Source organism: Sciurus carolinensis, chromosome 2 (genome assembly GCF_902686445.1).
Source record: "Sciurus carolinensis chromosome 2, mSciCar1.2, whole genome shotgun sequence".
Taxonomy (NCBI): Eukaryota; Metazoa; Chordata; class Mammalia; order Rodentia; family Sciuridae; genus Sciurus; species Sciurus carolinensis.
Genome location: NC_062214.1, coordinates 155,558,667 through 155,678,570, shown reverse-complemented (window position 1 = coordinate 155,678,570; position 119,904 = coordinate 155,558,667). Strand labels below are relative to the sequence as shown.

Here is a 119,904-nt window from a genome sequence, read left to right as displayed (position 1 = left end):
CAGGTTATCGTGGAGAATGGATAACAAACAATGGCTGCTGTGGATGAGCCTGGCCTGCGGAGAAACACCCAAGCACTGCTCCCGTGTCGCTCTACCCCTTCAGTCAGGAACAGGCAAGGAAGTGGAAGGCTGCTCCGACAGACTGTGGGCTTGTGATAGTATCCTCAGTCTCTCTGGCATACTCAGGAAAAGCATGCTCCCACCCAGTGTGTAGAGAGACTCCCCATCCCAAGTTACATCCTGGCTAATGCAGGAAGCAAATTTGCAAGTGGATTCATACAGGGCCATCTGCACCTTACTTGTGAAACTCTCAGTAAGGCAAAGCCATCATCTCCCCCCATTTTGAGGGTCTGGTGAGAAAATACCCTGCAAAGTTACAGAAATGAAGTAGAATTTCTTAAACCAGGAAAAAGCAGTAGGGCAAACTCTTCTCATATCAGTGATTTTTTTGATGAGCCTTTGTAGGAAGGAGTGGTGGGGAGAGTGTAAATGTGATGGAGACTTTAGCCCACTGCAGAGAAACTGGTAGAAGGCATTTGAGGACACCCAGTAAGCAACAAACAGGCTAGAGCCAGGTGAGTGAAAAATCCTCAGGGGTTGTAAAGGTTCCTGGGGCTGAGGTGTCAATCCTTCCTTATCATTGTTCCTTATCCCCCTACCCCTTGAGTATGCCATTTTAGAATTTTCTGTATGACTTAAAAGATGAGGCCTAGATTTTGAGGAAAAGTGCTTTCCTGCCCTTTTTAGCAGCTTATTTTTTGGAACAAAGTATATGGGGGTCCATTTGGTAAGTGCTGTGGTTTGTAAGTATTAGATGGAAAGAGGCATCTCCAGCATAAGGCTGATTAAAGAATGATAGGAGCAGAGCACCTGTGATCAGCAATTTAATAATTGCTTTCAAGTAGGGAGGACTATTTAGTGACCATAGGGAGAAATACCTATGTTCTGGTGCAGGGGCCACTGGTACTATCTTAAGGGAATTCTGCTACTCCTCTTGATGGCCTTCAAGGTGCCATTCCACTCACCAGAGCCTGAATATCTACAGAGTTCGCCATACCAGAGCCCTTTCATCTCTCCAGAGCCTTGCTACCCGGTGGTCCTTTGAGCTGCAGAATCGGCATCACCTGAAAGCTTGTTAGAAATACAGGTTCTTGGGGCTGCAATTGTGGCTCAGTGGCAGAGTGCTTGCCTAGCATGCATGAAGCACTGGGTTCAATCCTCAGCACTACCTAAAAATTAATAAAATAAAGGTATTGTGTCCACCTACAACTAAAAAAGAAAGAAATACAGGTTCTTGGGCACCATCTCAGACCCACTGTCAGAATCTCTAGCAATTCACCTGCACATTCATGTGTAAAAAATGTCAATATAGAGCTGCACTGTCAGATACAAACAATGTAACCCATGTGTGTGGGTCTCATTTAAAAATTGAGAAACATGAAAATTATATATTTTAACATATCCTAAAGTATCGTTTCAACATATTCTCATGTTAAAAAAAAACGGATACCTGGTTAAATATTTTACAGTACATCTCAACGTGGAACTAGCCAATTTCAAGTGTTGAACAGCTACCTGTGGCTAGTAGCCTACGCAGGGTGGCACAGCTTCTGCTAGAACTTGGTGAGCACCTTCTCAGGTATGCATTAAGGGCCTCCCAAAGCTCAAGTTTTAGGAAACAGGTTCTCTTTGCTGGCATTCCAGTCCTTTCTCCCTTCCCAGCTGCAACTCTAGTGGCTCTGCTCCCCTCAAATAGCACAGAGTTAAAACCACCACCTAGAATTGGGCAGTGGTGGGAGAGGAGGGATGATAACTTGCTGTGGTTTTGCCTAAACCAATTTGGTAAAAATACTCTAGACATAACCCAAGGGTGCATAACCACAGTGTTTGCTCGTCCCATGATCTTGTGCAAACATTGGCTATGACCACAAACTTCATAGTGAGCGAATCAGAAGGGAATGCACCTTTCCTGCACAGGTATTTCCACCGACTCACAGGAGACTGCATCACTAGCTTATCTGAACCCCAAGGAAAGATGGGACTAGAAAGGATCCGATTCCACTGGTCCCTGATACTGTGCAGAAGAGAATACCTTTAAATATGACATGGTACCTGATATACAGCTTAGATAACTAGCTCTTATTGGTGCCAGCTACAGTGTACACAAAAGAGGTTTAGTACAGACTGTTTATGAAGCAGACTGTGGATGAAGGAAGACACACAGCCAGTCTGTTGAGTAAAGGAAAGATGACAGCAATTGAAGCTGTGGAAATGCCTGGGAATACCCACATAAAAACTGTCCTAGGCAGGCCCACAGAGGTGCTGACAAGTCCCAAGTTATAGGGGATCCAGGTCTTGGTGCATAGGGCTTAGAAGGGACCACCAAGGGCATGCCATAACCATCAGCCTGCAGCTACTGGCAATAATAGATCCTAGATTATACCAAATGCTTGACAATGACTGTTAAAGAACCACCACTCCCCTCACCCATGACTGCTGTGGGAGCTTCCCTGTACACAAGATGCTCCCTTGACCAGTGATGAACAGATCACCCAAGACCCCTCTGTCCCCCCATCCCTTGAGCTGCTCATCCTAGATAGAAAACTAGTATGGCCCTGAGCAGTGCAAACCTGCCAATAGCCCTCACGTTAAGAGGGTCACTAACAAGGCAGGCAATCATTTTATGGAGTGTACAACATGAGGTGCTTGGAAACTAGCTGTTTCCAAGTATAGTGCAGTGGTCAGAGCTTCGTATGCAGTGATACACCGGAGGGACATGTGATGATCCATGTGCACAGGGTGCTGGAAGGAACCAGTTACCATGGTGAGTGAAGGTATGGGGTAGGTTTCAGTAGGAGGTACCTCCTAAACACAGGGCCATCAGGGGGCTTAGGCAGGATGTAACAGTTACTTTGAGAAAAGGCTGAAAAACCAAATTTTAATAGTAGCCCTTGTTCCTTTCCAATCCACACCTTCCTTTTGTCTCTGTTCTCATTGGCTAGGCAGGGGAAAACTGAACTGCCCCAGGGACAGGAGGAGGAGTTGATGACTTTTTTCTTTTCTCCAAATGATCGAATGAGTGCTTCACATGGGAGATGGGAGAGATATGAAGCCAGTATATCAAAAGACTGAGCAAAAGCTGAAGGGGTGTTTTCTTTGGTGGGCATGGCGAGGGGCTACAGTCTTCCCCTTCCTAGCCCCTTTGAAAGTCTTAAGATTCTACAGCAATGGAGGAAAGTAGCACTGTACTGTGGCAGGTATTTTCACCACTAGGGGGCCCTGAAACAGTCTCAAAGTGGGCAGCTATACTTGGCTAGAAATGAAGCCCAGTGAGGGTGTGCTCTCTGGTGCCACCTGCTAAAACAATCTACCATTTAAACAGAGCACTGGGAACCAGGTCTTGGTGCACAGTTCAAAACAGATCAACAGTGACTTTTTAGGCCCCAAGTACTGCATGCCAAGTGAGGTTGGGGCATTCCTGCTGTGCCTCTACTCTTGGGCAGTTCAATCCCTTAAGAGTAGCTTTTGTGTTCCATGTGATAACCAAATCAGGAGTAGCTGACTTATGAAGACTATCCCAGAGTTGTTTATCCTGTGTCCACATTGGGCACATGATAAACCATAGACAGCAACAATGACAGCTGATGTTACAGGGCACTTTACATGCAGCTGAACATGAGTCCTGTGTATGTTATCGCCTTTGATCCCCAATTATAAATCACAACAAACTTATTAGGCACTTCTGAGGTGTACTGTTCACTTGAGCCAAGAAGACCCTACGATTTAGAAGCATTTTTCAACATACCTCAACTGGGGTGAGACGAGGAAAATCACAATCTCTTGAAGGTGAGCTGTTCTTAAGTCTTCCTGCTGGTCCTAGATAATGCCCATGAACCTGCAGGTCAGCCTAGCATGGTGTGTGCCTGTCGGGAAGAGTTGCTCACCAATAGACACTGTGTTCAGTTTTAGTACCCCTTTTTGAGGGAGGGAGCAGTTACTACTAAGAAATCAAAATAGATCCCAATTTGGACGTCACTCTGCCCACCTGCTGCCTCAGCCACAGGTTAACATGGCTGAATGTGGTCCCTGCCAAATTAACACCCTTCTCCTTTGAGACCATTACAACCCTCGCTCATCACTCTCCCATCTGTTCTTCTAAACCCTGCAGCTCCCATTGGCTGCAAGCATTTGGGGTAAGCCCCTAATATCAAGATATCAAGCCAACCTAGTCCTCCTCCCCCAAAACAAAGAACCTTTTTTTTTTTTTTTTAATTGGCGCAACTTAGTTTTTCATCTCCCCACCAACCACAACTCTCTGGGGCCTATCCTTTCCCACCCAGCCCCAGCAAGCATTATGTGACCATGGCCTGCAGAGATCTTTAATGACTTCTAAAATGATTATGCCTGAACACATTGTAAGGATATCTTAGGAAACATGATAGGTACTGGGCAGACAACAAATTCAAAATGTGTTAAGACTGCAAAAATTTAAGCTTATGTATTAACCCAGGAGTACTCTACCACTGAGCTACATTCCCACCCCTCCCACTTTTTTGAGACAGGGTCTTGCTAAATTGCCAAAGCTGGCCTCCAATTTGATCTTCCTGCCTCAGCCTCCATAGTCGCTAGGATTATGGGTATGCACTACTGTGCTCAGCAGATTTTTTAAATTTTTTTTGCTGTGCTGGGGCTGAAACCCATAGTGCCTTGCACATGCTAGGCAAGCACTCTACTACTGAGCTACAGACTAAGGCCCAGATGCTCTCTTATCTGTGTCAGGGAAAAAAATTTTATCTCTACTTTCCCCAACAACTCAACAAAAGCTTACAAAATTTCTTCCAACTCAATCCACAACAACCTTCTTCAGCATTATATAAATTTAATTTTAAGAGGTTAAAGAAATCTTTGCAAAACAGATTTCATTTAAGATGCAATTTTATTGAAGTTTAAAAAAAAATTGTAACCAGACAGAAAGGATAAAGTGAACAAGAATGTTATAATCTGGCTATATAATATTCTTTCATTCTTGGTGGATCACTAAAATATAACAAGGGATTGTTCTTTATGCTAATTTTAAGGTCGGTCCAGTTAAACCATTATTTGGTATCCTTTCAACAGGTTAACCTCTTAACTATTTAGAGTTTCTTCTCAGAAACATTCATATATTATACAGGAAACATTCATAGTTTGAGAAACATTCATATTTTTTACAGGATGTACAAATTTCGAGACAAGACAATTAAAAAAAAACAATTATAGCCGCAACACCATCCTAGCTGCATTGTGGTGATTATGTTTAGTCAGCTGTCCGTCATATACAACTGTATTTTAATTGTGTTATTTACAGAGGGGCTAAAGCACTCATCTAAAGGTAAAGGCGCTCGGGTTTAATGTGCACTTTCACAGCCCTATGCAAACACAACCATTATATACACTGTAAACACCACAGGGCATGAAATCCATCTTCAATCACAAAACATCAATCTCACAGGACCAAGCATACAAGGTCTAAAGTAAGGTGCCTGACTCTTCCTTTTTAGGTACACTTTTCCTCCAAGGGTATGTTTTTTCATAGAACACTATTCACTTATTTCAAATATGGCGCCAGTGCTAGAAACATTTCTGGAACCTCTGGGAACTTCCTGCAGATCCTGTGGTGAACTCCTCTGAATGTCCTTGATGGTGGCAAGCCGTCATCCTTTGAAAAAGGTTTTGATGACGGCAAACAGGCATAGTTATTCGCAGCTGAGTGAATCAAGCTGTGGGATACCACCCTGGATCAAATGTTTGAGGCGCCACTATAAAACCATGAGACCAGTTTTCTTATACAGCTGGTAAGTTCAGAGTTTAAAAAATGCCTGAGTAATGGCAGTCCTGATGGAGTAAGTACAGACTTCTAGAGTGATAACTGAGGCAACACTCACATGAACATTTTATCTAGGTGTTTCGTGGTTTAAAAGATCAGTCCTTTTGTTGCCTCTCCCCTGGTCTTTAGTATTCCTCTTCGGTTTCAGTCCCTTTTGCTTTCTTATGGATTGCCCGATTAAAGCTGTGACATGCAGGGACCCAGTGGTTGTCATGAAGCCCCAGCTTACAGCCAGGAAAGCCCTTCTGAGACCGGTGGCAGCACATCCAGTACCCAGGCCCATAGGGCAATGCTTGGCAATAGGGCTTGGGATGCCACCGGCACAGGGACACATCCCCTTTCACATATTTTTTCTTGCACTGCTTGCACGGGTCTTCTCTATACCGTGGATCTCTAACCCAGCGAGAATCTGCTGGCCTGATGTTGTAGTACTCAATGATGAACTTGAAGTAGCAGCATGTACATTTAAGAGCCACTAAACTCCTGGTGGGAAGTAACCTGAAGATTTTCACCATAATGTGGTGGGGCAGAAATGCCATGTACTGCTGAGGCTCCAGAAGTTGCTGGATTTTAAACCTTGTCTCCAGAAAGTCATGAGACACTTGCTTCTTCCAACTGGATACCTCAAGTACAGGTAATGTACCTTCCGCTGCAGAGGTTGGTGGTGCAAGTGGCTCAAGTGAAGCACTTTTCTCCTCAGATGCACTGTCAACTTGAGCAGCATCTTCAAGCTGGCTGGCCTCTGAAGACACTTGTGCTGTGCTTTCATTCAACTGGGAACAGTCTAATTGGTGCTGACCAGGTGGCAAAAAAAACAACATCCCTGGAAGTGGCTCCTCAGGGGAGTTTAAGTTAGAAGGCTGGGCTTTCTCTACCTTCGACACAGTGATGCTAATGCACAGATATTCTTTTCTTCTCTGATCAGGATTTTGGTTAGTAAGAGGCACAAGCTCTCTACTCATACAGCTGATAGCATCTGTGGGCAATTCAGTGACTTGGGAGTTGGTGTGAGAAGAAAAAGATGATCCATCAAGTTCCTCTGTCATTTCCACATCATACCTGTTGCTGTTTTTCACAGCAGTATGCTGACCTGGCTCTAATTCTGCCCTGTCCATGTGGAAATTCACACCTGCTGGCAATGAGGGACAGCTCTGAGAAGCACCATCCCAAGACTGATCCCCCTTAGGAGAACAATGGTCAGCTCTTGAGGGGCCACAGTCTACAGACACAGGCTGCACGGGAGTCACCTGAGTGTCGGGTGCCTCTAAGATGCCTTTGTTTGTTTTGCCTTCATCAGCCCGAGTGCTTGCAAGCAACACCCTGCCCACATTTCGACGGAAGCTGTTATTCCGGGACAGGCTTCCAGGCTCACGCTGGCTCTGCTGCTTGAGGCACTCGGACTCCAACCTGGCTACCATGTCTAGGACACGGACTGGTTCGCTCTGTGGTTCACCAACCTCAGAATTTCCCCTTTCTGTGGGTTCTTCACAAGCTCCTGGGGCAGAGAATGGTTCAGGGGCAGGAGGCATACTTCTAGATTGGCCAGAAAACCTCACAATGGCAGGTGAGTTTGTGCAGTTTTTTGCACAGCTAGCTAACAGAGCACTGGCTCTTTGTTCAAGGAAGGCAACCATCTGTATAACTGACAGAGGTCTTCCGGCATAGACTCCATCCCCACTGTCATTTACATAATGCACAGAACAGTGCTCGATGCCACAAGCAAATGGCTCAGGCTGGTAGCACCTGCTATTGACATCCCTCATCCTTTCTAACTGTATCTTAGTTTTTTTAAGATCTCCTGATTTTTTCCTTCTTTTAGTAGCTCTCCCATCAATATCCCAGGAGCTTTTCACTTTCATAGATCCTATCCTGTTGCTACACTGGTGAGCTGCAAAGAATGCAATTTTCTCCTTGGTATTTCCAGGTTTCACAACAGCCCAAATATCAAGTGGCCCTTCTTCTTCACCCTGGTGGATTGTTGCAGGTGGCACATTCTTTTTAGTTTTAACATTCAAGCTGTTCTCTGCAGGGCTCTTCCCACTCATACTGCACAGAACATTTGGAGAAAGGATCCCAAAAGGTTTTCGAGATGATGCTTTGCTACAAGAAGCTGAAAGAAAGACACTTGGTTTTATGTAGCTAGCTTTGCATTTTTCATCATTTATAGCCTTTTGATGGCTCGCAGGAATTCTCAGAGTGTCCCTGCAGACTTCCAGAGGACACTCTTTCTTCTGGAGTTTCCAGTATGGCTTTAGGTGCATAACAGAGGCCCTATAGGAGAGAAATACGTAATTGATTAGGACCAATTTTTTAAAAGAGGTTTCTTCTATAACTTAGACTCAGATAGTTCTAGCAAGTAAGAGAAACACTTTCTACTGTTTGCTAAATCTTCAACACTCATTTCAGATAGTTTTTTTGGGGGGTCAGGGTACTAGGCATTGGACCAAGGGGAGCTTTACCACTAAGCCACATCCCAAGTCTTTTTAATTTTTTACTCTGAGACAGGGTCTCACTAAATTGCTTAAGTCCTCTCTGAGTTGCTGAGGCTGACCTCAAGCTTGCAGTCCACCCACCTCAGCCTCTAAAGTCACTGGGATTATAGGCATAAGCCACCACATTCACCTTCAGCCAGTTTTTAATGCATAGATCAATTATAATAAAACCAAAATAACCACTTTTCATGGTGTCTCAGCCAGAAAATAAATTGGTTTTGGCTCATGAGTTTCAGAAACTGATATTCACATTTTATACATTAATCCTTTAAGAAAGCTGAACTTACTTAAAACACATGATAGGCATAGTACATAAGAAAGGAAAGTATAAAAGGAACTCCTCCACAATGCCTGGATTTTTAAACATTTTTTCCAGGTCATCACAACTAACTTTTCATTGGTTGTATATAAAAAGGTATTATATTGCCTTCTAAACTATTCCCATAGATGTGCAGTCACAGGCTGGTGGGAGTGAGGCCACAGCACCTGCAGATCTAAGCACAGGGAAGTTTTACCTACTCTGGACCACTGGGACAATCTCAGGTTTATATCTTGGGTGACTCGGCATTTTCCTTCTGATTTTCTCTGTAACATTTACCAAGTGGCAGTACTATGGCAGCTTCTGCATAACTCCTCTCAGATATTGGTCAAGAATGAAAGTAAATATGTGAGCTGTTCTGCATTGCACAAATTAAGTGACTGGTTCAAGTTTATCCTTCATTTCAACTTGTAATTCCATGAGTCCAGTCTCAGCTAAATGAGGAAATATGGATATGCCGTCTTCTATCCAGGTAAAAAGAAGGCTTATATTTAATGCACAGAAAGTTTTTTAAAAGATACCCCTAAAATAAATGTGTGTGTGTGTGTGTGTGTGTGTTGAGGTGGACACAACACTGTCCAGGCTGGAACCCAGGGGTGCTCAACCAATGAACAACCCCCAAAGCCCCCTTTTTTAAAGTTTTTATTTTCAGACAGGGTATCACTTAGTTGCCAAGATTGGCCTTGAACTTGTGATCTTTCTGCCTCAGTCTCCAAGTCCCTGAGATTACAGGCATGTGCCACCATTCTCAGCCAAAATTTTATCAGGATCTTTCTGATCTTTGACAGTTTATATCTTAACCATCTATACTGATCTTTCCCCTTTCTGCATTATAGCATTTTTTAACATTTATATCATTATATTCTATAATTTATTTTCCAAACAGAACCACTCAGATGTTTTCAAGAACAAGATGATATAAAAATGAATAAAAAAGACACATTGAATGCTGTCTCACTTTGCCAACCATTCTCTGGTTCTTCATATCCCTTCAACCACACTATAAGTAAAATGGAAGAAATGAAGGTTGTTGGGGGGAAAAAACAATAAATTCTCACATAATGATCTCATTACAGTGTGTCTGTGAATAAATTTAAACTTTAGCAATATCTCTGTTCTGCATTGCACAATATGTTCTCTTCGCCTTCCTCCCACACACACTATTTTAAGTGCTATTATTGACAGACAAGGACATTAAAAAGAAACTAGGGAAAGTTTTTGTTTGCATTTAACCTGTAAAGTCAGCTCAAATGGCAATTGCTGTATACATGGTTATAGCAAGAATGAACACAGGACAGGATCCCAGGGAAGGAAGTGGGCAAGCAAAGGTACAATGAAGAAGAAAAGCCAATAAAGATACAGCAGTCAAGAATGAAAAGTGACTGCTCGAAAGTAGGGGTGATTCTGTAGGGCCCCTAAAGAAGGCACAATGTTTAGACACTTGACCACATCTGCTGATTGAAAGCTGCCTGAGATTAATGTTCCCCTTTCCCTTGCTGGGATTGAAGGTCCTTAGGCAGAAAACAGATACTGGTAAGACTTAGAGAAACTGCAAAAATCTGAGTTTTGGTTGAAATCAGTGGTGGACTAGAAGGACATCATGCAGAGCAGCAGGGGTATCTGCTACAAAAAGTCATAAAAACAAAAACTTTAGCCAGGCATGGTGGTGCATGCCTGTAATCGCAGCAGCTTGGGAGGCTGACGCAGGAGGATCCAAAGTTCAAAGCCAGTCTCAGCAAATCGGCAAGACCCTGTCTCCAAATAAAATACAATAAAGGGCTGAAGATGTGGCTCAGTGGTTAAGCACCCCTGGGTTCAATCCCCAATACAAAAAACAAACAAACAACAACAACAAGAAACTTTTTAACAGATTACAACAGATGATGGCACATTCCTCACACCCACCTCAGCCCCCATCCCCTGCCCATCAGATAGGCACAAAGTTTCAGCTATTTCCATGGTTACCAATCTTCACTATTTATTTTGCAGTACTGGGGATTGGCCCTGGGGTGCTCTTATCACAGAGCTACATCCCAAGCCTTTTTTATTTTTTTTAAATTTTGAAACAGGCTCACACTAAATTGCTAAGGTTGTCCCCAAATTTGGAATCATCCTGCCTCAGTCTCCTCAATCACTGGAATTATAGGAATTGCACCACCACACCTGGCTATTTTAAAAGTTAACTATAATGAAGTTCCACTTTCTTGCAATTAAATAAAATGCACACTTATAGCACCTATATATCAGTGTTCCTTAGACTTCCAAAAAGGCCCTTATAAAAATAAAATTAGGATCCCTGGGCCCAATGAATCAGAATTTCTGGGATTGGGCCCAGCATCTGCTTTTAACCTTACACTGAAATTGAAAGGAACTTTGATAGTAATTTGTTAGAACCAATGCAAGAGTGTCAGTGGGGCTCTGCATCTGGGCTGGGGTGCTGGGCTACAATAGGAGATAAGTGGAAATGCCCAACAAGAAGCCAAGCTGGTCAGACATAGTGATGCACATCTGTAATTTCAGAAACAAGTGGCTAAGGCAGGACAATTCCAAGTTCAAGGTCAGCTTGGGCAACATGTTGAGATCCTGTCTCAAAATAAAAATTTAAAAAAAAAATTTAAACGGCTAGGGATATAGGTCAGTGGTACAGCACCCTAGGCTCAATTCCCAGTTCTGCTGATAATGATGATAATAATAATAATTAATAATAATAATAATATAAAAAGAAACTTGAAACCATTACTACTAGTTGATAACTTAAAGAACTTAGTCCATCAAGTTATAAACCTAAGTCACTCTCATGTAACTCCTGATATCCAATCACTAAGACACTAAAGTATGTCCTCCTTTTCATCTCTAGTACAACTGTTAGACTTCAAGCAGCCATCTTATCTCTGCAGCACTGTTGCTAGTTATAGGAGAGGCTACCTTCTATCAACGCAAGGTAGGGTGCTGGGCCTACCACAGCCAAACTGAGCTTCACTCCTGCTTTGCCCTACTACACTTCTTTAAAAGCTTGTTCACAGAACCATTACCACAGGACCAGATGTGTGAAGGCCAAGTCTCCAGTAACCTCTATTCCACAAAACATTCATTTCCTTCTACCCATTCATCAGAAATTTACTATCCACTCTGAGCCTGTATACTTCTGCCAGTTGTTTTTTGTTGTTTTGTTTTCTGCAGTTGTAAGACATAGTTGCTGCTTTGAAAGAGAAAAGTAAAGACAGTTACAACAGAATGTGTTGTGTCATTAAAGGTAGAACAAGTGCTGTGAGAGTCGGGGCTGGGGGGAGACAGAGAAAAGAGGAGTGCAGGGCTGTCAGCATCAAGCTCAGTCTTTTATTTTAACCACTGGATCACACATCCCTAACCCTTTTTATTTTTCATTTTGAGATAGGTCTCACTAAGTTGTTTATGGCCTCACTAAGTTGTTGAGGCTAGCTTCAGACTTACAATCCTCTTGTCTAAGCCTCCTGAGTCGCTGGGATAACAGATGTGTGCCACCATGCCTGGCCCAAGCTTAGTTCCAATGGCGTAGCAATAGGTCTGAGAAACCCTGACTTTCTAAGATAAGCCCTGAGGAAGATCTACAAAATTCAAAAATAGGTGATACTTCTGGGAAACTCGGGTAGGTGAGAAACAGTCTGATCTAAGGCACTGAGAAAGGAGAGATGACCAGCAAACAAGCAAGAATCTGACTATTCATTAAAACTGAAAAATAAAGGAGAGTCATCAAGGATGAATCTTCATCTTATGGTTTCTGTAATGTCATGAAGTGTGATTCCTCCAAGTGAATGGTGACAAGGTGGCTGATTAGATTTGGAACGGAAGGTTCCATTCCATTTCTCAGAAATGTTGGGCCTGAGTGCCTGCAAAATAGAGATACCAAATAGGCAGACTCGTCAAGAGAAATGGGAGGAAAGAAGAGAGTTGTCACAGAAATATTTCAATGAAGAAAAAAAGGTTTCTGGATAGAGAATACAAGTATTTTTCTAAGATTTCATATAATGAATGTGTTACTTTTTATGATCAGGAAAAAACATACATAAAAGGAAGGAGCAGTCAATTGTAGACTCTGCAGCAAGGTCAAATAAGAATAGTGTCCAGTTGGTGGTGGAGACCCTTGGTGACCCACTGGGAGAAACTGCAGCTCTGGCTGTAAAGGAGAAAGTCTCTGCATCACCTTGAATTCCTTCCAGGAATATGGTGAGATTAACAATGAATTAAGACTTGAATAACTTTACTCTACTGATAGCCAAAATTAAACCATCCCAAAATTAAGTCACAGAAGATAATCGAACTTTGTATTTTTAAAAAAAGAAAAAAAGACGCATATAGATAAATGCCAAAGCCTAAAGAGTCATAGAGTAACTCTTGCAGGTAGAGGGGTAAACCTGATGGACAAGGAATAAAATGGCAATGTGTGTTTACAATAGGGAAAAGAACTGAGATTTCTCAAAGTGTTAGTAGGAAGCCATAGCATCAAAGGCAAATGCCAAGTTCCTAACCTGTCTTTTAGTCTTCAGCCCTATCATCAAAACAGGTTAGAAAAGAAAGCATTTGAAAGAGAGAGTTAAAATTAAGTAAATTCACCAGTTGTAAACACTTCTAGAGAACATCTTTTAACAGCCTTCTTCACTGGACCACTACACAAATGATTAGCAATTCCAGCAACTACTTTAATTTATATATAATGAATTCTTGTTTTTGCAAATGAGAAAGCAGGGGTAAAATTTTGAAGACCCACAGCTAGGTCATGAAAAAACTAAGAATTAGATTTACAAAGCAATAACTTGGAGCTCTATGTTCCCTATTTTAAAAAAGAGGGGTCAGTTGTGTAGAGGGAAATGAGGGATGGGGAGGGGGCGGAGGGAAGGAAAGATAATGTGATGAGATAAATATCATTACCCTATGTACATGTATGATTACACAAAAGGTAATCATACTTTGTGTACAAGCAGAGAAATGAAAAGTTGTACCCATTTGTGTACAATGAACCAAAAAATAAAAAATAAAAAAAGAGGGGCCAGGCACATGCCTATAATCCCAGCAGCTCAAGAGGCTGAGGCAGGAGAATTACAAAGCCAGCCTCAGCAACTTAGTGAATGAGGCCCTAAGCATCTCAGCAAGAGCACGTTTCTAAATAAAATACATAAAAAGGGCTGGGGATGTGGATCAGTGGTTAAGCGCCCTTGGGTTCAACTTCTAGTGCCAAAAAAAAAAAAAAAAAAAAAAAAAAAAAAAAAAAAAAGAAAAGAAAAAAATGGGGGGTGACCGTGTATTTTAAAAAAGCAAGTTTGCTAGTTACAGTGGTATACACCTGTAGTTCCAGTTACCTAGGAGGTTGAGATAAGACCCCAAGTAGTTGGGACTAAGGTGTGCACCTGGATACAGCAAGACCCTGTGTCACAAAACAAAACTAACCTGGGTGCAACTATGATACAAAATTAAATAATTCTGATAGTATCATTTTAAAGAGCTTCTATCTTTCAAATTAGGTCAGTTTTTCTTAAATACCACAGAAAACCCCTACACAGAACAGTGATACATTAAAGTAGACATATCCTATCACATAATAGTCTACAAGTATGTGAAAGTTACTTCCACGGCTATTAAATGGGAAAACATGCCAAGACCAGGAGGGTGTGAACACAGGCAAAGACACAAGAAAAGACTCCCCCTTCCATATGCCTCCAAACACTGACAGAATGCACCCAACTCCCACAGAGCACTAAAAAAAGCTGGGGGTGCTGGGGACAAAAAAAGAAAAACTATAGGTGAGAAACGACAGTAGTTCTCTTAACTGAGCTCCAAAACATTGAGGAATAATTTTTTTTGTTTTCAGGGAGGGAATTCACTTTTTCTCTTCTTTTGAGAGTGCCTCACTATGTTGCCCAGGCCTGGTCTTCAACTTCTGGGTTCAAAGGATCCTCTGCATCACTTCCCTGAGAAGCTGGGACTACAGGTATATATGCCACCACACCCAACATTAAAGGAATATTCTCTTTGTAGAGAGAGGAATGCTCTCTACAAAGGAATATTCTCTAAAGTCCTTTATTATTATCTGTTAACAGGTACTGAATAATATCAAGAATCGCCTTTGGAAACATGCAGTTTTCAGTAACTCTTTGTTCATTAATTTCTATCTTAGAATTCATAATGGTATTTAAAGATAGTATCTTCGAGGTTATTTATGATATAAATTCTATATCACAAAGACCAAACAACTCTCATTTCCAGAAAATAATGAAAGATTTATGATAAAACTGATGGGACAACAAAGTATACAAAATACATTAAAAATAAATACGACAAGTTGGGGAAGAGCAATTACCTTGATCTTCCAATTTGATCACAGCAGAATTGACACCCACGTATTTAGAAATACTAAAATTAATGAAATTATTCAGGTAAACAAGGGTCACCCCTGCCTACCCCCTTTTTCTTGAAGTAGGGAGGAAGGCAGAGAGCCTGGAAGAAAGAATGCTTGCTCAGGCTATTGTGAATCATTACATAATAGTTCTGGATAGGGACAAATTGAAGTATTATGTTTGGTTATAACTTACCATGCTTATCTAAGTTAAACCAGTGCAGTTATTTCCTATTGTTCCTATGACATAATGCCAAATACAAACTCTAGCATATCAAAGTTACCTAAACAGATGAGAAATTATAATTGCAAGATGCTGCAAAAATGAACATCAAAATCCAGATAAAATGAAGAAAATTAAAGTCCAAAAAATCATTAATATTTTGATACATGGGGGGGTTGTTGAGTTTTATTTTTTAATATATTTTTATTTGTTCTAGTTAGTTATACATGACAGTAGAGTACATTTTGACACATCATACATAAATGGAGTATAACTTCTCATTCTTCTGGTTGTACATGATGTAGAGTTACACAGGTCCTATAATCATATATGCACATAGGGTAACACTGCCTGATTCATTCTATCATTTCTATCCCCAGTTTCCTCCCCTGTTTTGGGTTTTTGTTTGTTTGTCTGTCTGTTTGTACTAGGGACTGAGCCAAGTGGCACTCTACCACTAAGCCATATTCCCAGACCTTTTTATATTTTATTTGAGACATGGTCTCACTAAGTTGCCCAGACTGGCCTTGAATTTGCAATCCTCCTGCCTCAGCCTTCATTATAGGTCTGCACCACCACACCTGGCTGAATGATATATTTTAGATGAGACAACCTTAATACGGAAAACGGGGGTATGGTGAGAATATGGTGTCCACCCATACTATACAAAGTATCTCAATCAGATCACTAGTTTTGTGTTGAATCCAAAAAAGTGTCAGTGACAAGATGAAGTACCTGAAAACAAAACTGCTATTTATTGAGAAATTAATAATACCATTCTTTTCTTTCCTTTTTTTTTTTTTTTTTTTTTTTTTTTGTACTGGGGATTGAACCCAGGAGCACTTAACCACTGATCCACATCTCCAGCCCTTTATGTATTTTATTTAGAGACAGGGTCTTGCAGAATTGCTGAGGCTGGCTTTTGAACTCTCAATCCTCCTGCCTCAGCCTCCCAAACTGTTGTGATTATAGGCATGTACCACCATGCCCAGCTAAAACCATTATTTCCTAAAGTTACTTAAAAATTAAATGTCTGGGGCTGGGATTGTGGCTTAGTGGCAGAGCACTTGCCTGGCATGTGTGAGGCATCACATACAAATAAATAAAGGTTCACTGACAACTAATAAAATTTTTTTTTTTAATTAAATGTCTGAAGACTTACTAGTGAACTGCTGGTGAATTTTATCTCCACTAGTTTGTTCCCCTTTGGTACTGGGGATTGAACCCAGTATCATTGAGCCAGTTCTTTTTATTTTGAGATGGGGTCTTATTAAATTGCTAGGGATCTCACTAAATTGCTGAGGTTGGCCTGGAACTTGTGGTACTCTTGCCTCAGCATCCTGAGTTACTGGGATTAAAGGCATGTGCCACTACTTTTCTCCACTTGAATTTGTCTTCTATATCCCTTTACCCAATCAACAGTCCAAGTGTATTTCCAAAGTAGATTGCAAAAATTAAGGAAAAATGATAATCAGGCTTATTCACTGAACATATATGTGAAAAATTAAGAGTGCCAGGCATGATGGCACATGCCTGTAGTCCCAGCAACTCGGGGAGGGGAGGCTGAGGCAGTAGATGGAAGATTCAATGTCAGTTTTAGCAAGATCCTACCTCAAAATTAAACACAAAAAGGGCTGGAAAATGTAATGTGGCAGTAAAGCACTCTTGGGTTCAATCCCCAGTTAAAAAAAAAAAAAAAAAAAAAAAAAAAAGAATTGAGAGAGAAGCCTGCTCACCCAGAGAGCACTGAAGCACTGAGCTTAATCAAGATCTGAAGAAAGAAGAAAGGCAATAAGAATGCATGAGGGAAAAGAAGTTAAATACCTGGACTACTGAAGAAAATCTCCCCTAATCTCATCCCAGACATTCTTACATGCCTCGTTGAGCAGGTCAACCACAGTAGTTTCTGATCTACCATCTCTCAACTATTTGCTTTAAATAAAATACTTATGAAAGGTTTAAACATTCAAGAAATGAAGTAGCATGGAATTATAAATAATAGAAAACTATATGAAACATTCTAGAAGATATCAAGTGGGTCTCAGACACCACTGGATAATAGTCAAATGTAAAATGCAGCATTTATGAACTGAGATTTTACTATAACACCAAACAAAGCCACATTACTGTCAAGCTTTCCTTCTACCTCACTACCACCCCCCAAATTGCTCAATTTATAAATCAAGGTCTTTAATAAGTAATACCAAAATTACCTGTAATAATATTTTAGTAGCGATATATTTTAGACTCTATTGTTCCAATTCCAAATCAAGCCTAGAAATGTTTTTAGAAAATAAGCACATGAATTCATTTTAAAAACTTACATAAGCATGTAAGATTTTAATACACCTATTATATATTATCCAAATAGTTTGGGAATGCAAACTAAACCTGATTATTTCTAGCTGGGAAATAACTCCCAGTAAGCACAGTAAAACAACTTATCAATGAACTATAATAGGGACCTGAAGTTATTTGGCAGTAACTGATTACTCAATATACTGCAAATCTCAACCCTAAATCATACACTGCGTTTTAATCACTGCTACCAATGCCATAGAGAATAGTAATTCAAATGAAATTACAGTTAAAGTCATCAACTATCTTAAATAAAATTTTATTTAAGGTTTTGATTAAACATAAATGAGCTGGTCATGCAGTATTCCATGTCTATACTCCCACCTACTCAAGTGGTTTAGTCAGGAGATTTCCACGTTCAAACCCAGTCAGATGAGACAAATTCCAACAAAAGAGAGGGAGGGAGAGAGGGAAGGAGAAAAAGAGAAAGGGTGCACTGGGCAGGCTGGCACACACCTGTAATCCCAGGGACTCGGGAGGCTGAGGCAGGAGAATCACAAGTTTGAGGCCAGCCTGGACACCTTAGTGAGACCCTGTCTCAAAATAAAACATAAAAAGGGAAAGAGATGTATCTCAATGATGAGAGAGACAAGTCAACCAACTATACAATTTGTGGATCCTGAATCAGATGGACATGCCAAAAAAAAATTTGTGTTTGTGTATGCATTTTAAAGTCCTCATCTCTTAAAGATACATCCTAAAATATTTTCAGAGTATATGATAAGATGTATGGAATTTTCTTAAAAATAATACTGGAGAGAAGAAATGATTGGGAGTATAGATCAAACTAAACTGCCCATGAGACAGGTTGTTGAAGCTTGAAGGCTAAGTAGGAGTTTATCATTCTACTATTTCTGTACAGAGCTAATTTTTTCCATAATTACTAGTTTGTAAAAAAAGAGAAATATATAGAAGCAACTGGCAAACACTGAATGAATGAACCCTGAAAAGGTCATTATGCACACACAGGGTGATGAGCATGCTCACTGATTTAAAGTGAGGAAATCGTGGAATTCAGTGGTTTCCTCCATGGGGCATCTCTCTAAGAGCTCATTCCAAATCCCTCCCTACAAAGCCCCAGGCTGTCTGATGCAGTCACTCTTTCCTGGTTCAGACAAAGGACACCAACATAAATTCCTGCCCTACTCCACACCAGTTACTGAAAACCAAACAGGAAATAAATCAGAAAGCAACAAAATAAAATGAATGAGAATAACATACAAGAAGTCAATTAAAAAAAAAAAAAACTAATAGAAAACCGTGATTAAAAGCAATCCATTTCTTAAACGCATGACTTTCAATCCTTCATTCTAAGGATTGAAATGAACAGTCTAGTTAGTACTGAATTACCTTGCTTGAGTGCTCTAACTTTCACAACTTCAAGATAAATATAAATTAAGCATTTAAATGAATGCATAGGAAACTGAGTTCTTTGTAAAGGTACCTTGTAAATTATTTCATAACAGTTGTTGCCTCGCACATTCATCCATGGAGGAGGAAGTGATATTACCATTTAAGTATTAGTAATGATTTGTTCATTAATATTCATTAAGCACGTACCATGTAGCTGTACACTATTCTAAAGAGCTTCATTATTTATGTGTATGTATTAATTTCATCTTCAGGACAACTTTATTAAATACATTATCATTCTCATTTTATATATGTACAAATGACCAATTAAAGTATATGAACATTTTTAAATGATTTACAAGGGATGATCCATCTTAGACTTCTAAGTGCTGGGTCATTTTTAAAACAATTGTGTGTGTGTGTGTGTGTGTGTGTAATTTTTCTTTTCTTTTTTGCATTACGGACCTACCACTGAGCTATACTGCCAGCCATTTTTTTTCTTCATTACTGGGGACTGAACCCAGGCACTTTTTTTTTTTTTTTTTTTTTTTTTTTAACCACCAAACTACACCTCCAAGTCCTTTTTATATTTTATTCTGAGACACGATCTTGTTAAATTGCCCAGACTAACCTTGCATTTGCAATCCTCCTGCCTCAGCCTTTGGAGTAGATGGAATTACAGGCATACACCATTGCACCTGATTACAGTCTCCTTTTATACTACTTTAAACAAAGTCATATCTGTGTGTGATGTACATCTATATACATATCCATAAATGTAGTAATTAACAGGACTCAGTGGTAGAGTGCTTGTCTAGCATGCATGAGGCCCTGGGTTCAATCCCCAGAAAATAATTAAGAGTCACAAAAGTCAAATGAACTAGGTACAGCTGAGGCAGAAGAATCACAAGTTCTAGGCCAGGTTTAGCAATTTTCCAAGGACCTAACCAACTTACCAAGACCCTGTCTGAAATAAGAAGGGATGGGGATGCAGCTCACTGGTAAAACACCCCTGGGTTCAATATTCAGTACCAATAAAAATAATAATAATAAATAAAAAGTCAAGTGCGTTACCTAATAAATAATTAGCTGTACAGAGGTTCCTAATGACAGTACAGTGTATTTATAATTAAATTTCCTAAACCCTCTAATCCTAGAGGCTCTCTATTCTCTAAAAAAGAAATATAACAAACGAAAGGCACTTCAAATTCATTTTAACAGAAGTCTTTCTCTTTGGGCCTGGAAATGATCAAAAATGACTGAACATACACAAATCCACACTGAACTAAAGTCAAAAGAAAGCACTAAATGCTATCAACTCCTTAAAGGCAATGTTTCTGTCTGGTTGTTTTCTTTGTTTTGTTTTAAATATTCCTAGCCTTTTTTGAGACAGCATCATGTAAAGTTGCTGAGGCTGGTTTTGAACCTACAATCATCCTGCTTCTGCCTCTTGAACCACCCATCTGATCTTCTTATGGATTCTACACAGGATGAAACACAGAACACTTTTCACCTGAAGCATGTTTCAATGAAAAGTGAACACCAGAATCTATGTACTCTACAAGAATATTCTAGTAGCCAGGCAAGATGACAACATAACTGTAATTCCGGGGACTTGGGAAGCCGAGGACGAAGGATCTCACTTGGGTGACGACTTAACAAGGCCTTGTCTTAACATAAAATGAGCTGTAGCTCAGGGGAGGGGCACTTGAGGGGTGGAGTCGGAGACAGGGGATAACAGCATTCCAGGCTCTAGCTTTGTCAGCAATCTGGTCTTTAGGTAAGAAGGGAAATAATGCTACTAAGGACTCCTTTGACTGAAAATACCGACCCTTCCCTGTCCCTCAACCTGCTGCAATGGATCAACTTAACTTGTTGGGTAGGAAACCCATTTTACAAGGCAAGCCACTTCCCTGTAGGAACCATTTCATTAAGTCCTATTCCCCAAATCACACCCTACTTTCCATAAGGAAAGGTTTGCTCTATCACAAGTCTTCCCTATTTCTTTATGAAGTCTCCCCATCCTCTCAGTCACCAAAGGTTGGTAATAACAATTGTCAATCTTTTTTGGATAACAGACCCTTTTTGGAATCTGACAAAAGGTCCAAGTTTTCTTGACCAAGGAAAAGAAAAATAAAGCACACACAATTTTGACAAGGTTCTAAAGAACTCTCAGGGCTTCCAATTAAGAGCATCCTTAGTTTCTTAGTTCACATTCAAGGTGTCCTGGTCCTGCCCATTTGACCTTTCTTGTCTCCCCTGTTAACCACTCTACCTAATGGAACTTCTAAAACTACTCATCCAAGTGGGCCCTTCCTTGCCCAGGTCTCATTCATTACCTCTATCCTATCACAGTATTAACGAATGGCTACTATATGCCTCCTTTGAATTCCCAGAACTGTGTCTCCCCTGGGACACTTATCCCAGGGATGTGACCTTTACTCCATAGTTGGGACAATATTATTCTTTTCAGTATCCTTCACAGAACATGCAGCACAGTGCCATGTACACAGCAAGCATTCATTAGCATGAATCCATGCCAAATCTAAGAACTTCAGTCAATCAGCAAGAATTTCAAGTAAAACATTACGAGAATCCAATACTTGAGCAGCCCAGGACACTAAGGCAATGAAGCAACTCTTCCCATCACTTCCTGATCTAGCATTCTGCATTCTCAAGAGATGAGAGGCAAACAAGATAGAGAAACAGATGATGGTGTACAGGCCCCAGAGCTACCAATCTTGCAAAAAGCAGTTGGGCTTGAGTAGAAGCTCCCCCAACCTTGACCCCAGCAGTCCGGTTACCTAAAAACATTCCTACACAGTATCAGATTTTAAAGAATATCCTACTCACCAGTCTGTGAAAACAAACACTTCCACAGTAAAGTTGTTTAACTTAATACTATTAGTTTAACTAGAGTTAAAACCCAAAGTTCACGTTGCTAATTACCTCCAGGACAGAACAATCTAGACACGAATTCAGTTGTGAGTTAGGTTACCTGTCTCTCATTTTTAAAGTTACAAACCATATCCTTTAAATATTAAAATAAGTCCCAACAAAAAACACTGTAAAGTCTCCCCATGATTCTTTTTTGTAAAATATTTTTAGTTGTAGATGGACAGAATACCTTTATTATTATTTTTTTTTTTTTTAATTTATGTGGAGCTGAGGATTGAACCCAGTAACCTTACGTGGAGGAGGCAAGTGCTTTACCACTGAGCTACGGCCCCTCCCCATGATTCTTTACTATATTAAACACAGCTGTCTAGGGTTATGTTTACACAGTTTTTTTTTTTAAAGCCAACATTGGCACGAATAAAATTTCTGATAAACAGATTTCATACACCCAAACCAAAAAGGAAGATGACATCAAGAAGCTTAAAAATACTTCTATCTTTAACAATTGTGTTTTAAAAACTTAAGTAAACTATGTCATATGTTTTGGCTTTTTTTTTTTTTTTTTTTTTTTTGCGGTGCTGGGGATCGAACTCAGGGCCTTGTGCTTGAGAGGCAAGCACTCTACCGACTGAGCTATCCCCCCAGCCCTTGTTTGGCTATTTCTGTGTAACACTTTTATACGTATGTATTTTAAGACCACATATTTTATTAATTACTTCAATAGGAAACCTCAACTACGGCCATACCACCCTGAACGCGCCCGATCTCGTCTGATCTCGAAAACCTCAACTTCCTTAGTTCTAAATTAATTATAAAATATACATAGCTCATACCCAGAATCTTTAGTATTTTAATTACTAACAAATGGGGTGGGAGGGGTGGGGGGAAGGGAAAAAAATAACAGAATAAATCAAACATTACCCTATGTAAATTTATGATTACACAAATGGTATGCCTTTATGCCATGTACAAATAAAGAAACAACATGTATCCCATTTGTGTACAATAATAAAAAAAATAAATAAATAATAAAAAAATAAAAAATAAAAAAAAGAATAATAAAGCAAATATAGCCAAGTTAACAGCTAAATCTAAAAAAAAAAAAAAAAAAAAAAAAAAAAAATTACTAACAAATCAAACCACAAAGGAGAAGTATATAAATCAAATTTCAGGGCTAGAATCAGAGATGGCAAAACTACAACATATCAAACAGCAAAGGTAACACAATGGTGGAAAGGGAAATGTGGTAAAGTCAGAAATTATAACACTCCCTTTACCCCAAATTTCTAGTAATAAGCCTATTCCTCTTTTCTATTGCCAATCTTACAGAAAAGGACTATTAATGTAAATAAATATCAGTAATCATGATTCACAAACTGCTGGAATTTTTGACTCATGGGTCTAACCTCTTCCTCTCCACTGAAAAGCAGGGGCTCCTACTGCTAAGGCAAGGTTGCCTTATAGCTAATTACAGCCCACATGTGGTAAGAGAATGAGAAAGCACGAGCACGTACACACACACCTTCCATAAGCACCATAGTACCTGGGCTGTAAGGCACATTTCAAACCTACAAAGTATTTTCACAAACATCTCATGTGGCTCTCTTTTCTGTTCCTAAATTTGGATTGGTGGGTACCATACCAGCTCATGCCTCCTCCTTCCCAATCTCTATCCACTAGTGATCCTCAGGTCAATATAAATGGTACCTTAACCTTTCAATATTTTTGTATTCCACAATCTGCAACCATTATGCAGAAAAGGAGATAAAAGCTCAGAAAATGATACTTGCTCAAGATGATAGTAGCCACAGATGTTGCTATTACATTAAAGGTCAGCATTTTCTGATACACTAAAAATTCAAAACATAACACATTTTACATTAAAAATATGAAATAATGAGGCACACCAAGTTCTTGATATGAAAACATTCAGCAATATGTCTTACTTCAGGAACATTCAGTCCCATCACAAATAATACAAAACCTCTCCTCCCCCAGTTTTAGAAAACAAAGTAAAAGACCATGGGCAAAAGAGCTTTTTTTTAATGAAAAAGCCTTCTACAATGACTAACAAACATGAATGGGAAGTAAAATAGAAGCTAACCTGTGTTACCTGGGATCTTAGAGAGGTGATAGCCTAGCTGCAGGTTTCTACTCAAGTAGACCCCTTAAAAGTCAATTCATAACCTGATGGCTTGGAAGGTTAAGATAGGAGGATCCCAAGTTTCAGGTTAATCTCAGGAACTTTTAGCAAGGCCCTAAGTAACTTAGGGTGCCATGTCTCAAAACTAAAATAATAAAAAGGTCTGGGGATGAGACGCAATGATAAAGCACTCCTGGGTTAAATTCCCAGTACCAAAAATAAAGTCAGTTCATTCTGTTTTATGTAACACTTTGAAGAAAAAACTTTTTTTTTTTTAAACTGAGGACTGAACCCAGAAGCATTCTACCACTGAGCTATATCCTCAATCCTTTTTATTTTTTTTTTAATTTTGAGACCCGGTCTAAGTTGCTAAGACTGGCCTGGAACTTGCAATACTCCTGCCTCAGTCTCCCATGTAGCTGGCATTACAGGCATATACCACTATGGGAAGCAACACTTACTATTTCTATGGGAATGGAATATATATACAGTTAAAGTATTAATCTTAAGGACAAACAGAATGATCTTAGTTCCTAAATATGTTTAAAAATAATTAGATAAGCTTTAGTATGCTAGAAATCCTGATTTAATGAAGGCAAAATGAAAGTCAAACAATGCAAAGAAAGGTTTCAATATCAGTTCAAACAGAAAAAGGGTGACAGTTACCAGAGTATCTTTTTAAAACGACAAATATACAGAGTGGGTGTTAGTATTTATACTGCATGTATCTATTTAGTTTGTCCAAACCAATATTAGTTAAATTAATATCAAAATATTTAAGTATTATATGTATATTATATACAAATAGTTTTTTTATAGTTCCATACATAATTACATAATAATGTAACAGAAAAACTAGAAAATTGTATCTACATTGAAGGGATACTAGTAAAATTTGCAAAATACTACTCTAGATCACAAATTCTTCAGTTCAGAAAAGGATGAGAATAACATAGAGAAAGCTATTGATATATTCAGACCACAGAGATGTAATAAAAACCACAAATAAAGCAGCAATTTCCAGGCTTAGCCTCCTTCAGATCTGTACTAATGTAATGGTGCTCAAATTCAATGTATATAGTAAAACCTACAGAGATTAGGTTATTTTAACTCCAACTCTTATCCTTGCTGAATTTTCTTCCATTTCATATTAAAAAAATAAAACAATTTTCAGTCTCTAATTTGCATGTTCCAGTAAATAATTTCTCGTATTCATATACCATAGTTTGGGGAACTAAATTATCAAGTAAATCTTTCATTCATTATTTACTGAACATCTACCTATGTACCAAGCACTTTTTCCAGAGATTGGAGATACAGAAATAAAGTACAAAAATCTCCATCATCATTGAATTTACATTCTAATTGGGAGAGAAATTAATAAAGTGCACAGTATTTAAAAGCTCAAGGGCTGGGTTTGTGGCTCAGTAGTAGAGCGCTTGCCTAGCATGTGTGAGGCCCTGGGTTCAAACCTCAGCACCACATAAAAAAATAAAGGTATAGTGTCCATCTACAAAAAAAAAAAAAAAAAAAAAAAAAAATTTTAAAAAAGCTCAAGGGCTATGAAGAGAAGGGTATGTGTTATACTACTCACAAATGATAAATTTAGGTAAAAGATTTCAGAAAGCTATTTTAGTCAACAAGTTCTTAAAATAAAAATTTTGAAAGAGAAATAAAACTCATTAAAAAAATGAGTGCCTATTTATATATAACAAATCCGGAAATTGAAGGATAGCTAAATAATAGACACAAAAAGGCACAGAAGTCAGTCTTTTGGAACTGAAGCTAAACTGATCCTGATCCAAATCATTACTAAAGAACTCAAATTTTAAAGAAAATTTTAGAAGAACATTTATGCAGTCTCACCCAAAAAAACTTAAATGGTAGGGTAAAACAATATAGAAAGCAAATACCCAGCAATCAGGTTAAAAATCAAAATGTTTTTAGGTCACGCTTGTTAGCAGTAAATGATTAGTGCAGAGAATTTCCCAAGTTTACAACAATAAAACTAAATTTGAACAGAGCGTGTAATCCCAGCAACCTAGGAGGCTGAGGCAGGAAGATCGCAAGTGCAAGGCCAGTCTCAGCAATTTAGTGATACCCTATTTCAAAAATTAAAAAATAGAAAAAGTTGAGGATACAGCTCAATGGTAAAGCACCTCTGAGTTCAATTCCAAGTACAAAAAAAAAAATTAATGGAAAGTAAAAAGTGACATCATGGATATCTGATACTCTAGGATCTACACTTTTTGCAGGGAGACCTCCAGTAACTTAGTAAGACCTGTCCCAAAATAAACAAAAAGAGCTGGGGATGTACCTCAGTGGTAAAGTGCCCCTGAGTTTAATCAGTTTAACCCCCAATACCAAAAAATAAAATAAAAATTTAAAAAGAATTTAGCATGAAAATGAAGGCTAGCTCTAGGCACAGTGAACCAAATCAACTTTGCAAGACCCGGTCTCAAAATTAAAAACAAAAGTAACACACACACACACACACACAACCTGATTAAACATTCTTTAAGATCATCTACCTGGTTTATTAGATATTTTCTTCAGTTTATGAAACAATGGATTTTCATATTCTTGAGTTGAACTAGTTCCCTTAACAATTCTAAATCTTCCCGGGTGCTGATTTGTTAGATTGCTTCTCCTAAAGATGCTTAATCTCATCCATCGCTACCCAGTTCTCCCAAATTTCTGCCAATCATCTCAAAGTTGACTACGCTTACTGAATAAAGGAGCCTACTTACTGAAGATCTACTTTTGCAACAAGTTATTCCACTGAATTAATTTAATTTTATTTTTTGGTACTGGGGATTGAACCCAGGATTGTACCACCACTATATTTTTTTTTTTCTTTTTTTTTTAAGACAGGCTCTCCCCTAGATTCCTCCCAAAAGCAGACCTGGAATTTGTGATCCTTCTGCCTCAGCCTCCCAAGTAGCTGGGATTACAGGTATGTACCATCACACCTGGTTTCCTCTACTGAGTTTATTTCAAATAGTTTTAAGGTTTGAGAATGGGAAAATATATGAGGAAAGAATTAAAAATACATATTAATTTTAGAACTAAACTGCTTTTTAAGCATAGTTTGCATGAATCTCCATCAGCCCATTCCTAGACCTCTAGGGAGTGGTTCTCTGGGTTTTATGGTAATTCTCCACTCCATCTTCCCAAGAGCTTCTAATTAACTTTATAATCAGTTCTAATAAGACTGAATGATATATTGGGGAATCATTTGAGGAAAACGCTAATTTTGTTTACTTTTTTTTTTTTTTTTTTTTTTTTTTGGTACTAGGAATTTAACCCAGGGTGCTATCACTGAGCTACCCACCTCCCCACTGCCCTATTTATTTAGGTACTTGGGACTGAACCCAGAGGAGCTTTACCACCGAGCAACATCCCCAGTCCTTTTATTTTTTAGACAGGATCTCAATAAGTTGTTTAGTGCCTAAGTTGTTTAAATTGGCCTCAAATTTGCAATCCTCCCACCTCAGTCTCCCAAGTCACTGGGATTACAGGTATGTGCCACCTTGCCCAGTTGCTTATTATGATCTGTGAAGAACACTAAGTGCACAAAACAAAATGTGCACAGCTGAACCCAGCCCCAGACAAATGTACAAAATACATACATGCACACATTCCAAACATCTTTTTTAAAAACACAGATGTTAAGCATACACCTTGCCATAAAGTTTTCCTGGACAGTTTAAATGCCCAGTAAAGCCAGGCACCGTGGACACACCTGTAATCCCAGCCTCAGGAGGCTGAGGCAGGAGGATCACAATTTCCATACAGACTCTGCAACTCAGTGAGACCCTGTCTTTAAAAAAAAAAAAAAAGGCTGGGGATGTAAGGATGTAGCTCAATGGTAAAGTGCCCCCAGGGTTCAATCCCCAGTACCAATAGACAAAATATTAAAAATAAGTGACAAATATAAATAAAAGGCACATCCAAAACTATAACACACTTAGAACAGATAGTACAAACTGGGACCCACCACTTAGGCAATTTGGACTAAATTTAAAAATCACTTTTTACTTGTGTCTCACACCCTAGACTTTCTCTGCCACTTATCTTCAATATCAATGGGGGAGGGGTGGTAGAGAGTAATGAGCCTTAACAACAAGCTACTTGATTATCCTCAGGCAAATGTAAAGTCCATCTGGATTTGTTTTGGAGTCTCTGAAATGTAACAGAACCCCAACTCAGGGCATTTTGCTTCCTCTACAATATATCTGAGCAATGATTTCTGTAAGCTAAGTATGTTTATGCATGCATTGAACAGGGTGTGGGGTCTTACAAAAAGGATTTTGAATCTAGAACCTTCTAAAACCAATGAACCAGAATCCTGCCCCACGTCAAGAATAAGCTGGTTCCTTGTCACCATGGCAATGAGCATCCTATGAACAGAAATAATTTGCCATTTCGCTGAAAATTCAAAGCATTCTATATCTTTGTTTTTATCAGGAATGAGGTGGGAGGAGCAGGAGAACCAATTGTGGTGTATATTTATAAATATATAAAGAAGTATGCTTCTTGGCTCTGAATAACAGGATTTTAAACTGTTAATGTACAGTAAAAAACAAAGGAAACAGAGAGGACCAAAGAAAACAAGTATAATGAACTAATATGTACAATTCTACTCCATCACAGAACTCAGCACTTTAGATTTTTCAAAACAAATGGAGGTTTTCAGATTGGTGACAAGTATAGAAAACACATTAAAAAATCCAGAAGGTTCCTGAGCAGTAGTCTGGCTGGGAAGAAATATCCACTGAAGTAAGTAGGAACCAACAAAGTAGTGTGCTGGCTGATGATGCTGAAATGTAACAATTTAAACACAAGAATCCATATTTATCTAAGTTCTTAGAGATAATATTCACCTCTGCTGTACAGTGAATATTTGTGCCCCACTCCCTAATTCTTATATTGAATCCTAACCCCCACTGTGATAGTATTTGGATACAGGACTTCTGGGGTATGACTGGATCACAAACATGGCTGCAGCATGGATGGGCTGCTGCCCTTACGAATAAAAGACCCAGAGAGCTCCCTTTTTCCTCTGAGAAGACAGCCAACTAAGCACCAGGAAGCAGTCTTTTATCTGTATCTGCTGACTCCTCAATCTAGAACTTCTCAGTCTCCAGAACTGTGGAAAAGAAATTTGTGTTATTTATAAGCCACCCAGTCTATGGTATTCCTCTACAGGAGTGTGTGTGTGTGTGTGTGTGTGTGTGTGTGTGTGTGTGTGTGTGTAGAGATGCTAAATTCATCTTTTCAAAGAAGTCACTCTAATAACTGTGGGGCCTCATCTTTTTGTGTATATGTGCAATACTGGGGATTGAACCCAGGGCACCCTACCATGGAGACATATCCCCAGTTCCTTTTTTATTTTGGGGGGGTACCAGGGATTGAAATCAGAGCACTTGACCACTGAGCCACGTCCCCAGCCCTATTTTGTATTTTATTTAGAGACAGAGTCTCACTGAGTTGCTTAGGGCCTTGCTTTTTGCTGAGGTTGGCTTTGAACTTGTGACCCTCCTGCCTTGGCCTCCTGAGTCACTAGGATTCTAGGCATGCACCATCAAGCCCAATCCTCTTCAACCCTTAAAGGTCCCACCTCTCAACAGTGTTACATAGGAGAGTATTTCCAACACATGAACTTTAGTGGATACATTCAAACCATAGTGAGCACATATTCCCAATAAAAATTCTTAGCAAACCAGGGATAAAAGGAAACTTATTTAATAAAGGGAATCTACCAGAAACAGAAGAAGCATACACAATGACAAAATATTTTAAAATTCCTATATAGAACCAAAAATAAAAGGTGACAAAAATCACATTACCAATTTAAAAAATAGCAAAGGAGACAGAGCTGTCATTACTTCCAAACTACATATTAAATATAATTGGAAATTATTTGGTCTACTAGTAATACCTCAATAAAACTTATAAAAAGATTAACATTTTTAAAAATATTTATCACAGGACTCAGCAATTTCACTCCTACACACAAAAGAACTCAAATATTTATTATAGTAAAATTTACATCAGCACTATTTAAAATAGTCAAAAGGTGAGAACAATTTAAAACTTGCATCAGCAGATAAATGTATAAACAAATTGTGGTATATCCATTAAATGGAAATTATTCAGCCATAAGAAGGAACAAAGTCTTTACTCCCAGTTATTTGGGAGGCTGAGACAGGAGGGTTACTTTAGCCCAGAAACTGAGGAACAGTCAAGGCAACACAGTCAGACCCCCTACTCAAAACAAAAGGAGGATTAAAAAATGAATACACACATGGATAAACCTTGAAATCATCACATAAAGTGAAAGAAACCACATACAAAAGTTCATATGTTATATAATCCCATTTGTATGAAATGTTCAGAGATAGAAAGTAGGGGCAACCACTCAGGATGGAGAGGATGGACTAAATTGTTGTGGAGTGATTTCCTTAGTTTTGTGTTTGGGGTTTTTTTTGGAGGGGGAGCACAACAGGAATGAAAATGAAAATGTTCTAGAATTAGACCATGGTGATGGTTGCAAAATTTTGTGAATTCACTAAACACTAATGACTGTTCTCTATAAAAGGATGAATATTAGTCAGGCACAGCTGCACACACCTGAGCAACTTGGGAGGCTGAGGTAGAAGGATCACAAGTTCAAAACCAGCCTCAGCAACTCAGGAAGACCCTGTCTCAAAATAAAAAATAAAAAGGCTGGGGACGTGGATCAGTGGTGGAGCATGTCTAGGTTCAATTCCCAGTACTTAAAAAAAAAAAAAGTATGGGAGAATGATTTTATATCTCAGTGAAAACCCCTTCTTTAAGACACAAAATACTGACCTATCTGACTAAACACAAATTTTAAACTACTATTTGGAAAAAAGACTCCATAAATTTAAAAGACAAGGAAGAATCAGAAATAATATTTGCAATACATACAAAGGATTAACTTCCATATTAAGTAGTTTGTCCATGTCAATGGTAATAGAAATACAAAATATTTTAGCATAATACCATTGGTATAAAGCAAACAAAACTGAAAAGAACATAGGTTGTTTATGAATGCACAGAAAGATGTGCTATCACTAGCAAAATGGATATTTGGGGAGGCAAGGTGCGGATATATACACATATATTTGAATATATATAAATATATGCATTTGTTTCAATGTTGTTTGAACTTCTGACCATAAACATGTTAATTTTATAACTTAAAAATTAATTTTAGATGAGAACAAAATCTGCATGCAACTGAGGGAGACTGAAAAATTTCTCCACAGCTTTACAGAGAATGGATATAAAATAGGTACTCTAGAAATAGCTATTGATTCATTTTCTACATTAAAAATGATGAACACCTGCTAGGGCCTGGCATTGAGTTAAGCTCTGGGAACCATTTAGAAATGCTGCAATGTGTCTCAAAAACTAAAAAAAAAAAAAAAAAAAAAAAAAAAAAAAAAAAAAGTCACGTGCCTATTTTGGGCAGCCGTTCAAGGAAACTATGCTTTCCTCTTTTGGGGGGAAGGGATGCAGGGGAAGGGATGCAGAAGAGTAGATGTGTCAAGCACCTGCCATTTATAACATGACCTGGTATATTCCTGATAATTATGATCCTTTTTTTTTTTTTTTTGACACCTCACTGAAAAGAAAGCAAAGAGTCTTGCTCCTATAAGTAACTTTCTTATTTTTAAGATTCTTTGACTTCAAAAAGTGTATGGTCTAAAAATCTCTAAATTAAAAAGTTCCAAAGTAATCCTTGATCACTTTCTCTATTTTTTACTGTTTGGTTTTTTCAAAAGTTGACTAAAAACAACTATCATAACATTATTAGTTAATCCAAAGGAAAAAATATTTTAGTGAATCAGAGATATTTTTAATTATGATTTAATCCACACTGGTCTATTTTTACAGTTGACAAGTTCTCATTTTATCAAAACCATCTGCTATCTGAATGGTACCCCAGTTTTTATGTAAGTTTTGACAAAGATTATGACTGTGCATTAAAAACTAAATTTTCTCATCTTAAAAATTTATTGGGAAAAAAAAAAAAAAAACACCCACTATAAGAACATAGAAAAAAAGAACATGCTCAAAGTTTGGCCCAAAATTCACCCTTTCATTTCGTTTAGGGCATTTCAAAAAAGTGAGAGGGATGGCAGCAACTTCTGGTTATTCCACCACTCTGAAGCTGACTGTGTTATAATCTAGGGTTGAGAAACACAGCTTGCTGAGTTATCAGGTCAAGCAGGCAATCACCAAACCTGACAAGGTCCAGTGCCTAAGTGAGCTTTTCTAACACCTACATAATTCTCCCCAAACCATGCCATCAAGGCCCCTCCTTATTCATATATTTCCTATTTCACATATTTCCTACAAGCAATGCCAAGGCAAGTGCAGTTTAGCATCTCAGGAAGAAATTTTGGCAACCCAGCAATCACAGAACCTAGACCATAGGCAAAACCAATTTTTCACTGACATGACTGTTTAAACATCCAATAAGGTGATTTAACAGTTGTACACTTGAAATAATTTTCATACAGCTACAGTTCAGAAAAAAAAAGTGCTTCCAGATGCTACATATAATATTTGTCCTGAGCATATAATCATATAGAAGAAACTTGGCCCCATTCTCTTGCTCCAACCCTTGATAAACAGAAGCCTGTGCTTCCAAGGCAATCACCAGAAATTACAAAGGACTAAAAGCAAAGCAGCCATTAGCCCACATAGAGTCGGGGAGAATGGGAAGTTGAATGGAGGAACAACGGAAGCCCATTTTATATAAATGGTTAATAAAATTAAGTAGCTGCATATTCCTATACACTGAAGTTTTAGAAATATTATCTTGAAGCCGGGCACTTTGGCACTGGCCTATTATCCCAGCTACTTGGGAGGCTGAGGCAAGAGGTTTGTAAGTTCAATGTCAACCTGGGCAACTTATCAAGACCCTGCTTCAAAACAGAAAATAAAAGGGCAGGGGATATACCTGAGTGGTAGAACACTTGAATACCATGGATAAGGCCTTTGGTTTAATTCACAGTACTGCAAATAAAAAATATTACCATCTTCACAACTCTGAACCAGGAGGTTCACCTAGACATCTACCTTAATTTACATGTCCAGTGTCAAAAGGAATTTGATCAGATATTTACTCCTTTTGTAACAACTATCACTGTCTTGAACCACACACACACACAAGACTAAAAATGTCTGTGTACATAAATACACACACACCTGTCTACACACTGGTGGAAGGAGAAAGAGAAAGGGCTGGGGTATAGCTCAGTGATAGAGTGTATGCTTAGCATGTAGTAGGCCCTGGGTTCAATCCCCAGCAGCAACAACAAAAAGTAAATATATACATTTCTCAAAAGAAGAATTTCTCTCCAGGAATTTCAGGAATTTCTTAATAGCCTCCAGGACCCATACCCACACACCCACCTTTCTGAGGGATCACAGTCATTTTTTTCTATTTTTATTTATTTTTTTACTTAAGTTCTGTCTTGTATTCTATAACCTTTCTTCACTAGGCTTATAGATAACCATCAATCAACAAGAAAGGAGAATTCAGAAGAATATAATTTTGAGGCCTACTGAGAAATTAAAGGTAAAGAGGGTCTAATCAACCCAATCAAATCAAATCCCACAAGAGAAAAATCACAAGACTGTAAGACATAATATATGAAGGAGTAATAAATGCCTACTTCAGAGTAGATGAGACTACCAGGTTATCAAGCCCAGTTACTCATGGACAACTGGAATCGCCAAACAATTTAGGACAATGGATAGGTATTACTGAAACACTGTTTTGTGTTTCCTTTGTCCCCTTCACATTCATAAAACAAAACAAAAAAATAGGTCATTTGGTTCGACATCTACGGATGGTTACTTCTTTCTTTAGAAATGAAACTACCTCAGAATAAGTAAACCTTTTCCTGTCTACATCTATATGATTTGCAAACCAACAGAAGATTTTAGGCCAATTTTGAACCCACTTAAATTGTTAATGTTATTTGTTTACCTACTTTTATCAAGAATTTTATCCCAGACTTCTGGGTAAAGATATCTGTGTTGATCCTTCCCCAAAGACCAAGGAAAAAAAAAACAACTTTTTAAATTTAAGACATAAACCCATAGGTCCTGGTGTGGTGCATACCTGTAATCCCAGTGACTCAGGAGGTTGAGGTCAGATGATGGAATGTTTCAGTCTAGCTTTAATGAGACCTGTCTCAAAATAAAAAATAAAAGGCTAGGGATGTAGCTCAGTGGTAAAGTGCCTCCCACTCCCCACAAAAAAGAAAAGCTGGAGATTACCAGAAAACTTTTTGAGGCAAGAAAAAAATAACTGAATAAAGAACTCAGGAGACCCAAGAATACTGAATTTTAAAGCAACCACCAGGAACATTCCACCAAATTTAAGTAGCAGGGATAAATGAGTAACATTTTTCTGACATGCAGTACACAATTCTCAGATCCTCTCTCTCTTGCTCTTGTAGCCAGGCAGGCAACTCCTCTTCTCTCATAATTGCAAAAGGCTTAAAGTTATCTCCAAAGAGCACTAAAACACAGGGTAACCTAGGCTAAGGATCACTAGGTAAAGTGAAAGCAGTTAATGGTGTTGGGAACTCAGAAAACCATTTTGGGAGGCACACTGAGTACCTTAAACTAAAAAAATAAATCAATCTCCAACCACAGTTTCTCACCACACCCTGTCCTCCCGAAGCACAAGGACAGACTTTCTTTGAAGTTCCTTATCGCACTAAAAAAAGTTCTTCTGAAAGGAATGAAACTGTCATGAGCCCCACCACCACCACTACCACCTACAATCTCATCAAAACAGGGAAGACTAACTTTTTAGACGACGAGTAATACTATACCCAGAGCACCAATATTTCCCAGAATATTGTCTTTTCTTTGCCCACATATCTCCCCTAAAAGTGATTTACTCTTGGGGCTAGAGTTTTGGCTCAGTGGTAAAGTACTTGCCAAGCAGGGGTGAGGCCCTGGGTTTAATTCTTAGCACACATAAAAAGTAAATAACTAAAATAAAGGTTAAATTCTTTTTTGGGGGGTGGGGGGTAGGTACTGGGGATTGAACTCAAGGGCACTTTACCACTGAGCCACATTCCCAGCCCTATTTTGTATTTTATTTAGAGGCAGGGTCTCACTGAGTTGCTTAGCACCTCACCACTGCTGAGGCTGGCTTTGAACTCACTATCCTCCTGTCTCAGCCTCCCAAACCGCTGGGATTACAGGCGTGAGTCACTGTGCCCGGCTAAGGTTAAATTCTTTAAAAAAAAAAAAAAAAAAAAAAAAAAAAAAGAACTCTTTCTCTAAATTTGCCTACCTTCCCTGCCTCTTTCCCCACTACGAAGGGCATATAAACTTTCAAATAACATTGGGTTCTTGGGTACACACTTTTCATTCTTCCCTAGTAACACACACACACACACACACACATTTACTAATGCATTCTGGACTGGGATTTGGTGTGCATAAGGTTTTTCTTTGTCTGTTTTGGTACTGGGGATTGAGCCCAGGGATGCTCTACCACTGAAGTTTACCCAGTCCTTTATATTTTTTATTTTGAGACAGGGTCTCACTAAATTGCAGAGGCTAGCCTCAAACTTTCTATCCTCCTGCCTCAGTCTCTTGAATAACTGGGATTACGGGCATGTGCCACTGCTGTAAACTGGTAAGTGTTTACTGGCTAAAGTACAAGGAGGAGGCAGAGAATAAGGATGGTCATTGGTAGTATTTACCGACTCATGTGGTATAAACATCTTACCATGGCTGTTGCTTTAAACTAGAAAAGTCACTGAACACACAGTAGAGATGCACAGTGGCATATAAAATAGTATTTCACAATAGAGACACAATAGATAGAAATAACCCATCCATAATAACCAAATGTAATAATTTATAGGTTTTGGGGGGGGTTGGTATTGGGGATTGAACCCAGGGGCATTTAACCAGTGAGTCACACCCCCAGCCCTCTTAAAATATTTTATTTAAAGACAAGGTCTCACTGAGTTGCGAAGTGCCTTGCTAAGTTGCTGAGGCTGGCTTTGAACTCATGATCCTCCTGCCTTAGCCTCTGGAGCCACTTGGATTACACAGTACACCACTGCACCTGGCATAATTTATACTTTATATAATTTTTAATAATTGTCACATTTAGCAGCTGGCAATCAAAATTTCTGAAAATGTAAACATTTCTGACAAGTTAAAATGAGCTAGCTCTAATACATCACAACCTTAGCCCCATCTACCAACACCCTTACCAGGAGGTTGACAGTCTTCACTTTCAGGCAAGAGAAATTGAAAGAATTCTCTAGGGAATATGAGAAGTCATTAGTATAAGAAGAAAAATGTAAGGACACTGAAATTTTCCCAAACTAAATTTGCCCAGCCAGATCATCCAATACTGAAACTTGGTATGTAAGCCCAACTTGCATATTCAGAGCTTCCAATCAAATTTCCAGAACCACACTCTTTAATATGAGGAAACTATCAAGAGTTGTTAGACATCCCCAGCACAAAAGACAGATAAAAACAAAAGTTGGAAAAAAGACCAAGAGTCAGTTTTATTGCATGTGATCTGGGCACCCCACAGTTATCTTGACTTAGAAGAGCCTCATCTTTGATTTAATGCTCTGCTGTTACTGACCTCTAATTCTTCAATCAATATTGAACTAGGGGCTCCAAGTTTACATTCTGTTCTAAGTCCTGTGAATTATGTAGCCAATTCTTAAAAGACTACGCAGCATAAGAAAACTGAGTAAAACCAGATCACCAATATTCTCAGAAGCATAAGACAAACAAGAACATAAGCTACCAAAAAGAAAAGAATAAAAGGAGCCTGAAAGTGAGAGTGAGCCCAAGCATGCTTTCTTGGTGATTAAAAATCTGTCAGAAAGTAAGGTTCTGATGATGTTCTTCATGGAAATAGAAAAAGCAGTCATGAAATGCATTTGGAAAAATAAGAGGCCTAGAATAGCCAAAACGATCCTCAGCAAGAAAAGTGAAACAGGAGGCATCATAACACCAGACTTTAAATTATACTACAGAGCTACAGTAACAAAAGTGGCATGGTATTGGCACCAAAACAGACATGAACACCAAAGGTACAGAAGACACAAAGGCAAACCCACCTAAGTACAGTTATCACACACTAGACAAAGGCACCATAAACATACATTGGAGAAAAGATAACCTCTTTAATAAATGGTACTAGGAAAACTGGAAATCCATATATAATAAAATGAAGTTAGATCCCTATCTCTCACCCTGCACAAAACTCAACTCAAAAGTAGATCAAGGACCTAGGCATTAGAACAGGAACCCTGTGCCTACTAGAAGAAAAAGTAGGTCCAACTATCTATCATGTCAGCTTAAGAACCAATTTTCTCATAAGACTCCTAAAGTGCAAGAAGTAAAATCAAGAATCAATAAATAGGGGCTGGGGTTGTGACTCAGTGGTACAGCACCTGCCTAGCACGTGTGGGGCACTGGGTTCGATTCTCAGCACTGCATATAAATAAATGAATAAAGGTTAAAAAAAAGAATCATCATCTGAGATAGTATCAAACTAAAAAGCTTCTTCTCAGCAAAGGAAATAATCAAGAACATAAAGAGAGAGTCTACAGAATAGAAGAAAAATCTCTGCCATGTACACCTCAGAGTATTAATCAACAGGATATAGAAAGAACTCAAAAAAATTTACACCAAAAAAAATCCAATCAATAAATGGGCAAAAGGAACTGAATAGGCACTTCACAGAAGAAATATAAATGGTCAACAAACATGAAAAAATGTTCAACATCACTAGCAATTAGAGAAATGAAAATTAAAACTACACTGAGATTTCATCTCACTCTAGTCGGAATGGCAATTATCAAGAACGCAAGCAACAATAAATGTTGGCAAGGATGTGAGGGAAAAGGAACTCATACATTGCTGGTAGGACTGCAAACTGGTGTGACCACTCTGGAAAGCAGTATGGAGATTCCTCAGAAAACTTGGAATGGAACCACCATTTGATCCAGTTAGCCCACTCCTCGGTTTATACCCAAAGGATTTAAAATCAGCATACTATAGTAATGTAGCCACATCAATGTTCATAGAAGCTCAATAAATAATAGCTAAGCTATGGAACCAGCCAAGGTGCCTTTCAGCAGATGAATGGATAAAGAAATGGTGGTATATATACACAATGGAATATTGCTCAGCAATAAATAAGAATGAAATTATGGCATTTCCTGGTGAATGGATGGAGCTGGAGACTATCATGCTTAGTGAAATAAGCCAAGTTCAAAAAACCAAAGGCCAAAAGTTCTCTCTGATATGCAGACTCACAATAGGTGTGCTGGGGGTGGGGACTGGAAGGGGGCAGTGGTTGTGGGGGTGTAGGTTCACTGGATTGAGCAGGGGGGAATGGGGGGAAGGGAGGGAGCTGGGAATGGGAAAGATAGTAAAATTAATCAGATATAACTTTCCTCTGTTCATATATGAATACACCACCAGTGTAACTCCACATCATGTACTACCACAAGAATGGGAAGTTATACTCCATGTATATATGATAGGTCAAAATACATTCTACTGTAATGTGTAACTACAAAGAAAAAAAATCTGACAGAAGAAATAAAATTGTTGAATACAGTGGCTACTTGGAGGCTGACACAGGATAATGGCTTAAACTCAGGAGTTAGAAGCTAGCCTGTGTCTCCCTCTATTCCCCTCCCCCGAAAAAAAAAGGAAAAAAGAAATGAAAAACTCAATAAAAAAAGAAAAAAAAAATTGGAAGGTAAGTTCAGAAAATCCATTATCTGAATAACAGTCCATGAAAAGAACTGAGAGACATAATAATTTCCAAACTGACAAAAGTTCATCATTAATTACTGACAACAATGAATGGAAGGGCTCATTCAAGTACTCAGCATCAATTGCCTCATCTACTTTAAGGCACATTATTTAAAGTCTCAAACACTGCAGGACAAAGAATAGAACTGATCACAAAGAAATTAGGAATTTAAATGGCTTTGGGCTCCAAGAGCAATTCAGAAAGCAGGAAAAAAAAATGGAAAATAATGAAGCATGCCTTTAAAATTTCATAAGAAACTTTTCAAGCTAGAATTCTATACCCAGTCAATCAATTAAGGATAAAATAAGACATCTTCAGACATTCAATGTTTGGAGAACTAAAACATCCTGCCCCAAATGTATTTCTTTAACATATTTAGAATTGGTTATTCAGCAAAACTTCAGACCTCAGCATATACAGAACTGGCTATGAAAAGTTTTCTTTCGTGAAAGAAATTTACACAGGGCTGGGGATGTGGTTCAGAGGCAGAGCACTTGCCTGGCATGTGAGGCCCTGGGTTTGATCCCAGCACCACCACACAAAATACACAACATTAATTTCATCTTTAAAAAGGAAAAAAAAAAAAAAAGTCACATCTATCTACACTAGCAAACAGGGTGCCAGCACAGGCTTCCATACCTGATACTTCTCTGCCCTTTCTGCCTAGAAAAGATGACACTGGATAGTCTGACACCTGACATAGAAAGATTACCAGAGATTCCAGTTACCTAACGTTTCACCTGCAAACAAGACAACCTTTCCTTGCTGTGTACACCTTTCCTCTGAACCTTCCATAGCCTGTTCCACATCCCCCACTCCCCAGAAGCCCAAGCATCCATCCCTTTTGTTAAGACATCTTACCCCTCTCTTTGAAAGTGCAGGATTCCTGTGCTTAGGCATGTAATAAAATTTATATGTTCTCTTTTCTTTCTATTGTCATTTTTTTCATAAACTAAAATTATTACATTGCAACCAACCACCATGAGTTCACATCTTAGTCAAGTGCAAAGCCCAAAGGCACGATCAGGATATAAAAAGAGTGGAGAAAGTTTTATTATCCATAACAAGTAAGGAGAAGACAGGAATTATCCACAAACCAATGCTCTCCCCTTAACAAAGGAAGTGGGTGAGATTTTATTCACAGAGTATACATATCAAGGAAAGCACAGGTAGGGGGAGGCACAAAATCAGTTTAAGGTCATAGAGCACATGTTCAAAATGGAAAAATGGCAGACACAAACACTTCTGGGCATGATCAGTTTGGCATATATAATGAACCAAGATACCTAAAAGTCAGTGATTTGGTGACCTTGCCTGGTTCCTCCAAGTTTCTCCAGAGTGTTAGCTGAAACAAAAAGGAACAATTTTGAAGGTGCATTAACAGTTTCAAAGAGGCAGCAACTTTCTCCCAAGTGTAGGAATTTGCCCCTAAAGGTACCACCTTGCTTATCTTCTTACAAAACCTTCAGAGGAAATACAGTAAATTTAAAACTTTCCTGAAAAGGTGTCAAAGTCTAACCCACATGAAGCCTTTCTTAGGTAGGCACTAGGCAAGTATTTACTGCCATAATAAAAGAACAGAGCTAAAGTTCAGCAGTAGGGCACTTGTGCCTAGTATGAATGAGGCCCTGGGTTCAATCTCCAGCACCACAAAATACAATTTAAAAATCGGAGTAAACAAAGAAGGACATGAGATCTAAAATCAAGAAATTAACACAAAGAGGCAGAGAATCCACAAGATGCTGGTGAAGAGAAGTCCCAGGATAATTAACAGTGTATACAAACAGTCCAGATGGGAGCACATCTTCAGGAATATGAAGCTAATGGAATACATGAAGTATCTGACATTCCTGAAAGGAAATTTGGACAAGGTACAATCTAAACTAATGAGAATAATAGAAAAGTAGTTTGTTTGGTGGTACTAGGGATTGAACCCAGGGGTGCTCTACCACTCAGCTACATCCTCAGCCCTTTTTATTTTTTGAGGAAGAGTTTTGTTAAACTGCAGAGGATGGCCTCAAACTTGCAATCTCCCTGCCTCAGCCTCTCAAGTAGCTGGGATTACAGGCCTCTTCCATCACATCTGGCAGTAAATAGAAAAGGAAACAAGAAAAAGGACAAATTTCAGGGGGAAACCAAACACTTTATACATATATATATAAAAGTATAAGTGGTCACAGAATTACTATATGGTTTAAGTGAACAGTCCTTTCAATCTTTGTTGTTTTTTTATAGTGCTGGGGACTGAACCTACAGATGCTTTACCTCTGAGCTGCATCCCCAGTCCTTTTTGACACAGTGTCTTCTTAGGTCGCTGAAATAAGCCTCAAACCTGTAAATCTCTTGCCTTAGCCTCCTGAGTTGCTGGAATTACAGGTGTGCACAGGCATATGCTACCATGCCTGGTTTATTCTTCACTTTTTGTTTGACAAAAATATACTGCTTGTATAATAAAAATGCAATCATCTTATTACATCTGATAATCCAGGTCATCTGTAACTCCAACTATTATTTTTAGATGTTCCCATGTCACATGATAATCTGGCCCACTTCAGGAAGCAGGGTTACTTCAGCAGTTTACCTCTAAGGAATGCCCTCAGGTGACTCCTCATTTCACACTAGTTTCCCTCTGCACAACTTTCTTTCAAAGCAGTGTAAAGAAACTATTTCTACTGAACATTGTAAGAAGTTGGCAAGGTAGCACATGCCTATAATGCCAGCTACTCTGGAGGCTGAGGGATGAGGATTCCAAATTCAATACCAGCCCCAGCAACCCAGACCCTATCACAAAATAAGAAGCCCTGGGGGTATAGCTCAGTGGTTGAGCACCCCAGGGTTCAATCCCTAGTACTAACCAAAAGAAAGAAAAATTACAGTGAGAAACTGAAATGATTAATACCTCTAAAACGGGCCCTAAAATGACAACGAATTCAATTTCTGTGATACTTCTATTATTCCCCACACTAAAGTTTTCAGTATGTAAACATGTATTTCAATGTGCAAGATACTGTTATCTGAAAATTGTTTTTAGTTTATTTATAACCTTAAGTTTGATTCTTGCCCAGCTAGAAAAGTTACCATGGTCAGAATTTACAAAACACAGTTCAGATAGTAAGTGCTTCACATCTGTTCATCTCCAAATCAGATGATGGTGACAGTGATGGGACATCTTAAGAAGTTTAAGGAGAAATTTGCTTAGCAAAAATTTGAGCCAATCTGCAGACTACAGTCCAGCCAAGGCAGCTACACATTTTCACTTATTCCCTTAAAAGTGATTTGATTTGTTTGAATTTAGTATAGAACCATTTCTGACTTTAAAGAAAGCTAAGCAAGATTTTACAGCTTGTTATGATGGCATGCAGGAAGCCATGGAGAAACCCTAATCTAAAAAAGATTCTTTTAGTGCTTAAAATTGAGGTAGGATAGATAAACTTGAAGGCAGGGTCTACTGACCTTTCTCATATTCATTCTGCCTAATGACAATTATGTTGTGTTCCACAGCATGACCTACAGGCTCATGAAACTCTTCATATTCCAACACTAATAAAATACTCCTATGGCATTACTTAAATTTTTCTCTCAAACAACAGAAACAAATTGCTAAGAGAATTCTTCTTAAATTAAATTTTACCAATTTATACAGAGAACACATTTCCATATTAGTGGCTGTTGCCAAATTAATTTTATCAAAGCTTCATGTTCACAATGCAGTGCTTTAGGTAAATCATTTTAATTTCTTCCCACTTTTAGAAGTTCAACTGGTTTCTTGCCACCTCCTTTAATTCTCTTTGCACCCTCCCCGCAAACAAAAGCTTGAGGGTTTTTGTTTTTGAAACAGCTTACTTTTTCCATCCTGAGTTTTCCCAAACTATTTCAGGGTTCTGACACTTCTGCCAGTGACTAAGTCTCCTTCTGGGAATAGTTGCCTCATTATCACTATTAAAAACAGTCACTTCTAATACTGACTGATAAGGATCTGGAAACTCATTGTAACTTTGGGAATGCAAATCCCACCCTATCCAATCTAAAGATAAATGTATTACAAATGGAATAATGGACTCACCACAGAACAGAATTCCAGCAAGCTCCAGAAGTCTTTTGTGTTCCTATTAAGTCATTGAGTTTTTTGATCATTGATTCTTATGACTATTAAGAACTTGTTACTATTTCCTTCCTTATAACCCAGTTAATACATAAATTACTATCAACTAAGCAAAAAAAGAAAACATGGGCACACGCACATACACACACACTCAGCAACAAGTGCCCTAATATTTTTAAGGTAATACAACTTTCCAACTGACCTTCTGTTTCTGAAATATTTTGCACAGTACACATGTTATATGGGTAATTTTTGTTCTTGGCAAGTTAGTTCTCCTGCTTGGAAAATCAAGAGCAGATAACCTCAAATAAGATGTCTTTTCTACATCCCTCAAATGGAACAACTGCTCGGAAACTTAGTTCTTGCAAAAAGTAGATCCAAAAGAGATTATCAAATTTATTTTTACCCATTACCATTTTGTTTCTATCTAGCATGCTCAGCATTAGAGGAATGTGACATAATCATAAATCCATCATTCTGAGAACCCATGATATTACTAGAGATAACTCCCCCATTCATACACAGCAATAGCTTTCTTTGTTCAGAAGTTTTTTCCCCATCAAGCAGAACAGATCTGGGTCATTTAACCATTTTTGTGTTATAAATTCTTTTGGTAATACATGAAAGTTCTCAGAATATTTTAAAGCAAGCCAGGCACTGCTTATAGTCCCACCTACCAGGGAAGCTAAACTGAAAGAATAATTTGAGCCCAACAGTTTGAAACCAGCTTGAGCAACATAGGGAGATCCCATCTCAAAATACTAATAAAAATTTTTTTAAGAATATTTTGAAGCGAAACACATATGTGTATACATGTTCACACACACAGATCCAATTATACACTAGGTGCAGTGGCACATGCCTGTAATCCCAGCAGGAGGATCACAAGTTCAAAACCAACCTCAGCAACTTAGTGAGGCCCTAGGCAACTTTGCCAGATGCTGCCACAATACACCCCCAACACGTACAATGGGCTGGGGATGTGGTTCAGTGGCTAAGCACACCTAGGTTTAACCCCTAGAATAATAAAAATGTTTAAATCCAATTATATGAAAATACATTTAAAATATTTTCCCAGCATGGTGGCCCATGCCTGTGATCCCAGTCACTTCTAGGCTGAGAAGCAAGAGAATCACCAATTGGAGGCCTGCCTCAGTAACTTAGCAAGACCCTGTCTCAAAAAATAAAAAGGGCTGGGATTGTGACTCAGTGGTAAAGCACTCCTCAGTTAAAAACTCCCAGTACCAAAAAATAAAAATTTAAAAATAATTTTTTTCCCCCCAGAATTCCCTTTTCCCTTTCTTGGGTGTGTGTGTGTGTGTGTGTGTGTGTGTGTGTGTGTGTGTGTGTGACGCACACGCATTTTGAGACAAGGTCTCACAAAATTGATGAAGGTCTAAATTGCTGAGGCTGGCCTGAAATTTATAATCCCCTGCCTCTGGAGTTGCTGAGATTACATAGGTGAGTGCCACCAAGTTTTATTCCCTCGCCTGCCCCCCAAAGATTAAGGAATAAGGAGTAACTGATGATTCTGCTTGTCTTAAGTATCTTCATTCTAAATGTGAGTATTGTTTACAGGAAGCCAAAAACATAATCCTCAAATCAAGTAACACTTAGCACATATGATACAATGCAAAAAACAATATTCAAGCTAAAAATACATAATTATAGTTTCAGCTTGCACCACAATTTCATCATGTATAAAATGTAACCAACCCAACTATGAAAGAAACTTTAAAAACCCATTCATGTCGGGTATGGCAGCAACCATCTGTAATTCCAGCAACTCAGGATGCTAAGGCAAAGAGAAGGATTCCAAGTTGGAGGCCTGCCCCATACTTAGTGAAATCTATTCTCAAATAAAAAATAAAAAGGGCTGGGGGTGTGGCTCAGTGGTTAAACACCTATGGGTTCAATCAAAGGTACCCAAAAGACAAAAAAAAAAAAAAATTTTTTTTTTTTTTTTTTACTAATTTATTACATCAGTACTGCAAGTTTAAAGGCAAGATTCCATCAGGAATAAAAGTTATTCTTTTTCTTTGATGCACGGTAAGTATCAGATTCTGATTTGCTTTATACATTTAATATTTTATGACATCCAGTGGATCCAAAGGAAAAACTGACCCTACAAATAAGTCATTTCAAGTAGAAGATGATATGCATAGAACAAAAGGAATCGACTTTGGAGTCAGGCTATAGAAGACATGTGCCTGTTATGCTAGGCAAAATGCTTGTTTCTCTTATCCTCCATTTCTGAATTAGTAAAATGGGAATAATGCTAACAGTCATAAAACTTGTCATTAAGGTTATTAAGTATCAGTCCCCTTCTATTAAAAAGGTGAGAAATATTTACGTCAGAAGCATCTTCCTAAAGCTTTGATTTCCTATATTACAGATGTTTACTTTGTCCTCATACAGGACTTGATGAAGTTACTTAAAATTAGAATAATGAATGGCACAAAATCTTTCCTCATGTAAGGATAGAATCAGCAATTTAAAAATAAAGCCACTCAAATGACATTTTTTTTTTCCCCACAGACACTCCTCTTTTAAAAAGAACTAACAGTTGAGATGTGTACTGAGAGCAGAAAGGAATTAAAATCAAGTTTCTAAATCAGATAAAAGTAAATAAACATTTGAAGGACAAGTCAAAATTATTTAATAGCTTTAGTATCATATATACGAGCTTTAAAAATTACCAACAGAGAAAGGTCACTCAACTCATTTTGCTTTGCTTGCCTCCTCAAAAAGAATTCAAAGTGGCCAAGTGTACACATGTCATAATAACAAATATGCCAAGATGTTTTAGTAGACTAGGAATAATACACAGAAAATACAGTAGGTAGTCCAAAGGACAAAAAAGGCTAGAGGTACAAAGCAACTCTGCTAAAACTAAGGAAGGAAAAAAAGTCCATTATCTGTCATGCCCTTCTGTGGTACCCTTTTATTTGTAGCCATAACTTCAAGTTGTTTAAAAGACAATGGCCATGTTATTACTGGTACCTTCATGCTGTGCCAAAGCACATATTCGTAGCAATTCAGAACAATCAGTCTTGCTTTCATGAGAGTAAAGGTTGCAGCCAAATGAAATGGGTGGATACCATATTAAATAATCTTGAAATTAGCTAATAGGATATAGGAAAAAATGACCCTAATGCCAATGCTAAATTCCCTTCCTACTTTACACAATAAAAAATTTCACTATTTGAAAAGCAGTACTTGAGAAAGACTTCCTTTTATAAAGGTCTAAATATGGGCTGTTTTTAAGCACCAAGATTTGAAAGACCACGTAGCATATCCTTGTATAATCTGTAAACTTAAAACACAGGCCCTGAATGTCAGATTTGATACCATGTTTCAAAAGGATGCTGTGCAAAAACAACTAGATTGAAAACCTTGAATAATATATAGGTACTATAACTCTAGATACTAAACTATGTGCTTCACAAACATTTAATATAAGTGGAAATTGATTGAAGGCAACAAGTTGCAACAAAAAGTTTAATGCCTGGTTTGTTGTATATATTCTACTACTTTTATTCTTCAAGAAACAAATTATTCTCCCATGCTATTTTCCTAATCATAATGAAGTCCAAAACAATTTTTAAAAATTTTCTGTTCACATAACTCAACTACTTGGCTTACTTTCAACTAGAATATGAGCTCAAATTGCTTTTTAAATGACTGGGAAAAGAGCACTATGTATTAAATACACAAACACATATATTTAAGTATGTCTTTCAGCTAAAATGTATAGTTTGATAAAAAACTGAGTTACTGTACTACTAGGCCAGTTTGTCACTGTGGCCCAATATTATATTCAATGTATTCAAATGAAATTAATCACTTTGTTAATGGGTTGATTGGCTTCAATGCGAAAATTAGAAAAGGGACAAAAACATCTTCAACGATGATATGCAATCAAATCACTATGGCCATATATATATATATATATGTATATATATATATAAAATATAAAAATACAGGTGGGCAAAGTGGTACATGACTATAATCCCAGGACTCTGAGACAGAAAGATCCAGTTTAAGGCCAGTCTGAACAATGTGGCAAAACTCTGTCTCAAAAAAAAAAAAAAAAAAGTCCTGGGGATAAAGCCAGGCCAAGTGTCACATAACTGTAATCTCTTACTTGGGAGGTTGAGGCAGGAAGATCGCAAACTCAAGGTCAGTCTCAGCAATTTACCAAGGTCCTAAGCAACTTAGTGAGACTGTCTCTAAATTTAAAAAATAAAATAAAAAATAAGGGGGCTGGGACATCTATGTTTATAGAAGCTCAATTCACAATAGCTAAACTATAGAACCAAAGAAAGTACTCTTCAACAGAAAAATGGATAAAGAAAATGTGGTATACATACACTGAGTAATGGAATATTACTCAGTCTTAAAGAACAATGAAATCATGGCATTTGTTGGTAAATGGACAGAGCTAGAGAATATCATGCTAAGCAAAGTAAGTTAATCCCAAAGAACCAAAGGTTGAATGTTTTCTCTGACAAGCGGATGCTAATTCACAATAAGGGGGACGTGGCTAGGGAAGAATAGAGGTACTTTGGATTAGACAGCGTAGAATGAAGGGAGGTGAGAAGGTTTAGGAGTAAGAAGGGTAAAAGAACAAATCGGACATTATGACTACTGTGCATATATGATTATACAATGGTGTAACTCTACATCATATACAATCAGAAAAATGAGAAGTTATACTGCATTAATGTATGATGTGTCAAAATGTATTCTATTGCCATTTATAACTATTTAGAACAAATTTAAAAATTTTTCAAAATAAAAAATAAAGGGCTAGGGATATAGCTCAGTGGTTGAGTGTCCTGGGTTCAATCCCCAGTACCACAAAAAAATACTTGGTATTTTAGGTTAGGTGATTGCTAGTACAAAAGAAATCTACTGTTCCTATTTAACTGATAGGCGAGTTAAAGGGTGTGTCTTCTCAGACCAATTTTTTCAAAGAAACACAAAGGTTCTTAGGATAGTTTCTGCCTGGGTTCAGAATCTCCTGCCCTAATTTACTCTTAACAGCAACTGATTGTGGTAATTTCTGCCAAAAATACAAATATGAAATAGGTAAAAATCATGTTTATTTTTTGGTAGAGACTGAACCCAAGGCACAGGTTCTACCACTGAGCTAGCTACTCCAGTCCCACTTTTTTGTTTTGTTTTGTTTTTGAGGATAGTACAGGGGATTGAACCCAGGGATGCTCTATTAATGAACCACATCCCCAGATATTTTTATTTTGAGACAGAGTCTCGCTAAGTTACTTAGAGCCTTGCTAAATTGCTAAGGCTAGCTTCAAACTTGCAATCCTCATGTCTCAGTCTCCCAGACTCTGGGATTACAGGCATGCACCACAACACATGGCTCTAGCCCCACATTTTTAATACATCTTTTTAAAAAGTACCATGAAAAACCAACCTAAGACCTCCAAACCTAGAAAGATGATGTTAATAAAAACAGGCTAGCCCTTATTTACAGTGACTTTAGGCAAGAATCAATTATTTGTGATTGACACCATGTTTTTAAACTTACAAGGCAAGAATGAGACAAGAAGTTTAACACTCGCAAGATACAGAACAGATACAGCTCACATCCCAAAAAATGGTATTCCCAAAAATCTGCCCAAAGCAAATGGTTACATATTGGTTTTTTTTTTTTTTTTTTTTGGGGGGGGGGGCAGGAAGGATATACTCATGCATAATAAAGAAAAGCATATGTAGAACATAACAACAAACCTTTTCTAAATTATATATATATACATTTGTATGTGTGTGTGTATATACACATATTTTTAAAGAAAAAATAATTTTAAATAAAGAAAATATAAATAAAAAATTTAATGTTTTATGTATTGGACTCTAACTAAAGGTCAAAATGAAACACAATGGCACACGCCTGTAATCTCAGCTAATGGCAAGGCTGCGGCAGGAGGATCCCAAATTCAAGGTAAGCCTGGTTAATGTATGAGTTCCCATTTTGAAAAAAATAGATAAAAAGGGCTGAGGATTACTCAGTGGTGCAATGCTTATTGGTTTGATCCCCAGTGTTGTGCAGGGAAAAAAGAAAAAAAGGACAAAACAATTTAACTGAATATAGCAAATTAACATATCATTCATATCTGTCAGAAACTGCTATCTCTTGATATTTGTGGATGCCGAGTATTTTGTTGCTTTTGTTTCGTAATCAACTGACAATTGTGGATCAAAGAAACACTCATGTTATCCAGACAAAAGAACATTATCACTCAAGTTCTCAACAAAACAAAGTAGTTGGTGAGGGCTGGGAGGCTGAAATACAAAAGAATTCGATGAAGGATTCTACAGCCTTCCTCCCTCCATAACACTTTCGATTTCATCTAATTAGCACCTCAGTATATCCTTAGAGGCATTTTCTCAGATTAGAGTGACAGTAATGGTGTCAACAAATTAGGGGGCTGTTATTTCAAGTAGCAATCTATTATTCACAACATAAAAAGTATAATACTCAATACAGGTAGATGATATTCTTTTATTGACAGAATGAGGTTACATAGTAAATGCTAAAATCAAGCAAAAACAGACCTAAAGTCAGTTTTATTAGAACTGAGATATTTACTACTCAAATTAAACAATTTCATCCCTTTAGTAGCATGTCACTTTAAGCAATAAATTCAAACACTATTATTCTTTTTGTGTACCCTTACAAAGTAGCAGAATGTTTGTTACATAAAATCCTGTTTAATACAAATAATTTTTTATGAAAACATGTCATTGAGGCCTTCTTAAGTTTATATAAAAATATATCAGGTTGTTTATTACTTAATTCAGTTTAGTCTTAGGATTCTTCCTACATAACTATGCTAGCAATGTTTCTACACTTGGTTAATGCACTAGTTATACTTCTCATATTAAAACTCTTTATAGGGGCTGGGGAGATAGCTCAGTCGGTAGAGTGCTTGCCTTGCAAGCACAAGGTCCTGGGTTCGATCCCCAGCACCAAAAAAAAACAAAAAAAAAAAAACCTCTTTATAACATAAACCAGATATGGTGATGCACTCCTGCAATTCCAGCCGACTAGGGAGATTAGGATTGCAAATTCAAGGAGAGTATAAACAACTAAGCAACACCCTGCCTCACATTACAAACTAAAAAGGCTGAGGATGGTAGCTCAGTAGCAAAACAACCCTGGGTTCAATTCCCAGTATCAGGGAGGGGAGAATCAATGAAGAGGAAGTAATATACTCTCCAAGTCTAAAGTAAACACATTAAATACTCGGCTACAAAGTCCAATTACATAAAGTTGAACAGACTAGGTTCTGAGAACCAAGAAAGATAAATTCTAACATACTTAAAAGTCTCCTAAACTTAATCTACAATTTAATTCAATTCCTGGCAAGATAAGTGAAGTATAAAACTTCAGTTCCTAACTTCAAAAACTAATGCAAAGTGTTCACATTGCACATTGGGTGAAGATATTCATTTGTGTAAAAAACCCATCCAAATCCCTCAGACTTTTTTTTTTTTACCCCCCCCCCCTTAGTACTGGGGATTGAACCCAGGGGCAATTTATTACTGAGCAATATCCACAAACCTTATTTTTTGGGATGGGGGTGTGGCTAAACTGCTGAGGCTGGCCTTGAACTTATGATTCTCCTGCTCAAGCGTGCACCACCATGCCCAACTCAGACTGAATACTTTTGATAATATCATCTTAAAGTCTGTCTTTCCAAAATCATGAGATGCAGCTGAAGTACAGGTTCTTTGTCTCACTAATTGGAAGAATAAGACTCACAGACAATGGAGGGTAAGAACAAAGTAACAATTTATTTTTGATACAGAAAGAAAGTGAAGCTCCCACAAGGTTGAATGAGTAGTTATTGTCTAGGGGTTTCTTTTTCTTTCTTTCTTTCTTTTTTTTATTTTTATTTTTATTTTTTATTTATTTATTTTTTTGGTACTGGGAATTGAACCCTCACTGAGCCACATCCTCAGATCTTTTTATTACTTTTTACTTTTTGGTACTGGGACTAAACCCAGAGTGCTTAACCACTGAGCCACATCTCCAGCCTTTTTATATTTTTATTTAGAGACAGTCTTGCAGAATTGCATAGGGCCTCACTGATTGCTGAGGCTAGCTTTGAACTCGTGATCCTCTTGCCTCAGTCTTGTGAGCTGCTGGATTACAGGTATGCACCACCACTCCCTGGAAGTTATTTAACTCCTTAGGAAGTTATTAACTCCTTTAAAGTTATTGGCTAGTGACTTCAAGGAGGGGAGTTTCTATATCCAGAGTGAGACATGTCCCCCCTGTACAATCAGTATGCAGATCACGAGCCCTATGGCTCATCAGAAACTTTGTACTTGAAGTTGGGTATATATGGATAAAAAACAAGGAATTGTTGCAATCAAAGTTCCCACCCTGTGTAGCAAATCATATTTCTGGCTGCTGTTCTCAATAGTTACTTCTCAATACTACCATAATCTGGATATGGTTTGAGGATATACCCTACTGGCTCATGTGCTGGAAGTTTGGTCTAGTGTGGTGATGTTGGGAAATGGTATGGACTTTTAGGAGATTCTCCCCTACTGTGAGGGTCCTAGATTACTGGAGGAACTGATAATCAAAAAGGATTAAGACAGTTCTCTAAAACTGAGTTATTTTCAAGCCTGTTCACATAATAATCAATCCATGCTAAGGAGAAAATCCTTAAAGAAAAAACAGCTTAAAACATTGACTTTTGAATTTCAGCAAGACTCAATCACCAGGAGGGTTTTTTAAAACAGATGGCTAGGCTCCACATCAAGACTTTGATTCAGGGCTGGGGATACAGCTCAGTTGGTAGAGTGCTTGCCTTGTAAGCACAAAGTCCTGGGTTCAATCCCCAGCATGACAAAAAAAAAAAAAAAAAAAAAAAAAAAAAAAAAAAAACAAGTTTGATTCAGTAAATCCAAGTGGAGTCTGAAATTTTTCATTTCTAACATATTACCTGGTGACACTGATGTTGCTGGTCTGAAGAACTACACTTGGAGAACCAATGGCATAGAAGAAAGCTCTACAGAACACCAGTACCTAAAGCAGAAGACAGGGATCTTAACAAGAGAGAGCCAGGAGGAGTACAAAATGAGGTAGGACCTACTCTATTTTTATACAAGTCACCAGCAACCTCCCAACTGATAATCCACTAAATACTTAATGATTCCTTAAAATCACTAGCTTCTACTGCAACAAGGAAACTGTTGCCATATGCCAGGCATATCTGACTACTATGACCTGACTATCATCTTTGAAATACCACTCAACTCCCTTGATGATGCTTTTTTGTTCGGTCTCCTCATCTTCTCTTTCCTCCTTCACACTTCCAAAATTTCAAAGGTCTCCAGAATTCTGAGTCCTCATTATGCAAGTTCTTCCAAGATAATTTTACCTAATCCTAGCAACTGATAACTCTGAATGCCATCTACCTGCCAGTAACTTTTTCATACTTCATTTTTAGTGTATTATTTGAGTTTCAGATCCTATTTTCAACTGCCAGCCCCTTTCCATATTTTCTCTTCAAACAGCAAAACCATCTACCCAGAGACCCAAGCCAAAAATTTCCTAAAGCAACAGTTCTCAACATTAGCTGCATATTAAAACCTTGTGGAGCTGAGCACAGTGGCATGTGCCTATAATTCCACCTACTCAGGAGGCTGGGGCAGGAGGATCACAAATTCAAGGCCAGTCTTGGCAACTTAGTGAGCCCGTGACTCAATGAAAAATAAAAAGGGCTGAGGATGCTGAGGATGCAGCTCTGTGGTAGAGCACCCTGGAGGTCCTGGGGATTGGGGCGGGGCACCAAAAACCTTGTGGGGAGCAGAAAGTGTAATAATATAATAATCAAGTGTTATGTCCTTAACATATGGATGTAAAGTGCTTTGCAAAACATTACATGAACTCAATAAATGGTAGCCATCAGTAAAAACAACTTCTCTGAGTTTTTTCTTAAGTTTTAGATCAGAAGAATTAATACTTCCTCAAACTATGTTATTAAAAAAGAAGATTGAAACTATTTAAAAGTCCTCAAAAGTAAAACATTTAAAATTTGGGTTCAAATCCCTGTTCCCTATTTCAATTTCTTCCTAATGCTATTTGGTGTTAACCCTTATAGCTGATTTATATAAGGAATGAAAAAACTTGTTAAATGGATGTTATCACTGGTACCATGAATTTCTAGTTGAAATTTGGTCCACACACAGAGATAACACCAACCAGTGAGTCAAGTCCATTGTTCACAGAGCCAATCAAAAAGACATTGGGGAATCATAAATGGGAAAAAGAGATGTTAATATATTCAAAACTAATAGGAGAAATATTATAATACAATGCTAAAGTATTTGAAAATGAGATTCAATTTTATAGTGATACCACCTTTACTCTTTGGGTGCTATTTTGTATTTCTAGTATTTTTTAAAGAGTGGCCAAAGTTTTTAGAACAGCTGCTATCTTTCAAAGTATAACGCCACTTTGCTTGTGCCTCGTACCCAATAAAGTTATTAGCAAGTCTGTTTTTCTTTCTTTTTTGGTACCAGGGATTGAACTCAAGGGTGTTCAACCACTAAGCCACATCCCCAGCCACTTCTTTATTTTGAGACAGGGTTTCAGCAGACTGCTTACAGCCTTTGCTAAGTTGCTGAAGCTGATTTCAAACCCGCAATCCTCCTGCCTCAGTCTCTGAAACCTCTGGGATTACAGACCTGTGCCACCATGCCTCGCTATTTTTCTCGAAAAGATGTGCAGAGATGGGCAGATGGTGAATCAGTAACTTCATTTAAGGCTGTTGAATCCTGCCACTTTAACCCAAGACAGTAAGTTTCTAAAGCTTTAGCCGAAAAGGATAGTTGTCAATCTGGAATATGTCATAAAACCACAAGAATAAAAGACATCAAGAATTCGGGCCAGGCATAGTGGCACATGCCTGTAATCCCAGCAGCTTGGGAGGCTGAGGCAGGAGGATCACAAGTTCAAAGCTAGCCTCAGCAACAGCAAGGTGCTAAAAAATTCAGTGAGACTCTGTCTCTAAATAAAATAAAAAATCCGGCTGGGGATGTTGGTTCAATGGTTCAGTGCCCCTGAGTTCAATACCTGGTACAAAAAAAAAAAAAAAAAAAAAAACAACTCAGATTATAAAGAGTGAAAGTTGGTCTTATTTGGCTGTTTGCTTTTCCTGACTAAACTAGTGGTATATTCATGTTACCAATGGATTAAGATATATTTTAAAATTTAAGTATGTATGAAAATACCATTACAACATATAACACACTAAAAGACCATTCTGTTCCAAAAAAAAAAGTTTACTGTCACATAACTGGAGAGAGACTTAAAAAGTTGCTAGCTGATACAGAATCAATGGAAATCATAATGTTTATAGTACAATTAGAAGCAGGAAGTTACACTCCCTGTTTTAAGGATTCTGCCTGAATGTATGAAACAGTCATATGTCCACATAGGAGGGAAAGATGGATATTATTGTTCACAGTTATGAAAAACTAATAATGTAGATGAAGGGGAAAAATTAAGAGCTTTTTCCAGTTTTATTTTTCTACATTTGGAGAAATCATTAATATATACATATTTAAACTATTTACAACATGATATAGGTCCATTTTACAACCAATTACCTAAGAGTTCACCAAGTCTAACCTGTCCCACAGTAGGGAATTCAGTAACTGCTCAACTTTGGAGAGCTACACCAATGAACTAATATGCTTTTCAAACTTTACAGACATAAACCAAAAAGAGGAAATGTATTTAACACTTGTCATATCATTATATATACAGGGTCTCAATTTCATGGGGTATGGAGAGATAAATCAAGTGCTTTCAGCAATACCAAGCCAGGTGATACAACTAGAAACCTTTCTCAAGTATCCACCTGGATTCCCAGCAGGGCAAGCAATTCAATCCACTTAATTGATTAAATTAGCAAATTCAATGCACTGGGGGTGGGGGTGTAACCTAGTGGTAAAGTGCTTGCCAAGAATGCACAAGGTCCTGGGTTCAATCTGCCAAAAAGAAAAGAAAAAGTATATATTGGCTAATACAAATGGATCTCCAAACAAATTGCTTAAAGGAAATGAAAATCTTTTTTTTTGCTCCTCTGTCACACCCAAGAGTAGTATTCTACTGTGTTAGAATAACCAAGGCTACAGGTAATGAATTGTACAATGTCCTTAACTCTGTTCCATTAGGCTCAACAGACCTCTCTGCCACCACTACACACTCACACTACAGTTCAAAAAGAAAATACTTCTCATTCATCTGGGGAAACCAACATATTACAAAGAAACCAGAATAGCAAGGGCTTTCCAATGGGTTAATTGAAACGATTCTTTACACCAGCCCACAGAAGCTGTATAAATGATAAGGAAATTGAAACTGACTTTTTAACTACCCTTTCACTACCCTTGTACCCAGGCTCATTCTTCTGAGTGCACATTTCTCCTCAGGCAGTCCTGTGGCCTTGTAAACATGGCTTCTAGCCTCCACATTCACAATACTTGTCTGAACCTGTTGAGTTCACAGCACCTTTCTTGTGTTTCAAAACCTGTCATGACAAAGTGGTTCAATCTGTAAACCCTAACTCACTGACTTGTTCTTGGACACCCAACCTCATCCTCTGAACTGGGTTCCCTAAGTCACCTGCCTTCTATTTAAACTTTCTACTGAAGCAAGAAGAGTTTCACAATTATGACCATGTTTACAGAAGAGAAAACTAACATTCAAATGTCTCTTCCATACTTGATACTGTGCTGTGTACTTTCTTATTCTAGACCAGCCAAAGGCCATTGATACATATACTGCTCTCATTTACACTATCACTACTTCATATTTAAGAAAATAAAACAATACTAGGTACTGTATAATGTTAGTAAAGAAGATTCTTTTTAGTGTTCCCCTTAACTGCTTTTCCTGTTGTTATTGTATAAATAGTAATGTATTGCTGTGCCAAGCAATCTGGTTTGTAACTTCTAATTAACTATTATCTCACCTTATAAATTCTGTTTTACCAAAAAGAAAATGTCACACCTTAAATGGTGACTGTTTTGTGTGCTTTTATATTAGTTACATCAAATTATAAAATTTACTGTGCTGGCAATATAGCCCATCAGGTAGAGTGCTTGCCTCTCAAGCTTGAGACACAGGTTCGAGTCCCCGGCACTGTTGGATTGCGGAAATTCAAAACAAACGAAACAAACCAGTTCAAATTATAAAATTTACAAAAGAATTACCTTTGTATCTTCAGATTACAAGAATAGTTGTATGTTCAACAGTGATTTAACAGTTTAATACAAACAGATCATTCTACACATAATAGTTGCCTCTGGGGAAGATACCCAAGGTACTGACTTTTCAATGTACAGCTTTTTGAACCATTTTAAACTTTAACCATATGTGTATACATTGTACATTCTAAAATGACATTCGGTCACTAATTAATAGGAAATACAGAGTACATAAAAACATGATGAACTACACCACAGAGATATAATCATTAAAATCCAAACTCTGAGAAACTCTGAAAGACAAATAAAGCCTGCTTCTTTAAATAAAAACTTCAAGGGAAAGGAAAAAAGAGGTAGTGAGGTAAAGATCATTACCAACCAATTGCAAGGTAGAACCCTTACTATATAAGTCTTGACTCAAATCACCAAAAACAATGACATCTGAAACAACTGGAAATTAGAACACTGGGTATTTGATAATATGAAGGAATGAAGCAGCGATAATAATACTGTGACTGTATATATGTGTTTATAAAACATACATTTTAAAGAGTCCTTTATCTAGTCACCAAATGATACAGTATCTGCTCTGGGATTCCCTTGAAAATAATTCAGGAGGGGGAATTGGGAGGGGAACAGAAGAAAGAAAACTGGGCACGAGTTGGTAATTTCTCCTCCCACATAAGTGGGGTGGCTGATTATTGTTGTTAAGCTGAGTGGATAGATAAAGGAGTTTATTACATGGATTCCATCTAATTTTTAACATTTTCCATAACAAGCTAGAACTAAAAAATATTTGCAAAATACAAATATTTGTAAATAAAATGGTCATTTAAAAATGAAACCACAAACGAATATATCTGGGTTTTAGATGACAAAGGAATTTGATGATACTAACTACAGTCAGTCATCAGATCAATCTATTAGGTTTTTTGGTGGTATAATGGCATTGTGCGTATGAGGGTTTGTTTGTTTTTTTAAAGTTAATGAAATGATAGCTAGAATCTGTTTTGTAATTTTTTCAAATATGAGAGCAAGAACAAACCAGTAAGGCAAAGGATAGTGCCAGTTAAAACTAACTGTTGGGGCTAGGGTTGTGGCTCAGTGGTAGAGTGCTTGCCTAGCATGTGTGAGATTCAATCCTAGCATGTGTGAGGTTCAATCCTCAGCACCATGTAAAAATAAATAAATAAAGTTATTGTGCCCATCTATAACTAAAACATATATGTTTAAAATGCAGGGGAAAAAAGTTAATTTACAAAAAAAAAAAAAAAAGGAAGAAAAGAAAACCTAACTATAGTCAGGAGCTCCCTGACTATTTTGCTCATGCTTCCATTTTTTAATGGGGTTTGTATGTTTACAGTGTTGGGGATCAAACCTTTCACATGCCAAGCAAAACTTCTACCACCGAGCTACATCCCTGGATATGTTCAATTTTTTTAAAGTAATGACAGTAACAAGAAAAAGACTTCTAGGATTTATTCTACATGAGAGTGGGGAAAAGAGAAATAATCTAAACTTCAACCCACTGGGATCAAGTAGGGTTAAACTGGAATAAGGAGGAGGTAGGAACAACTGCATAAGACTTTTTGTTTTTTGTCTTGGTACTATGAATTGAACTCACTTAGTCACATCCCCAGTTCTTTTTATTTTTAATTTTGAGACTGGGTCTCACTAAGATGCTTAGGGATTCCCTAAGTTACTGAAGCTGGCCTGGAACTTGCAATCATCCTGCTTCAGCCTCCTGAGTTGCTGGGATTACAGACATGCACCACCATACACAACTGCATAAGACTTTTAATCATTTAACTCCTGAGTTTTACATACAGTGTTAGGTATTGTAAGGAAAGTTTCAAAACAATGGAAGTATACTCAAAGCAAAAAAAGTTTATGAGAAAAGAATTAATTCATCTGGTCAGTCTCACCCCAGACATCAATTTATAAAGAAACTAAACATTCCTGAAATCCAAGAAGTATGTTTTGTATGGGAACAAAGCTTTCCTAACATCCTGAGCACATATGATTCTAATTGTACATGGAGTTTCTGGGCATGAAAATAGTATTTTTTCATTCCCAGTTTTCTGGCTGTGCTCCAAGATTTCCTATTCCCCAGTACCAGGGACTGAACCTAGGGGTCTCTACCACGAAGCTACATCACCTGCCCTAATTTATTTTAAGAGAGAGTCTGGTTAAGATGCTGAGACTGGCCTCAAACTTGTGATCCTCCCATTTCAGCCTCCCTGTTGCTGAGATTATAAGCATGCATAAACTATCTTTAGTATGATCCTTTCTGTGGGGAGGGGAGTGGGGAGAAGTACAGAGCTTTACAAAGCCTTTTATAACAACATCTGCATATACATGTAGCTGCACATGTCAATGCTTCATATAAATTATCAATTGTTCTTTGAGATTCTAAAGACAAACACAATCTAAAATTTCCAAATCCTACCAGAATTTCTGCTATAAGCTATCACCATTAAATCTAAATCACACAAATGTTACTAGTATAGAGAATTAACAAATTAACATCTTATGAGAGCTTACTATACCTCATAATAACCCTAATAGGTGGGCACTATTATTGTCCAAATATTACAGAGGAGAAAACTGGTCCAAATATTACAGATGAGAAAACAGACTAGGAAACTTGTTAATAATTTAGAGCACTGACTGGTAGGTGGCAGAACCAGGACTGAACCCAAAGTAGTCTGCTCCAACATCTGGCTGTAGTCTGCTATACTACTCTTTACCTTAAAAAAAAAACTTTTCTTTCTAATAGAGGAAAGATAACTTATATCAACATTTCTAGACTGGATAATTAACCTTCAAAATCTTAGTTATTTTTGAGATTTTACATTTTGTTTATGTTATTTAAAAATACAACTGGCTGGGTCTTCTTTAAAGAAATCCAACTGTTGTGAGATAATTAACATAGTTATTGTAACCTTAGCTCCACTGCCAGGAATAATGCAGGCCCCCTAATTGTTTACCCTAACATAGAGCATACCAGTTAATGGATTCTGTCTAGGAAATAGAGACCTTTAATTTGATTAAGTCAAAATCACTATCTGTTAAAAAAAAAAAAAAAAAAAAAAGAATACAGAAATAAGAAGGAAAACCTGAGAAGGGAGGAAACAAAAATTATAAAACAGAACTTGTTAAAAGTCTCCTAAAAGGAAAATCAATATGCTTAGAAACATTTGGGATAGCTCATCCAGAATGAAGAACAGAATACCATTAAAAAAAGCAAATATATAAGGGTCTCAGGAAAATTCTAAATCAGTGTAAGGTTTTAAGTTATTAAGACAAAAATATAAATACATTAATTAAATTATACATTTAAATTAAATTACTTGGTCTAGGCAAAAAAAAAAAAAAAAATTAGTCAAAAAAAGTATCTAAAGGAAACAGCATAAATTTAGGAGGTCAGCATTTGCCTAACAGGATCCCCAAATGAACAACAGCCAAAAAAAAAAAAAAACAAACACTAAAAGGAATAAGTTTTAAAGAAATATGAATTTTCCAGAGCTAAAAGAGAAATAGGTGCTTACTTCGACAGCACATAGAAAAACACTGAAATGATACAGGGAAGATTAGTACAGCCCCTGCACAGGATGACAAGCAAATTTGTGAAACATTTTTGAAAACAATATTAAGACTCCTCAGAAAACTTGGAATAGAACCACCATTTGAAAAAAAAAAAAAAAAAAAGAACCACCATTTGACCCAGTTAGCCCACTCCTTGGTATATACTCAAAGGACTTAAAATCAGCATACTACAGTGCTGCAGTCACATCAATGTTCAAAGCAACTCAATTCACAATAGTAAAGCTATGGAACTAACCTAGGTGCCCTACAACAGATGAATGGATAAAGTAAATGAGGTGTATGTATACACATTGAAGTATTACTCAGTTATAAAGAATGAAATTACAGCATTTGCCAGTAAATGGATGGAGCTGGAGACTATTACGCTAAGTAAAATAAGCTAGTCCCAAAAAAACCAAAGGTCCAATGTTCTCTCTGATATGTGGATGCTAACACACAATAAGGGGGGGAGGTGGAGATTAGAAGTTCATTGGATTAGACAAAGGGGAATGAAGGAGAAGGAAGCAGGGGATAGGAGTAGGAAAGACAGTAGAATGAATCAGACATAATTTCCCTATGTTCATATTATGTGAATACATGACCAGTGAAATTACACACCACGTACAACCACAAGTTTACTCCATGTATGTATAATATGACAAAATATATTGTCATGTATATCTAAAAAAAGAACAAATAAAATAAATACTAGAGGAACAGGTTAACAGATATAGAAATCTTCAGATTAATAGGCCCACTGAGTGCTCAAATGAAAAGAAACTAAAACATATCCCTGGGACATTTCTAGTCCCAGCCACACTAATATTTCAGTTTTAGAAAGAAGGGGTTGGAAGTGTTCACAGTGGTTGAGAGTGTGTTACCTAGCATGACCAAGGCGCTGGATTCAATCCCCAGCAGCAAAAAAAAAAAAAAACAAGAAAAACATTTTACAGTATTTTCCTCCACTAAAATTGGGTAAAAACACCAAAAAAAAGTACTTAACTAACACTGATATATTTACACATAATTTCCTGCAATTGCAGATTCAAACATATGCCCCTAAACCACCATGTTTTAAAACTAAAATTAAAATTAGTTTGACAATGGAAATAAAACAAAGTATATTCTGATGCTCCTTAGAACAGAAATATTTTTTAGCAATTATTTTTATTTCTTGTAAATATGCCCTATTCTAAGAAAAAACAAATTGCTAATTTTCAGAAAACATTAAAAATCAGAATATGCTAATCAAAATTTTATATTGAATTTTTTTTGTAGAGGCAGTGGTAAACTATCCTCATTAATACAATTTTATGTAAAATTATAAAAGAAGTTTCTCTTAAAAATCCAAAACAGCAGGACCTACCCATTGTATTAAACTTTCTACATAGCTATAGGATTGTTAATTTTGCCCTCTTGCTGAATCTAATATTTAGGGGAGAAGGAGGAACATACAAATTCTGCCCCAGAATGAACTAAATCTTCTTGAACTAATAACAGAAGCCAACTCTGGCTTCATTTAAAATAAACAAGTGGGGGGGCTGGGACTGTGGCTCAGTGGTACAGTGCTTGCTTGACATGAGGCACTGGATTCCATCCTCAGCACCACATAAAAATAAATAAATTAAAGGTATTGTATCCATGTACAACTAAAAAATTTTTTTAAATAAATTATTTAAGAGGGTTATGGGTAAAGCTCAGCAGTAGAGCACCTGCCCAACATGTATGAGGTTCCATCCCCAGCACTGCAAAACATATGGATAAGATATACTTATTTTACTTAAATTAGCACCGGTTAACTACCCCCACCCAGTTAACTAGGGATTGAATCCAGAAACACAGTAATCAATGAGCTACAGTCACAGCTTTTTTTTTTTTTTTTTTTTTTTTGGTGGGGGGAGTGGTACTGGGGATTTAACCTAAGGGCACTTTACCACTGATATGTGGTCCTGTAATCCCTAGTCACTGGGGAGGTTGAAGCAGAAGGATCATACATTCAAAGCCAGTCTCAGCAACTTAGAAAGACCCTATCTCAACATAAAAAATAAAAAGGGCTGGTGATATAGCATCCCTGGGTTCAATCCCCGTACCAAAAATGAATAAATGAGTGAATGAACAAATAAATGAAGTAAGTAATGAAAATAAGGACAGGGGATATAGCTTACTGGTAAAGAACTTGTCTAGCACGTATAAGGTCTGTGGTTCAATCCCAGCACCACAAAAATAAAAACAAAAACAAAATAATTTTAACAGCTGGGCATGGTGGCACACGCCTATAATCCTAGTGGCTCCAGTGGCTGACACAGGAGGATTTCGAATTCAAAGCTAGCTTCAGCAACTCAGCAAGGTCCTAAGCAATTCAGGGAGACCCTGTCTACGAATTAAATATAAAAAAGGGGTGGGGATATGGCTCAATTGTTAAGGGCACCTGAGTTCAATCCCCAGCACCAAAAAAATAATATATACATACACACATATATATATATATATATGTACATTTTTTTAAAAAAAAATTTTAAATGTAAACTATTTTATCACTAAGTTCCTCATGTTAACATTCATTTCTACCTTTACTTGTAATGTATAAAGCTGCTCCCCTGCCCTTTCTGTTGCAGCCATTTTCCCCACCTCCCAACCACTTGTCAATCTGTGAACATCCTGGCTAGCTACTGGTTCATCAGTCAGCTTGCAAGTATCCTTCTCCGATATTGGTCCCCTGTTAGCCCAGCAGAATTCAACTGTTTACTGTAGCTACCCCGCCATCTTTTCTCATCCTTCTGTCTCTCCTCCTCATCCTCCTGGCTTTCACACTCTCTCTAGCGTGCGCCCTTTCTCATTCTCTTTCTTTTCCTCTCATTTTCTCTCTTACCCTGCAGGGAGACACTCTGTTTGCTTAATAAACTCCCTTATGTGATTTCCCGTGTCCGGCATGGTTTCCGTGGGATTCCTTACATTACTCATGAGGCAAAATATTTTCTCAGCATCTGTAAGGCACTTGAAATACAGTGGACAAACAGACAAAAGTTCTCAAGGATTAACATTCTGATAATGAGGCAATAAATAGTCATAATAAATTAATTGTGTAGAACATGTTTCAAGGCGGTAACTGCTAAGGGTTAAAAATAGATCAACAAAACCTTTCCATGTCAACCCTCCACTTTTCCACTAAATTATACTTCTTATAAAGCTGTACAGTTATAACTTGCTTTTTTGCTGAATGTAATATTTAAGGAAGGTGAAACATAAGGGAGATTAGAAATACAGGGTAAGAAAAGCAGTTGCAATTTAAATAGGGTGGTCAGCACTGACCTCCTTGAAAAGATATTACATGAGGAAAGATTCTAAGTAGGTCAAGAAAATAGGTATGAAGATTTATGGAAGGGAATAACATTCTAAGCACAGGGAAGAGCCAACACAAATAGCGATGCAAACACGTCTGAGTGATTAATAACACTGCAAATTGGTGAAAGCACTCTGGAAAGCAGTATGATTCCTCAGAAAACTTGGAATGGAACAATCATTTGACCTGGATAGCCCACTCCTCAGTATATACCCAAAGGACTTAAAATCAGAATGCTTTAGTAATGTGGCCAAATCAATGTTCATAGAAGCTCAATTCACAATAGCTAACCTAGGTGCCCTTCAACAGATGAATGGATAAAGAAAATGTGATATATAAACACAATGGAATATTACTCAGCTATAAAGAAGAAATAAATTATGGCATTTGCCAGTAAATAGATGGAACTGGAGACTCATGCTAAGTAAAATAAGTCAATACCAAAAAGTCAAAGGTCAATGTTCTCTGATATTGTGTTAACACACAATAAGGGGGATGGGGATAAAAGTTCATTGAATTTGACAAAGGGGAATGAAGGGAAGGGCAGGGAAATGGGAATAGCAAAGACAGTAGAATGAATCAGACGTAACTTTGCTATATTCGTATATGAATACATGACCAGTTTAACTCCACGTCATGTACAAGTTCCCATCCTACAAGAATCGGAAGTTATACTCCATGTATGTATAATGTCAAAATGCATTCTACTGTCACGTATAACTAAAAAGAACAAAATTTTTAAAAATATCAGCAATTGCTATTAGTTTCTTATTAACATATCCCTCTTCCCCTAAAAAAAAAAAAAAAAAAAAAAAAAGATTTATAGAATATGACCTCCAGATAGAAGGGATGATACCCTAGTGGAAGTATCTCCAAGAATTTCATCCCAGGTCAAGAACTTTAAAGTTTCTTTACATAAAGAAATGACACTTTCAAAAGTACTAATAATGGCATATTAATACTTAACTCCTCTCCCACCCCAAAGGGTCAAAACATTGGTACTGGAAGTATAATCACTTTTCCATTAATTTCCCAAAATCCAGTCCAATGAGAAAAGGACAGGATCAATGCATATGCCATGTTCAAGGTGCTATGCCATGGGCCATGAAAGCTAAGTGACAGGTTTCTGTTCTCCAAGGCCTCCCGGTGTTGTATGAGAAAAACACACATCTTTTCCTTTTTTTGAGACAAGGTCTCACTATGTTGTCCAGGTTGGTCTCAAACTCCTAGGCTCAAGCCCATCCTCCCATCGCAGCCACCCAAGTGTTGGAATTACAGTCCTTTTTAATAAGGCTTCCATTTCCAATTTCAAAAGGAAATACAGCTCATAATACCATATAGTAGTTACTCAGAAAATTACTATGAGGACTGGGGATGTGGCTTAGTGGTAGAGAGCTTGTGTAGTATGTGTTGAGACTCTTGGTTTGATTCCCAGCAACAAGTCCTCCCCCCAAAAAAGTTGAAGAAACATTTCCACATGCTAAGAAATGTACATTAGAGAAAACAAAGGACAAAAAAGAAAAAAAAAAAAAAAAAAAAAAAAACGCTAAATTAGCCTTATGCCCTAAATTCCCGTTTTGTTTCATTTCTTGTGTTTCAATATGGGTATCACTATGTTGCCTAGGAGAGCCTCAAAATCCTGGGCTGAAGTGCTACCCCTGCTTCAGCCTCCCAAGCAGCTGGGACTAAGGTACACTACCATGCTCAGCTAATTTTGCTTTTGAATTAAAATAACAATTTCTTCCAGGCATGGTGGATACGCCAGTAATCCCAGCAATTCTAGGATCACAAGTTCAAAGCCAGCCTCAGCAAGTTAGCAAGACCCTGTCAAAGACAAATAGAAAGTGCTGGGGATAATGGTTTAGTGGTTAAGTACTCCTTGATTCAATCTCCAGTAAAAAAAAAAAAAAAAAAGGTAATACCTAAAAAACGCTACTCTTGTTTTCCTGTCAGTTTACTGTGAAGTATTAATAAGCAGGAGGTTTCTATTTCCCTTCACCATCAGTTTCCTCTTACAATTGATCTAAATAAAATGCAAACTCCCAACACTGCACTACAATGAGCTAGCTGCGTAATCCATGTTTTTAAGGCATGTGCATTAGGGCATTAGGGTAGAAGTATATTCTCTCTCTACCTAAATGGCCAACCAGGCAAGTTAGAGCTACCCTCTGTCATTTTTTACCTATGAAATTGACAAATATAAAACAGTCAACAGATCTGAAAAAATAGGTATACTCTCCAACTACAAATACTCTAACCCAGTATTTCACTTCCAGGAATTTATCCCACAAAATAACATAAGAACAAGGTTGTTCACTGTAGCACTGTTTGTAATAGGAAGAAAAAAAAAAAAAAAACAATAAAGACTGCATTTCCCAGTAGCCTCCCTTTCTTTCAGATGTGGCTGTGACACTAAATTATAGCTATTAGACATAACTGAAAGTGCCATGAAATGGCAACTTAAATTTTTTTTTTTTTTTTTTTTTTAAACTTCCTTTTAAAAGGCTGACATGTAAACTCTGCCCCTTCTTCTATTCTGCAGCTTGGAAAGGGTACAGTAGCTGGAGATCCAGTTAGGTCAGACAATGGAGTAGAACAGTAATAGCAGAGAAAGATCCCAGATGTGTAGAAAAGTGACAGTGAGAAAGGAAGACAGAATGGATGGCTCTCTATATTGACTGTGGCATTTTACCTGCGTGTGTATATGGAATTGCCAAAACTCACTTACTATATATATGCATTTTACTGGGCTCACTATGCCTCAGTTTAAAGAGTGAGAAAAAGCTCACCACCATGAATGCTATACCACCACTAATACATGTTCCTAATCTTTTACAGGAGAAACAATTATGTTGTTTAACAAGCCACTATTATTTTAGATTGTCTCATAGATACCCTCTTCATATGCCAATATGTAAAGAATGACAAAAAATCTGTTAAATAAAAAAAAGGCAAGATAACATTATGTAGAGCATGCTACCAAGTGTGGGTGTGTGTGTATTTTGAGGCAGGGTTGATAAATTGCTCAGGCTGGCCTTCAACTGTCATACTCCTGCCTCAGCCTTATGAACAGCTGGAATTACAGGTGCGCACCACCACACCCTGCTACCTTTTGTTTTGAACCATGTAAACAAATTACTTACCCAAAAATGTTCTTTAGACTATGGTTTCAAGATGATCCCACACTCAGCTAAATTACCAAGAATCACTAGATATAATAAAAATGACAAAAGAATAAAAAAGTATGAAGGGGAAAAAAGGGAATGAGAGTGCTGAAAATTCAGTATTTTTGAAGGAAAAGAGCAAGCAAACATTTAAACCAAAAGGAGAAGCACTGGAGCCATTTTGCTGCTGTAAGTATATACTACATCTTTAATCTACCATTATCTGCTCATACTGTTGAAGCAACAAAAGCAACTAACTAATTAAAAAAGCCAACAAGCCTTTTCTCCCATTAGCTGAAGGAAGCATACAAAAGTTTCTTTCTTGCAGGAGTACAAATTCTGCAGAATTAAAAACAAGAACATTCTGTAAATCCTGTGAATCAGATTAGAAACTGAAATAAAGTAATTGAGAACTGTATCATGTTGACCATCCTTTCTTATATTTTCAACACTATCTTCAACTATTACCTTTTGCATGACACAAACAAAATAGTTAACTTAAAATTTAACTAGACCATTCTCCTTTCTTAAAAAATATTTTTAGTTGTACGCAGATACATAGTTTATTTATTTATTTTTAGGTGGTGCTGAGAATTGAACCCAGTGCCTCACACATGGTAGGCAAGCACTCTACCACTGAGCTGCAAACGCAGCCCTAGACCATTCTTAAATAAATCATTTAAGTCAACCTATTTTTGTATACCTATGACTAGTGTATCTAATTTTATATTCCATTTTTCTGTACTTATTTCAATGGGATAATTAATTACATTGTATAAAGTAATCTTCCTTTACCTTAGAAATATCCATAAAATTCGCATTTTTCTTTTTTGTTGTTGTTTTTGTTGTGGTGAAGATGAACCCAAGGCATCCTGCAAACTAAGCACACACTTTACCACAGAGCTATATCCCCAGCAAGTCCCATTCTGGCACCAATGCTAGAAGATTACCATCTCAGTCATAAGGTGGAAACCTCTGGGCATCTATTGATCCATTCCAATTACAAAGAACCTCTTAAGCAATAAATACATACATTTAAACTCATAAAGGTGACATTTATCCTTTTTGTTTAGTAGCAGCATATATATCAAACTATTGGGATGAGGATGTAGTTCAGGGATAAAGAGCACTTGCCCAGCACGAATGAGGCCCTGAACTGAATCCCCAGCACAGTAAAACACCAACGAAAAAATATAATCAAATTGTTTCTAACAAGGCTCAAGTGTCACAAACAAAAATCACCCTTTAGTAGCCAAGACTAGGAGTGTAGCTCAGTGGTAGAGAGCTTGCTTAACTCGCTGGAAGTCGTGGATTCCAGGGGAAGAGAAGGGATGAGGGGGGAGAAGGAAAAAAAAAACATTTGTGTGTGTGTGTGTGTGTGTGTGTGTGTGTGTGTATACTGGGGACAGAACACAGGGATGCTCAAAACTAAGCCACATCCCCAGCCCTTTTAATTAATATTTTATTTTGAAACAGGATCTCTCTGAGTTGCTTAGGGCCAGGTTTCAACTTCTGATTCTTCTGCCTCAGTTTCCCAAGCTTCTGGGATTACAGGAGTGGACCACACGCCCAGCAAGCGGAAGAAAATTCTTAAACTTGGTAACCGGTTTGGAAATTTTGTTCAGGGCTTCTAGAACACTCCTAGACACAGACAATACTCATCAGACCTTTCAAAGTAAGTGCTCATGAAGTAAAGAGTACACTTTCCAATACAGTTATTCTATAAAACAGTTTCAGCAAAATAAAGTGATATTCAAATGTGGAAGGTTCAAAGCAGACATACATTAACATACAATGCACAGGGAAATTAAATTAAGCTTTGATCCTTTCATACAATACAAATTGCAAATGTCTTAACAATATCCGACTAATTTCAGTGAGGTTCACAAATGAAGGGTTGACATGGTTTTCTCCTAAAAGAGAAAAATCTATATTTACATCTGCCAAGAACATTTAATTGAATTTATATGGAATCCTCAAGAATGTTACCACTGTCACTTTAATAAACCAATAAAACTAACACACTTTCCAAGTAGAAATGTAGGAAGTTGCTCATTTTCTTAAAAAAAAATGGGAGGGGAAAAATTTTCTTCTAATTTCTACTAAGTTATCAATTTGAAAAAGAAAAAAACTGACTAAATAGGGGACATAAGAATAGTTTGTGAGGGAGTAATTATGTAGCTTTACAACTCTTCATTCTCTAGATTTAAAACATGACAATTAAAATTCAAGAAAGGTAAGGTAAAGATTCACAAAACAACAACTACAGTTAAGAACTAAGGTGACTTTCTAGTAACATACATAGCAAAATTTTAGGTAAATGGAATCGTTCATAATAGAGGCTAAATCAAACGAATTTAGCTTAAAATAATTTATCTTTTATATTCAAGAAATAAAACAGTAATCTGGCTTAATTTTTCACTGAAGCCAGGCACAGTGGTGTATGCCTGTAATTCTAGCAACTCAGGAGGCTGAAGCAGGAGGATTGCAAGTTCAAGGCCAGCCTCAACAAATTTAGGGCCGAGCATGTGGCACATGCCTGTAATCCCAGCAGCTCTGGAGGCTGAGGCAGGAGGATGGAGAGTTCAAAGCCAGTCTCAGCAAAATCGAGGCACTAAGCAACTCAGTCAGATCCTGTATCTAAATAAAATACAAAATAGGGTTGGGGATGTGGCTCAGTGGTTGAGTGCCCCTGAGTTCAATTCCCAGTACTCCCCCAAAATTTAATTAATTAATAAAATTAATTAATTAGAAATTAAAAAATAAAAATAAAAAGGGATGGGGTTATAGGTCAGTAATAGAACACACCTGGGTTCAATTCCCAGTACTAAAAACAAACAAAAGAAAGCATTAAATTTTCCTTAAATTTCAAGACCAAATTGTTAAAAAATATAGCTCTAAATCTGCCAAATATCTGGTTAATAAATGGGGTGCAACCATTATATTAAGTTTTTTAAAAACTGTCAGAATTACTTTAAAAATCACTTATTACTAAACTATCTCTGGTGCAAGATTAGGATGCACAGATACTTGTGAATATACATTAAAACTGAATAGATCAAAGACCAAATTGACACACATTTCTTCATAATGGTTTAACAATTATTTCTCCAGTGTGTGTGTGTGGGGGGGGGGGGTTCACACATTAGTTGATTTGTGCAATACAGTCAGAAAATTACACTTGAGAAAACTTATTGCAGCATTGCCAAGTATGGATTTAACAAAATTTAATCTTGTGTCTGAAGATTCTGCACTATCATTGGTTTTGTTATCTGATGTGCTTTCCTTAGCACTACATTAGTACTACAGTGCTCTACAAACCACATAAGTTGGTTTTCAGAAATATATGACAAGGCATGAGCACTAAGAAGTCTAGGCTCCTGGTTTACAGTGTGCAAGAGGACAAAGGTGTATCCATGTGCCACTGGTGAACACACTGCTGCTCTGTTTACCATTTAAAGGTGTGACAAACAGAATTATACCATGCAACAATTACACGACATAAGGTTACAAACCAATTTCTGGACCAAAAAAAAATGATGCAACAATTACATGGTGCTGACAATTATGCAGTAAAATTCAGTACTGTAAATTTTAAGTGTAAAAATATTTTATGCTATATAATCTTTAAAAATACATAGGTAACCAAAATGTAAAATTGCATTTAAATTTGGGAAAAAGTTACATCCTCCTACCAGCTAATAAAAAATTGAACTCTTCAGTAAAATTAATATTTGAGTTTAAAAGAAACAGTAATAAGGGGCTGAGACTGTAGCTCGGTGGTAGAGTGCTTGCCTAGCATGCACGAGGACCTGGGTTCAACCCCCAATACATTTAAAAAAAAAAAAAAGAAACAGTAATAGAAAATAAGTTCTTAAAGAGTGTTTGCTATTTGTCAAAGAACATAAGATTTATAAAACTCTGCTAGGAAAAAAGCGACAGAAGTTAATGTACTTGGCAGAATGCTGACATGTGCAAGAAACACACATTGTGCTTCTTTCTAAGAAATAAATTCAAGATAATTATTATCACACTAAATAAAATGTAGACAAAATGTTGCAAGATAATGCTTCCTTAAAGTCGAAATCTCTCAGATCCTCTTTAGACTTATTTTCAGGATACATTCTGATTAGCTCTTTGTTGTACCCCAAAGAGCTAAAGTATCACTGTGACAGAGTTCTTCATCTAGAAAAGATGACAACCTTGAACTACAGAAACCTACTTCCTACAGTGACTGGGGATTGTGAAAGTACTGAGAATCTCCAGAGAATAATCCTGATGACTGAACTTGAAATAAGATCTCTTGTCCTAATTTGGAAACAAGTCCAACTCAGATGTTCTCAGACAATACAGCAAATGTATCTTTTGAGATACACTTATCAAAACTCATTTCATCTTCAGAAACTCCAGTTCATCAATAATTCCCTTTTGTAGTTCCAAAAGTGACTTTACAGCTTTAAATAAACAATTCTACAAACAACACTTATTTAAAAAAAAAAAAAAATGAACACTTTATTATGATACTAAGGACTGAACCCAGGGCATTCTATCCCAGAGCTATATCCTCACCCCCCTTTTTTTAATCTTAAGGCAGGGTCTTCCTAAGTAAGTCGCTGAAGGCTGGTCTTGAACTTGCATCAGACCTTTTTATTTTGTATTTTGAGACAGGGTCTCACCAAGAGACTAATTTGGTGAGGTTGGCCTCAAACTTACAACCCTCCTGTGCTTTGGCCTCCTGAATCACTGGGATTATAGGCATGCTCTATGGCACCCAGCATGAAGTCTTAAATGAGATTTTTAAACAAGCCATAAAAACCTAGAGCAGGTTCTTGTTCAAGAGAGTAACATTAACCCAAAATTTTGTCCAATTAACTGAGCATCTGTGCACAGAGACTGAAGAGAGTAAATAATTATGAAAACCAGAAAAAATTACAGAACTTTAAGTTCAGAACAATCACTGGTCTAGACATATGCTTCCAATACAGGAGCTAATCAACATGTGGTTTGAGACTTAAAACATCACTCACCTAACCCGAGTTGTTTAATATAAAATGCACATCAGATTTCAAAGACTTCACATGATAAAAAGACCATAAACTACTTTGATATTTTTATATTGATTATGCTGAAACCATAACTTTTGGGATATACTGTTATATAACATAATTTAAATTATTTTCACTCAGGCTAGAGAATGCAGTTTAGTTGTAGAACACTTGCCCAGAAAGTACAAGGCCTGGATTCAAACCCCAGCATTGCAAATACATATACATACACATTTTTTCCACTCTTTTCCTTTAAAGGTGGCTAATAGAAATTTTTTAATTACACATAAGGCTCACATTGGTTTCTATTGGAAAGTACTGCTCTCTATTGTTATCTCAACTTTTCTGACACTCTCACTCCCATCATGAATGTGTTCTCATTAGTATGTTTATATATTTATAAATGTGATACATAAAAATTCTAATATACTTTTATATACAGTATAAAATGTACATAAAAATGCCAAAAAGAATTAAAAAATAGAAGTTTTAACTGTCTTCTTTTTGAAATTCAATGGACTATCCCATACATTCCACACTGGAGACTGAGGGTATTAGCAGAGATTAAACAAGAAAAAACAAACCCAAACAAAAGATTCACTAAAAATTTAATGACTGGTTAACTATGGATATAGATGTAGGCATGACCTAGATAGGATGGTAACTGAGAAGCCTAAGCAATAAGGGTTGGATTATAAAGTGCGACAAAAGGTCAAGAACACACACAGCTTTAGACAGTCTTTAGAAAGATTTTACATAAAATCTTCTCTGGATCCTTAAGTAAAGGCCTATCTCAGTCTGATGGTTGTTATATAAAAGTACCTTAGCCAGTCATGGTGGGTAAGCCTGTAATCCCAGCAACTGGGATGCTGAAGTAGGAGGATCCCAAGTTTGAGGCCAGCCTCTGCAACTTAGCAAGAACCTGTCTCAAAGTAAAAAGCAAAAGGGTTGGGGATATAGTTCAATGGTAAAGTGCCTCTGAGTTCAATCCCAACCTACAATCCCCCCACTGAAAAAAACACCAGACTGGGTAATTTATAAACAAATTTCTCACAGTTCTGGAGATTAAGAAGTCCAAGAGCAAATGCACTGTCAAATTCAGTTCTGGTGAGAGGTCATTCCTCTTAAATGGACCTTTTCTTATTGCTGTATCCTCTTATGGTAGAAGGGTCAAAGAATTCCCTCCTATCTCCGTTATGGCACTATTCCTACTCACAGGGGTCCACACTCAAGTACTAAACATATCCTAAATCCCACCTGTTACATTATTACATTGGAAACTGGGTTTCAACATGAATTGTGGGGGAGGGGACACATTGAGATTATAGCATTTCACTCCTGGTCACCCAAAATTCATACCCTCTCACAAGCAAAATACTTCAGTTTTTCCAAACAGCCCCAAACAAACATCTTATTCCACCAACTCAAAAATCTGACGTCGAGTCTCATCTAAATCAGATGCAAGTGAAAACCAAAAATGTGATTCATCCTAAGGCAGATTCCTCTCCAGTCTTGTCTGTGAAATCAAACAGGCTATGTGCTTCCAAAATACAATGGTGGATCAGGCACAATTCCAAAAGGAGAAAGCAGAAAAGAAAAAAGATTACAGGTCTCTCCAAATCCAAAATCCAAGAGGACAAACATTAAGTCTTAAAGCTCCAGAATAATCTTCTCAGACTTTATGTCCTGCCTTCCAGATGCACAGTGCTGGGGATCGGGCCCCCAAGGTTCCAGGCAGCCCCGCTCTCATGGCTTTGCTGGGCACATCACAAGTTGTAGCTCTCACCAGCTGGGCAAAAGGTGCCTGCATCTCTCCCAGGCTGAAGTTGCTAGCAGGTAGCTAGCTCTTCGGGGGTCTTGATGGCAGCCCTGACCTCATGGCTCCACTGGATATTTTCCCTGAGGGCAGCTTTCCAATGGCCTCAGTCCTGTGACAGTTCTCTGCCCCAGTGCCAAAGCTCTCCAGAGCATCTTTTGAAATCTAGGTGGAGGTAGCAATGCCCTCAACTCACACACACAGTTCATGTACTCCACCCTGGAAGGAACCACATCACACAAAGTTTATGACCTATGGCCTCCAGAAAGGTGGCCACAGTGGTCAGCACCGTATCTGAGTGCACAGGAGCCACAGCTAGGACAGCCAAAGAGTGATATGCTGGAAATGCAGGGAGGAAAGACTTGAAATCATTCTGCTTCCAAAGCCCTGGCATTCAAGCCTTGTAACAGGCAGGACAGCCCTAAAGACCTGAATGCCTTCAGGATTACTACCTTGATAAATAGTACCTGGCTTCCAACTACCCATACTGGTCTCCTTAACCAACGTTTACCTGGCCACATCCTGGGCACTATCTTCTGAACATACTTTCATTATTTACAACAAGGGCAGGTTGAGAATTTGCCAAATCTTTTTTAAGTTCTCCTTCCCTTTTGATTATAAATTCTGTCTTTAACTTGATTTTTATCTTTTCTTATTATTAGTCAAAAGAAGTCATGTGCACCTAACACTTTGTATTTCTTCTGCCAAGTATCCTATTTCATTGCTCAGAAGTTCTGCTTCCACAAAACACAATTCTTACAATTGTCTTTCCTCTAGTTTCCAAGATGTTCGTCATTTCCACCTGAGGCATGGTCAGAATCGTCATTACAGACCATACTTTACCAATAGTCTGTTTGCTACAATTCAGGTAATCTCTAATATTCAGGCTTACTCTACGGTTCTCTTTTGAATCCTCTCCAGAATCATCCTTAAGGTTATTTTATAGCAGTGTGCCCTAAAACTCTGCTGGTCTCTATTCATTACTTAGTTTCAAGACACATACACATTTTTAATTACCTGTCACAGCAGCATCCCACCTGTAGGTACCAACTTTTGTCTTCATCCACTCGGGTTGCTATACTGAAGTACCTTACCCTGGGTAATTTATAAACAGAAATGTGTTGCTCAGTTTTGGAAGCTATGAAGTTCAAGATCAAGGTAGCGGCAGATCCAGTACCATTCCTCATAGATGATGCTTTCTTCCTGTGTCCTCACATGATAGAAGGGGCAAAGGGTTCTCTCAAGCCTCTTTCAGAAGGACATTATTACCATCACCTCCTAAAGGGCTTGCCTCTTGTGTTCATTTCTTTCTATTCTTAAGACCTAGCCTAGTTACCAACCAAATTTGTTAACAAAGTAGTCTAAACAGTTTCACTGATAAATGGACAGAAAGGCATATAGATGGTAAAGCAAATATAGCAAAATATGAATTACAGAATATAGATGGTATTTAAGTACTCGGTGTACAAAACTTCTACATTAATTTTTCACTATAAAATGCTAGGAAAAGAAAGCAAAGACTAGAAATGAAGACTGTGAGAAGCTCAAGTATTCTCCAGGTTTATAAATGAAATGGATTCACTTGAAAGAAAAAGATATATACGTGCCTGAGAGTGGAACAAACAGAACAGATATTTCTCTACCTCTAACTTTTAGACTGCATACACAGACTAGTGGTCTTGAGCTAGTGTTAAACAAAAGTGCTACTAGCTAAGCTTTATTCTTTCTAGGACAATCCATATCTGTAGAGTCGAGGACCTTTGCCTATTTTGTACCATGATAATATACTTCATATTTTATCTGAGTTTCTAACACCCACTTAAACTGACCTTTAGATGAAGAAACATCTAGTCAATTTGGTATAATATAAATGGATCATCCTCTTGTCCAGATTCTAGCCTTTCAGTCACAAGGTTCTCTACAACAATGTCAAGAGTTCTTGCAGCAGACCCTGGAAGAAACTAATTTTATCCATGTCATAGTCCCTGGCACAAAGACACTCAAAAAATGTTTCCTGATGAAGGAAATTCATGCTTTATAATGTTATAATCACACTTACAACAGGTGCTTAGTTTGGAATTTACACATACATTGTGCTAAGAGAAGAAAATGTACAACCTAGTTGTCTGAAGTTGACTAAGGGAATATCTAGAGCCTTCTTCTGTAGAGCACTAATTAAAGGATGGAGTTAGCAATGAAAGGCTAATAAGTTCTTTTAACTAACACTGTAAAAAAAATAAAGAAAACACCACCAAACACTACATTTTAATTATTGATGGTCTCCTGGATACCAGTAGGTTCATCAGCTTTAAAATACCATAAGCATGAACTGAAGGGGAGAAGACAAATTAGGTGAAGATAAGAATTGACAGGAATTCAATTTCCAAATGACCCAAATGCATTTGGAGCTCATCTGTTCTTTTCTGTTGTTGCTTCCAAAGGACTGCAGATCATGCACTTGCTGAATTTTGCCTTTGTCACACATGACCTAACAAGGAAGGCATTCATCATACCATAGTAGCTTCCCCTAAGTATCTGGTTCTAAACAGCTGCAAATTTTGGAAGGTAACACTAAATGATGTCTCTCAAGATAAGTATGTTCTTTCACCAACAAATATTAAAACAAGATTGCAGTCTACTAGAATATCAAAACTGCAGAATTAAACTGCCCAAATTTTAAAAATAAAGTAGAAACTGTAAGAATTAAAACTCTTAAGCATTAATGATTGACCCAATAAACATATCAATTTCTAAAATACAGCACTCTCATTCATTACATTTGCTTTTAGCCATCAGAAAAATGCCGTATCAGTAAAAACAGATTTAGGGTTGGGGTTGTGGCTCGGCGGTAGAGCACTTGCCTAGCATGTGTGAGGCACTGGGTTCAATTCTCAGCACCATATATAAATAAATGAATAAAATAAAGGTCCATCAACAACTAAAAATATATAAATTTTTTTAAATTACTGATTTAGTCCCTTCAAATGCTGTGAATCTTAAAATAATTTTTAAGCCTGATCTTTAACTTATATATAACCATTTATAATAAGTAAAAACTGCTTGCTAGACCTGAATCTGCAAAGCGTGGGTGAAAAACATCCTGCCAAAAGTGGAAATAGACTATAAAAAATGTTTCATAAGAGTTATGACTTGTTATACAAAGATACACATAAGCGGGCTTTTTTTGTACCTGTCACTGCTCCTCAGTCACATCAGAATACACTGACAATTATCCTCCACTTATTAACTCATGTTCCATAAAGGAAAATGCACTACCGTACATTATCATGAACTATATTTTAAAACTCACTTTTAGTTTGACTTTCATCCCTTCCTATTTATACTAAGACACATTAGAGTCATACAGCAAGCCGCAGAAGGCTACTACTTGGTAAAGACTAATGGGGTGTTCCTTTTTGTACCTCCTTCATTCCATCAACACCTTGTGACCATCCTTTCATGTTAAAGGGGTAAGCTGATTAACACCCCCTATCAGCTGCTGCACGTTAATTAGATACCTATAAGTCTTGAAGCTCCAAAGTCTCAAATTGTTATCTTTAGGGCCTTCACTTAACATTGTCACATTACAATTCCTAATTTCTTAAAAGGAAAAAACAGAATTAACAATTTTCAGGATTACACACAACAACGTCAAATTCCCAAGGTTGTGGTGAACAGCAAAACAGGATTTATTGGAAAGCCTTGTCTTATGAATGTCCCATCAAATCCAATTGCGAGAGACTGGGGGCATAGCTCAGTGGTGGGTGCTTCTTGAAGGAAGCCTCAGTTCAATCCCCAGTACTTCACCCCAAAAAATCCAATAGCAATTAACAGTGGTAATTGTGCTTTTATTTCCTGCATTAATGGGCATGATCTAACTTCCAACCACATGCTGATGCAAAAATCCAGAAATAATGTTTCATTTGCTCTAAGGAGCAAATGGAGAGCAGGAAGTATTGGAAAAAACAAAACAAAACCTACTATTACAAGTCAAGGTCAGTGAGGAAGGATTGAGGACTCCCACCCAAGCTTCCTGCTGAAAACACTAATTGTAATTATGCTTCAATTTCAAGTCAGCTACTTTTTGTACTAGATTCTATTTCCATGATTCTTCAGAGGAGGAAATAAAAAGTATTGATACTCTGCAACAATTCGAAGGACAGCATGGCAGATGACTAGGTCTTGTTCCAGTATGACCTCTTTTGAAAACTATGGAATAAAAATATTCATAGGCAAAACAAATTACTTGTTTTAAGACTTTGTAATTTCATATTTGAAAGCACCACTGACAAAATTTTAGTTACCTGTTAAGACAAGCAGTCCTGGGATATGTTATTAAGTTATAGTTCAGTATTAGTAAGAAAGCAAGAAAAAGGCTGTTGCTGAGCTATAACCACAGAAAACCTTCAATTATCCATAATTGATGGGATGGGGGATACACAGGAACAAGCTGTATAAATTAAGTTCTCGTGATTATTATTTATTAAGAATGTTAGATTAATTCAAAGTTCCCTCTTTCACAATACAGAAAGTTCATTTAAGATCAGCTCTCCTTCCTCCTGGTCATTCCCTAACAAAAATGGTAACAAGCAGATATCTAGCCAAAAAAAGTAAGGCAAACTCCAACTATTTCTATTTTTTCAGCAATCCCAATTACCAACCATCGAATTATGAGTTTTAGTTTTCTGAAAATCACTTACATTGAACACCCCAAGTCCTCTCTTCCCTACCAAAACCCTCCTACCCTAATTGAGATTTTTCTCAATCAAATGTCTCTCAACTGTACTAAAAATGACTGAAGTTAAAGCAGTTGACAACTATTACAACTAAAACTAGAAAACGCTGATATCGAGCAACTTTCGATTCAAATCCGCTGCGATTCCAGACGTTGACAGAAGACCAAACTTCTTTTTTCTCCCCCATGGGTCCTCCTGGCCCTCCCGCGAGCCAACGATCCCGCTCAGGGTCTGCTATGACATCACAGCCCCTCTCCTGGAAACCCCTGACGTCACAGACACGCGGACCCAAAGGCACTATGACTTCATGGTCCACTGGCGCGGAACTGCAGTCGACCTGCGCCAGCCCGGAGGGGCCAGGCAAGCATCCGCGCCTCGGTCCTGCCCGGTCCCCGAGGAAGGTTAAAGATAAGCGCCAGCTCACCTGCGCTGGGGCAGAGAAGGACAGCGTGGCCGAGCCCGGGCGGGCGCGACCGGGCGACGCGACCCCACTTCCTCACCGCCCGAAGGTGGAGCGCCGGTCGGGTGCCTGCGCACGGCCTATCCCCGATCCCCCGGCTCCAGGGACCCGGGACCCCGCTCCCACCCGCCGGCCCCCACGACCCTCAGCTGGCCCGCACGCGGTGGAGGGCGCCCGGGAGGAGGCGCGGGCCGTGGGTCCCTCCGGGGTCGCGCCGGGCGCCGCGAGCCCGGGACCCGCGGGCGGCACCCCCGCCCCCACCCGCCCCGCGCCCCGGGAGTGCCGGCGGGCGGCGGGAGGGGGCGGGGAGCGGCCACGGTGGCCGCCGGCCCGGGCCGCGTTGCCCCTCGCGCCCCACTCCACCCGGCCCCGGCCCACCTGTGCTCCTGCCCCGGCCGGGGCCTTGCCCGGGGCTGCACCAGCCCGATGAGGAGGAGGCAGCAGGCCTGGCTCGCTCCCTACAGCTGAGGCTGACCGAGCACCCAGCGCGGCGCGGCGAAGCCCAACGCTCGCCCCGAAACCCATTTGTTTGGCTAAAACGGCGTGACGTCACGCGCCGGCCCAATCGACGGTTGGCCGGGGGAGGGGCCTTGGAACCAGAGGGTGGCAGCGCCCCCTGCCGGACACTGGAAGAGCTGAGCGGGGGAAGGAGAAAGACCAGGGAGAAGCACCTCCTGGCCGCCAAGTGGTGGAGAGGAGCAACTGGGGCGCGAGGAATCCAACCCCCAGGCTACCCAGAATGACAGTAACGCCAAGGTTCAGGCCACAAACATGGCAAGTTTATTAATATTCGTGGGTAGACCAGCAGCTATGCCGTTATTAGATACTATTAGATATACTAGTAGATTTGGGTCGCAATCTTGGTTCTGTTGCTTGAAAGCTGATATTCAAAATTCTAATTTGCAAATCGAAGGGTTCAGGAGAATCCCTTCTTTCATTCTTATGCAAATTGTGGCAGGAATAGCAGTCAAAAAGTAAAAAAAATTTTGAGGTTGACCGTCTCAAACTGTTAGTCTACAGGAGCTTAAGGGTATGCTAATTTTGAATATAGAATAGGTTTCTAATTCTTTATATCAAAATCAGAGGGCCAGTGAAGAGGCTTTTTATCCTCGATTCTTATAATAATTATCACTGTTTTCATTGTAAGAAGTCATTTTAACCACATTGGACAATAAAGAATTGTGAGGACAATAAGGAAAAATTCCTCACCTTAATCCACACTTAACGTTTGCTGTATTTTCTTTTACACTTTTTACCCCATGAGTATTTATTAATAATGTGATCTTAGTGTACACACAACTTTGGATCCTGTTTTTACACTTTTATGATCATTTTTCATATTTATACATAAGCTTCGTAACAACTGCAAAAAAATTAAATGAACATATGTAATTTACTGCATTAATTCCCTATAATTGGACATAACTTTTTTCATTCTCTTTTACCATTATAAAGAATCAGGGAACTGAGGGTGTTAACTCAATGTTAGTGTTCTAGCATGCACAAGGCCCTGGGTTCAATCCCCAGCATGAAAGGAAGGAAGGTGGGAAGGGTAATTTTGATTTTAGTCAGTCCTTTAAAAGCAGTTTAGACCAATTATAAAACTAATATATGCATAAAATCTTAAATATGAAAAGATAAATATAAAATACAAAGAAAATATGTCCTATAATCTCACCACCAAGAAATACTCAAGAACTTCATCTAGACTTTTACATAAAATTTTAAATTGAGGCATACATCTTGGGCTTCAAACTGTATGTCTTATTTAATATATGATCAATATTAGCTCAATATATCATGCCCATTTTAAACTTCTTTATATCATATTTGACTCAAAATTATAAAATTTCAAAGTATCCCTTTATCTCAATTCTCTCCTTTTGGGGGGGGGGGTGCTGGGGATCAAACCCAGGGCCTTGTGCTTATAAGGCAAGCACTCTACCGACTGAGCTATCTCCCCAACCCCAATTCCCTCCTTTTTAAGGCCTCTTGATTCTGCTAATTTTCCCCTCTTCTCAGATGGACCTTATTTTATTGAACATACATCTTCCATTTGTATATGTGATATCCCCTGCTAGTTTCTAAACTACTGGAAAACATGGGTTGTTAGCCTATCTACCAAAGAGTCTCATGCTTCATTCATGTTAGGGATCTGCACTTTTCTCCGATGGTAGAGAAGTGTGGTCTCCATTTTATAATGGTATTTACTACATTTATTAATATCCAGCATTTATTTCATTTATGACATATGATCCAGGTGTTATGCTACATACATTACATATATTGTTTTATTTCATCAGAAATATACTTCTGTGAGGCAAGTAGTGTTACAGATGAGGAAACTCAGGCTTGAAGAGTTAAATCATTGATCTTTTTTTTTTTTTTTTTTTTTGCGGTACTGGGGATCGAACCCAGGGCCTTGTGCTTGCAAGGCAAGCACTCTACCAACTGAGCTATCTCCCCAGCCCAAATCATTGATCTTGATCTTGATCAAGACTGCACAGATAAAAAATGAAATTTAAAAAAAGGATGGCACAGATGGTATAAAGCCAAATAGCAAAGATTCCAGAGCCCTTTTCATGTCACTATATTGTTATTGGGAGTTTCATATGAATCAAAGGCTTTGCAACTACAAGACAGGTGTGGTAGTACACCCTGTAATTCCAGCTACTTGAGAGGTTTGGGCAGGAAGATCCTAATTCCCAAGTCAGTCTGGGCAACTTAGCAAGATCCTGTCTCAAAAAAATAGAAAGGGCTGGGATGTAGCTCAGTGGTAAATCGCCCCTGGGTTCAATCCCCAATATGAACAAAATAAAAATTAAAAGAGACATTGTAGCTACAAAGCACAACACAAATCATTGAAATGAAATGGCAGTAGTTTACATGTGGATGGCACATTGGATATTGTCAAAAGTTCCATCTGAGTCTGTGTGGTCAAGTACAGGTGCTTCTCAGACTGTGGTTTAAAATTGGGGCTTGGGGGTTTCGTTTTTAAATATTCATTGCATTGTGAACTGATTATTTTGTAATACATAAAACTGAAGTTACTATAAAAAGAAATTAGTGAAAGCACAAATTATTTATTGTTAAAGTCAGTAGGCGTAAAATTACTGTCGAATTTCTAGTAAAGGGCTCAGAGTGTAGCACAGTGGTAGAGTGTTTATCTATCAGGTACAGGCCCTGGATTCCATCCCTAGCACTGCCAAATAAAATTCTTCTAAAAATTGCCAGTAAGGTTTCTAAACTCATGCACTCAATTTCTATTCTTGTCATGGTCTAGCATAGTGGACTACACTGAATACTGGAACAGAGAGAAATGGAAAGGCAGTGTAACCACATTAGCAAACCCCTCCTTTGATTCTGTTTCTTTATCTGTATAATGGGACTGGTCCCTGAGAAACAAGACCAATAGAACCAATGCAGTAAGTGATGCCACAAGCCCTATGATGGACCCTCAGGGAGGGAGCACCCAAGGTGGGTATGGGGTGGGGGCACGGTGAGGTCATGGAAATGATTGGAGCTAAAAGAACAAGAAGACTGAGGAGTCCCGAGGTGACACACTAGCACAAAAGTTCTAAATATATATAGTAAATAACTGCGGTTATTCCATTGATGATTAGAAATTACTGTCTCAAGTGAGCAAATATTGTATTTAAACCCAGTACAACGGTTTTCTTGTAGACAAGGTTTCATCTCTGCTCTCTGCGCAGGGGGATAAAAAAAGAAACTACCACTTATGGCTTAATAAGTTCATGCCTATCTTCAAAAGAAAAATACCATCATCTACCTTGTCCCCAAGAATTTCATCCTTTTCAAACTCACTTCTCTACCTCCAAAGAAACGAAAGCAAAGGGGCAGACTCCATTAGACTTTGTATCTAGGCCCATCTTTACTGTATAACCTAATATGCTTTTCCCTGCCCACTTCATTGCATTTTTATGAAATGAAGATAAAATAAGAAAAGAGAAAGTGCTCTCAGAAGTTTAAACTTAGACAGGCATAGCGGTGCACGCCTACAATCCCAGTGACTGGGGAGGCTGAGATAGGAGGATTTCAAGTTCAGAGCCAGCCTCAGCAAAAGTGAGGGTCTAAGCAACTCAGTGAGACCCTGTCTCTAAATAAAATACAAAATAGGGCTGGGGATGTGACTCAGTGATCAAGTGCCCCTGAGTTCAAGCCAAGGTAGCTGCCTCCCCCAGAATTTAAACTTTGCAAAGGTAAGGTGTGCATTTAACTATGCCTAGCATATGATCATTGGAGCATGTTTGAAGCACTGAGCTTATTCCTAAAACTTATGCATGCATGCATGAAACACAGTAGTAGCAGTGGGTGACTGGGCAGGGACTACTTAGCCATGAGAATGAGAATGTAAGTATCATTCACAATAAATAGGACATCCAAACAAAAACAGAAGGACCAAGACAGCAAACTGTCAAGAGATATGGGCTAATATCATAATTGAGACTTGGGATCATGAGGGACATAAAATTGAGTAAGTATTGAAACCCAAACCAGAAAAACACCAGAAAATCAGAGTTCTTATCCTTGCCTTTTGGATTTTGTGCCCCTATTAAAATCTGATAAAAACTAAGGTTTCTCTCCTCAGAAATAAAAAGGCACAGACGTTTCAAAAGTTAATTTCTTTGTTGTTGTTTTTTTTTTTTTGTTCGGTTTGGTTTGGTTTTGGAGCTAATGTAGCCCTAGCCTTTTTGTTATTTTGAGACAAGTTCTCACTAAATTGCTGAAGCCAACTTCAAACTTGAGATCCTCTGGCTTCGGCCTCCTGCATCACTAGGATTATAGACATGTGCCATACTGCCAACTTCATTTAAGTCCATTAGGTCTTGCTTTATGGTCACCTACACTCTCATAAAGGGAATTAAAAAACCATGTAGAGTGATGATCAATAGCCTCCAATAGCTTCAGAAGATAGGAAAGTAGAAGGATGGACGGTACCTATATCCTTGATGACATCATTGAAACACTGATTTAACCCATCCTTGAGAGTCTTGTCATGTGAAATAATAAATTTTTTTGCCATTTAAATCATTTATAGTTTTTTTTTTTTTTTTAGGGGGGCAGGGGGCAGTAACCAGGGATTGAACCCGGTGGCACTTTACCACTGAGCCACATCTTCCTTCCTGTTTGTTCGTTTGTTTTTAAATTTCGAAATGGGGTCTCACTAAGTTGCTTAAGATCTCACTGTTACTGAGACTTGCCTTGAACTTGAAATCATCCTGCCCCAGCATCCTGAGTCACTGGGCTTACAAGTGTGTAACCCCAGGCCTAGCTATAGGGGTTTTGTGTACTGGAAAACATTGTAACTGATATGTATTTAATATTTTTAAATTTTGTTTGATATGTTGAATAGAAAATAAAATGAAGGAAATAAAGACAATGGCCTACTCCTTTGGGAACAAGCTCTATAATTGTCTAGAAATAAAATAATTTTTGCTTTGCTGTGCTTCCAGAATAATCTTTAATTAATGACACCAGAAAATGATAAAATCAGTAGGGGAAAAAAAATTTGTCAATTCATAAGACTGTATTTTTTAAATAAATGAGCAGGAATTCATGTGACATTTTGAAATCAGAAAATGACATTTTCCAAGATTTGAAATTTAATTTGGAGGAGCCTGTAGCAATAACCTGAGACGTATCAGACTACCCCCCTTACATTTTTCAAGCACACCTAATTCATAGGAGCCTGATGTAGCAAAGGAGGAGCTACCTAGTTAAAATAACCTAGTTACATCAACTTGCTAAAGTGATCCAGGGAGTAGATTTTGCTCAGAAAGGGGTACTTTGAAATAGTCGGAAACTTATTATGCAGTTTGAGAGTTTGCTGACATTTTCTTACCAGGCATAATGATGATTTGAATGAAGTCTTGCTTTGAAATAGCAAAAAGCACAGAGCTCAGATGTCAGCATTCCCTTAGAAAAGAAAAATAACCCACAATACTTTGGGATTATTAAGACACAATCTGACAATCTGCGTGTATTATTAAATTCGCCCTGTGTTTTCCTTTCTCTGGATGTCCCTCCCCTCAACAAAGTATATCTTCAAAATTGCGCAATGATGACTTTATAAAATTACTGACAGTACGGGCATCTGATTGCTCCCTTTGGTTTATCCCTCAAAAGTCCATTCACTGAAAGCTTGGTCCCAGTGTAGCGGACCCTTTAAGAGGAAGTTCTTTATGGGATGTGACTGGATCATGACCATCCTAGAAATAGAATGAATGCTGTTCTTTTAGAGTAGATTAGGTCTCACAGGAATGAATGAATTCCCAAGAGAGTAGACTGTGATAAAAAGAGTGAACCTGGTCCCTCTTCAACTTTTTGCCTCCTCTCTTGCCATGTAAGCACTCTCACATACAATCCTTTCTTGTGATGCCATCCACCAGCATGGGGACCCTTCCAGACACCACTACCATGCTGTTTGAGCCTTCCAGTCACTAGAATTATGAGCCAAATAAACTCCTTTTCATTATATCCCACCCCATCTCAAGTATTTTGTTATAGCTACATAAAATGGATTCAGACACTCCCCTTGATTCAGAGCTACTTTGGTTCTATTATCTTGGAGTCAATATTTTCACACTCAGATTATGTGCTTCTTAATATCCCATTGCTCCTGTGGCTCTTGCCATCTGTTACTTTCATTGTTGCTGCACTTTGCTAGTTTGCTCTTCTGCTTCTGTCCTGACTCTGTTGCCCATATTTTTTACTTTCCTACCAAAACACTTGACTTTTATAGTCATCACTAAGACTCCAGTTGGTCTGAACATGGTATCATGCCAATCTGGGCACTGAGCATTGGCTTGAATTCTCTCCCTTTCTCAGCTGGTTCTTCCCTTGCCTACTGTTCAGAGACTACTTTTCCATGACTGCATTTTCACATTTTTTTCTTTTTCACATTTGCAGTATTGCCAAAGCTCCAGCTCTCATTCTTCTGAAAAAACTAATGTGTGATTAATTTGTGTGGTTACTAGCTCCATTCTCAAGTTCATTAACTACTTCTCAAAATGTCCTAAGTATGTTGTCACATCTGTACTATTTAGAGTATAGACATGCTTAAGACTTAATTTTCTGCTTTCAGGAAGTATTTGTGCTCTGATAATAAAAGCCCTGTTGGAACATCACAGGAGTATTTTTTTAAGCTCCAAAATTATTGACTAAGCCATCCTTCTGTTAAGAGTCTATTCAAAGCATAAAATGAGTAAAACTGGTATTTATCATTTCTTCCATTTCTATCATTGCTCTTCACTTTACAAGCAGGGAAGAGGCAACAGCCATGGTTTATACCTATGTGGTCACATTCACCTACTTCAACATTCATGCCCCTGTGACTTCCTCCCTGACTCCCTAAACAAATCAGTCATTTCCAATGTCTATGATCTCACAGTACTTTGTTTCCACTAGTGCTATTTCATGCAAATCTTGTTTGCATGATTTATCTCTGTAGTGAACTGCCCTTCTCCCTATGTAAGTTCTTTTTAAGGGCATACACAGTGAGTGGATGAATGATCGATGAGAAGAATTTCATTTGCTACATCAAACTATTCAGAGGTAAATATACCTTTTCCATTAAATGCCACCTTTGTGGATTTTTACATAAATGGAACAAAATTTAAAGAGTCCAACCCTCCCCAAAGGTCATAGCTGTGTGATCCTGAAAGAGTTAGTCTTCCCAACCAGAACATTAGTAGAATCTTGGTGGCCTTTCTAAAAGTTCATGTTACTTGGTGCTTTTTCATAGGGAAAATGACTTACATGTTCCCTCCACAGTTAGATGCCAAATATTACCAGAGTGGAACTCATTACCCATGGATGGGACTACAATTTTCACAATGTTGTCAAAGATAAATTATTTAAATCTTTTTTTTTAAAAAAGATTGTTATATTTTAATAATTTTGTAGCAAGGGTTGTTTTCTTATTTGTTTCCCAAACACAGTTTAATGTGTATTTAGGAAGCAATTGAACCTAACAATTTTAAATAAAAATTAAAATATCTAAGTGGTTAATGAATGGGTGTTTGCAAAAGTATTCTGAAATTTCAGTATTCTGAAATTTATTTCCTAAATATAACAAGTAAATGCAAATTTTTCATTCACAAAGTTTAGAGAGGTTGTGAAGAATACTCTTGAGGGGAAAAAATAACTTATTATTACCTCTTGGTATTACTGACATGAAGGAAAAAAAAACTCTTATTTTCTCTTCTTATCCCAAAGCATTTGTGAAACATAGACTATTAGGCAAACATATAAAAGTCTTACCATATAAAACAGACAATTCTTTGTTATGTGTAAGAAGTGAGGCTAAGATTTTCATCTTGACATACCCTGGCATTACTGCTCTGTTTCCACTGGAAAGACAATAACAAATTCCAGGCCACCTGGAATTTGAACTCTAGGGACAAATGGTTCTGTAATGCTGTGAGGAACACACACTGGCAATGTGACAGAATATCAAAGTTCTTTTCTTTCTTTCTTTTTTGAGGGTGGGGGGCTGGGGATTGAACCCCAGGCTTTACCACTGAGCTATTCCTTCAGCCTCCAAAGTTTTTTTCTCACTTCTAAATCATCTCCTATCAACTTCCTTTCTGGTTGGTTCCATGCCTCCCAGAGTCATACACAAATAAAACACAGAAATACATGTCTGACCTATTACGAAGCAACACCATTCAAAGAGGAACCAAGCATAGAGGAAGAGCCAGTGAGCCAAGAAACACATAAGGAGAACCCACACCTTTCCATCCTGTCTCTTTCTGGCAATACAGCAAAGGCCTTGTCTGCAGTCATCCCACCAAAAGCTGGAATCCTTGACCTCAATGCCTTACACAAAATAAATTTAAAATATATTGTTAAGGTTAACAAAGCCTTGGCCAGCTCTAAAGAAAAAACTGAGTAATCGTCAAAATGGTTTATTTTTGCCTAAAGGTTTTCAGTCTTACGGAAAAAAAAAGAGGCATCAACTATGTCCAGGGTGGCACCTCAAATAAAGAAGTAATTCTATGATAATCTTAGACACTTGATGGAAAAGGAATTAGTAACACCAAAGTATACTTGGGGGATTTCTAGCTGAGAAAAGGCCTGGATTCTGTGCAAGGCATTCTACAGTCTTGTCACCTGCTGCTCTTTACTTGCCTCTAGGGAGAGAGGTCCCAGTAGATGAGAACTCAGAACTTAACAAAATAGATTGGTTTTTCCTTAAATAAATGGTAAGGTGACATCTAAACAGATCAAAGCCTGAGTGAAAGGCAGTGGTTCTTGACCTTGGTTTCATACTGGAATCACCTAGGGAACTTTTGAAAAGTAAAATGCACAGACATTGCCCCCAGACCAATGCAAACAGTATCTCTAGAAGGAGGAACCCAGGCACCTGCGACTCTGATGAAAGAGGAAGAATTACTGCCATAAGGACAAGAGTGTGACAATAAAGTGACTGCAGAGAAGATCTGATTTGTATAGCATGGCCCCTTCATATATACTCCCATTGTATATACTCCCATTGTGACCAATTTCAAGCTACTCAAAGTGAAGACGCTCAAAGCAGAGTTGGAAAAGATGTGCATAATCAGCTCTCACCAGCTCCTGTGTGCTAACTCAAGCACACCACAGTTAGGAGCTTTCCATAAGGAGGTTACAATAAAGGGTAAGAAAGCAACATATCATGTCCTCGGGTTTTTCTGCCCCTCTATAACATCTAATGACTGACAGGAGGATGAGGAAAGGACCACCTGGACCTGTGGCTCTCTGGAGTATATCAGTGGGGGGAGCGCAAGGATGAGGCCTCCCATTCCTGTGGAGGATACACATCAAGAAGGAGCTGGCCTAAGGGAAGGACCCTTTTTCTGGGACCCTGACTCTAGGAAGGTAGCAAATGATTCTTACAGTACACTGAACCTGGATCTCTATAACATTAGAGTTGGATTTCTTCTTCCTTGGAGATCTGGTCATCATTAGTGTTCCCCAGGGATTTCTTGTTAGGCCTTTGCCAGATACCCCATAGGTAATGTCAGCAGTTTATGCATCCTTTTCCAGACACCTAAATGCATACATTTTCTCTTCATAAATCATCAAGATTTCTCTCAGTCGACAGAGCTTGATTATCATGAACCTTTCTTTTCTTTTCTTTAATAGCAAGAATTGAACCCAGAGGCACTTAACCACTGAGCCACATTCCCAACCCTTTTTAAATTTTTTTATTGTGAGACAGGTCTCACTAAGTTGCTGAGGCTGGCTTTGAACTTGTGATTCTCCTGCCTAGGCCGACCAAGCTGCTGGGATTACAAGTGGGCGCTGCTGCACCGGCTCATGAACCTTTCTTTTTATTTTTATTTATTTATTTTTTCTTTCTTTTTATTTCTTATTCTGTTTTTCTTTTTTCTTTTCTTTTCTTTTCTTTTTTTTTTTTTTTTGTACTGTACTGGGGATTGAACATAGGGGCACTCAACCACTGAACCACATCCCCAGCCCTATTTTGTATTTTATTTAGAGTCAGGGTCTCACTGAGTTGCTTAGTACCTCGCCATTGCCGAAGCTGACTTTGAACTCACAATCCTCCTGCCTCAGCCTCCTGAGTTGCTGGGATTACAGGCGTGCACCACCACATCCAGTTTATTATTATTATTATTATTATTATTTTGATACTGGGGATTGAACCTAGGGATGCTTAACTACTGAACCACATCTCCAGCCCCTTTTATTTTTTTGAGAATCCTTCTACAGGGATAAACTAGTTTTGATAATAACCAGCAGTTTTTTTAAATTTTTCTAAAAAGAATTTTGGATTTGATTTTAAAGGCGGTCAACTTGTCACATTCATGACTGATCTTTACATCTGCTTTGGAAAGATTCTGATCTCTGATTATAGGGTAAACTACCTCTAAATTGTTTGAGTTTTTTGTTTTTGGTGAATATTCATTTCCTTTTCTTGAGGCAATTCTGAAAGAACTTGAAATGTCTGGCTTCTCTCTTCCTGGTTTTTGTTTGTTTGTTTGTTTGTGTCTAATTGGCAGTCACACTCTGACTGGAGACTTTAAAAAGGATCATTAAATGTATCAACTAATTTACCTTCAGCAGTTAATTTACTGTACACTTAGTTTCCTTTTTCTTCAAAGAGGCTTTAAATAGGTAACTCAGCTGTATTAATCCATTTCTTCACCCTCCTTTGGTATATCCCAGATCCCACCATGTATGCTTTCTCCTCCAGGAACAGCAACCCCATCTCATATTTTTAGAACTTATCCCCCCCTAGACTTGTCCTGACTTTATCATTTAGAATTTGTGCACTTTAGAGTTTCTAACCTTTTTCTTCTGTTGAATGAGCTCATTCATTCACTCTTCCATTCCATTCTTCCCCTTCTTATAAGCATAGCTTTAGGCTTGCTTGAAAAGCAGAATTTTCATCCAGGGCCTCTTTTAGTGTCTCTGATGTTGTTTTCAATTTTTTCATGTATTTTGAAGGTTGTTTTGGTTTCTGTTACTTGAAATTTTATGTACTTTGATGCACCTTCTAAAGATGGAGTCTTACTTTTTTCATTTTTGCAGTGCTGAGGATGGAACCCTGGACCTCACACATACTACATAAATACCAGTGAGCTACATCACCAGCCTCCCCCATACCATCCTTTTAAAAATTTTTTCTTGAGACAGGATCTTGGTAAGTTTCCCAGGCTTGCCCAGAACTTGTGATCTTTATGCTTCTGCAGAAATATTTTAACAATACCAGTAATAACAATGACCAATACTAATTTTGATGATTACATTGTGATTTTATAGGTAAATATCCTACACACTCACCCTAAAGCATTGGGAGACATTGGGGTATCATGCTGGCAACTTACTCAAAATGATTTAAGATTTTTTAAAGTTTTTTATATTGTGCATGCAACTTTTCTGTAAAGTTCAGATTTTTTTAATTAATAAACTTTATTTTAGGGTAGATTTTAGGTTCACGACCAAATGAAGCAGAAAGTAGATAGTTCCCATATACCCCATCCTCACCATGTGTATGATCTTTCTGCCTCCACCTCTCAAGTTACTGGGAATACAGGTGTGCACCACTACAACTGGCAAGACTGAATCTTCTTTATACTGTCAATCATCGGCTCAATTTGTTCTAAGTGTGCAGATTTCTCTTTTATCAATTTTTTCTCAAACTTTTTAATTTAGCCTCACTGTGGACATTCCACACTGCAGTGGTATATTTGCTGAGCCTACATTGAGATGTCATTATCACTACAGTTCATAGTTTATATTAGGTCTCACTCTTGGTGTTCTATATTCTCTAGGTTTGGACAAATGTGTAACGACATGTATACACCATTGTGATATTATAAAGAATAATTTCATCACCCTAAAATATCCTATTTGCTCTGCAAATTCATTCCTCTCTTGCAACTTATTCGTAGTAATGATTAATCTTTTTTCCCCCCTACTGAGAATTGAACCCAGGGGCACCCTACCACTGAGTTACAACCCCAGTCCTTTTTAAAAAAAAATTTTTTTTTTTTAAATTTTGAGGTAGGGTCTTGCTAAACTGTAGAGGCTGGCCTCAAATTTCAATCCTTTTGCCTCAGCCTCCCAAATAGCTGGGATTACAGGCATGTGCCACTTCACCTTCATAACCATTAATCTTTATTTTTTTGGTACTGGGGATTGAACTCAGGGGCACTCAACCGCTGAGCCACCTTCCCCAGTCCTATTTTACATTTTATTTAGAGACAGGGTCTTACTGAGTTGCTTAGTGCCTCACTTTTGCTGAGGCTGTCTGAACTTGCGATCCTCCTACCTCAGCCTCCCAAGCCTCTGGGATTACTTATAGGCATGTGCCACTGTGCCAGGTTGAAGTAGGCTTTTTAATTAAAACTATAACTTTGAATACTGCTCCTTCCCACAGCAATCCATGAGGACCTGGGCCTGATCTGAGGTCCCCTGGCACAATGTTCCCCAGGACAAGTCCACCACCCTCACTCTGAACCCCTCAGGTTGCCAGGAGCCTACAGGTCATTCTGCAGAATATACGTTTGTACATTCCACCCAGAACAAACCAGTGGCTACCACATAGAACTCAATGGAGGTAGCAGGAGGCTAATATAACATTAGCCAATGGTGCTTCCTTTCATGAGTAATTATTTTATTCTAAAGCTCTAAAAACTTTATCCTGACTACAAAGGTTACAGAAAACTCCCTATTCTCAGTTTCTTGGTTTTTGATGAAATTCAGTGGTGATTCAGGATTAGACAGTAATGATCTTCAAATGTTAATAATTTCAAATGTTGATAATTGTTTTTTTCCTGGCCTTTGAATATGAGTGGGGCAGGGTATTGGAGTTGTTATGGAAAGTCTTCCAAAGAATTTCAGCTTACTTCACTAATTTTATCTTTTAGTAAAACTAAGGATTAGGGGCCAGATCTATAGCTCAGTGGTAGAGCACCTCCCTAGGGTTCAATCCCCAACACCACACACACAGATACACACACACACACACACACACACACACACTCATACACAAATCATAGTCTGGGGGCTGGGGTTGTGACTCAGTGGTAGAACGCTTGCCTAGCACGTGTGAGGCACTGGGTTCCATCCCCAGCACCACAAAATAGAAATAAATAAAATAAAGTTATAAATAAAAGAATGTACAGTTCAACTGTTAGCAATGAAAGTTATTTTCAATGATTCCTGCATGTAATGTGAAATGTTCGATGATACAGAGGCCCTTCAGGTGCTGCTGTTCAGAATGATAATCTCAGCAGGTACAGGGAGCTGGATAGAAAAAGACAGACGTACTGGGCCACCTGAACAGCTTCTCAGTGTGGAGCCTGTTCCTTGAGCCATAGGTGGCCTAGGCCTTGTCCAATCAGTGAGTAGCTCTGGTTAATGAAACTGGATCAGCAGGAAATTGGTTGATTTTTAACTTGAATAGGAATGAGTTGGCCTTGCTTGTGTGGCTAATCTGGACTGGGCTGGGTAGCTGTGCTAATCTTGGCTGGACTTGCTCATGTGTCACAGGGTCAGCTGTTATAGGCTGGGCTAGGAGAGCTCAAAGAATATGTGGACCAGTTGGGACTTCAATTGATGTAGGCCGGCCCTAGCTGTGGACTAGACTTTGCCCTACCTGTCTCTCCTCCTCCTCCTAGGACAATGGGAAAGCCCAGGGTTGCCTTCTGTTGTTAATGGCAGAGGCACAATAGTCTTTGGAGGGCAATTATCCAATTTGCACTTTTTATTCATTATTATTTAATTAAATTAACTTTTTGCTTTGTCGTTTGTTTCACAGCACTGGGAATTAAACCCAGGGGTGCTCTACCACTGAGCTACATTCCCAGGCTATTTTTTTTTTTTTTTGAGACAGTCTCATTAAATTGTTGAGGCTGTTCTCAAACTTGCCATTCTCCTCAGCCTCCTGAGTCACCGGGATAACAGGCACGCACCACCACACCTGGCTAATTATTATTTTAATTGTACAAATTATGGAGTACAGGATGATGGTTCAATATATATATTTCCTCTGACTGTAAGATGTTAGCAACTATTCTTTCCTTCCTTGCTTCCTTCCTTCCTTCCTTCCTTTCTTTCCAGTACCAGGGACTGAACACAGAGTCTCATACGTTAAGCAAGTGCTCTACCGCTGAACTACATCCCCGGCACTGCCCTCCCCCATCCGACCCCTGCATCCTTTTTAAAAATCTTGTTTTGAGACTTGGGCTTGCTAAGTTTCTTGGGCTGGCCCTGAACTTGTGATTCTCCTGACTCAGCCTCCCAAGTAGCTGGGATTACAAGGGTGTTGCAACTATTCTGATGACCTTTTCTGTCAATGAAGTTCTGATCCTCGGGGAAAGTAAAGGTTGTCTAGTACCAGAATCAGAGCAGATGGGGATGTCTATTTCTTCTTTTGTTTCTATGTTTCACTTCACCAGCTCCAGAACCACCCATCTTTTCTTGAATCTGTTCCGCAAAAAATGCATGTCCTTCACTCTTGCTCTTTCCTCATGCCTTGGAACTCCATTTTTAAACAAAGGCTTGGATATAATGAGGAGAATCTACATCATTTGCAAGAAGAGAAGCAGGGGAAAGAAGCTTTTGGTCTTATATTGAGAAGGCAGGGTTTCTATTGTGAGGAACCCTGACAATGGGAGGAGAATGTTCAGAAGATTTGGGGTAGCTTTGAATGACAGATATTTGTTCACTCTGGTTGTCGAATTTGTCTTACGATCTGGCTAATTGGGACATACCATTCATCTAGAAAATCAAAATTGTTTGAGATGCTTTATACAAGAATTCTAATAGGGATCAAGAGAGATAAACTGGCTCAATTGACTCCTTTTTCAGGGAATCTGAAAGTGAGACATACAAAGGGAATCAGTAGCTAGCAAAAAAGTTGAGTTACAAAAATGGGAGACAGACAAGAATAGGGAGCAGAGAGGCACACCATCTGGTTCAGAGGCAATACTTACAGGACTATTGTGGTCTCACTATATTTACCACAGTATCTGGACTAAGATTCTAGTTTTTTATGGAACCTGACACAAAACTCCCACCACATAAAAGGACCTGAACACATCTCTGTTCTGGCAACCTGAAAAAAATCAACCCATTGCACCCACTTAAAAATACTAAATGCAATATAGAGTAGCCAATTCTGCGTCCAAAGGTTGCTCACTGAATTTGAGCTCCTAGAGGGACCCAGTTCTGATTAATTTGTGTATCATCCCAAAACATCTAGTACTTATGGGAAGCATTCAGAAGACTCTTATTGAAAATTGAAATGAAGGTATATGGAGTAAGTGCTTTGGGATTCAGAGTACAGAACGATTACTATTATGACCCCCATGTGCTCTGTATTCTGGGTTTCTCCTCCCATCCTGGACACATCATCTGCTCTTTCTCTGGCCTCTGCTGTTCCTTAATAATATGATATCCAAGGACCTCATGCTCTGTACTCCCTTATCCTGTGGCTTTCCATTGGGAAAGGTCAACAGGAAGCACCGCTCCTAGTAACAGGTAGAGGGAGAGAGATGGAAATGTATTCCCCATCACCCTCCATGCTTCTGGTAGGGGCTGTGTTGCTCTATGGACACACCTACTGCCAGGGCCCAGGCCTCTGGGGACACTGCTTCGTTCCCTTATCTCTTCAGGCCTACAGTGGCAATAGGGTTGTTGGATTCCTTGACCCTGCCCACACTTCTGAAAACTGTGCTTTTTTAAGCTCTTCACTGCAACCCATTGATTGCACCATCCAATTCCAACCAGCACTGACTGATACATTATGTTTATATTCTAGAAAGGAGGGAATAGTTCCGTACTTGTCCCCAAGTAGTTTTACTACTAGACCTTACCAACTGGGTCAGGTTCACACAGTCTAAAATAATGTGCTAAGCAGCCTTTAACTCCTAGTATTGGAGACAGAGAAGTAACTCCTCTGTTCTGTCTATCAGTGCCTCTCCTCCAAATTCTCTCACTGGGGAAAAGACTCAACATGTCCTTCCCCCAGCCCCTCAGCAGAGAAGCCTCCTTCCCTATGGGTAGGGTCTTTAACTTTTTAATCTTTCTCCTGACTCCAGGGATTCATTGCTTCTTGTACCAACTGTTAAACTTCTGACTCAGTCGGGTTCCTCCAAATGAGTTGGGGGATTCTGCATCTCTGGAGACTCAATGTGGAAAGAGAGAAAAGAGACCTCCTAGGTGGTCTGCCTTCAGGTTGGGGGATATGTATAATAACCAGATTATTCACAGGTGAGGTTAAACATCCTGTAGGTGTTTCCTACACTTGCTGGAAGGTTCACTAGAAGGCTGGGTACGTTTTGTTAGGCTGGCCTCATGTTTCTAACTCCAGGAAGAATAAGGGAGGAGTGGAAGTTCCCGTCCTACCATCTTAGAAACTACTTTAAGGAAACAGCACTTGAATTTAACTTTGAAGGAGAGATTATAAGAAGGAAAGGGAGATGGGTTTGGAGAACTGAGTTAAAAAACCAGTTTGGGAGGCAGCTAAATCTCCAGTTCTGTTTAAATTCTATTTTGAGAGTGGGTCTCACCAAGTTGCCTTCAACTTTGCAATCTTCTGCCTCAGCCTCCTAGGCAGGTGGGATTATAAGTATGCACCGCCATGGACTTGAAGTATAAGGGCTTTAAAGGAGTCACCAAAGGTTCTTAGCAAGGTAGGATTTCAGGAACCACATATTAAGTGGGATGGAAGAGGAAAGAGAAGGACAAGTTAGAAAATAAATGCAGTTATCCGGATGTGAATTGTGAAGCTCTGTGCAGTGGTCCTTGAAGGCATTAGAAGAGAAAAAGCCATGGGTTTGTTATGGGCTTAATTTGACCAAAAAGACAAAGCAGAAGTTAAGAATGACTTCCAAGTTATAAAACTGAGAGACTGAAAATGATGTGCTTTGGCAAGAATGGAGAAACTTCTTATAGAGAGGTGGTTTTCGTTGAAACATGAGTTTGGTGTTCGGTATAATGTATTCATGTGGCTACAGTGCCTCCTAACACAGGTAGAAATGGAGACTGATGCACAAGGAGGAGATTGGAGACCTAAATTGTAAAGGGGATTATTTGAAGTTACAAGAGTAAGTAGCACCTCAGAGAAAGACTTCACAGTGAATCAGGAGTCAATAATCAAGCACTGTCATTTATGATAACATATGTGGATCTGGAGGACCATAAGTGAAATAAGTCCGTCAAAAAAGGACAAATATCACATGATCTCACTAGCATATGGAATCTAAAAAAAGTCAAACTCATAGAAGCAGAGAATAGAGGGGTGATAGCAGAGGCTGGGGCTGGAGGAGGGTTGGGGGAGATGTTGGTCAAAAGATAAAAATAGTGTTGTGACAGGAGGAGGAAGTTCAAGACATCTTTTGTACAACATGGTGACTGTAGTTAATAACAATGTATTGTATACTTGAAAATTGTCAAGAGAGTAGATTTTCAGTGTTCTCACCACACACACAAAAAAATGATGCATGTGAGAAAATGCATATGTTCTTTGGCTCAAATTAGCTATGTTACAATACATATGTATTTCAGAACATCGTATTATTCACTCTACATATAATTTTTGTCAATTAAATAAATAAAATTTTAAAATAAGTTTACAACAACAAACTTAGGACATGCCCACCTTCCAGGAACTAGAGGAGAAAATAGCTGTGAAAGGGTCACAACAGAAACAATCTAACAAATGGACAAAGAAAAAAGTAGAGAGTTGAGATAGCATAAAAATCCAAGAAGGAAATCAAATGCTATCATGCCTTAGGCATATAATAAATTTTGTGTGTTATTTCCTGTAAAAAAAAAAAAAAAGAAGAAGAAGAAGATATTAAGAAAGAAAGATGGATGCAAAGAGTGAGTTTCCAGAAAGGGTAACTTGCATGTTTGAATTTTTAACACATCAGTTTCAACCTTCGTAAAATCATCCTTCAAGGTTTGAAAATAAAATTAGAGAATAAAGCAATGGGATTAAGCAGTGTGGAAAAGTTGTTAAACTGGGAACACCTGTCCAAAGAAAGTTCCCAGAAAAAAAATTGATCTACTTTATTTTTCTTTTTTCTTTTATTATTTTGAGATAGGTCTTGCCATGTGGCTTAGGCTGGCCTTAAACTCCTGGGCTCAAGCAATTCTTCACTTCAGCCTCCAGAGTAGCTGGAACTACAGGTGCATACCACCAGACTTGGCTAAATCTACGCTAATAAACATTGATATAATCCTGAACTTGTGGGAAGATATCTTTGGATGCAATTAATATAAATTAAGCAATATAACTGGAGGGAATTAACAATATGGAAGGGGAGAAAAGTGGGTCTGGAAGCAATGACCTCCTAGTAGTAAAGATCACAAGTAGCAGATGGAGGCCTCCGAATACCTGCTATTCTCTACCAAAAAGATACAAAAAGCCTAGAAGAAATGGTTGATTTCAGGTTTGGGCCAGGGAAGGTACAAAATGTTCTTAGAACATCTTGTCAGGTATAAAAGTAAGAAAGTACTCAAAAATGGTGATCACATGTGAGAAGAACAAGAGCCAGTTTGAAGGGCTCCCTCCCATTAGATAAATATAAGACAATTCAAATGCCAAAATAATGATAGCAATGGATTATCACTCTTTGAATAAAATAGGAATCCATGAGCGCATCCTGAAGTAACAGGTTTGAATGAATAAACAAATGACAGAGAAGAAAAAGCTTTCCCTTTTAATAGAAAGCCAACTAATAAATGTAGGAAGAATGATTTGTCAACTGTTACAGTAATAATTGACTTGGGCAAGAATCAATGGATGCTAAAACTAGTGGGAAAAAATGTGACAAGGAGCAAGACAGTAACACAAAAATCAAAGTACCTCTCTACAGAATACTTATTAAATTAATAGGTCAAAATACTTAATTTTTTAATGAAGAAATTTGATTGACATTATCTTAACCAAATGATAAAAGTCCACACTGTTTGAAATAAGACACATTAACATCATTATCTCCTGGTGATGCTCTGAGAAGAATATAGCATTGTTTCTGCAATACTCCTCCAAGAGAACAACGTGAATCTGATAATAAGAAACAGGCCAGCACAGCAGCACATGCCTGAATCCCAATGGCTTGGGAGGCTGAGAGAGAAGGATAAAAAGTTTAAGGTCAACCTCAGTAACTTAGTAAGATACTGTCTCAAAAAAATAAATAAATAAAATGGGTTGAAGATGGGTTGAAGATGTAACACAGTGGTAAAATGCCCCTGGATCTTCAGTAACCCCGCTACCCCCAAAAGAAAAAGAAGAAAGAAAGAAAGAAAGAAAGAAAGAAAGAAAGAAAGAAAGAAAGAAAGAAAGAAAGAAAGAAAGAAAGAAAGAGAGAGAGAGAAAGAAAAGAAAGGGAGAGAGAGAGAAAAAAAGAAAACTCAGAGTGGCATTCTACAAAGCAATTGGATTATTCTCTTTGAAATTGTCCACTTCATAAAAGACATGAAAAACTGAGGAATCTCCAAATTGATGAAGGAGACACGACAATTAAACACAACAAACATATAGTCTTTTATTGGTTTCTGGATCTAAAAGGAAAGAGAAATTATAAAGCACATCATTGGGGCAATTAGTAAAATTTAATGTAGTCTGTGAGTCTGTAGACTGGATGGTAGTATACATCAATTTAAATTTATTGACTTCAATGGCTGTCTGTATATGTTGCATAATAGGAGGAGCAAGAGAAGGAGAGAGGAGAAGAAGAAGAAGGGGAGAAAGAGCAGAGACAAATATGATTAGATACTTAAAATTATTTAAAATTATTTAAAATCTGGGTAAAGGATAAAAAGAAGTCCTTTGTATACTCTTGAAACTTTCTGTAAGGTTGAAATTATTTCAGAAGAGTTATTTTTAAAAAACATAATGTAAAAGATATTAAATTTCCATTTATTAAAAGTTACAGGACTTCTGGTCCAGTGTGATAGTGCATGCCTATCACCTGCAACTCGGGAGGCTGAGGCAGAAGGATTACAAGTTCAAGGTCAGCCTCTGCAACTTAGTGAGACCTTGTCACAAAATAAAAAATAAAAAGAACTGAGGATATAGCTCCATGGTACAGCACCCAAGTTCAATTAAATTACAGTTCTTCTAGGAAGATGAAAGTGGCAACAGAATTTGGATCTTCTTAAATCCCTATATGTAAACAGAGAAATTGGAAAACAAAATTAAAACTCACAGATAACATGTACCACAAAACAAGATGGCAAGGCATCCTCTAAAACCACAAAACACCAACGGGGGAATACATTACCAACAACCACAAGACAGATGTGAAGCTGATGTTGCTGCAAGAGAAAGGAGAAGGAACCTATAGGATGTTTGACAAGGAGGATCAGGTGTTTGCCCCAAAGGGGCAAATCTGTGATTGGCAACTGAAACTGCGAGGGGTTTTCCCATTTCAAAAGCAACTGAGCGCCAAGGGGACCCAATAAGACATACACAGCCTAGCCCTTATGAAGTCCCAATACTAAACTGCCAAATATCACTTCCAGGACACATTTCCAGGAAAAACTGCTGGGTGAGGGATCAAAATTGATCAGGATAGGGACAACATGGATAAAGTAAAGAGAAGGTCCAGGTAAAACATGAGTTCATAGACAGGAAATCTCAAAGAAATAGCTATATTTTTAACATTACAAAAAAGTATGTCAGTGACCTCAGAAAACCTATTTAAACCAAGCCTCCTTCTAAAAAGTTCAGGAAAACTAATTTTAAAACTAATTTTAATCAAGTAATAGAAAAGTATAGAAAATTCCAGGTTTACTATAAGAAAGAAAGAGATGAGGAGCAGAGTAATATCCCAACAAAAAGTGAAATGCATGCTTATAAACCCAGCAACTTGGGAGGCTGAGGCAGGAGTTTAACAAGTTCAATGGCAGCCTCAGCAATTTAGTGAGACACTGGGTCAAAATAAAAAATAAAAAGAACTAGGGCTGTAATTCACTGGTAAAGCACCCTTGGGTTCAATCCCCAGTACCAAAAAGAAAAAAAGAAATAGATCAAAGATACAATGTATTTTTTCTTTTGTTTTGTTTTAATTTAGTGTTGTAGAAACTGTCAAAAATTGCCAATGGGAACTATATTGCAAATCATCCTGGTGGGGTATTGGGAAAATTTTCAATAAACAATAATCATACCTTAGTTTAACCTCATTGGATGTAATACTCCCACTGCACAAAGCTATAATGTATTATTTCAAAATGAAGTAAAAATTTTAAAGAGGGGCTGGGGATATAGCTCAGTCGGTAGAGAGCTTGCCTTGTAAGCACAAGCTCCTGGGTTCGATCCCCAGCACCCCCCAAAAAAAACAATTTAAAGAAAATAGTATAAAACATTAAAACAATCTATACAAATCAAATTTAGAAAAACTTAGGAATTAGGTTACATAACCTGAGGAGAATTTGAATGGAAAAAATCATTTTATAAATCAACACTAAATTGCAAGGACAAGGAGCAACAAATACAACCCTCCCCACAAATACCTGAAAAGAAACAGAAGATGAAATGAAAGAAAAGGAGGAAATGAAATGAAAAAAAAAAGACATTTTTAAAACTAAAATAATAATAATAATATATTTTAAAAAGAAAAAGACAAAAGATGCACGATAATGTGGCAAGCCAGGCATGGTCGTATACATCTATAATCCCAGCTACTCAGGAGGCTGAGGCAGATGAATTACAAGTTCAAGGCCAGCCTCCACAATTTAGTAAGACCCTTTCTCAAAAAAAAAAAAAAAAAAAAAAAAAAAGACTGGAGATGTAGGATGTAGTTTAGCAGTAGAATGTTTGTCTAGCATGCACAAGTCCTGAGTCCAATCCCCAGTACCAAAAAAAAAAAAAAAAAAAAGAGAGAGAGAGAGAGAGTGGCAAATATTGAAAATAAGCAAAAAAGCAAAAAAGAATATGCAACATACAAACAATAGGAAATCCTTAAAAAGAAAACCAGGGGACAGAAGAAAACAGATGATAAATACTATAATTTGTGATTAATGTTCTGCAGGGCTGGAGGTTTGGTCCATGATAGAGTGTGTGCTCAGCATGCATGAGACCCTGAAGAAAAGGAAGACTGAAAGAAAAGCAAAGTTTTCTGAGATTTAAAAAAAAATGATATTACATATTGAAAGAGCACTACAGGTATCCCCTTCAAGGGCACACCCCCAATGATTAGAAGACCTCCCACTAGCTTCACCTCTTAAAGGTTCCATCACTTCCCAAGAGCACCATGGACTGGGAAATAAACCTTTAACACATGCGCCTCTGGGTAACACCTATCCAAACCAAAGCAGTTGTTATTCTGAAAATGTTCGTGTTGTATGGGGGGGGGGCGCGAGTGGGGAGGATGAATAAAAATTATGAAGTATTCTAATTTTATCATCTGTTGTTATTTTGAGAATTAGGGTTTCTGGTGTGGAAAAAAGGAGCTACAAATGTAATAGAGAAGAGGTTAACTGAAAGCCTTGTAGTTCTGAATTTATAATAGAATTATCAGTATGATCCCATAAAGTATTATAGCTATTATGTTGTCTCAGTCCCTTTTGTGTTGCTATCACAAAATAATTGAGGCTGAGTAGGAAGGAAGGTTTATTTTGGTTTCTGGAGGCTGGATCAGGTAGCCACACCTGGTGAGGTCTCTGCTCACCACACGTGGCAAATGGTGTGGCAGAGCAGGAGCTCATGCAGGAGAGAGAACATGGCAAGAGAGAAAGCAAGAGGGCCTGGGGATATGGCTCATGGTAGAGTGTCTGCCTGGCGTGCACGAGGACCTGGTTTCAATTTCCAGCACCACACACACACACACACACACACACACACACAAGGGACCAGACTCACTCTTTTATTGCAACACATTATCTTGGGAGCTAATCCATTTCTGAGAGACCTAACCCACTCAGAGAAAAACAGCATTAATACCTTTGCTAGGGAGGACTGCCCCCCATGACTTAATCACCTTGCACTCTGCATCTTAAAAATACCCTACCTTTCAATATTGCTACATTGGGGACAAAGTTTCCAGCATGTGAATCTTGGGGGAACACACTCAGACAATATCTAAACCACAGCATATACAGGCAACATACAAACACTGAAAAGGCTTAGAAACAGTGAATGCATTGTGGTCTTGAAATATCCTTTCCTTCTAAAAGAAACCAGCGTTTCTCAGAGAAATGGCTGGTTCCAGTATTCTAGGTTTAATGCAGAAAATATTCAATTTGAACCTGGAATATTTTGATAAACTATATTGTTAAAAAAAATACTATCAGAGATTGTTAAGAGTCATGTACAAGGAGACAATTTGAAGAGGTACCCAGGTACCCATGACCAAAGATGAGATAGTTGGCACTTCTATAAGGATAAGAATTGAAACAGACTAAGTTCTCTCAGATATGAGAGTTCATTATGATATTTAAACACTTGTTGATAATCTTCAAAATATGATTATTTTGAAGTCAAAATATCAATTCTTGTATCAAAAACTAGGGAAGTAAAAGGAAAAAACTCAAATATTTTCCCTGTTTTTCCAGTATACCCTGTGCCATTAGGTAATCAATTAGTACATGAAAGGAAGCATCTTATTTTATGATTATTCCAAGCAATTGCTAGGGATTTAGATCAATGGTACCACACTTGCTTAGCATGCACAAGACTGTGAGTTCAGTTCCCAGCACTGAAAAAAAATTTTTTTTCAAAGTAAAACATGGTTTTGGTTTGAGACGGGGTCTCATTAATTTACCCAGACTGACCTTAGCCTCCTGAGTCACTGGGATTACAGGTGTGTGCCACCTTGTCCAGCTGTTTTTTCTATTTCTAAGGAGACATGTATAATAATTTTATTAAACAGAAGATATGCCTGTCTCTAACATCAGCAAATAAAGGAATCTGTTGCATTTATCTTTTTTTTTTTTTTTGGTATCAGGGATTGAACCCAGGGGCACTTAACCACTGAGCTGTATCCCCTACCTCCTTTTTTTGTATCTTATTTAGAGACAGGGTCTCACTGAATTGCTTAAGACCTCACTAATTTTCTGAGGCTGGCTTTGAACTCACAATCCTCTTGCCTCAGCCTCCTGAGCTGCTGGGATTACAGGCATGGACCACTGCACCCAACTGCATTTATCATTTTATAATACCCGCTGTTCAACGTATTCAGGAACTTTGTTCTATTTATCACTCTATTCCCAGTCTCTAACATAGTGCCTGTAAGTGCTTAAAATGACTTTGTGAATGAATGAATGAATGAGTGATTTAATGATTAACATGGGGGGCTGGGGAGATAGCTCAGTCGGTAGAGTGCTTGCCTTGTAAGCACAAGGCGCCGAGTTCGATCCCCAGCACCCAAAAAAAAAAAAAAAATGATTAACATGGAAAGCAGATAAAATTAAGTACCTTTTGTAGAAAATAAAAATTATATTCATTTGTAATTTTGTTGAAAGTCAGAATAATTGCCAAGTGTGCTGGCACAATACCTGTAACCACAGCTACTAAGGAGGCTGAGGCAAGAGGATTACAGTTTTGAGGCTGGTCTGGGCAACTTAGTCTGACACTGTCTCAAAATTTAAAAAATTTTAAAAAGGGCTGGGAATGTAGCTCAGTGGTAGAGCACTTACCTAGCATGCCATGAGGCCCTGGGTTTGATCCCCAGAACTGGAGAAGAAAAAGAAGAGAAGGAGGAGGAGAAAGTGCAAAAAAGAAAAAAGAAAAGTAATGACCTCATTAGTAGATAGAAAAATCTGTAAGCTGTACAGTAATTCACCATCCCGTCATCTGCAGGCCACACAGTGGCCTAATGTATAATCTTTCATATTGAATTTCCAGCAATAAACTGCAGAAATCGTTATGTAAAGAAACCTATAGTATGGCAGTGCTAAATTTGATTACATTAATGAACAATGTATAAATTAACTGCTTCTAAAAAATTGCCTAAACTTTCATTTTACTGTCTGAAAATTTACTTTCCACCTTACAGATCTGAGGAGGCAGTAAAACATCAGAGTTAATTAAGATCACAGGCTTTGGTGTTAGGCAGTAACACCCCATTCTACGTATTTCCTTCTATTCTTTTGGAGGAAATTTTAATTCCACAACATATTGTGACATCATGCTGGAGAAGGAACTAGCGATCATCAGTTGAATTAACATATGCACCAGAGACTCTGCCATAGCAACTGTACCTCCATAGGGTCCCTCCCTTCTATTTATTTCAATTTGGCATTTTGACAGAAAAAAATGATCTCATGCATACAGCCTTGGACTAAAATTAGAGTACTATATTTCATTTCCAGTGCTACCTCTGATAAGCCCTTTGGCCATGGGAAAATGATTTAACCTACATTGCATTTAATTCTTCCTCTATAGCAATGACAAAATCCTGACCCTAGGGGAAGCAGATAAAATGAGGGGAGGGGGGAATAACATAGAATGCTGTTCTTTGTCTCAATATATTAAGGGGCAGCAGGGTGTGGTGGAAAGAAAATTTGGATTCTAGTTCTGATAAGTCACTAGATGACTGGTAACCTTGGACACATTATTAACTTCCATGGGCGAGAATCTAGCTGCTAGATAATCTCTAGGATCCCTTCTGTGTTAGCTTTCCATGACTATAATGAAATACCTGAGATAATTTGCTTATAAAGAGAAAAGGTTTATTTTGGCTTACAGATTTGAAGGTTCCAGTCCATGATCGATTAGCCCCATTCTTTGGAGGCTGTTGTGAGACAGCTTATCAAGGCCGGAGTGTGTGGCAGAACAAAAACTGCTCATTTCATCGCAAGAAAGCAAAGGAGAGGGGCTGGGGAGATAGCTCAGTCGGTAGAGTGCTTGCCTTATAAGCACAAGGCCCTGGGTTTGATCCCCAGCACCCAAATAAAAAAAGCAAAGGAGGAAGAATGAATGGACCCATACTCAAATCTTCTTTGGAAGCATGTCCCCAGTGCCAAGATCTCCACCTCTTAAAGTTTCCATGACCAGTATCACCACCTTGGGGACCAAACTTTTAATACATGGACTGTTAAGGAACATTTATCCAAATCATAGCACCTTTAGACTCTTGAAAAAGTCTAAAATTCATCCAGGCACAGGGATACACACCTGTAATCCCAGATATTTGGGAGGCTAAGGCAGGAAGAGCACAGTTTGAGCAAGAACCTGTCTCAGAATAAAAAATACAAAAGGCTGGGGATGTGGCTCAGTGTTAAAGCAACCCTAGTTTCAACTCCCAGTATGGGGTCAGGAGGTGGGAAGGGACAGAATAAATCTTTAAATAACTGAAAAACCAATGTCTAAGATTCTAGTCATCACTCTGGGCATTGTTCAAGTCTCAAACTTTTCTGTAAATTGCTCCTTCTTATTGTCTCATGTTAAGGAATTTGAGGGGGTTAATAACTGTCACTCAAATGATAAAGAATAGGACACAGTATAAGACATTAGAGATTGGTAAGGCATATACTATCTTTATTATTAAGAAAGACTAGCCGATGATATGACATTTGCCTGTGGACAAGTGAATGTCTCCAACCTGAACTCCACATTTAGAAGACAGTTCCACCAGAACTAACCTAGCCCTTCTCAAATGGCATCAAGTATTAGTAAAATTCATGGAATGAAAGAGCAAAGTGTGGGTTCCCTGAAAAAAACTCAATACTCAGAGAAAGGAAGAGGATGTGGTAAGACTGTGTTATGCCCATTTGCTCCTCTAAATTTACCGATTAAGTTGTGTGGGAGGAGTGGGTGAGGGCATGCATAGAACCAAAAATGTTGAACTAATCTGTGGGTCTCCACAGTGAGGGAAATGTCAGGTGAGGCAATAAAAATCCCCTGGTTCCCCCAACATTCCCAAACCATTGACTTTGCTTACCCATTGAACTTAAAAATGAAGCCCATGGTCAAGAAGCAAGACAGTCCTTCCCCTTGAGAGGGAAAGGATCAGTATAATTTGCTCCTTCTTTCTCCAGGCTGTTTTTCCAGTCCAGCTACAGCTGGGCCCTGGGACCAAGGTATACTCAACAGTCATTCCAAAAGCGAGTGGCACTAATCTGATATTTGGCAGAATACAGGGTCATTTGATCCTCAACCAGATATCTATCACAGGTTTGGTTTTGGTGTGTTTTTTGCGATACTGAGGATAGAACCTCAGGGCCTCACTTATGCTAGCAAGTGCTCTATAACTTTGCTACGTCCTCAGCAAAGAACCTGTTACCCCAGGTTCTTGAGATAAATATTTAGATGAACCCAGCTTTCGGCCACTGGCATCTATAAAAGTCAGATTTCAACCAGAGAAGTAAAACAAGTCCCTTTGTCTATTACAGGAATTGGCTTAGCAATTGTGGGCAGCTAAGCAAGCCTGAAGTCCATGGAGCAGGTAGCCCTCCACAGGAACAGGGCAAAACTGATTGTCCACAGGCAGCCAGGAAGGAAGATCCAGGGGGATGGGAGAGTGATTGCAAACCCCACTGCTGTCTGCAGTCTCTGATCTCAAGGGGGACTAAAGCCCCCTCCTGTCGGGGTCTTAAGCCCCCTTGCTCTTCTCGACCAGTGACAAGGGAAGGACTGACCGCCCGCTCCCAGCCCTCCTGGTGGAGGACAATCAGAGGCGTCAGGGAGACCCGTCACAGCAGGAACTCGTTTATTGAGGAAGTCACACAGCTTTTATGTAGGGTGGGGGCTAGGTGGGAACCAATCAGCTTAAAGGTCAGCAAGGCAGGGGGGTTCATGCAGGCAAGAGTCCCATTGGACTATATGGCAAGCACAAGCTGATCACGTGTGCGGAACTGTTGTTAACCAATCCCTGACGGTGGTCCGGTTTATCGTCATTAACTATTAAAACCGCCTTTGAGGCCTTGATCCTGCTCACTCACCAGGAAGTAAGGAGTCAGCCTGAGTTAGTTAAAGTGTCATTAGTCCCAACACCCTCCCTTCTAATAATAGTGAGATATCACTGACTAATATGATTCGCCTGTTTAAAGTATTCAATTTAATTGATATGCACAGGGCATTGGTTCCAGAAATCCCCATGGATAGCAAAATTCATGAATACTTTAGTCCCTTAGAAAAAATGGTGTGGTATTTATATATACACTATGTACATCATCCTCTATATTTTAAATTGTCTCTAGAATTCTATAGTACCTGAGAAATTATAAATACTATGTAAATATGCTATATTGTTTAGAGGATAATGACAAGGAAATGAACATCTGTACATGTTTAGTACAGATAAAATTTTAAAAAAGAGATTCTAGGGAGGCTGGAGGTGTAACTCAGTGGTACAATGTATGTTTAGCTTGCACAAGGTCCTGGGTTCAATCTGCAGCACCAAAATATCAAATCTGAAGGTATGGATCCTATGGATACAAGGTCAGACATTATTACAAAAGTTGTTAGTTTTAGAACATTTTCATCACTCAGAATGAAATCCTGTACCCATTAACATATATCCCCTTTTCCTACCAATACCCACCCCCCACCGCACCCTCAGCCCTAGGCAACCACTTTCTGTCTTTACAGATTTGCCAGTTTTGGACAGTTCACACAAATGGAATCATAGGATAGGTAGCCTTTTGTTTCTGACTCTTTGACTTTGCATAATGTTCTCGAGATTGACCCATGTTGTAACAAGTAATAGTACTTCATTCCTTTTAATTGTCAAATCATATTTTGCTGTGTAATTATACCATTTAAACCTTTATGCATTAATGATTTGATAAACATTTGGGGTGATTGCTATTCTGGAGGATGTTGCTATAAACTTTTGTGTAGACATATATTTTTACCTCTTTTGGTAATCTGCTTAGAAGTGAAATTGCTGGAATGTGGTAACAGCTCTATGTTAATATTTTGAGGAACTGCCCAACTGTCTCCTGGGCTTAAGTGATCCTCCCACCTCTGCCTCCCGAGTAGCTGGGACTCCAGGCAAGCTACTGTATCCAGCTTTACTTTTTAAAAAAATTTTAACCATCCTAATGAGTGTGAAATGTTCTCTCTTTGTATTTGCATTTCCCTAATGACAGATGATGTTGAACATTTTTTCACACCCTTTTTGGCCATACATGTATCTTCTCTGGAATATGTTTATTCAAATCCTTTGCCCATTTTGTAAATAGGGTTACTTGTCTATTTATTGTTGAATTGTGAGTTCTTTATATGTTTTGAATACAAATCCCTTCTCAACCATATGATTTGTAAATTACTTTCTCCTATTCAGTAGGCTGTCTTTTCACCATCTTGATGGAATTTTTTGAAGCACGAATGTTTTGTTATTTTAAAGAAGTCCAATTTATATAGTAAATCTCTTTTGTTGCTTAAGCCATTAGTGTCCTATCTAAGAAATCATTTCCTAATCCTAGATCAAGGAGATTTACTCCTGTTTTCTTCTGTATTCTATAGGTTCAGCTCACACATTTAGATCAACAATCCATTTTTGAAATTATTTTTGTGTACAGTGTGGGGATTGAATTTCATTCTTTTGTATGTGGATATTCAGGTATCTCAGCCTTGGTGTTGGAAAGACTATTCTTTCCTCTGTTATCTTGACACCCTTATCAGAAGGCAATTGACCATAAATGTAAAAGGGTGTATTTCTGGATTTCCAATTCTATTCCATTTATGTGTAAGTCTATCCACACACAATACCATATTATCTTGGTTGTTATAGCTTTGTAGTAAGTTTTGAAATCAGAAAATGTGAATTCTCCATATGTGCTCTTTTTCAGGATCATTGTCACTATCATGGGTCCTTTGCATTTCCATATAAATTTTAGGACTAGCCTCTCAATTTCTGCAAAGAAGGAAGCTGGAATTTTAATGGGGATTGCCTTGAATATGTAGATCAATTTGAGAAGTATTGCCATCTTAATAATATTAAGTGTCCTGGTAAATGAACACAGGTGTCGTTCCATTTGTTTATGTCTTTCTTTCTTTGTACAATGTTTTCTTTCTACAGTGTTTTATGTAATACACATTTTATACCTCTCTTGTTAAAATTTCCCCTAAGTATTTTACTCTTTTTCATACTATGAATGGAATTATTTTCTTAATTACATTTTTTGACTTTTTTATATTTTTTATTTGTTCTTTTTAGATATACATGACAGTAGAATGTATTTTGACATAGTTTACATACATGGAGTATAACCTATTCTAATTTGGATTCCATTCCTGTGGTTGTTCTTAATTTCATTTTCAAGTAGTTTGTGGCAAACATATAGAAATACAATTGATGTATTTATCGATCTCATATCCTGCAACCTTGCTGAACTCCTTTATTAGTTCTAATAAATTTTCAACAGATTCCCTAGGGGGACTCACACATGCAAGGCAAATGTGCTACCACTGAGCCATGTCTCCAGTCTTAGGATTTTCTATGTACAAGATCATGTCATCTCCCGACAGAGATAGTTCTACTTTTTTCTTTCTAATCTGGATGCCTTTCATTTAATTTCTTGCCCAATAATCTTGGGAAAATCTCCAGTAAATTGTTTATTAGAAGTAATGAGGAGGTTGAGTTGCTGGCTGCTCTGTGGCGTGAAACCAAGAAAGCAGACAGGCAGCTTCTCAGCAAAGTGACTGAACCAAAAAAAGTGGGGGGACTTTAGTGGAATTTAAAGCTGGACATTCAAAGCAGACTGGGAACTCAGAAGGTTGACTATAATTAAAAAAAAAAAAAAAAAAAAAAGGAAGAAATCCACTGCAGCATAGCCTCTGCCACAGCCAGGCTGGAAGTTCCAGCCAGAGTGGTCCCTCCATGAGCATAGTGCAGAGATAAGGGAATTAAAGGAAGCTGCATTTGGGGGAGGCCTAAGCTGTGTCTGGTTATGGAGCATTTAGAGATCAAGGACATTACCTGGCAATCCTGAAAGACATGTTGCACAATATCTGTATACAGGAAAAGAAGCCACCATCTTTAAGGTGACTGTGGAGGACAAAGTAAGAAATCATTTTGCAGCTTCTGCACAGAGACCATCAGTTGAGGGGGTAGATTCCTGGCAAGCCTGAGTTTGACCTAAAATACAGGTCCAATAAACACACACTGCATGACATAGAGTGCATTTAAGTGACCAGGGGACAATCAGATGTGGAAAGAGTTTTACACAGGAGACAACTGGTCTCTGAAACCCACCTGGGTCTCTACCCCTCACCCTCCAATTCGACTGGCTGGGTGAGGCGCCTCCGGCAGGGAACAGGGAAAGGCAGTGGTGGGAGAGATTGGAGACTGAATCAAAGAACAGGAAACATGGAGTTCAAAGATGACATAGGGGAATAAGAATTGGGACTCCCCACCACCACAGGTGTGGAACCCAGGAGAGATCCCTGGGGTGCAGTCTTCCAGTGTGGACCAGCAAGTACTGGGCACCGGAGGTGGCTGACTTAAAATCTCCAGACCAACTGGCATTCAGGGAAGAGCCTGGAGCCCACCTAAGCCTAAACCCTGCCTCCAGGAACTCAGCCTAGAGGATGACCTCTCTCACTCCAGCCACCTAGATGGTGGAGCACCACGGTCCAGATGACCCCACCTAAAGCTGCTGAGAAGAGAAGCTGAGAATATTTTGAATTCCAACAGAAAGAATTCTTTTCATCAATATCTTTTTTATTCTTTTTCTTTGTTTAATTGTGATCTTAACGGTACATGGACATTTATACGTATTCACAATTTCCTCATTTCTGACATTTTTGAAGACATTTATTTTTCATGGATAAGTTTTTTTGCGTGTGAACTAGAATATTTGGTTAGTATATTTTAATTTTGCTTGGTTTTCCTTTTTAATTTATTTAAATTTTTACTTTATGTATTTTTTCTCCTACTCATTTCCTTTGATTCTCTTTTCTTCTGCTAATAGCCAATCTCTATTGTTCTATCACTCTTCCTTTAAATTTTTTACTTCCTTCTCTCCTCTTCCCTCATAATCATCACATTCTATATCACTTATGTTCTCTCCCAGTCCACCATTTAAATTATATAAACCCTTTAGCAAACTTGCTAATTTTTAATTATTTATTTATTTTATTTTTTACAGACTGCATTTTGATTCATTGTAACAAATGGGGTACATCATTTCGTTTCTATGGTTGTGCACAATATAGATTCATACCATTCATGTAATTGTACATGTACATAGGGTAATGATGTCTGCCTCATTCTACCATTTTTCATACCCCCCCCCCCTCATTTCCCTCTACATAATCTAAAGTTCCTCCATTCTTCTCTAACCCCCGCCAACTCCCATTATATATCATCATCCACTTATCAGGGAAAACATTCAGCCTCTGATTTTTTGGGATTGGCTTAATTCACTTAGCATGATATTCTCCAATTTCATCCATTAATTTGAAAAATGCAAAGAATCCAATCAATAAATGGGCCCAGGAACTGTACACTTTACAGAAGAAGACATACAGGCAATTCATAAATTTATGAAAAAGTGTTCAATATCTCTAGTAATTAGAGAAATGCAAATTTAAACACTTTAAGATTTCATCTTACTCCAATTAGAATGGCTATTAACAAGAACACAAACAAAAATAGATGTTGGCACAGATGTGGGGAAAAAAGTGCACTTTTACATTGCTGGTGGAGTTGTAAATTGGTGCAGCCATTCTGGAAAGCAGTGTGGAGAATCCTCAGGAAACTTGGAATGGACCCACCTTTTGACCCAGTTATCCCACTCCTCAGTTTATACCCAAAGGACACTACAGTAACACAGCCATATCATTGTTCATAGCAACTCAATTCACATTAGCTAGATTGTGGAACCAACCTAGATGCCCTTCAACAGATGAATGGATAAAGGAACTGCAGTATATATACACAATAGAATATTAGAATCAGACTTCTTTAACAAGATTCCCAAAGCAGAAGAAATCAAAGCAAGAATCAATAAATGGGATGGACTCAAACTAAAAAGCTTTTTCTCAGCAAAGGACACAATCAATAATGTGAAAAGAGAACCCACAGAGTGGGAGAAAATCTTTTCCACATGCACTTCAGATAGAGTACTTATCTCCAAAATTTATAAAGGACTTACAAAACTTGCTGTTTTTATTGTAGGCAATAACTGATCATGTCATTTCCATATATTGTGATAATTAATATCGTAAGATGTCATTGGAGGAACTATTTGGTTTAATGCTGTATATTGTTAGCATTGGTTGTTATTATTTGTCTCCCCCTAAACAGTGAGGTACTGGAAACCTTCAGGGACACTATAAGTTCTATAAGTAGAAACTCTACTACCTCAGATCCATATTGTTAGATAGGGACAAACGAGCAATGAAAAAGCAAGGGAACATATTGCTTCAAACGTACTCCAATAACAGAATCCTCTGACACCACAATGGAAGAAATATCAGAGAAAGAGTTTAGAAAGTACATAGTTAAATTGATCTGCAAGGTAAAGGATGGTATAAGAAATGAAACCAGAGGGTAAATATAAGAAGTGAAAGAACACTTCAATAAAGAGGCAGAGATCCTGAAAAAAAAAAAACAAAACAAAACACAAGCATAAATCCTTAAAATGAAGAAAACAATAAACCAAATTAAAAATTCAATAGGAAGTATCACCAACAGACTAGACCACTTGGAAGACAGAACTCAGGCAATGAAAACAAAATATATAATCTTGAAAATAGAGTTGAACACAGAGAGAAGATGTTAAAAAACCATGAACAGAACTTCCAAGAACTATAGGGTAACACAAAGAGACCAAATTTAAGATTTATCAGGATAGATGAAGGTGTGGAGATACGAACCAAAGGAATGCCAATCTTTTCAATGACAATATCAGAAAACTTTCCAAATCTAAAGAATGAAATGGAAAATCAACTACAAGAGGTTTACAAGACCCCAAATGTGCAAAATTACAACAGACCCGCATCAAGGCACATTATAATGAAAATTCCTAATATACAGAATAAGGATAGAATTTTAAAGACTGTGAGAGAAAAATATCAAGTTACATTTAGGGGGAAACCAATTCAGATCTCAGCTGATTTCTCGACTCAGACCCTCAAAGTTAGGAGGTCCTGGAATAACATATACCAAGCTCTGAAAGAAAATGCTGCCAACCAAGAATCCTATATCCAGCAAAATTAAGCTTCAGATTTGAAGATGAAACAAAAACCTTTATGATAAACAAAAGTTAAAAAAATTTGCAACTAGAAAACCTGCCCCACAGAACATTCTCAGCAAAATATTCCATGAAGAGGAAATGGAAAAAAAAAAAGTGAAAACCAGCAAAGGGAGGAACTACATGAAAGGAATAATCAATCAAAGGAGAAACTGAGTCAAATTAAAAACTAGAAATAAACCAAAATTACCAGGAACACAAATCATATCTCAATAATAACCTTGAACATTAGTGCCTAAACTCATCAATCAAAAGACAGACTGGCAGATTGGATTAAAAAACAATATTCTGTCTCCAAGAGACTCACCTCATAGGCAAAGACATCCACAGACTGAAGGTAAAAGGATGGGATAAAACATCTCTCACATGGATCATGTAAACAAACAGGGGTTTCTATCCTTATATTAGATAAAGTGGATTTAAGCCAAAGTTAATCAGCAGGGACAAAGAAGTCCATTTCATGTTGTATAAGGGAATTATGTGTCAACAGACATAGCAAGCATAAATATTTATGACCCAAACAATGGAGCATCTACTTACATCAAACAAACCCTCCTCAATCTCAAGAATCATATAGACCACAACACAATAGTACTGGGTAACTTTAACATACCTCTGTCTCCACTGGATAGATCCTCCAAACAAAAACTAAATAAAGAAGCTATAGAAGTGAAAAATACAATTTTGATAATTTAGACTTAACAGACAAATATAAAATATTTCATTCATCAATGACTAAATACACTTTCTTCTCAACAGCACATGGATCCTTCTCTAATATAGACCATGTTCTGTAAGTTATCACATATGTTGGCATACAATTGTAATATTACCTTAGTATATTTTCAGCATCTGTAGGGTTATTCTGATAGCTCCCTCTCCATTGATATTAATTTGGGGGGGGGCGTGCCAGGGATTGAACTCAGGGGCACTCAACCACTGAGCCACATCCCCATCCCTATTTTGTATTTTATTTAGAGACAGGGTCTCAATGAGTTGCTTAGGGCCTTGCTTTTGCTGAGGCTGGCTTTGAACTCAAGATGTTCCTGCACCACTGGAATTACAAGAGTGTGCCACTGCACCCAGTCATTGATATTAATTTTTGTGTTCTTCCTTTTTTCTTGATTAGACTTGTTTGACTTATAAAATTATAGCTATATTAATTCTTCTGTATTTCATATATTTCTGCTCCTACTCTTATTTTTCCTTACTACTACATAATTTGAAAATAATTGAATAAAATAAAAGAAGCTATTCTAGCTTCTTTCTATACAAGTTCTTTAAGTTGTAAAGGTTCATCTGAGTACTGTTTCATCCCAGATATCCTGATATTTTAAGCTTTTATTATCACTTAGTTCAAAGTACTTCTTGTGCTTTCTTCTTGACCTCTGAGATATATATGAGTGTGCCATTTAATTATGAAATAGTTGATGTGGGTGTGTGGTTCTATATATCTTAAGGTGATTGATTTCTAATGTAACATATCATGCATGAAACACAGTCTAAATGATTTCAAATTTAAAAAAAGGAATGGAAATACTTTTTAAATTGATTGTATTGGTCACATACATGTCAAAACTATCAAGTTGGGAAGGGGGCATGGGAGTAGGAATGACAGTAGAATGAATCAGACATTATTACCCTAGGTGTATGTATGATTACATGACCCGTGTAACTCTCCATCATGTACAAGATAAGTGAGAAGTTATACTCCATTTATGTATGACATGTCAAAATGCATTCTACTGTCATGTATAACTAATTAGAACAAATACAAAAATATGAAACAAAACTGATTAAATAAATCTATGAAGGAAAAATGAAAAAAAAAAGAAGTAATGAGAGTGGACATCTTGTCTTATTCCTGATCTTAGGAAGAAAACATTCAGTATTTTACCTTAAGTATGATGTTTGCTATTGTTTTATTATAGGTGCCATTTTTAGACTGAAGAAGTTCCCCTCAGTTTCTGGTTTGTTGATTGCTTTTATCATGAAGGGGAATTGAATTTTGTTGAATACATCTGTTGAAATGGTCATGTAGTTTTTTTAGGGTTTTTGTTTTGTTTTTTTTTTTTTTGGTACCAGAGATTGAAACCAGGGGCACTTAACCACTGAGTCACATATCCAGCCCCTTTTACATTTTATCAAGAGACAGGGTCTCACTAAGTTGCTTAGGTCCTGAATAAGTTGCTAAGGTTGGCTTTGAACTCATCATCCTCCTGCCTTAGCCTCCTGAGCTGCTGGGATTACAGGCATGCACCACCATGCCCAGCCTCATGTAGTCTTTTTTTTTTTTAATATATTTATACTTTAGTTGTTGATGGACACAATACCTTTATTTTATTTATTTTCATGTGGTGCTGAGAATTGAACCCAGTGCCTAGCACATGCTAGCTAGGTGAGTGCTCTACTGCAGAGCCACAACCCCAGCCCTCTCATGTAGTTTTTATCTCATATTCTGTTGATGTAATTTATTATATTAATTGATTTCAGACATTAAACCAACTTTGTATTTCTAGAATAAGTACTACTTGGTCATGGTGTATGATCCTTTTTATGTATGGCTAGCAAATTGGATAAATCCATTTTATTGAGGATTTTTACTTCTATATTCAAAAGAGATACTGGTCTTTAGTTTATTCTGATTTTGGTATCAGGCCTCACAGAATGATTTGGGAAGTGTTCCCTCCTCTTCTGTATTTTGGAAGAATTTGTATTAATTCCATAAATGTTTAATGGAAATTTCCAATGAAGCCAGCTGGGCTTGGGATTATTCATTTTTTAAATGCCTTCCAATTAATTAAGTTAGGGCTATCTGGGATAATCTCCCTTTTGATTAACTTAAAGTCAACTAATTGGTGACTTTTACTAAAACTGCAAAATCCTTTCACCATAGCACCTAGCTTATATTTGATTGAATAGCAGGTGGAGAGTATGTGTATGCTACAAAATGCTGCCTCTCCATCACCTCTCAGTTCTTAGAAGAACTCTGTTGTCATTCATCCTCACAGGAAATATACAGAAAGTGAATTTCTGAACACTGAAATTCAGTCTAGCCAATTAGTCACATCCCAAGACCAACAGTTTCCAAACCGATAAATGCATCAGAATCATCTAAAAATTTATTACAAATACAGATTTTGGGGACCCACAAACATACTGAGATAGAATCTCCAGAAAAATTTCTTTTTTTATGGACCCAGATTACTAATAGACTGAAATTTGAGAATCACTGCCTAATAACCATTATAATGGATGCAAATAAAACTATTTGAAAGAAGATTAATATACAGAATATACAAGGAACTCAGACAGCTCTACAGTGTAAAAAAAAAAAAATTATTTTAAAATGTCCCAATGACCTGAACAGACATAAAAAAGATATGCAAATGGCCCACAAGTATCTAAAACAAAATGTTCAACATCATTAATCATCAAAGAAATGCAAATCAAAGCCACAGGGAAATATCTTCTCACCCCAGCTGGAATGATTATTATCAAAAATACAAAAAAAATAACAACTGCTGGCAGTTGAAGGGGAACTCTCATACACTGTTGGTGGGAATGTAAATTAGTACAGCCAATATGGAAAACAGCATGAAGGTTTCTCAAAAAGCTGGAAACAAAACTATCATATGATCCAGCAAACCCACCACTGAGTGTTCATCCAAAGGAATTGAAATCCGTATGTCAGAGAGACACCTGCACTTGCACTTTTATTGCGGGGCTACTCACAATGGTGAAAATATAGAATCAGTCTAGGTGTCTATCTATGGAAGAATGGATAAAGCAAATGTGGTGCATATACACAATGAGATATCAGTTAGCCATAAAAAGAATGAAATTTTATAATATGTAGTAACATGAAAGGAACTTGAATAAAATAGTGTTTACCAGAGCCAGGGAAAGACAGAGGAGACAAGGGAATGGAGAAAGGATGGTTATAGTTATAAGGGTGTAGTTAGATAGGAGGAATAACTTGTAATGTTCTATGGAACAGTAGCATGACTATGGTTGATCAACTAAGTTTGATAGTAATTAATCAAATATTACAAGGTAACTAGTAGAGGGGCTGGGGATGTAGCTCAGCAATAGAGCATCCACTAATCATGTGTGAGGCCCTGGGATTGATACTCAGCACCACACACACAGACATACACATATACAGAAACACACTACAACTAGTAGAGAGGATTTTGAATGTTCCAAACACAAAGAAAGGATGTTTGAGGTGATATGTTTACCAATTGCTCTTATCTGATCATTATACGTTGTATACATGTACCAAAATGTTTCATGGTACCCCTTAAATATGTACAATTACTGTGTCATTTTAAAACAAAATACATTTTGAAAGAAACATGAAAAATTTAATAATTCAAATAATAGCTTTTCCCATGTCTTCCCAGGTACTTTATTAGAGCATCATAACTGTCTTGTGAGGTAATGAACTAGAATGACTGCTTAAGGATGAAGATTGGAGACTGAGAGAGTAAGAAACACACCTAGGTCACACAGCTAGTTAGAGGTTATACTCAAATCCAGGTACTCTACCTCCAAATTCTGTGTTCTTCTATTCACATATGACAAGCTGTAAAGTCAACATTGGTTGCTTCATGGAGAATAAGGCAAGAAGATTTAGGGAAATGAATTAAGCACCATTGCTCTCGTTCTCAATGATGAATTTATAGTATGTGCTTCTCAAATTAGAAAGTGATTAATATCAACCACCAGCTGCTATGAGTTTAAGAGCATGGAGAACATGTTACTAACCAAGATTTATTTACAAGTTCCAGATGTGAAAGAGGATCTATTAGCTATTTTTCTATATACCATCAAAGATGATAATAAAAACAACTTAAGACATTAAATTCAAATTGTTCTCAGGATTTGCAGGTTATAGTATATTATTTTCTTCAAAATATTGTCAATATGTGCATAGAGGAAAAATCAGGATAATTTCTGAAACAGAGATGAATAATTCACTCTTAATTGTATCTCACTAATAGATCTGTTGTCAAATTAAGTTATTTTTTTCTTTGATTGCTTATGAATTCCTAAAAGGATTGGCATGATTTCCTACTGGCATTTACATTTCATGCACAAGATTTCACAGCAAAGGCAGAGCTCAGTCAATGCTTTTAGCAAATATTTTCACTCATTGGTAATTATAATAAAATTAAGTATCTTTCATAAGCTAATAAATTAACCAGTTAATATCTAGTAGGAAACAAAATAAATGAATATACCAATTGATATACCAATTACTACCCATCTAGATTATTAATTTTAGACCTCACTACTTGAAACAGTATCCTATATTAGTGAAGTTCAGCAATTGAATGAATAATTACATGTTCATGTCCTATAAAAAGATTTGCAAACATTTAACTAGTACTGTGTTAGAATGTAATAAAAGAGTTGCCTGCAAGAGACTCACCTCATAGAAAGAGATACCCATAGACTAAAGGTGAAAGGATGGGGAAAAACATACCATGCACATGGACTCAGCAAAAAAGCTGGAGTATCCATCCTCATTTCAGATAATGTGGACTTCAAGCCAATGTTAGTCAGAAGGGATAAAGAAAGACATTTCATACTGCTTAAGGGAAGCATAAATCAGCAAGATATAACAATCATAAACATCTATGCCCCAAACAGTGGCTCATCCATGTATGTCAAACAAATCCTTCTCAATTTTAGAAACCAAATAGACCATAACACAATAATACTAGGTAATTTTAACATGCCTCTCTCACCATTGGACAGATCTTCCAAACAAAAATTGAACAAAGAAACCATAGATCTCAATAGCACAATCAATAATTTAGACTTAACAGACATTTATAGAATATACCATCCAACCAAGAGCGAATACACTTTCTTCTCAGCAGCACATGGATCCTTCTCTAAAATACACCATATATTATGCCACAAAGCTAATGTCAGCAAATATAAGAAGATAGAGACACTACCTTGTATTCTATCAGATCATAATGGATTGAAGTTAGAAATAAATGAAAGAGTAAAAAACAGAAACTACTCCAACACCTGGAGATTAAACAATATGCTACTATATGATGCATGGATAACAGAAGATATTAGGAAGGAAATTAAAAAATTCTTAGAGGTAAACGAGAACAAAGAAACAGCATATCAAAATCTCTGGGACACTATGAAAGCAGTACTTAGAGGAAGATTTATTTCATGGAGCGCATTTAATAAAAGAAGTAAAACTCAACAAATAAATGACCTAACACTACAGCTCAAAGCCCTAGAAAAAGAAGAACAGACCAACACCAAAAGTAGTAGAAGACAGGAAATAGTTAAACTCAGAGCTGAAATCAACGAAATTGAAACAAAAGAAACAATACAAAAAATTGACAAAAATAAATAGTTGGTTCTTCGAAAAAATAAACAAAATTGATAAACCTTTAGCCACACTAACAAAGAGAAGACAAGAGAAAACCCAAATTACTAAAATTCAGAATGAACAAGGAAATACCACAACAGATACGCCGGAAATACAAAACATAATTAGAAGCTATTTTGAAAACCTATAAAACAAAATAGAAAATTTCGAAGACATCAACAGGTTTCTAGAGACATATGAATTGCCTAAACTGAACGAGGAGGACATACACAATTTAAATAGACCAATTTCAAGTAATGAAATAGATGAAGTCATCAAAAGCCTACCAATAAAGAAAAGTCCAGGACCAGATGGGTTCTCAGCCGAGTTCTACAAAACCTTTAAAGAAGAGCTCATTCCAATACTTCTCAAAGTATTCCATAAAATAGAAGAGGAGGGAACCCTCCCAAACTCATTCTATGAAGCCAATATTACCCTGA

At 37.9% G+C, this 119,904-nt stretch overlaps 1 protein-coding gene, 1 non-coding gene and 2 pseudogenes across 5 annotated transcripts; 1 reads left to right on the top strand and 3 right to left on the bottom strand.

Annotated features, from left to right (window-relative positions):
• Positions 1-4,923: 4,923 nt before the first annotated feature.
• Positions 4,924-78,925, bottom strand: Fbxo34 (F-box protein 34). Of its 4 annotated transcripts, none has more exons than XM_047542015.1 (2): positions 78,796-78,925; positions 4,924-8,137 (listed from the first exon to the last, which is right to left on the bottom strand). In XM_047542015.1, exon 2 carries the CDS (start codon positions 8,125-8,127, stop codon positions 5,992-5,994), a length of 2,136 nt encoding a protein of 711 aa, XP_047397971.1. In that variant the 5' UTR covers positions 8,128-8,137; positions 78,796-78,925; the 3' UTR covers positions 4,924-5,991. The 4 variants fall into 4 exon arrangements, with proteins under 4 accessions (XP_047397971.1, XP_047397972.1, XP_047397970.1 ...); XM_047542016.1 differs by lacking the exon at positions 78,796-78,925 and adding an exon at positions 78,382-78,781; XM_047542014.1 differs by lacking the exon at positions 78,796-78,925 and adding an exon at positions 40,187-40,208.
• LOC124978389 (uncharacterized) lies at positions 59,812-59,910 on the top strand (annotated as a pseudogene).
• Positions 78,926-80,301: 1,376 nt separating the features above from the next.
• Positions 80,302-80,380, bottom strand: Trnai-uau (transfer RNA isoleucine (anticodon UAU)). Its single transcript has one exon. It is a non-coding gene; the product is annotated as a tRNA-Ile (tRNA).
• Positions 80,381-99,955: 19,575 nt separating this feature from the next.
• On the bottom strand, positions 99,956-100,119 carry LOC124978569 (uncharacterized; annotated as a pseudogene).
• Positions 100,120-119,904: the final 19,785 nt, after the last annotated feature.

Coding starts and splice junctions, on each gene's coding strand:
- Fbxo34 (XM_047542015.1), bottom strand. CDS start 8,127: ATGCACCTAAAGCCATACTGGAAACTCCAGAAGAAAGAGTGTCCTCTG.